The sequence below is a fragment of the Mastacembelus armatus genome, chromosome 3 (assembly GCF_900324485.2).
Source record: "Mastacembelus armatus chromosome 3, fMasArm1.2, whole genome shotgun sequence".
Classification (NCBI taxonomy): Eukaryota; Metazoa; Chordata; class Actinopteri; order Synbranchiformes; family Mastacembelidae; genus Mastacembelus; species Mastacembelus armatus.
In genome coordinates, this window is record NC_046635.1 from 19,279,053 (window position 1) to 19,423,231 (window position 144,179).

Sequence of the window (144,179 nt, forward strand, 5' to 3'; positions counted from 1 at the left end):
TACCACAGGACATTCAGATGTTCATTGCAAACTGTAAAATAATTTCTGTAGATAATAATTGTTCATGTGAAAAAAAGGAGAATTATGCAAAGGCTTTGTATCCTATCCTACAGCATATTTTTATTTCTGTAAGACTTGCTCATACCAAGTGAGATTCAACTCTGAACTCTCTGAACACACTTCGTGTAGATCATTTGTTGCAGATGCATGCCACGTCTTTATGGGGAGGCGCGCATTGATCAGACACACCATTAAAACCACCTGCCTGTAAGAGCTGCCACAACAGCTCTTACCCCGAGCAAGACAACTGAAGGTGCCCTCTGGTGTCTGACACCGAGACGTTAGTAGCATATCCTTTCAGTCCTGTAAGATGCTAGGTGGGACCTATATGGATCACACTTGTTTTTCCAGCGCATCTCATTTCTTCCCCTGGTAAACCATGCACATATGCCATTCACGTGACGTAAATGAAAACATGACTCATCAGACCAGGACTGCGTCTACCATTGCTGCATGTTCCAGTTCTGACACTCACATCAGCTTTCTTTCACAAGGGATCATTAATGAGAATGTATGACTATGCTGCAGTATGTGTTTATGTAAAAAATATATATATACATTTAATTAAAATCATTAACAGAGGGAAAGAGAAAGAATCAGGAAATAATACAAAGGGGAACACCATAAAGATAGAAACAAAAGGAAAAAAAGAATTAAGTACAGCATATAAGGAAAGAAACGAAGGAAGAGTGTTTATACTAGTTTATGTGTTTAGTCATCTGGCCACATCACCTACCTGATGGGCTCTGAAGCTTTCTGCAGAGGTGTAGTTTTTCCCACACTCATGGCAGGTGAAAGGTTTTTTCTCGGTGTGACTGAACTGGTGCTTCTTTAAGTGACTGAGCTGGTAGAACTTTTTACAACAGCTGGAACATCTGTATCGCCTCTCTCTCGTCTCTGGATGCCACGCATGAGCTTCCCTGTTAGCACACGTTATTGCAATAGCCACAGTATCAAGGCCTGATATCTTCAAAGTATCCGCCTTTTCTGGGACAGAGCTGGCACTCTCAGCGGAGCTCTGTGTTTGTCCCTCTGTGTGTTTGGGTGGTCCTGAGCAGGCAGGGGGCTGCTTCATCCGGCTGGTCCGACAGTGAACCCTTGGTTCTTGGCAGGCAGGGGGCCGCTTCATCCAGCTAGTCCGACAGTGAACCCTTCGGGGTTTGCCAGCAAGGCGGGAGCTGCAGCGGACTGATGGGAGTCCAGAGAGGCCTTGAGAGTCTGTGAGAGCAGCCTGGACACTACCTGTGCTGTCTGCATGTCTACCTGCTGTTGGGTCACTATTTATGTCTGTTGAGTCTGTGTGTCTTTTAGTACTGCTGTCCAATGGTCTGTCACTATCTGGACTGGGCTCAGAAAGGATTTTCTTAGCTCTCCTCTTCTTCCTGTGTGTGGTTGGGTGACTCCTCTTGCAGCATCGGCGGGTGTTTTTGTGTTGTTCCTCCTCCTCCAGTGTTCTCTCCACATGTTTGTCAACTGTCTCTTCTTGCTTTTCTTGAATGATTGATCTGTTAGTAATTATGGCCCCTGGGTCTTTTTCTGAGTTGCTATCTGTCCAATAAAAACAAACGTGTCAAAGCAGTAAAACAGCTACCTCTGGTTGTTGTGTTTTTCATTTGAACAATTCTTTATAACTGCTGATTCTGCTTTCATTAATTTTAAAGCGTATTTTATCTACCTTCTGTTATATTTCTTCCCTATATTACAGCTATACTTTCTCCACTAAATCTGAATATTTGTTACCACAACAATACAACTTCATTACATAGATCAATTGCTTATTTTATGACTCAGTCAGTATTCATTTCAATTGTTTTGAAGATGGTTTCATGCTTTATAGGCTCAACCTGCTTAAATCAGTGCAAGAGCAAAAATGTAATAAGATATTTACAGCACAGCCATAGTCTGATGATGCTGATATTTTCTGCATGAAGGTGCTCCTTAAAGACTCATCAATCACAGCATGTGAATGCTCAATGAACCAGAAATAATAAAGGATTAACAGAGCTGGAGCATTTATTTCTATTTAACAACCATGCTTGAATGATTTAGCTTTCTTGCTTGGCATTTACATATAATTGGTGTATTTTATGTTCACCAAAAATGATTCATCCTCTAATTATCTATCTCCAGATTTCACAGAGCTGTCAAGTGACACTGATGTCAGTGATGTTAAATAATCTCGACTCTCTCAACTCTTCGCTGTGCTCATCAGTGAAGTCAATGCTCATTTATCTAACAAGAGCCATTTGTGTTCACATTCAGAACATTTCATTTAACTATAAATGACACTAATTATTACGACGGATGGTTAATGAGGTTTCTGGGATCTTGTTATTGAAAATGTGGCAAGAAAATAATCCAATCTACATCAAGTTAAATGTCTCTCTAGCTCCACCAGGTGGAGAGTATGAATACTTAGGATGTGGACTGAAGCTGCTGCAACCGATTTGTTTACATTAATCATGGCCACTTTATCGGAATACTTACCTAAAGGTTTTATTACTGATTACTTTCAACAAAACCCATGAACAGACATAACAAACAATGGATTTATCCTAGTAATAGATGCATCCAAAGCCTGATTAGCTTAGCCCTCTGTGCAACAAGAGTTCCACTGTTTCCCAGAAACTATTTAAAAAAATACACCAGTGAGCTAATGCACTCAACAATGAGAAATCCTAGACAGGGATACTTAAAGTAAAACAGTTACTCAGAATTGGATATAATGCATAAATACCAATCGTGGTTAGCAGACCATAAGAAGGGGAAGACAGCTAGGACTCTCACTATTCAAATAATAGTGATTTAATAATTACATCAAGTCAGTATTGATATTTACCAATATCTATATGGGATAAAACAATAAATAAACTTGCGGTCTTTAATTTTATATATTAACTTGTATAATGTAATAGGTGGCACTTGTGTGATGACCCTCACCTGACTCCACAGTTCACCTCAGTAATACAGAACATGTTAGTGTCTGTCATCTTACTGTTTTTATGGCTTCCACTCCACTGTTTGGGTTCAGTCTCACTGCTTTCATCAGCCTCATTTCCAGCAGAAGCAGTGTGCTACTGTCAACAAGCTCCTATAAGCCCACTGCACACTACTGAGTAAATAGTGTACTAAATACTGTAGATAAAGGGCCTCAGAGTGATCAGGCCAGTAACCCTTTATTAATGACATACTAACCTTTGCAGGCTAAAAGTAAAACATTTAAAATAATAATAAACCATCAAACCCAGGGATTAGGCCTTCCATAAAACTAGTTATCTTTTAAGTTTGATGTATCTGTGACCTGGCTGGCTGTAAAAAAAAAAAAAAAAAAAAAAAAAAAAAAAAAGACATCACTTCTTTGATAGTAACTATCTCTGTAGTTACCTGTCTGATGTGCAGAGGAGGTGTCCTGTGTGTCAGGTTTTCTTGTTGTCTGATTTTTTCCCACCGTGTCGTCATACAACAGCAGCTCTGTTCCCGGCTGAAGGCCCTGACACACACGCAGACACACATCTACACAGTCACCCGCACACACTTCTCTACATGCACACTGCACTGCCACATTCTGTTGGGCTTTGGTTCGCGCCTGGCCAGCAAAGCTGAGGTAGAAATAAAGAACAATTACAAATAAGTTATATAAATGTGTTGTCAGCTGCACCACATGCTTACTCGTATCAGATCAATACACAGTGTAGATGTTTTGAATCACACCAAATGGGGGTTTGACATGAAGAGAAAACATTTTCACGTCTTATCCCTATTGGTGTCACTGTAACTGTAACTCACAGTACAAATATTTAGAACATAAAAGAGAATGAAAGTTCATATAATGCAAGTGAAGTCAAATATCATGTGAAAGCATGGCCTGTATGATAACCAAGAATATAAAGACTTTATCTGGGGTGTTGCCAGGAATGCAACTACTGTCCCCTGTGCCCCCATCACAGGAGAATTAGTGGCAGAAAATGAGGGGTGCAATTTGTTCCAGTTTCACTCTCTTGAATAGAAAAATAGGCCAGTTTGTTATTGGGAAACCGCACATCCCACAGCCTGGAGCATGAGGCAATACTGGTAAGACAAAAAAATCTGTGACTACCAACAGAAGAAATTGTAGGTGACACAAGAAAAAGTGTTGGAATAAAAAGAGAATTCAATTATAAATTCAGCTTCTCAGTGTTTATATCAAAAGACTTGTTTTCATCTTGATAGAGGTTAGTGTAAACTGAAAACACTCAACACTCAGCCATGGACAATAAGCCAGGACTTTACTGTAATATCCCTGAGAAAGTATGTTTTTTTATAAATAAATTAGGATATTGTCAATAAACTAAATTGTGTTTTATTTTCACCAAAAAAGTTCATGTGCCTTATTCAAGAATATTTTTGAATTCCTATCCTACAGTTCTCGTCCTTTTTATAGTGAGATTTGATCACACAAATGCTCAAAGACGGAAACATCCAACTCTTTTAACCACATAAGTGTGTCATAAATTCCTTGTTTCAACCTGATCCTTTAGGTAAACAGCATATAATATATACATATTAAACCAAAGAAACCAGCATAGATAAGAGAAAATTGTAAACAATGCAGAAATAATGAATGACTGTTTATATGAATGGCTTGTACATGATGCCCAGGATCTGCAAGAAAAAACACGTCTCACTGTGTTTGGTTTGAAGCAGAGTGCCAGCCTACCTGATCCAGGCAGCTTTTTGCAGTAGAGCTTCCTCATTCGCTATCAGCTCCATTAGTGCCTAAAAACCCAACAGAAAATGTTACATTACAATATTCATCATAACAATGCCTGAAGATGTCCACTATAGAGCTAGTAAAAATTATCTGCCACACTAAGATGAACTGTTTAGTGCCTGAAAACAATTTCAATGTTATATTATTGTTCATAACAATGATAATCACTATTAGTCTTTGTGTAAAATAAAGTAGATTGCACTTTGAATTAATTGCGATGCCTTTGTCAATTATTAGTGCTAGATATTTTTATCTGTGATGCTGCTGTTATATTTTCTTCTGTAGAATACTTGGTGGAAATTACAAGGACTGTTTTTTTTTTTTAGCTTCCCATAGCGTAGACACTTAATTAAACAGAAAAGCATGAATTTAATCCTCTCCTTCTGCCTAAAGCCGAGACAAAACTGCTTGAAACAAAAGCTGCTGCTGGTGAATGTAAAATTATTATGAAGGACCTCAACCCTGACTCAACTGAGGGTGTCTTTACATCAGTGAGTCAGGATGGGTTCAGGCGTGGCAAAGAACTCTGCTGGGCTGATATCTGACTGGTGTCCTTTGAATAGAGAATGCTTTTGTTGAGACACTATGAATCTTAATGACACAACCATCAACACAAAACTGGATAAGCATTAATAAACAGATTCTACAGTTGGAATTTGCATTTCTATTTTTATAAGAACAGTGTCCTTGTATCTGAGGGCTCATTACTGTTCTGCAGGCAGTGCTGTTTATTGGAGACCTCAGTGTTCAGTCAGTGCAGCCATAATTCAGGCTCCTCAACAGGCTATATGTGACTATTGGAACAGTGTTTTATTTTGACTCCCTGAGCTGTGCACAGTAGATGTACTTCAAAATAAGAAAAACTACTAAGCATGTAGCCAAAAACTTCAATGAGATCTAATATCTATAAAAACAAACTGATCTTACAAGTACGAAGTACAAGTATGAAAATTCCTGAATTTGGTGACCTTTAGCTCCAACATCAACAAGGCTGATATCTGTACTTGCGAGTGAATTATTAGATGTATCAAGACAGAATTTGATAGAACTTTGGCGGTCATTTCTTCATGGCACTATCAAGTCAAAGTTTCATGTTTTTTTGACAAAAGCAAATGGCATCGCCGTCATCCTCAGCTGTATTTTGTGTATAATTCTAAATAGCAAACATATGCATGCTAACATACTAAACTTACATGGTGACATTAGAACATTATACTTGCTAAACATTTGCTTGTTAGCTATTTCTTTGCAAGCATATTGCCATGCTTATGGTAAAGACTTAGTCTTCAATTCAATTAAGTTTTATTTGTACAGTGCCAAATCACAATGCAATCATCTCAAGGCAGTTTACAAAATACAAAAACAAAACCCAACAAACCCCATATGAGCAATAGCGTTATAAATCCATCACTGAATCTATGTTGACTTTCTGTGCAACAGGAATCAACTTGACAAGACATCAAGATGGCAAGTAAAATCATTGCTTTACTGTTCTTCAATGTAAAGGTTTGCATTCAATTTTACCTTTTCAACTTCTGTTCGTTTTGTTTGTCCTGTTTTGGAATACATGGAGAGTTCACCTTCTTGGCTGAGAGTCATCAAGTCGGTGTGAAATTTCCAAGCCCACTCTGTGTCCCCCTCCCTGTTCAGCAGGGATCCAGCCTCCAGTGAGCGGCCGACCCACCACAGCCCCAGCTTGCCCTCACAGAGCCGAGAAGGCCCAACAGCGAAGCCACAGGGAAGCAACATGGAAAGAAAAGAGGCGAGGGCAGTAGGGACGGAAGAAGCAAGAGTGGCCATTAACCTGTGCAGAATAACAACTGTCAGGTTACAGGCAGAAATAAATACTCTTAGCCACTATGTTGCATATACTTGATTCCTCTCTTTTTTTTCATAGACTACAGGCAGACATAATATTTTGCCATAACGTTACTTTGCTTGGCAGTGTTTTTTTTTTTTGAGACAGAGATGTAGCGTGTGGTTTGGCTTTGTTGGGCGTGGCTTATGTGTGTTTTCTTGCTGATATTATTATGTTGATTGTTCTGTGTTGGATAATTTATTATGATGTTGTAATGTCTGGTGATGCATACGTTACAGACCAAAACAAAACTGAATAATAATCTATAATCTATCATTGTAATTATAGAGCTAGCCGTATAGTCAAAACATTAGAGAGCATCTTTGACCTGAATATTTTATATTAACACTTTGAGTACTTAGTTATCTTACATTGCAGCAATGTATCAGTGCATTAAATAAGGAACAGTACTTCTGTAGTAGTCTTCCCACCACATATTATATGAAAATATATCAATATACAATCATTAAGGAGCTGTATCCAGGCTGTCTGTCTGACTTCTGCACTGGCTAACGCAGGGTAAATCATTTTTGGCCAACAACAACAAACACGCTAGCACGTTAGCTTAAATGCTTAGATTTGAGTTAAACTGATGTAAAATTGCGGCGCTTTTTTAATAAACTGTTGATGATTTTCCTCTTGGTGATTCATTACGAATGTTAAACCTGCGTTTTTATGACTTTAAAGGCTAAAGGTAACAGCAGGTTTAGATCTTTTCACCAAAGAACTTATACGGGTTGGCACCACTAGTTAGCTAAGTGGCGTTAATTAGCAAAACATTGTGTCTAACAATCAATTTTTATTACTCACTTTGATGATAAAATCAATTCTACCTATTCGGAACATGACGGCGTCTTGAGTTGATTATTTATTATCATACCGGTTTGTTTATTCAGAGAATCCTGTAAACTCTGGGCAAGCCATCGTTATCCAGCGAGTAAAGTTCCCACGGATGTTCCTGTAACCTTTCTGTTCGTCTGGAAAACAGAGGTTGCAATATTTGGTTCCGGTGTTGTGCCTAAAAGTTACTGCCATGCCAGAAAAGTGCTCACCGTCCGGGGTGCACGCACAGCATGCTAAAATGTGCGCTCTTAAAAATATATATTTTTGTTTCATCTTAATGCTACTACCAGTGAATTTACCACAAGAGGTTATCGTTAAGCAAACATAGTTATATTGTGCTTGTTCTCAAAGAAAATTTAAAGTAGTAGGTTTTTGAATGGAGTTTGGTGACTGCAAAAGAAATGATAACCACTCAGGAATCAAAGATCTGACTCTAAACAAAACTAAAATAAAAATTCACTTTATAAATTTCCTTCATGGTTGCCCGAAGCAGCTCATCCAGAAATTTTCTTGTGGAGAATTAACTATAAATAAGAACCTACGAATTGGAGACATAAATGTGAGTCAAAGAAACAGAACTTAAGTTTTACAAATCAGAAAAACAATCTATCAATAATCATGATCAATACAAAGAAACAAAGGTTTAACAGAAGTGGGTGATATATCTGAACAGATCAGTGGGTCAACAGATGTGGAGACGTCATCACTGAGTACAGTTTGGTGCTGTATGGTCGCCCTTAGCAATATCCAGGACACATCTGGTCACACTTTGCACATCATTTTCTCTGGCAACACAAGAAACTGCCGAACCTGCTTCGGCCTCTGTATGGTTTGTTGGTGTACTGGAACTTTTCAAAACAGGAAGGACAATTTGATGTTTTCTTTTCACTGTTTATCTAAACATAGCATTTGACCAGGGCTTGGGTTTCCCCTTGGGAAAGTATAATCAACATTATATTTCGATGAAAATTTTGGGTGGTGATGATTAACAACACAACTTCTTTTAAAATTATAAAGCAACTGCTGCTTTGGACAATCCCAATGTTTTCATGTCAACATATGACATACACAACAAACAATGAACAGGTCTCTACCCAAGCCTGAACAATTAATGGTTAAAACAGTTTAAATTGTTACTGAACCGCTTACTGATCATTGGCTCACTGTTGTTCATAGGTCATGTCCTTAAATTCATTTTCTGTCTACATGAAATATGTGCTTGTGGATGATATTATTGGATATTTGAATAATTGAACCAATTTACACTGGCTACCTGAAAATCAAAACAAAACAAACAAAAAAAATATAACCAGTGAAATACAGTATTATCCAGCCCAAAAAGTGATGATAGCTAATATGTTAATACTTTGGATAATATTTAAGGATTATCAACCATAAAAAGGACTGGATAGTGTAGTATACAGCACAAAAATGTCTTATAGGCTATATCTGGCCCAAAACAACAAATATATAAACAAACAAGATATAGTATGCACACTTATACAACATAAATACCTCCAGTAATTAAATTATATTGGAATGAAACACTGGGACAAATGTATTACAATAAGGGATGTTCTATAGAAAATAAGTACTATGTTATACATAGGGTAAAAGAAGGTATCTGTATTATAGACTAATTTACAGAATAGTCTCTACGCTGTTTGTTTTAGTTTTTTTTTTTTTTTTTTTTTTGAGCTTCTGATGGGCTGAACACAGTTTCAACATCCAAACTTTTTTCCAGTTGACATTTCAGGCAAATTGACACCTGTTATCTCCTGTATGATGATGATGAAGAAGAAGAAGAAAAAGAAATCAAAAGGAGAAGAAGATGAAACAGAAGAAGAGAACATTACTAGTGATTGGTTGGAGCTCAGCCAATCACACACGGGTTAGGTTCATTTTTAAATTAAAACAGGTTTAATTGTTCAGTACTTTTCATAGCAGCAAGTGAAGATTATCTCCGTCTAAACAGCAAAAGAAGTGTAACGAGAGTGAGTTATTTTTCCATGCAAATTAAAATTTTTATGTCATGTTTCGTTTTTGAGGACTAAACTAAATGGCCGGCACATGTTGCGGCTTATTTAAAAACCTGCTCCGCTGTTTGCTAATATAGCTAACGTTAGTAACGTAAGTTAAAACATTATGACTTCAACTTTATTCATTAGCATTAACGTTATAATTAAACCCTGTTAGGTCATGTATTCAACATGGGTCATACCTAGGGTCTGTTAGGTTATGGGGCAGGGCTTCTGTAAAAAGGTCTTAGAGATGCTGATTAGCTACCGGTTACCAGCTATAAATGCAACTGCATTTGTAATTGTTATTTAGTTTGGGTTTTTTGTTAATGTGTTTGTTACTTCATCCACCTCCAGGATGATGAGTAATCCCTCAACCAGCCAGGTCGTGTGGCTGCCCAAACAAAAGCTGCTGATGAAGACCATTAAACAATAATCTAGACCAGCACAGCTGAGTAAGAAATGCTTCAGATAAGAAATAAACAAGCTTTTTTGAGCTTTAGAACTAAACTTCATGCATTATCCTGCTTGTGATGTTTTTTTTTAATAAAGGAGTGTAATTGTGATTTTAAATCCATCCATTCATCTATTATCTATAATTGCTTATTCCTATTTAGGGTAATAAGTATCTGCTGCAGACTTTCCCAGTGCTCTCGGGGGTACATCCTGGACACATATAGATGAAAAACCGTACATGCTGTGATTTTTAGTCCATTTAGTGATATTTTCTGTGCTTTATTTAAATTATTATAAACCTTAAAATGTTGCTACTTTAATACTACAGGTCCACTAAGGGTTGTTTTAAACCCAATAAAGAAACAGGCAGTCTTGTCTGGTCAGTGGCTCCGACCAGAAATCAAGATAGAAGAAGACAATGATTCATCACACCCAGACAGCTTCAGTACTGTGAGGGTGAAAAAGGAAGACAAGGACTATGAAGTTACCTGTAAGGTTCCTTCTCTTGTTCTATAACCGTTTTCTCTTGACATTTGTCATCTTAATTGTAGCTGTGAGTCCTCATTTTAATCAGGTGACAGATTCTAATGTAGAAAAGATACGGTGTGCATGTATAGCAAAATACTGACCCATTATCTATACCCACTTATTCCTATTTTAAGGGTCATGGGAATGGCAGGGGTACACCCTGGACAGACCACCAGTCCATCACAGAGCAAAACATTTATCAAAAACTTATAATATTGATGTTTATTGAATACTCTGTATCCAGAAAGTAAATTCCTGAAATGTGAAATTTAGTTGTAGCTGAGTATATTTATCTTATTAGGGATATTTCCAACATGCAAGCATGCCAGCAAGAAGTTCTACTTTAAGTCAAGGAAGAAAAAGATTCTTTTGACCCAACCAGCTGCGTTAGAGTCAAAGAGGAACGTGAGGATTATGATGACAGTTGTAAGTTATAAGGATGGGAGATCAAGCAGTGATTTTTGTTTTATAAAACCTCAAACAAATATCACAGACCACAAATGTCTCCTTGAAAAACGGGATGTTTTTTGTATCTTAGAACAGACCTGTTGGTTCACAAAGGCTCATACACATTATCTCACGTGGAATTACTCACTGTATTTGTAATGGGACATTCCTCAACAACAGCAACAAAAAACAAATGCACATTATTTGTTACCACTGAGCCAACTTCAGCTGGTCTTTTAAACATAATTTTTCAGCCAAGTGATTTCATTGGTGCACCATGTGCATGGTATGTGTGCAGTGCTGGTGGTTTGAATCTGACCACTGACATTTGTCACAGGTATCCCTGTCTCCCCTGAAAAACATGATATTTTAAAAAAAAACCCTATGTGGTGTTGATTGGGTTTTGTTTTATTTTTCTTCATTGTAGTTGATCGCTATTGCCACACCATGCTGCCATCTTGGCAGGCCTTTGCACCCTCCAGGGAAAGAAAAGGTATGAAGAATTTCAAGCTTGTCAGCACTTGTCGTTATTGTTTATAAGTATACTTTAGTATTCCAAAAAAGCTGTAATTATAACGGGTCACCGTGTTTATTAGATACAGTAAATATACTGTAGAAAATATATATTTTTTTTAAAAATTATGGTAGTTGCCTGTACATTCATCCTGCACTCACTCAGCATAATAGACAGATTTGTCAGTCCCCTGGAAAAATTGAGCAAAACTCTAGTGTATCTGTATGTTCACTTTCACCAAAGGGACTCTAACTTCTGCTTTACTGACTTTACCACAGCATTTTTGTCAAGCACGTGGCGAAGAATAGAATGAATTGATTGACAGAAAAGTACTTGTCATTTTTTAAATCAAAAACATATAATATTGGTGTTTATTAAATTCTCTGTATCTAGAAAGTAAACTCCTGAATTGTGAAATTTAGTTGTAGCTGAATAGGTTTATCTTATTGTATTTAACAAACAAAATTACTAGTAACTAGTTACCAGAATTATTGTTTGTCTTCTCTTTAAAGGTTCACTGAGGGATATTTCCAACATGCAAGCACACCAACAAGAAGTTCTACTTGAAGTCAAGGAAGAAAAACATTCTTTTGACCCAACCAGCTGCGTTAGAGTCAAAGAGGAACGTGAGGATTATGATGACAGTTGTAAGTTATAAGGATGGGAGATCAAGCAGTGATTTTTGTTTTATAAAACCTCAAACAAATATCACAGACCACAAATGTCTCCTTAAAAAACGGTATGTTTTTTGTATCTTAGAACAGACCTGTTGGTTCACAAAGGCTCATACACATTATCTCACGTGGAATTACTCACTGTATTTGTAATGGGACATTCCTCAATAACAAAAAAACAAATGCACATTATTTGTTACCACTGAGCCAACTTCAGCTGGTCTTTTAAACACAATTTTTCAGCCAAGTGATTTCAGCGGTGCACCATGTGCATGGTATGTGTGCAGTTGAATCTGACCACTGACATTTGTCACAGCTATCTCTGTCTCCCCTGAAAAACATATTTTTAAAAAACCCTATGTGGTGTTGATTGGGTTTTGTTTTATTTTTCCTCATTGTAGTTAATCGCTATTGCCACACCATGCTGCCATCCTGGCAGGCCTTTACACCCTCCAGGGAAAGAAAAGGTAGGAAAAATGTCGAGTTTCTCAGTGTGTTTGGATTATATTAGCTGACAAAATTTCAAAAGAGCACAGCTGAGGTTTATCGATCAGTGGCAAGCATCTTCAAAATAATAGGCACTCTAGTGGCTAGTGATAGTCTAGTGAGTTGGAAAAACACATTAGTACTGTAAATTTTATATATATATATATATATAATTTATATATATATACATTTATTGATTTTATAGTTTTTCACTTTATTAGGGCCCAGAATCTGGATCATGGGTGACAACCAGGTGTGCCGTGCAGAGAAACAAGCAAAAGAGATGATGGGGGCCAACCTCGGTCTCAATGCCCAGGTCAGCTGGTTTGGATGGGGTGATATGCATTGGGCAGACGTCGTCCCCTATTTCAAACTTTGTCTTCAACAGAGACCTGTCCCAGATGTGTTGCTGATTCACTGTGGCGGCAACAACCTTGGGCACATGAAAAGTGTTGAGTTGTTGCCTATAATGAAGTGGGATCTCATTCTCCTCCACAAGCAGTGTCCCCAGATGAAGCTTGTTGTTTCTGCAATCACTCGGAGGTGCCTGTGGGAATCGGCCCAGCTAGGGAAGATAGAGAAAGCGAGGAAGTTTGTGAACAAAGTGATGTCTACCTTTGTTTTGTCCATTGGGAGCTTTTTGCCTCATCCTTGTATTGTCTTTGACAATCCTGGACTGTTTTTGGATGATGGCGTTAATTTCACCCCAACAGGTAACTATATCTTCTTGAATGATATTGTTTACTGTCTGAAAGCACAAATCCAGTAGGGATGGTGCTAGATTAGGACTCTTCACACCTGGGGTTTGGTTCTAGTAGGCTCTTGTTTTATCTGGGGAAAAAAAAACATTCAATCCAATCCAATCAAGGGTTTTAGTTACATGTTGTCATCCTACAAGACTAAATCAGAGATGTGTAGTCAAGTGAAGAACAATAAATATTGTTCCACCTTCCAACCCTTTAAGTATTTCCCATCACGAAACTTTCACATTGACACATCTATTGTGAGAAAATAGCTGAGAGCTAGAATAGTAGATGGCAATGAGTTAGTGAACTACACTATGAAGGTATGCCACAATCATTTAAAAACCACACCAGTTTGCTCAGTTTGTTTGTTTTTACAATACTTTTACAGGCATGTTCAGTATTGTCACAGGTTTTAAATTGCATGTTGCATGAAATATATTTCATAATACATCATTTTAAAGGTGTGGTAATTCTTAAAATCGTATTGAAAATTTCCTGGAAAGAACCATGTGGTTGGTTCTCTTTACAGCCGAAATTCTTTTAGATGTGTTGAGTTTTATTATTGACCTCTACATATATTCCATGAAAGAAATGATCACATTTAAAACCAGGTGAATATTTATTACTCATAAATGTATTCTTAGAAACCTTTATTTTTCATTTATGCTGCATTGTATCTTCGTTGACATTTGTAATTTATGTTCACCTGCTATAATCAGTTATAGTCTCAAGCTGCCTTCTATAAATTAAACTGTTGTTTACATGAAGAACTGTTGGCTTGATTTATTGTAACAAGTGAGAGAAGTCAAGAATACACTTCTGGATGATCATTAATGTAGACAACCTTGTCCCTAACCTTAACAGTCACTTACTATGAAGAACCACTAGAGGGCGACATAATAAAAGAAACATGCAGATATACTACAGGTTGATTCAAATTTGCACAACAGAGCTCTTTATTCTTGCCATGATAAATCAGTATGTGCCAGGTGTTTGTGACATAATTAATTTAAAAAACAGATAACATGTAAGAGCAGCTGTGTATGCCTATATAGATTTTTGTGGCTGGTGCATTTTTTTTTATCCTTGAGCAAGGGATTTAATTCACACTGGTTTCAAGAGTTTGTTAAGTGGATTGTGCTTTTGAAGCAGAATTCATTCATGTTAAGAGAAAAAAAAAGCAGGTTATGTGCAGCCTTAGATTTATGATAGAAGTGCATGTATATGCAGTATTTGATCACTTTCTTCTTAAATGGTAAGTAGGAAGAAATAGAATAAGTGCAGAGGAAGTGCTTACAGATGATTGCTGTATATTTGCCAACATTTACAGTGCGATTTTACAATTGCACCACTGGGTGTTTGCTGTGATCTGCTGTCTAGACAAATATGGATTGGGTGTTCATATTAACACTTAAGAGTTTATAGATTTATAAGATGTACATTACAGTAATTTTTTATAACATTTAGATAAAATACTTTAAGTGCCGTAAATTAACCTGTGGAAGATTGAAGGAATGTTAAAACTCTTGTCTCCTTCAAGTTCTGTCGGAAATGTCGCATTTGAGCTGAAAGAACAAGCCATCAAAGTGGTAATCTAATCTGAGTTATGATTGGCTTCAGTAATGTGACGTGTAACTAAGTTAATAATTCTGTTTCAAAAATATTGAGGTGATCTATGTTATGATTATAGTAAAGATATTTGTAGGAGATCTGACGTTTGGCCTAAATATTAAAAGTATTTTTTGTGTATTTTGGCATGTTTAAAAATCTCATGATAAATTGTTTTAAATAAAGAAGCAGTGTTCCCTGCCGCCTATTAATTCGTACATCAACTTCTGCATAAAGGCATAAAAGCCCCCGCCTTGTTTTTATTCCGACCATGTGGCTTTAGTCACGACGTAATGTGGCCTATCGGAATTTCGGTTCCTGTGGGTCACCCTGTGAAGGCAGCATCTCAGTCACTGCTCCGTTGGCTCACGGACTCGCCATTCAGCAGCCAGCCCGCCCCGCAGCAGAGAGAGCGGCATGGCAACGGCGAGGAGCCGGGGGGAGAAGGTGTGGTGAGGGGAGACAGTTTGACCGGACCGGAGAGAGAGCAGCAGCAGCAGCAGGAGCAGCAGTAAGACTCTTCCCACTCCTCACTGTCTGGAGAAACGCACCGTGGGTTACCTCCAGCAGCCAGCGCTCACACACTGAAGAAAGGATGCCCCACCGCCGCCGCCGCTCCGCACTGTCGCTGCCCCTGACCAGGTGTTGGACCAAAGAAGAGGGTCGCCGTTAACGTCACGGAAGATAAACTTGTATGTATGTGCTGTGCGACTTTCTCCCTGGTCCCGTACGAAGACGATCGAGAAGATGCTGAGCCGACTGATGAGCAGCAGCATCAGGAGTCTGGACAGGGAATGCAACTGCACCGTGAGGCTGCTGGACGATTCGGAGTACACCTGCACGATACAGGTCAGTGGGGACCAACATTTCCTGATTCTCAAATCACCTTGATGATGGAGGGCGTGCTAGTGACACGTAACCGGGCGGTGTTCAGGTAAAACGACGATTCACATTTACATTCGGTCAGCATCCTGATTAAAGCAGGTGTCTTCTACCTTAACCACGTTCAATTCTTCATATTTGTTGCCGTGTTTGTGGTCAGACGCATGGCTTCACGGGGCTGCAGAGGTTGCTTTCGTCAGACATTACCTGTGCAGACATCCCATAATGATGCATATGGTGCGTGCATTGCGTAGCAAATTTCAAGGACTGTCAATTAGCGGTGTGCGTGTTTCAAGGAGGAGTGATGTCAAAAGACAAACCAAACAAAATCACGGTATAAGCTGTTACAGTTTTAGCTGCTTCTTGCATGCATTGATTTGAATGTATTATGAAACTATATGTATAATCTGATTTTACTGTATTGTGGATTTATGGATCTTCTGCTACATGAGACAGACAGAGGCACTAGAGGTTTTGGTCTGTAATCAGGGAAAGTTAAATGTTTGGATTCATATTAGTCCTAAAGGAGGGGTAGAGATCTCCCAGTTGGTATTAACAAAGCAGATTTCATCATCTCAGTTGTTTGTCCTTCAGACTGACCCTGGGTTTTTTGCAATGACAAGCTTACTTTTCATCCAGTACTGGTGATCACATTTGTTTAAAAAATGTGTTTAGGATTTATCTGAGGTGACTTTGGTGCATCCAGTTCCAAACCCAAAATGAAAAACAGTTACAGAATTATGCTAATTTATAAAAAAGTACTGCAGCAAACCTTGTCGATCGATATATTCTGGGGATTTCTAAAGGTCTGGGGCTGAATGAGTAATACATAGGGGCGGACAGTGGTTCCTTCTGTTTGTTTTCTATAGATTTGGTAGAAATAAGCGACCAAAACACAGTGGTACATGTGTGTAAGACAGTTGTTTCTGCTATGCAGGGGCCTACCTTTCTTGCCTCCCTAAAGACAGACAACCAAATCAATTTTCACTCCTGCTCCAGAATGCATTTAAGGTTAACTGCATATCCAAGTGCTTGGTTTTAAAATAAAGCAGATTTCAAGTGAGTTCACCCAGTTCAGTTCAGTTCTCACTGGGTCCTACTCCCCTTACTTGTACTTTTTGGTTGTGGTTGTTTATTTCAGCTATGAGTCCATCACTGTTCATTATTTGCTATTGATGCAGTGGCAGAGAAGTGTTTGTAGTTGTATATTATGTAGTAATTTAGAGTTTAATTATTTGTTTACAGGTTTTTGTCCTTTGTTCATCTGACAGGTTTCTTCAGAGACCTTCCATGTGTTCTGTTAATACCAATTAATTCTGCACATTAGATTAGTCCAGTGTGCCAGTCGAATGTGTCCAATTAGCCAGTCTTTCAGACGCAGTCTCTTACTCAAACAGTCCCTTGCAGACTTGTTTCAAGCATTTCTCTTTATTTATTGTACACTGAGTTGTCTCAGAAATCAATTGTTATATTGGTATGAATGAAGGCAAGACACACGGCTAGGGTCAGTAAACAGACTTTGTGTTATAATCGACAGTGCAGAGGAGTAAGAGCGAGCGATTAATGTGTATTACCTATTTTGTAAATCAAGTGTGTATGTGTGTCCCTGTAATGTCTTTTGTGCGGCTGCATCATTGAGCAGTCGACTGTGTGGACTGTCTAACCTGGTCCTTTGAGTTATTGGAGCTGCGTTTGATGCGTGTTATTCGAAGGGATTCCATTGCTGCTGAATTAGAGATGACAGCACACAAAGACCATCACCACCTGCTCATTTCTAGGATCTGACAGCAAAGGCAAAACAAGCCTTGAAGTATCTAACAACTTAAAGTGGTGATGCTCAGGGGGACAGATGAAATGGTGGTAAATAATAAATATCTACAACAAGTGGAACCCTGATTGTTTTTCATGAAATTTCACACCTATACTTATGTTTGGATCGTATGCTGTCAAAATGTTGTGACTTTTAGTGTATCTTTCCACAATTTGACCAATTTCACCATGAGAGGGAAAAAAATGCATTATGTAGTTGACAGAACCTTTGTCCATGTTTACTTTTCAGTTTTAATGTCAATTTTTGACAACCGAAGTACAACTGTTTGAATATTTTTTTGCCTTCTCACTGATCTGGAGAAGACATGGTGCGTCTACTGTTTTTGATGAGCTGTGTTTACCCAGGTACAGCCCACATGTGTTCCCACTTGACGTCTTCGTATAGTCTTGATTCAAAGTGTTTCACTGTCAAGATATGCTGATCCCAACCTATTAGCAGCTGAAAGCACACAGCAGGGACAGCGTGTTTAACTTGTAGTGTTGCTTTTAGTGAGAGAGATTAGCTCTCTGGTGGCATTTTTCATTATTTCCCATGGTGGAAATAATGAAAAATGCCATTATTTAACACTATGGTGCTGTTGGTGAAGCACCCCTGGTCTAAATGGAAACATAAGTAAGATCACCAGCTTAATCAATTGTCTACTGTTTACAACAACAACACCATTTGCTTGCATATGTGAGCACCACATTTAAGGAGCTATATTAATTATGTTTTTCACAAAGCATCTGTAAAGCTATCAGCACTGGTAAATACATACTTTTTCATCTGCATTATAAATGACATTGCACTGACCTCAGTGGAGGATGACAACATTGTTGGCTTACTGAAAATGAGAGCGGATGGTCGCTGTACCTCTTTGCACACCTTCGAGATGTGGCCCAGAATAAAGGCCCTTGTGTGGCTCAGCAACGGTCATCCACTCCATTTAGCTCAATTAGACTACACCTCGAACTGCTGCTGTTGCCCTGAAATCCCATCATTGGGGAATGACGGTAGATATCATCCATCCATCCATCCATCATCTATACCCGCTTATTCCTTAACCAGGGTCACGGGGATCTGCTGGAGCCTATCCCAGCTCTCTTTCGGGTGGAAGACAGGGGTACACCCTGGACAGGTCACCAGTCCATCACAGGGCCACATAGAGACACACAAAGACAAACAACCACACACACTCACACTCACTCCTATGGGCAATTTAGAGTCACCAATCAACCTAACATGCATGATTTTGGACTGTGGGAGTAAACCCACGCAAGCACGGGGAGAACATGCAAATGCCACACAGAAAGGCCAGGTTGCAACCCACAACCTTCTTGCTGTGAGTCAACAGTGCTAAAAAGTCAGCCACCATGCTTCCCTTGACGCTAGATATGACCTTGATAAACAAAAGAAAAATCTTAACAAGATGGCGGCCAGGCAAAGATGAAACAAGTGCTTTTTTTTAAAATGGACATGGAGCTTCAAATCACTCCCTTTGCCTTTTCCAGTTGGCCAGATTTACCTACCAGACTCAGCAGATTCCTTCACCACCAACCTATTTAACCCACCCATGCTGTGTGCCTGACCCCAGTCCCCTGCTGATAGTACTGTTGCTGATTACATCATGGCCCTGGAAGGACTCATGTTCACTGATCTTTCTTTTTCTTTCTTTCGGTCCTTCAGGAACTTCAGAAGTGCCTCGCATCTGCAGGTCACAATGCAGTCTCTAAAAGCCTCAGTCCAGGAACAATGCACAGTGCTGTTCCTCCTGGTAGAGGAAGATCGGCAGAGGGTTAATTGATAGGGAAGCTATCAGAAGACTAGCATTTAACTATGCTGTTTGAGATTGGAAAATCTTAAAACAGGACAAAAAAATCTGGAAAAAATCTCAGAAAGAGCAGCAGAAGAAGGATCCCTCTTTCAGGACGGACAGACATGGGATAGTGATAACTGTCGCAACTGAATATATATTTTATTTTCTCTGATGATATTTGGTTAATTTGGGTAAATCGTTTGTTAATGGGCTGTATTTACACCACAGCCGTAGTCTATTAAAACATAGAACTATGATTACACTGTCAGAAATCAAACTAATATCACTGTAATTAAAGGGATGCACAAATGCACAGGCTATTTATATCTTTGTTTTGTTTTGGCAGTTATACCCTGGATGTCTTTAATAATACAGAAGAGTAGAACAGACACTCACTGTTTGTCTCACAATCCATTGAGTTTAATTTAATGAGATTACTATTATAGAAGTATAGAAGCTATGTTGTTCAGAAGGTTATTAAACTTATACAGTCAGGACAAAATATATAAATGTATCATTAAACATAACATACCGTAAATCTGTATATGTGTATAGCTCATTATCTGAATAGGGAAGACAGCAAGAAGTCTGGCAGATAGTGTGGTCCATTTGTTTGAAATTAATATTCCAATAGTGAACCAAAGATGTATATCAGAGCTTGAAAGCAAAATGAATGATAAAATAGACCTGATCTATTGAGATGTTCCTCATCACTGTGAGTAAGTGGTTCAGTCACCTGGCACCAGCTCATACCCTGCATAGCGCACTAATTAAATTAGGAACGTTCTTTTGAAGCCAAATGCAGAACTTGGAAGAAGCTTCTCTCATTTTGCATCAAATGCATTATTGAAATAGGTTGCTCTTCCCTCCCAAGTGGTCTCCCTGCTAAAATTGGAATAGAAGTTGTAATATATTTTGTTTTCATACTAGGGAGAGTCTGTTCATCAGGTTATGTTTTTCTACAAGTATCCATACTATAATAATGATAATGGCTAACCCTACCCCTAAAGTAGCAGAGATTTTATCATTTATATTTTTGTATAAAGAAGAGAACCCAGAAGAACCTAAAGAGTGCTTGTCACAGTTAAGTATCAAATAGCTGTTTTTTTCACTGGGGCTGACAAGTGTATAAAGGGTGAGTTACAGCTATCTTTGATTTATTCTGGATATATTACGGTACACTCCAGATGTCAGAGGGATTTGAAAGGGGTTTAATGCTTCCGTATTTTATGTCTTTGACTATGACCTTCTGATCTCAAAATTGGTTTATGTTGTGCTAAAATAATTAGTTGATGAATCTAATACACAGCAGAAATACAGGACATATTTAGTGTAAACTTTACCATGATCTCCATTTTACTTTAAGGCTTTAACATGTCACAATTTGTAAATTAGCATTCAACATCGCATAAAACTGAGGCTAATAGGGATGTCACTATAGGTAAACCAAGGCATTAGATAAATAAATGTCTGTTTGTTGTGTCTGATGATGGTGCTAATGATGGTGAAAAGTCAAATCACCAAAGTTATGTTTCATTCTGAGCAGGACTGGACTAAGAGATCGATATCCAGAAAACAAGGGCGCTGACGGGGCTAATAAATAAAATACAGACTAGTTGCTAGTTAATTTTGTCATCTGTGAGGATGTGCTCAGTTTTTACGGTGTCATGTCATTACATATTCGATCCTTTGGGCATGTAACCGCTTAGATAAACGAAACAAGTGATCTATTGATGGGCTCTGGTATGTGCGATGTGCATTTGTCAATATTTAGAGCATTTCATGATTAAAGTAAATGTAATCATTCAGGAAAAATGGTCAGTGGGTTATTCTGTATGGCAGCTTTGGTAAACTTACAGTCAGTCAGTAAGCAACCAACGAGCCTGAGATATGCACTGTGCATCCTGCACACATGTTTAAATCTTGATGCAGTTGGGGGCATGCATGAATACTCTCACTCAGCAGCTACTGTCAAAATGATCAGGTCTCTCAGTCTCAGTTCCAGCAGATCTGCTCAGCAGCTGATAACAGAATTGTGCTTGCATTGGGAAGCTCCCAGGTGCAGGCTAAAGGAGAGAAATGGGAAATATTATTAGGTTTTCTGTCTGTATTTTTAGACTATTTAATATTGAGATGCTGTTGTTAGGTTCCCTCTCACACCGCAGCTAAAGGCGTTACACCTAGCACCTTGAACCCTGTGAACAGTGTTGCTAAAAAAAAAAAAAAAAGACTATGTACGCTCAGTCAACCTTGCTGGATAAAGGTCTATCACATACAGTATTCAGCATATGAATTCACCTGACGTCCAAATATTAATGTTGTGGCTCACAAGCATGGGATTGAAAAAGAGGTTTTTTCCAATAAAAATCCAGAGACTGGGAATACCAGTCTTCTAAGTAGATATGCAGTATTTATAACCAGTAAAGGCAATAAACCATGGCACTGACCCCCATCCCGAGGGCCTGAAATATATCACTACATTGAGTCTAGAATATATATTTCTTGTGCATATAAATTATTTTAGCAGTGCAAAAAATAAAAATGACTGTAAGAAATAAATCTGAATTATGTTTGTTTTTGTGACATGGCACGACATTAGATGTGCAGTCAGCAATTCAGCCAGCTCTTCCTGTTAAACAATTAGTCTAAAGCATCCCTATTTCTAGTAGCCTAAAGGTTCAACAGCAGTTAGATAAGAGCCACCTGAGCAGACAGCAGCCAGAAGTGTTCAACACAATGTGAAGACACGGACATGAAGTTTCGGAATAGCATTAGCAAACCCAGCCAACCTCATGCAGGGCCTTCACATGATGCTGGTGAAAAACACTGCATTCCTAAATTCTCATCAAAATATTATTGGAAAAGCAGAACTTAATATTACAATATCTCTGACTGGAATATTTGGTTAGAATATTTGGTTTTTCATGCTTCAGCATGTATTCATTGCAAATGAGTGATTGGAAAAGACTTAACAGTAAACCTCCAGGCCCCTATGAACTTAAGGGTTACATTGGGATAACTTTAATGCATCATTGGGTTCTGTTGTAGCCAAACCTTCTAAAAGCCATAAAGCTGCTGTTGAGAACAACAGATCTTGTTTGAGCAAAGTCCTACTGTCTGAAATCAGATTGCCTTTTCATGGACACACGGAACTAAAGGAATCAGAATCCTGTGGCAATTAAAAAAAAAAAAAAAAAATGTACAGATGAGAGCATACAAATGAAGTGCAGTGGCATAAATGTAAAATGAATTTTAATTTTACAAGCTCATGTTTTCAGGACTAGGTATTTAACATATATTATATGCATATTGGTTTATTCAGAAAATGCTTGAAGTGCAGGATGCTGACAGATGAGGCCAGATTTTCCAAATAGGAATAGTTATTCGTTTAAGATATGCAGAGCAGCTTAAGATGCTACGGTCTTCAAACTTGACTCTCTCCAAACCTGTGGCTTTTACAACCTGAAAGCGCACTTCATATCTTTGATACAGACAGATAGATGGAAGGATGTGTGGAGATCAGTGAAACAGTTCTGCAGTGACAACAATACGTTGGTGGTTGGGGTTGTGGAAGGTGAGACTCTGACTCCTGGCCTGTTTGCATCCAAGAGAAAACAGGACTCACTTATTTTGACAGTTTCCTGATTGCACCAACTTTGGGCCAAACAGAAGCAGATGAAGGACATGAATTTGACTGTGTTGAATATGCTCATCAACGAATTGCACAGACGCTTCAGGAGATTCAGGAGAACTTGCCCGGGCATGACTGCTGCAGTGTGACGATGTGACGTAAATGGAATTGAAACTCATGGGTGCTGCAAATTCACCCTCTCCCCAGTAAACATGCCCATTTGTGCCCATGATTAGTTTGTGGGCAAACACTTGGGCCCATCGTGGGCAGCCCACCATTCAGGCTTGGTGTTTTTGCCCACAGTGGCCCCACATGGGGCCCGAATGGGCATGTTTGCTAGGTCCTTGTTGGAGCAGTAATGGAGTTTGTTCAAGCCCCTGTTCCACTTGAACATCTTCAGAAAACTGTAAAAAAGTGACAGCTATTAAAATCTGTACCATATAAACCAGCTGGCACTGACCTATTGGTTCTGTCACCTCTAACAGAAGAGAATGAAGAGAATTTGGTCATTGCTCGCCAATGATGGGACAATCAAGGTTTTCACCACTTCATTCTGAAGACAGTCAATGCAGAAGGGCATTTGTTTTTTCTTTGTTAAGCATGACACTGGTTAGATATATATTTTACAAGCCTTCTGTAACAGGCATTTTCTCATTGTGTGCACACTAAGTTTGATGGTTCATGTTTGAGTATGAATATTTTTCAATTTAACACAAAATTAGTTAATATGTAAACAAAAAGTGTGGAAGTGGAAAATGAAATCATAGCAATATACAAGCTAATACTAATTTTCACTTTTACCAGACTTTATATTTGCCAGTGCACTTCTGTGAAATATAAAACACCCTGTGTAAGCTTCATGATAAGCCTGGCACCATTGTCTTCTGTTACTGTATGAGCAATAGTTGGACAGTGTATTGATGTGAGTTAAAAAAATGTTTGCCCCCTCCCCTGTGCAAATGTCAAACTGCCTATTGTAAAGACTTAATATAGAAAAAAAGTAGTAGGATGTGCTTCTGCTTATCAGCCTCACAGCTATGTGCTGCCCTGCTGAAATCTGCCAGAGACAGGTCTTTTTGATGTGAAGGCGCCCTGCTAAATAACATGTTAATCCACATGTGGGAGAAATGGTGATGTAAGCCCTCAATGCGTTGGAGAGCTTTCAGATTAGGACATTCATCTATATCTATGACTCCACTGTCAGAGTCTAACTCCAGTGTCAGGGCCTCAGCTCGACTCATCCCAATGACGGACTGCTCTAGTCAGCACATACAGTGCACCACTGTACTACCCCACAGATTGATTGTTCTATCTATCTATCTATCTATCTATCTATCTATCTATCTATCTATCTATCTATCTATCTATCTATCTATCTATCTATCTATCTATCTATCTATCTATCTATACATTCATCCATCCATCCATCCATCCTTGTAAACCAACTGAAATAGAAATAGTTTCAATAAAATTAATATATTGGTGTGTATTCATGGTAATGAGCAGTTGATACTAATTACTGATAAATTATTATTAGAATAATCATTTTTATTAACAGATTTTTAACTGTGTGACTGAAGTGAATTTCTGTGTGCTTACTGACATCTTCACAACTTGAAGCTTCCATTTTACGTTTTTTTGCGTAATAAATATTTACATTCAGAAATTGAAGCAGATGACCCACCTGAACCATAATTGTATCTGTGAAGGGGTTTTCTACTCAAACGTTACATTTTGCTGTGAATATCACTGCTCCATGTATTGATGATGTTCATGTCACACATTTCAACAAGCCTTTTCCAAAAGATTGAAAAAATGAATGACTTTTCTAGGAAAATTTGCTCAGGGGGTGTACTGTATGTAATATGTTTAGTATGACTTGCCTTGTTTCTCAATAATCTTCATTCATTTACATCTACAGTGGGATCTATAGTCAGATGTGAATGAAGGTTTATTGGCTCGGTGGCACTTGTTCCTCCATGTTGTCTCAAAGACTGCAATGTGAAGGTATTTGATGAAGCAGCAGTGATAGGAGAACCTGCTTGTACACTCAGAGCACCTGGCTGCTTCACAGTGATGTCAGTGTATTTGCTGTGTAACAGCATCTGAACAAAGCACTCTTATTCCTAATTTCTGTCTGCCTGTTTCTTTCCCGTCTCTTATTCTGTGTCTGTATTTTGTGCTTTGTCTCCTGAATGGCCCTTCAATCCATCAAAATCTCTATTTGGATCCTTTTCACTTTCATTTCTCCTCTTCCCTCCTTCAGCCAGCTTAATGGGCTTGCCCTGACTGAACTTGACACCGGCAGACAACACAACATAGACACACTACACTTGACACAGCAATAAAAATGCTTTAGGCTTTTCACTGAAGGCCATGTACATTACAACCATATCTCAATAACTTTTGGTGTGATTGCCACTGGCACATAGATGTGTGTCTTACAATAACTATAGTGATGCTTTCACCTTTTATCAAGTAAGAAATTAAATGGAAGGCAATAAGTAATTTGCAGTATACAGTATTGTCTGACTCTGTTTTTTCTGTTTTACTGTGGTTATGAATGGTGTCTCTCAGTGAGGCATTGTGTCTTTGCATTTGCTCTGTGATGCTTTTAGGACTAAAAATAACAGAAATGGGGATAGAAAACTGTTCACTGTTTGGAGACAACGAAGTTGAGTCTGTTGATGCACCGGTGTGCTAAAGTCCAAACAAACTCTTAAGGAAATGGAGAAGTGATTACAGAAGAGTAGGTCAAGAGCGCACTGAGTCAAGCTGAGCTTCATCAATCTAATTGGAATAGTTGCATAGTGAGTATAAATCCCCTGTATGGTTGGTTTTTATATCGTAGCTGTAGGAAACAATTTTCAAGCAAATCATTGCTTCATTTGAAAAAATCATCTGGGCTGTAACCACCCAAACAAAAACACCTCATTGCATGTATAGGACCAGTTAGTGTTCAGTGGGACAGGGGAATTTTTTTTAAAAGAGGTCAGGAAACTGATGCTCCTTGTTTGTAATTCTCTGTGTTTCTCTTTCTGACATTTTTCACACATTTTGCAGTTTGTGACTACTCTATTCAACAACATTTGCCCCAGCTGCAATAAGGTGTTAAAGGTATACCCTGTCTTCAGAGATCAGCAGTGAGGCTCTGAAGATAAGCTGAATAAATGTGTTTTAGCCTCTCAATCCTGGTTGATATCAGACTGGCAGAGAAATCCTTCTCACCCTGTAACGCTTTACAGCAGGGAAATCATTAAAGACTTAACAGAAATAAGAGCAGTTTCTTGTTCTCAATGGAGTCTTCTCAAGGCGCTCCTCTTGCGCTTTTCTGTCTTCTTTTATGTCAAGCTTGAAAGGACTAGGCAAGACTTATTTTGGAAAGGCAGAGGCTCGCTGTGGAGTTGAAGACGTCACTAAAGAGGAAAGGTTCAAGCATAGCGATGTTTCTCTGTAGATTGATGTCGGGTGCAATGAATTTGGAAATCATTCTGTTGTGATTTTTGGACAGACACGAGGCTCATGTGTTATTCATAATCTGGTTCTTTCTGGCTCCAGCGGTTCATATTTAATCACCACACTAATGATGTTTCCACCAAGGTGCTCTTAATTTTCAGTGTGTGTGTGTGTCTTTCCTTTATTTGTGTGTCCTTTTACGTAACACTAACAGTGTGTTAGCATGAAAGAAATTTGCATATCTGATTTCCCTCTTCCTTTTCCCTTTTCATCTGTGTGATTTTTATGCATACATAAGAGATAAGACAAAAATGTTGCTGGTTTGTGTCCGCCGCCATATGAGTTGGGTGTTTTGTAAAGAAAAGGCAAAAAGCTTTAATTACACGTGGATGCTGATGTCCTGCTGGCTCAACATATTATAGAAAACAGTATCCTCTAAGTGTGCAGACACGTATACTGTATGTGTGTCTGTGTGTATGTGCAGGAGTTTAGGAAGCTTTACACTAAACAAAACTAAATGAAGACAGTACACCATGAAGATCTCTGTAATGACTCTAGGACAAGGTTAACACACTGGCAGCTAATTGCTTTGGGGCAGAGAGACAAATGCAAATGTACTGATGTTAGAGAAAAGAATTAGCAGACCCTCCCAGTGAAATTCCTCCCATTCAATTATTATGATTCTTATAAGTTGCAATTCTGAGATATTGTAATTTTACATGTTTTTGTGATTTAAGTATGTCATATAAGCGTCTAACCATATTCCTTGGCACATGCAGTGATGTATGCCATGGATAAACAAATGAGTTTGTAATGTTTGCTTGTTTGCTTCATAGGATAGCCTTCTCATACACTAATGTAGATTGCCTCTGTCTCTGTGGTCAGTCCAGACTGTGTACTGTGGTCTGTGGTGTGTGTGTGTGTGTGTGTGTGTGTGTGTGCATGCGTATGTGTCGTAGTTGTCTTGTTTATTGTCTCTAGGGAATGTGCTATTGTCTACACTGTAATGTAGGTTGAAGCTGCACTCTTCCTGCCTAATCCACAGGGCTGGCTGTAGAGTAAAGGTGGACGGCACACAACTGGTACCACAGTTCAGACCATACCCACTACAAAATAGCATAAATGTACCATTTTACTGTTGTTAGGCATGTCATATGTATGGAAATACAATACTGTGAGTACATATAAATCATGAACTTTTAAGAAGAGATGCAAAAAACAGTTTGTCTTGCAATTGAGTATTGTTTTACATTTATCGTCTTTATGACACATTAGACTGCATTACTTTTAGACTTGTGTATCTAATAAACTGGAAACTGAGTGTATGTCATGTCCTACACAGCAGGATAGACACAGATGCTGTGAAGCATTTCTTCATGCTTGTTACCATTTAAAAAATTCAACAGCCAAACTTCATTTTGTTAGGAAATTGAATAATTCTGGTGTGAAAGAATAAAGGTTTACTAGATTGAGGCATAGTGATGACAACATATTCATGAATACTACATTCCATTTCTGCTAATAGCTCACTCTCAAATATTACACACAAATATTAGAAACATTAGATTCAAGCAGTTGTCCAGCTCAAACAGATTACTTTAAAAGGCTCACTTGTAGCTTTGTTCTGCTGTTTGATTTACTATTAAAAACATTTCAGTTTCACTTTAAGAACAGCTTCTCATAGCTAATGTTCCTCTCATAGTTGTCTGTATACCTGGAATATACTGTTTCAGCTTTTCGCAGCCAAATAAAATAACAAAAGCCTACTTTATTGTATCAAACCACAATACCTGCTATAAGCAAAACATCAAGAACTGGTGACACTGCATCCTCTCCACACTCACAGTCCATCATTAAGTCACTGCTGTGTAGTAGTCAGCACATTTTTTAGTTCAGCGCTCACACACAAGCAGACAGACACACACAGTTGCTGCTTCTGTGTTTCTAAACTCAAATTCGCCATTTATTTTTTCTGGTTTCATTCTGGTTAATATGCTAATATTTACTGCATCAGTTATTGCTTTGGGTGAATTTAGGTTATTTTCCATATAATCTCCTTATCCTTTATTTTGAAAGCTATAAACATGATGAATTTAAGATGATACAGAGACAGATCTGGGCCACTCATTATTCCCTATCAGCAACAAGGCAATGTAACTTCTTCTGCTCTGATTTTCCTGGTATTACTTTTATGCAACAGACAGCAGCCTCACTGTTTGCTCTAATTTACCACACTCACTTTCCATAGTGTCCCCCTGTCTCTGCATAAATGGTTCTCAACAGCACAAAATACGTCTTAGTCTTAGCCACAGGTGCTAAATACAATATGCCATTTTTAGGGTCAGCAAAATCAAAATTTTACTGTGGCCTAAGTGCTGAATTGATGGATGGACAGACAGATGTTGCTGTTGTAAAAATCTTTCCCCTGGGAGGCTAAAACACATCTCATAATTTGCCATAAAATGAAAATATGAAAATGAATGTCGATAGAAGAGTCGGGGAGAATATCAGAACAGAAATAAAACAAACCTCTGTAGTCCTGCAGCAAGCTGAATTTTTATTCAACAGTTCAACTGGGAAAAGAGCAAAACCCAGGCTGGAATTTGCACTGATATGAATTGCAGCTGGGCTTATCAATTTTTCACATGGCTTCAGAAGAGAGAGCTTTTGTTAAAACTTCTTGGTTCACAAGTTTTATAAAGGAGCAACTCTGAATTTAGCAAGTGTGCTTGATATTTCTGCAATATGAAAGTCTTAAAAATTTAATAGCATTCTTGTTTGAATGTAGATCTGTAGCATTGCTCATGAGGAAAGTTCTGTGGCTTCAATTGCACCTTTGCCCTTAAATTTATATTTATGACCTTAGTAATTAACCAGTAGTAGCAGTATGTGTTGTTAAACTGCTTTAATCCTTTTCTGTTTATGTGTCATGTCTGTATAAATCTTTAGAATAAAGCCTGGCTCCGTGATTGCCTCTGGCCAAGAAATATTTCCATTACAACTGACCATTAAAACCACAACTTGTCTATTTTGCATTTAAGTTTTTGTGTGGAATAAACAAACGAGGTGTTTTCAATCAATCAGAAGCTGGAACATAGGTTGCTCACCTCTTTAGCTGGTGGATTTTGATACTGTGGTACAAAGCCAGTGTAGCCTAGTGTTCCTGTTTGCAAGAGTTGTGCTAAGCTACAGTTCCAAATTCACAAGACTGGTGAGTAATCTTCCCATTTGACTCTTAACCAGAAGGTGAATTGTAGTGTATCAATGTTAAAGTATATTTTCCACACTGTTCACAATATTCTTTAAATCAGACAATCTCTACATGTCTAACACAATTTTATTTATGGATTGAATGAAGTTAATTAGAGGTTGTCCTTCAATAAAAACAAGAACAATGGTGTAGTTTGTGCAAGCAACCTCTAATGACCTATAGTTTCATTTTATTCTTATGTGACCACTAGAGCCAGTGTTGGTCTTTTCAGCAAATGGCCCCCATTGCATGTTTAAATTCAAGTGACAAAGGCCTCTAGCGGTTGTAGTGATTGTGACAGCAGCAAAAGCTGAAGTAAGGTTGTTCCAGAGCGGCCACCATCTATTGGTGCATAGATGGGTCAGCAAAACACTGGACTTTAACACGGGAGAGTGCCATCGATTTCCTGTTTCTCGACAACAGACAACATTTTTTACTTTCACCACGATCACAGTCATTCTAGATACAGACAGAAATTTCCAGTGGGACAATTCATTAAGGGCAGAGCAGTGGAATAGTGGATAGCACTGTTGCCTCACAACGAGAAGAGCCTGGGTTCGCAACCTGTCAGGGACTTTTCTGTGTGGAGTTTGCATGTTCTTCTTGTGCTTGCGTGGGTCTAGATCCCCGTGACCCTAGTTAGGAATAAGTGGGTATGGATAATTCATCCATTTTATTTACTTATTAGGAAACAATGATGGTAACTCTGAGTGGATCATTTTTGAGTTTAGTACATTTGTTTTTCAATACAGTGTGGTTACCAAAAGAGTTGTAATAATTATCATTACCAATAGCATCTTCCTCCCTGTTGCATTATCCAGACCAATCTGGAGCCCCCCCATTGTATACTACTGCGCCTCTCTTTTTAGCTCAGCTCCTCAGTCCACAAATCTGCTATGGTCTATTTTTAAACTATTAGTATAGTGGAGCAACTGCATGCGCGTGGAATATTAAGCACTCCTGCTCCAACTAGCTCTTGCTCATCCCCTCTCTAACTGTGGGTAACTGTAGTCATCATCAGAGAGTTCAGTCAAGTGCCAGCCAAAGAGCTCTCGCTTTTTCTTCCTGGCTCTCTAGCTTTTCCTTTCACACTCCTCCATGCACACGCAAACACACAATCAGCTTTCTGTTTCCCTGTATCCATGTCTTTCATCACCACTGTAATATTCTTTGTCCCTTTGCTGAGCTTAGTTGCTGATGGCATGGTAAGGAGAATGATCATTGAGCACAGAGCCTAACAAGCTACTCTATAATCTAATGATGTCTTGAAAGGACTGATCACCTTTGCCTTTCTCTTAGTGTATGTGTGTGTGTGTTTCTTAAAACTACAAGAAGGAAGAGGGAGCAAAGGTCTGCCTGCCTTTTGGGAGCTTTTTCTTCTCTTTTCTTCATGCCTGTCAGAGAGGTGGACAGCATGAGAATGACTCACTGAGAGAAACTGATCTCCTGGGCTTGATATGCTCTTAGATATCGGCTTTGCCTACATATAGCCGCTGACATTTTGTGTAACTGTTCAGAAGGGCTGTTTGTGGACCAACCATGTCAGTTAGTATATAGATTTGTGTTGTGCAGAAGGGTTTAAATAATGTTGACCATTTAGTTCAGGAGCTTTTTGATTCTTCGTGAAAAAAAATATTGTCTGCAACTGGACAAGGTGAAGCCTACACCTGTTTGTACATATGACATGAATATACATGTTTTAGTACCTGATGTGGCTTTTTGAGCAGGGACTCTTTCAACGTAAAGGCCAAGTTAACTCAGCGGGCTTTTTCTGATTGTCGACAGCATTTCTTCATTGATTGATGCCAAACAAACAACAAACTCAGATATACAATAAAACCCATTTGTGAGTGTACAGAATTGACAGAGATACACATTCACAGCCACACTGCACACAGACTCTTGGCTTCTGGCATTAGCAGCACGGCAGAATATGAATGTACTCCAGATACATTTTTTATCAATCACAGCTGTACGGATGGCCACAGTATGAAATATGGATTTGGATGCCTATCGAAAATCTGTTGGTTACATTAGTGCTCAGCCTTGATAAGACTCTGGTACCTTTTGTAAGAATCTCACTTGTAATATGTTCATCAAAAAAAAGAAAGGAGAAGGTTGTACCTAATGTATGATTTCAGTTTTAGTTCATCCTTGCCTGTCTGTAAAGCCCCCCAAAACTTGATTTCAAATCAACAGTTTTTCTGAAAGGTTAAATATACACATCAAAATAAGCAACAATTAATTAATATGATAGGCAGTATAGACAATGGATGTTTAAGAGCGTTTTAATGTAGGATCCCCATCACTTGGTTGTTCTCACTGCCTCACTGTTCCCACAAGGAAAATTGCTTTGAACTGTAGTGCATACACTATACTGTACACTGCAAGTGTACTGTACACTCATGCAGTTTTAATTTTATTGACTTACATTTTTGTATGCTTAATCAAATGGTGCAACCTTTTTAAGTAACAGTACATTTATGATTGTGTAGTTTGTGCGGTCAAAATGCCTCCTGTTTGGTTAGGATATGGCTGAGATGTTTTAGGTTGCATAAATAGAAAACAATATATGCAAGAATAACTCTTAAAGCTGTAGTCTTTGCTACGATATGTATATTGTATTCTACATCGGGATTTGGCTTTTTAACTATTCCTGAAATACTTTTGTGTCTAATTTTTTTTTTTTTTTCAGATATTACTGCTAATACAAACAGACTCCTAATTAGATTCCCAAGCTTGGTTTCTGGGAGTCAGACATCAAGGCAAGGGCACCACTTTGTTTCCATGTTTGAAAAAATCCCACAGCTTTAACGAATGATTTGAATAATTCAAAGGAGCTTCAAGCTCTTTTTTATTTCTCCCTTTCTTTGTTTCCCATTCATTTTTTTCTTACTCTCTAAGGATCCTTCATTTACTTTATTGGCCTGTAACTCAAATCATTTATTTAAAAAGACTAAGGACGTTCTCTGCCTCAATTAATGGGGAATATTAACTCAGAGAAACACATAACAGACAGATTGTCGTTATGAGATCACTGTGAAAACTTTCTGACATTCACTTTATGCTCTGCCTGATTGTGATGAAACACAGAAACACTTATTTTTTTTTAGTTTCTAGTTTACTATTCCCTGTACTAGCCACTGTGTATCGTCTTATCACAGCAGCACTGTGCTCCAGCCAACCAGCCCAGTGACTTTCCTCCGCCCTTGGATTTTTGGGGATGCTGAGGATCCACAGATCTCCATGGCAACAAGATTATTACATCATTGCTCTCCAGCTGCTGTCGTCAGGCTGGTGTTTGACCAAGCTCTGCGGCAGCCCAACTGTGACTCCACACTCTGACGTGCTGCTGCTCATGCCAAAACCCTCACTCTGAACCCTTCCAACTATAAGAGCATGACCACATGTTTAAATATATCAAGACTTTGCTAGCTCTGACTTATTTCTAGGTAGGCTTTCATTTTTGTTTTTATTCAAGTAATGTGAATATCTTTGGATGTTGTCATTTTCTGATGTTTTGTAGACCAAAAAAGTAACTGATTAATTCACAAATAATGGAATATTTGATTATGAAAATAATTAGCTGCAATCTTTTGTGAGACTGTGTAATGAAGTAGTCCAAAAAGGAACGAGGAAATGAAAAAAGGTTAAGAAAGAAAATCAAAACCCTAACCCTTATCAATAAATGTAACAAGCTGAATGAAAATAATTTTGCTACAGTTTCAAAGAACGTATGAGTCTAATGTGAGATATTTTGTCTTTCTGAGAACCTGCACCTGTCTTCTCCACTTGTAGCCTCCTCTACCCCAATTTGGTTCTCGCCTTGGGGAAGGTTAGTCCTTAAAATGTTTGGCACTGTTTAAATGGGGTTAACAGTCTATGGTAGCCCAATTTTCAGTGGGCTGGGTCCCTGTTGGTGCCTGTGATAGATAGCCAGATGAAAACGACTTGTCTCTGATGTGCACATGCAGAGGATGAGGTTGTATTACAAAAAGGTCCATCATACTTGTCATTTGCATAAGTTGCTCTGTTTGGCTAACCATAATGTTTTAAGTGCAAGAAGGTTGAAAATTCCACTGTGTTCCTCAGCTACATCATTCATCAAGGTGCCATTACTGCTGCAGACAGGACAATCTATCCCAGTAGGCCTTGTGTACTTCCTGCTTTAGCAAAGGTCAAAGTGACCTTGTTGCTTGACTGAGCTCTCCACTCTGACTGTAGTCCCTCAGCTGCTGAACGTTTATGTGTGCACAGCACTGCATGGGCCCTGGGGTCTCACTGAGATGTGAGAATTGAGGACAGATGACAAAAGTATCAGGTGAGTTTACTGAACTGAGAGAAGGAAGAGGGAGGGGTGAGAAAAAACTCCAGGTGAGATCCACCTAGCTGGCAATGGCTGTCATGAAGTCTACCTGTAAAATTTACAATCAGTTAAAATATGCCTTGTTCTTTTACAATACAATGTTAGCCTTTCATTCTGTCAGTGAAGTTACTAATTATCGTCTGGCCTTCAAATGTGCAGGTCTTGCATAATTCAGATGCATTTCAGAACGAATCTAAAATAAGAATTACGGTGTCGCCACATGTATCTGCTGGTCATGGGTGATGGGGATTAAAAATGTATAAACTGGCAGAAGGTGGAGAATAATGTAGCAGAGTATGGGGTGAAATCCAGACAGATATGCTTAGAGAAAGAGAAACACAGATAAAATAGGAAGAGACAGCAAGAATAAAATCATGTGTAACTGGCAGGTGTCTTTACTGATGTGCTTCATTTCCAGCCCAGTTGACTTGTCCTCACCCAGTTTTACCTGACCTCTAAATAAGAGATCATGGCTCATCTGTTTAATGTCAGCAGCCAGGATCACAGTTATGTAGGCCAGATACCACTAACTTCTGCTTGGCTTTGATTGCATGTTAGATAAATCACTAGAGAGCAGATAATCCTTCAGAAGATTTGGGAATTACTTTCGAACACTGTGTGTTATCTTTCACTACTACATCCTTAGGCCCATTGTACATAGTTTTTAAATTTCTTTCAGCTGAGTGACTTCAGAAGTTTACTGTTCTGATAAAATTTCACAGATTGATTCCTGACACAGCAGACACTACCAGCACTTTCCTGTGGCAAACAGACAGTTAATGACTAGCTGATAAACATAATAGAGCATTTAGCAGTTAGCAGTTCTACATTAATGGTAATGTTAACAAGTTAACCATCCATCCATTATCTATACCCGCTTATTCCTAACCAGGGTCATAGGGATCTGCTGTTTTTTTTTTTCACAAAGGGCCACCATACTTGTCCTCTGGTATAATAAATCATAATCCAACCATGGTGGCCATTTAACTCAGAGTAGCACTGTATGTGAAAAGCACATATTTCAGCTGTGCTTTATGTATTTATGTGATTGTATACTAAAAATTGTGGCTACAACAGTTAATTTTGAAAGATAATGTTAAAGATGTTTTCTCTATCTGTTCATTAAATTCCAGTTAACTTCATAAAAGTTATGTCCTAAACAAAAAGAGTTTGTTGTATTTCCTGGAAAATATTCCATCACATTATTGATGGACATGACTGAAATCAGTAATGACTAATCTTTATTGCAGGAGCCAATCACAAAAATACAAGTTTGACATTTAGCCACTGGAAATCCAGCTTCCATAGCTGGAAGGAACATAAAAGTGGTGTTCACTACGAAATACGGTGGCTGCTGTTGAATTAATGAAGTATCACCTACAGTATTTGCCAAAAATTATTAAGATATTCAGCTTAAAACAGATAAATGAGCAATGATATTTCATTACATTCATATTTATATTGGGGGCCTATTTTTCACAGGTCAGAGTGCCTAATCTAAATTAGCACATTATGTTTGACAGAGAAACCCATTTTTTAATGGATATGATTGTGACTGGAATTTAACAGAAAAGACTTACCAAAACGGGGCACTTTTACTTTCTGATTTTACAGTAAAACACATCTGTGTTCACTCTTCAGTATTAGCGGCTGACATCAGAGTGTATTTAAAACTCTTCACATTGTAATCGTTCATGCAGGCTTTGTGTGTTTCAGTGCCATTAGCAAATCTTCCCTGCACTGTATAGCTAAAGTTGCTGTCACTCATTAATTAGTCAGTGAGTTCTGACACTGCTGGTTGTTCAGTATGACATTAATCAGTGACATGATTTTCACGAAGGTGATGCATGTGACATGTCTCCCTCACTTTTCAAAAAGTTAAGTTTGTCCTTACATTTTTAAAGTTTGATTTTTGTCTAAACAGTGCTCCTCTGTTGTTCGAAATCCAGATGAAAAAAGCTCAGAATTCATGAAAATAAAGTCTTTGTCATTGGATGGCAGCAGTTATTATCATGTGCTCACAGTAACATGCATTATGTAGAACAGTAGATGCATTTGAGACTTTTTTTGCCTTGCAGACTGCAGACTGCAGACTACAGACTACATACAGGCTGCACTATACCATCTAATTGGAAGAGAATGTTGGGATTCAGTCTACCCTGATACATATGTGGCTGGAGCTACTGGAGGAAACAGATAGCCTGCCTCTGTCAAAACATTAGCATGTCATCAGTGAATCAGGACATTCTATGTGAGTTTTATGTGTGTATCTTTCATGGGCTATCTGAAAGTCAGAATCATTAAACAAGATGTAATACCAGCTTTGAGAATGTGGAATAGCCTATAGTAATGTTTCACTCTAATCCATTTCTTTCATAATTAATAATTCAATACAACAATCATTGCTTTACAATACATGGGATAGTTTGCTGATAAATCCTGCTGTTTCTTGTAGAAAATAATGGATCTGCATCAGCTGATTTAAAGTACTTGACACAATACAGCTCACATGTTTTTGGCCCCTCACAACTCAAGGCATGAGTTAAAATAAATTCTCTATTTTCCATGTTTCTGTCCAACTTTTCATCAGCCATCTTAGCCAGTTGTTTTTATCAGCCATCTTAATTGCCAAAGCATTAGTTATTATGTTGTGTGTTAGGGCTGTCTGTGTGTAATTCATGCTGCTGCTCCACATCATGGAAAGCAAGGCTTAAAACATTTCGAATGCATCTAAATGTCACTTATCAAATCATGTGATCAATAATTGTTCTATTATTTACAGACATCAGAGTGTAATAATGATACCAAACCCTCAAAATCCAATTTTCTCTCAATTAGTGTTTTTTGAACAGACGTGCCACCAATCTGCTAGGGTATTTCCATCCAAATATCACATAATTTGTTCATTTGACATTTGTTCAATATTGAAGCAGTGGAGCAATGAGGAATGTTCAGCAAGCCTGACCATAATTAAGCAACATTGCAGCTCTGCCTTAGAAAACTCACTGGATATTTGAGTGCACTAATTTTACAAGAATCATGCTGGATATCAACAAAGCGGCACACATTAACTCCTACAGATGAAACACTAATGCTTCATGCAGACATTGATGGTTTCACTTGTTATAATGCAGTACATGCAGAAAAATGAGGCCTGTTATTTTAGTGGCTTGGTAGCACGTGATCATGTAGAGCTCAGTAAGTAGTCAGCTGCCATTTAAGGCTCTCTCCCTCTCCTCCTGACTGCACAGTGAGAGGAACACAATTTTTGGGGGTAATTGAAAGACTTGAACTGGAAGTGTCTGTCCTATATAAAATGTCGCCTCAATGGGATTTTCACTCTTACTCCTAAGCCAGGTATATGCAACTGTTCCCCTCCATCCTCAGAGGAAAACACTGGGATGGGAATCAATTTAGGCTTAAAGGATTGTCAATGAAAACAGTCGCCTGCTGTGGGTAGAAATGACACTGATGAGCAGTGAAAATGTTTGGTCCCAGAACCAAAACAATCAGCAACATGGTAAAAAAAAGCTCTGAGGCAAGTCACACACATAAATCTATTTGATCAATTTTTAATATGAAATAAAGTGTTTTTATCAGCACTAAGGAACTAGATCATAAATGTCAAATGCATTAAATCCAGGTTAATTAGCTGATGTAAAATATGCTGTTTAGAGTTGAGAGCTGTCCATAGCAGTGAGTGTCATCAGGGTCCCTGGCAAAGGAGAATGCGGTGACATTAGGGTGAACATGCTGATGTCTTCTTATTGTGTTTTTTTACTTATTATGTAATCTAACATATTGATATACAGTGGCAAGGACTGTCCCAATGGCTTCCAGAAATTTGAGTGGTCATCGGATAATTGAAACATTTCTGTCGCACAAAATAATGTAATTTTTGCCCTGATATATTAAATTCAGTAAAAACATCTCTGTCTTTCAGATCCCCTTCAAAGGTTATGTATACCTCTGTTCTTTTATCCTTCTGAGTTCTGCTCGTGCCTAGTAAATGCTCAGGGGGATAGACTGTTCACTGCTGTGTTGTGTTGGATGCTGGTTTGGCAGTGGATGCCTGTGCTGTTTGCCCGTGTTAGCGCTGCTTACAAGGGGAAGCTGGCACAGCTTTTGGGTTTAGTCAGGCATGTGCCCTCTGAAGAGGTTTAGCTCACACTGGGGTGGGGGGCATTGCCCTGTGACATGAGCCTGTTTGGCCCCATTTTTGATCATGTTTTTCACATACTTGAAGTGAAATATCCAGCTCAGTCTCCAGCTACAGTCAGACTGACCTCCAGTATGAAGCTGCACTTCAGCTTCGTAAATTGTCAGTCAGTGTTACTTTAAAAACAAAAAACTTTGCAAGGTTAAGGGCTAAGCTATCACTGCTGTAGGACAAGAAACAACAAAAATCAACAAACAGACAGAAAACCTCTTAGTACTGTGATCTGTGAAGGCAACCCCTCCATGGCCTGTCTGTCTTGTCGGACATAGTGTCAGCCCCAAACATTAACAATCACGTCACAGGCTTTGTTCCTTTCCGCCAGTATGGTTTGTGTGTGAGGAGTGTGTTGTTGAGCTGAGGGCTGCGTGACAGGAATAAGAACGACTCCCGGTTGTCCTCGCAGGGGCTCAGTGAATCTCTGCAGCTCTGCAGCTAATTGTCTCCGCCGCTGCGTGTCGGCATTCTGAATACTGCAGCACTGTTCTTCCTGTCACGGGCTGTTTCCCTCCGGCAGTAATGAAAAAGATGCTGCCTCACCTGTGAAGGTTTAAGGTAATGCTGCATAATGAAATAAGAATTGTTACATTAGCATTCTCGTAAAAGTCTTTGTCAAGTGTTTTTCTTTATTTCTGAAATGAAATCAATATTCACAAACCTCAACTGCCACAAGTCAGAGAGCATATTTATTATTTTATTTTAATCCCAGGACTTTGCCATAAGTCTCAGTGTACTATGTGTTTATTTGCATCCTTACGTCTTTGTGCATGCACTGATTTTTTACTTATGTGTTTCTGTGCATGTGTCCCTGTCCCAGAGGTCCCTCAAACTCCAGTGTTATTAAATAAGAGCAGTTCTACCCTCATTATCCTTACACCCAGGAACTGACCTGCCCCAGCATAGCGATTGGGTTGAAATAAGTGTGTTGCAATCTATCTCAGAGCTCCCCCAAACTTACAGTAATTTTGTTCAGTGTTGTGCATAAACATGCTTAGTGTTTGGCGAGTTTGTAACTAACTAAAATTGTTGCAGGTGGTGAACACAAGAGACAAAGACCTCTTTCATTTGATTTACAATATTGCTTATATTCTGTGAACTGACAAAAGAAGTTTCCCATTTCTGGAGTCAAACTACTCACAGTGTGGAGCCAATAGGTGGCATTACTGGCTTTGTTATTTGCATGACTGGTGCTACAAGTGCTGTGTAGAAAGACCAGTTCTGTGCTATATTCTGCAGCTATATCACTCATTACACTATTACTACACTATTTCTAGTCACAGAAATAGAATATAGTATTCATAAATATGTTGTCATTAGTGTGTAATCACCCAAAAGTACTAACCATTAAATTTTAATCTTAGAATCTTAAATCTTATAAATGGGCAGCACGGTGGAGTAGTGGTTAGCACTGTTGCCTCACAGCAAGAAGGTTCCTGTTGAAACCCAGCAAGGACCTTTCTGTGTGGAGTTTGCATGTTCTCCCTACTCACGTATGGTAGGTTGATTGGCAGTTCCAAATTGCCACTGAGGAAAGCCATCCGATGTAAAAAACAAAACAAAATTGTGCCAAACAAAGCATGCGAATCAGTTGATCTGCTGTGGCGAACTCTAATTGGGAGCAGCTGAAAGAAAAAAAAAATTATCCTTTTAAATCTACATAGAGAGCGGGTCTCCTTTCACAGAGGCAGTCATTTTGCACTGTCATGTTTCTACAGTAGCCCAGAACAAACAAAACGAACACTGACTCTAGACAGGGAATCACATTTTGTTTTAAAGGTGACGACCTCCCTTGCACCTTAAACATGGTGGGTGTTAGGGGTGCTCAGAAGGTTGCATTCTGCAATCTCACCACTAGATGCCATTAAATCTTTCATTTTACACATTGCACCTTTAAATGCAGTCAGCTGTAGTATGTTTATTTCTGGCTGACACTCTTGCTGTACTGCATCTACGTTGGATTTTAATGACTCAGCAAAACCCATTTTCTGGCTTGCCTCTTGATATTTGCAGGCTAGTGTGAATGTGCACACTGCCAACAAACACTGTATCTTTGAAGAACCTATTTACATGGACTCTAGTGCTGCATAACAGGAAGCTGCTGTGACTGAATGTAATTAGTGTGGAGTTTTGGTAAAGGAAGAGGGAAATATTTGTCCCAAAGACACAGAGGATTAGGTATTTAATTAGGTTATGAATAAACAGAATTTTTCTATCTGCCTATCTGTGCATTAAGCTGCACTATATCTTTGATATGTCATGACTGCATTAGTTGCATGTTCTCCCCGTGCTTGCGTGGGTTTACTCCGTGTACTCCGGTTTCCTCCCACAGTCCAAAAACATGTATGTTAGGTTGATTGGTGATTCTAAATTGCCCATAGGAGTGAGTGAATGTGAGTGTGTGTGGTTGTTTGTCTTTGTGTGTCTATATGTGGCCCTGTGATGGACTGGTGACCTGTCCAGGGTGTACCCCTGTCTTCCACCCGAAAGAGAGCTGGGATAGGCTCCAGCAGATCCCTGTGACCCTGGTTAAGGTATAAGTGGGTATAGAAAATGGATGGATGGATGGATGACTGCATTATGGTAATGTTGACTGAGGAATAACTTTTAGTCTCCTGGGTGTTGCTTTATCAACCATTGCTGAAACTATGTCATGCGTTTTCCATTGGGCTACTCTGATCACTCTGAGCATTTTGATTGAGCAGATGCTGCCTTAGTAAAGTCACTCTGCCGAGCACGCCAGGTTAGTTTTTTCTAGTGCTGATGTTTTCAGACACACAACACACTTGTGTTCTCGCTTACCAACCATAGTACTAGTGAAGCAGGGGGTGCAACTTTCCTTGTTACCTTAATACACTCATTTGAGTTTGTACAATGTGCTCACAGCAGTAAAACTGGGGGACATCACTGGCATATAGTGAATGCTTTCCAGACTTTCTTACCCTGAGTTGTGTCTCTGTGGCAAAATATAGCCTGTATTATGATTTAAAGTAGAACTCATATCTGCACTGTTAATGCAGAGATTTAGAGGTTTGCAGAGCATGTCTGTCTTTTTATGCTTCCTCTAATTACATTTCTGTCCCTACCTTACATGGTTAGATAAATCATTTTTGAATTTTATCACTTATTATTTCGAATTTTTAGTGGTTACAACATGGAGACATAGACAACAGCATAACACCAGGTTAGGTGAGAAAATTTGTGAGAAAATAAAAACTATTCATATAATTTATATTAAAAGCATCCTCTCTATATATTTAGTGCCTAAAACTTTTGCACAGTACTGCAGTTTTGCAAACCATTCATGGTGAGTACATCAAAAGCTCTTCCACTAATGGACTCTAGCAGGCTGAATGTAATGACATGATATGACTAGACCTTCATGTAGATATGAATTGGTTTGCAGTAACTCTCTGCATCAGAGGTATTTGATTCTGATGCCACATATATAATGTGACAGAGCTGGAGCACTACTAGCGAGGCAAAGAGTGGAGATACAAGACTGCTGAACACTTCTCAGGGCACTGGTGCAAATCTGGATAATGAATGTGCTTTGCAGTCACTGAATGCTGATGTACTTGAAAAAATTAACTGTGCCTGCATCTGCACCTGCTAATACTTAGACACTACAGGCTTTAATGTGACAGGTTCCATATAACTCTGCATTGGAGGATGTAATGGTACCGTGACGTGGATAAAAGACAGCTGGCTGTGTCCCTATTGAAGTGGTTTTAATTAGTAGGAAAAACATAAAAATATTGCTTCAATCAAGTGAGTCAGGGGGCAGCATCTTCCTTCATCCTCCAGTGCTTTATATGCACTCACCCTGCTGTCAGTCTTTATGCCCTGGTCTGCCATCACTATGATCCCGAGCCACATCTGCGATTCCTGAATGGGATTTTTTTCTGTCTAGCTGTGATTTGTGCACTCTTCCTCCTTTGGCTATATTAGCATTTCCACCTAATAAATATTTCAGACACCATAGCAGGCATCTAGATATAACAATGTCCATTTGTGTGTTGCTCAAAGTAAAGAAAATGAAACTGGTACTTTATACCTAAAATATTCATTTTATCTTAAAATGGATAATTTGCTAAAGTAGTTGCAATGCTTTAAGAGGTGAAGTGACCCTTTATATTTAGGATGAAAGCAAGGGTTTATTAGTTTTTTCATTATCATTTTCTTGTTTGAGACCTCATGTCCCTTTGCCACTACCAGATTCTCAGCTTTGAATCTCTTCTGTCTCCCAGCTCAGTCGTAATATAAATTGTTAAGACAGCAAGACTGCTTTTCTTACACTGTCTACTATTATCGAATGACTATCACACTGTTTTAAAAGTTTCAAACCTGTCTTTATCTGTTTTCAGCATTTCAGTGCTTCTGCCAAACAAGGAAGATTTCTTTAAGCATGTTATGGCCAAATTCTTCATTCTATTTATTCAGTCATGCAATTAAAATTCAGTTCATTGTTCACTGTAAAGTTTCACATTACAACAATCAACACAGCATATGGACATTTTTGGGACAATGAAATGCACTTTTGGTACTTTCCAGGAAAACAAATTGGCATCATGTGGGATGTTGTGGTTCTTCCTGAAAATTGGGAACTTTGACACAGCATGGAGGAAAAAAATTGCAAAAGGACCATGCCTGACTTCTGCACAGTGTAATTTAGCTGGTAAATTATTATGTTGGTCTTCTGCCACATTATATATATATATAGGCTATTGAGTTTTAATTGACAGAACTAATTCAAATTCCCCAACATTGTTTTAATTCTGATTATTAGTTTAACAAAGAAATATTTGTAAATGGAGAAACAAAGCGTTAATGTTGTAAAATAAGCTGCTGTGGTCAGTTCAGCTGCTTAGTGAATAAATCACCGGACCGTTTTCTTGTTCAACTGACTCTGCTATATGGTCATATAAGTATTTAATGTTTTCAATATAGGTTGTAGGGACAGAGAGGTTTTTTTTGTGTAATTTACTACAGGAGGAGGTTGTTATTCACTGTTGTGTACTGCTGACTTTAGTACTTTAGCACACACCTCAGAATTTCTTATGGAGCAAGTCACTCCGAGGCTGTGTTTTCTGTGTTTTTGTGCATATGCCATGTTACAGGTCCTGTGTGGGTGGTTAATCACTGCTGATGTGCTGAGGTTATATGGATAAGATGAATACAGTAGAGGGCTGTGCATGCCTGTAGGTGAAAACACTGGAAAAACAATTGGGAAGTATTGTGTGTACAACTGGGTAGTAAAGGAAACAACAAAAGGAAAGCCTCAGATTTTCAGAAAGAAAGCGTAATAATAGGTTTTTAAGCATAGGTACACTTATGTACAAATCATAAGTTTTGGACAAAGATAACTCTCATTTTTAAAGCCTCTGCTCACAAATCTACTGTTTCTGTAATTTGTAACGTAAACAAAAGTATTCAAATAGAGATGCTTTGCCTACAAAGTGGCTATTTTCTCTTTTGGTGAATGATAACTAAAGTGGGCAATTATGACACTGAGAAAATTACTCTCAGCAAGAATTTAAATTGTGTAAATAATTAAAAATCAGAACATGGACAATGGAAATGATCTATATTCAGTTCAACTCAATTCAGTTGTGTTTACATAGCACTTTACACAGCTGATCCAAAGTGGTTTGCAGCACACAGGAAAAAAAGCAACATTAAATGACACAATAATAATAGGAAAAGTACTACTACTACTAATAATAGGGGCTAGGTGAATTACATGGAAAGCACAAAATTGGAAACACAAATTGACACAGATTATCTGTATTATGTCTGGGCATGGATTTTATGCTTATATGACGCATTGCTCCCTGTCTCCACTTAGTCATGGCTCTCTGGGCCTTTCTGTGTGGAGTTTGCATGTTCTCTCTGTGTTTGCTGGGTTTTCTCTGGGTGCTTCAGCTTCCCCACACAGTCAAAGACAGGCAGATTAGGGTTAGGTTAATTGGTGACTATAAACTGCCTGTAGGTGTGAATGTGTTAGTGTTTGTCTGTCTCTATTTGTCAGCCTTGTGATAGACTGGTGACTGCCCAGGGTTTACCCCGCCTCTCGCCCATTGTCAGCTGGATTGGCTCCAGACCATCACAACCTGGATTGGATTTAGCAGTATAGAGCATGGATGGATGACTGATTTGTTTGCCAAATTCCCATGATGAATTGACTCAAAAATTAGGCTGAGGACATATTTGCATATTCATATTCATATTTGCAGTGGAGGAATTCAGGATGTGAGAGTGAAGAAAAGCAGGTTGATGGGTAGATGGTATATTAATGCCAAAGTTTGTTGCCATCTGATGAAACAGGTAAAAAAAAATTACAACATTTGATATAAGCAATCCAGAGGATACAACTGAGTTCAGGCTATGTTCTTTAACATGGGTACTGTGCATACGTTTTAGGCACTTTAGATGTTTTAGATTCATATCACACAACACCATCAGGTGTCTGACTGATCCCAGGTCCATTGTGCAGGACAACAAACAACAAGCCCATAAAGAACCCACTAGAGTTCATGAAGGACTATTTTCAGAGGAAAAAGAACCTGGAGTCCCATAGCAGATGGTCTGAACCCCACAGAGACCTGATCTGGGTAGTGTGGAGTCAGTCTGGGATCACATGAAGAGACAGAAACACTGGGACAACCTGAATCTGCAGAAGAACTGCAGCAGCTTCTCCAAGGTGCTGCAAAGTACCAGGAGAAACTGGAGGACAAACCAAAGAGAACTGCTGGTTTAAAGGCAAAGGGGAGAGGTGCAAATACTGATTAGATTTAGGTTTTGTTCCCTGTACTGCACTTTGTATGAAGTTAACTGATAAATGAATGAACTATTTATGTCATTTATATTAAAAGCATCCCCTGTGCATTTTTAGTGCCTAAACTTTTTGCACAATATTGTTCATACTACATAGTGGTGGTGGAGGTAAAGTGATTCTTTTCTTTCTCCTGAAGTTTATGTTAAACAGGAAAAAATATAATAAATGAATTAGACAAAGGCACCAACATCTAAGCTGTTCATTACAGAAATAATGTTGGTTTGAAACAGCCTTTATGGTATTTGGCTGCGTTCATGTGAATCACATGATCCCCAGACGAGCGGTGGTGGGAGATACATGCATGCTTTTGAGGCATATAGCATCACAAATACACAGCATTCCTAACAGCCTCTATCTTAGTTTTTTTTTTTTTGTAGTAAGAAGGGTCAGGCCAAGACTTCTACAAACAAAATGCACCATTCTTAGTTGGTGTTAAAGGATCTGTCCTCTCTGCCCTTTTTTTACATCGCATCCACCCACACTGATGAATATAACTCCAAGGGAAACAGCTCAGACAGCTGAGTTCAGCTGGTGAGGTGAAGTTACTTCATTCAAAACTGCCTCTAAAGTGGTATTTACTTGTTGTGTAAGCTTATTGTTCTGTATTTTATGTAGGTTCCTAGATGTTAATTTCAGCAGTAGTTTACCAAGGGGTCCTTTTCTTACTTGCTACCTGTACATACTGTTTGAAGCAAAATACCTTAGGTTCCCTTCCTGTGCCGTTGGTATGTCCATCTCCCTTTATCAACAGATGAGCGTGGGAGTGAGCCTGTTTAACTGCTGCTCTGGGTCAGTTTGCCATTCATAGAGCCATGGCAGACTCTTGAACGTTAGAACAACGCACTGATGGTCACGTTGTCCAGAAAGGAAACACACCAATTCATCCAAATGTGCCTGTGATGCATTCTGGGGAGTGTGATGAAATATCTTTTATGCAGGGCCACATTGCTATTACGTTTTCTGTCTGTGTGTGTGTGCACCATTTGGTACTTTGATGAAATTAGATAATAAAAAGCTATGTGCATGTGTGAACAGAGCTTTAAACCCACTGAGCCTAAGTGCATGGTGTGTGTGAACTCCGAAACATCACAGTGCCCTTCTGAATCCTTTGCGGAATGCAAGCGCAGCAGATGCAAGACGCCTCCTCCTATCATACGCAATGATCAGTAACACGTTTGACCTGCTGACTGCTCAGTCAGGGCAGCAGTATCAGCCGGTAGCATTTTATTACAGAATGAAGCACTGTCTGTGGTGTCAGAGCTTATAGCTTTCATTACATTTTTCTAGAAAGACATATATATGTGTTTAAAAAATATAAAGCTGCATGTTCAAATTAAATCTTTATTGTTGCATATTCTTTCTCTTCTGAATCTCAGATGTAGCCGTTTAGTTTATAGGCAAAAGAGTTTTTCTTTGCATGTCTTGCAAATTGTGCATTATTGGATTGTTCACTCACTAATTCTACCACAGTCTCATGCAGTGAATCGTATCGCTTGCCTTTTCATGGTGAGCCAAATGGCTTCTCTGCCAAGTAATAACATCTATGTATTAGCAGGGCTCCTTGAGTTAATCTCTAAAATAGACTGCCATTACAGAGCCGAGGAAACTGAGTAATTGTTGGGAAAAGTGACCTCTGGGCATTTACTGCAGTTAGTCTCTCAGTATTTAAACCACTTATTTCTGACCCTTTGCATGGATGAAAAACATACAAAGCATCATCACTTTATTTTCTTTTTTTTGAACAGCACTAGAGCTTAGAAGGGAGTTACATAAACACCTCTATTTGATGCATTATTTATTCATTTGTTTACTTATACTGTAGTTTGTTAAGGAATGTGTCAAATATGCCGCAGTGACCATGCCCAGTACATTTCTGCTGTAGAAAAGAAATCCCTTTTTATTTAGCGGGATCTGTGTTACACAGCAGGTGTCATAGAAGATATGAATTACTAGATGCATATCAAGTAGTCATCGAAACATGGCCGACACTCTTCACAAGCCGCAATTTGTGCTGAATTCCTTGTCACCTGCAATTCATTATTTTAGGCAAAAGCACTGTAACTAGAATTGTTGTTGGTTTCAATCTCAATTGGTAGTCTGTGTTAAATGGAATTATACAATAAGCCCTTTATCCCTCGTAAATGATTAAATTGAGGTTTTGTTAGATGTGAGCAGCATTGCCATATGAGGGTTTTTAGTCGTCTCCTGATTTTTTTTTTTCTTACATTGCACTGTTCAACAAGCCAGCTATAGTTTTGCTCAATTTATTGTGATTGATTTTTAATTGGCCAATTTTTGTTCTTCTTGCTTGTTGACTTGGTTTGGATCAAATTTGTGTAGACCTCATTATCTTAAAATTGATTTGAATGTTGGCTCAGAAGGTTTGACTTAATGAAGATCAGAGGTTCCCTGCATCATATTTTCTGTCATCTCTTTTTCCACCAATTGTATGCATTACACTCCCTTCTAAATGTATTGGAACTGTCAGGTCAGTTCCTTTATTTTTGCTGTAGATTAAAAACTTTTGGGTGTGACATCAAAAGCTGAATCACACCTTCTTAAAATAATGGCCTAAGTAATTTTTCGAAAAAAATTATTTTGTGAGTATTTTTGAGTATTCATGATGCTGACCACCTCTAGTAAAATCGCCTAAATCCTCAGTTGAACAGATCATGCAATTCTAACCCCATAATATAATTGCCTATGTCAACATTGTGACTTAGTCAATTTTAATTTACCCAAGTCACAAGACAGAGTGACTGAGGCAACTTTATAAGCTTTTCAAGATGGCGGCCGCTTCAAAAAGAAAGAAATTCCTCCTAGCTAGCGAAGTTATTGCCAAAATACAGGACCCAGACTCCATTGGTAAGTGATAAGATTCAAAAACCCAGCAAAGATAAGGTGGAGGGAGAAGTGAGGAGATGCACGCGTCCTTTTGTTTAATTGCTTAGTTGTGCTTTATTGTGCACAGAGTTGAACAATCATTTCACATTATCACAGAGGAAAAGATTACCTGCCATTTGTTTGGTTTATCTAAGAGTGATTACAGTTTTTTCAGTTTTTTGAAAAACTTGAAAATATGACTTAGGCCATTATTTTAAGAGGGTGATGATATGAGGCGAGAGATCAACATTTCAGCTTGATCTGATACACAACTTAGAAGACTGCACCTTTTGTTTGAACCCACCCATTTTTCATGTGAGCAAATATATTGGAACATGTGACTGACAGGTGTGTTTTTTGCACAGGTGTGTCCTATTACATCGACTAGTCAAACAGTAAATAGTGCTGAATGTCTACACTCAGTTTCAGATTTGGGTTTTGCCTGTGCAGACTGCGTTTATAGTTAGAAGTGTAACCAACATGAAAACCACAGAGCTTTCTATGGCTGAAAATTGTGAAGCTGAGATAAGATTGAAAGTCAATCAGAGCCATTGCACAAACATTGAGCATAGCCAATACAACCATTTGGAATGTCCTGAAGAAGAAAGAAACCACTGGTGTACTAAGTAACAGACTTCAGAGGGGTAGACCAAAGAAAACAGCAGCAGTTGATGACAGAAACATTGTGAGAACCCTAAACATCTGTTAGTGACATCAGCAACAACCTCCAGAGGGCAGGAGTAAGGTATCACAATCTACTTTTCACAGAAGACTTCATGAACAAAAGTACAGAGGCTACACCATAAGATGCAAACCACATATTTGCAAGAAGAATAGGAAGGTCAAGTTGGAATTTGCCAAAAAGTACAGAAATTAGCCTCAAAAATTCTGGAACAGAGTTTTATGGACTGATGGGACAAAGATGAACCTTTACCAAAGTGATAGAAAGGCTAAAGTTTGGAGAATGAAATGATCTGCTCATTATCCCAGACATGCAATCTCATCTGTGAAACACAGTGGAGTTAATGTCATGGCTTGGGCTTGCATGGCTTTTTCTGAGACAAGCTCATTAATCTACATTGATGATATAACACATGATGGCAGCAGCAAAATGAACTCAGAAGGCTACAGAAACATTTTGTCTGCCAATTTAAAAAAGATGCAACCAAACTAATTGGGAGATCCTTCATCATGCAGCAGGATAATGACCAAAAACGACAAAGGAGTTCATCAGGGGAAGGTTTTTGACTGGCCAAGTCAATCTCCAGACTTAAACCTTATAGAGCATGCATTTTACCTGCTAACTGAAAGAGGATATGGTGAAGGCCTGGAAAAGCATCACCAAAAGAAGAATGCAAAAGTTTGGTGATGTCAGTGGCTTGATGCACTTATTTGCAATTAAATATTAAGACTTATTCACTTTAATCTATTTTAAGTCTATATGTTCCAATACATTTGCTCATTGAAAAATTTGGTGTTCCATTACAAACAATGCAATCTTTGTGTTGTGTATCAGATCCAGATTTAAATACCTTGAAATAAAATGCTGAAATGTAGATCTCTTGTCTCATATTCATCTTTTGATGTCAAAACCAAATGTTTTCAGTCTACAGCAAACATAAAGGAATTGGTCTCACTGTTTCAATACTTAGAGGGGAGTGTATATAGTCCAACATATATGTAATCAGTCAAGTGAGGCTCTTACAAGAACCACTTTCAGTGCTTGGCATGCAAGATGATGTTATACTGTGAGCATACTGCAATTGGAATGAAGATGAATGATGTGTTATATTTTGTTCACCTGAATTTTTTGTTTGGCTCTGAGCTCTTGCATGCTCTTCTGTAATGAGCTTTCTTTTGAAGCCTAAGAGACATCTGGGAGTTTACATCCATATCTACACCCACATGGTGCAGATATGATGGAGTGTTTTTGCACTGATGCTTAAAATGTATCTGGGTACACATCGTCACAGTCACAAAATAGGTTATAGCATTGTTATCCTATTATAAATTTTGGAACAAAACAAAACAGCCATGAGGACCTGCAGTGGTTAGTAATTGTATTTATACAGTACCTGTACATTTATGCTCCAAGACTAAAGTGAGGGCTGAGTCTTATAAATGAAAATGTGAAGGACATTACATTTCTATTTGCAGAACGTCTCTTGTGATCAGAACCAATGTTCCAGATTTTTGGCACAGTTTAGTTAATCCAATTTAGAGTGTCCCCTCATTTCTTTAAAGACACAGTTCAGAACGACAGTAATAGTTTAATGTGCAACAAATTACCCATTAGAAATATCTCAAGGGTAGACTTGTCTGCAGTGCTTGTTGGAAGTGAAAATGACATCACTGTTGATCAGTAATATACATGACATAATGTATGAGAACATATCCTTTATTTTATTTCAGTTTTCAGACTCGTGTAATAAACAAACTTTAAGTTTATGTAATCCATCTATAGTTAAGAATGAAAATTTCAATATTTAGATTTCATGAGTTTTGCTTTTTTAATTATTTTGAAGCTAAAACATGATTTCAGAGGACTTTTCTCCATTTCATTTATTTTTTAGATGACCTGCCTTGGAATTGGTCAAAATAACATGAAACTATACATTTCACAGCAAAAAAGGAAGAACAAGAAACTGTTGATTTAACCATTAAGTTAGACTCCATAAAGTTCCCATCATCTTATCTAAAGGAGATGGTATGCTATACCTGAAGGTGCCAGTTATATTGATTCTGTATGTTCTGCCCTTGGTGTTAATGTCATCCCAGCCATGTCCCACCAAATACACAGGAAGTTTAAACAACATCTCAATTACAGCTGACAGTGCATCTATCACAGAAACCAGGACAGGGAACGTCCATCCATCCACCCATTATCTATACCAGTGTATTTTCCCCATCAATTGCCGCATCAAACACCACCAACCACCTTTCTTTCAACTGTAAAAGAAAGACTGTATTGTAGAATGATGTAGGGTTCAGGTGATAGATGTTCAAAAATATACTAACATAATGAAATGTACAGCCTGCAGTGTACGGCCATTTGAATATGGCATGTTGTCGAAGGGTTTGACCAGTATAGTCACTGATCAGGTCTCTTCACATACAGTAATGATGTTCTGGCCTCATGAATTATGAGACCAGAATCATCACATCCTGCAGAACACATTACATTTTGACTAATCAACAACACCTTCAGTGCGGTTAAGTGGAAGAAGGATTCAAACAGCCTCAATAAAAAAGATGAAAAGTAGGATCCAGATCAAAACTTCCTAAGTTACACAGAATTTCTTATTGTGGATGCACTGTTTGGTCCCTCAAGCTGCAGGGTTAAAAGAAGAACAGAGAGAGCAGGTGCCCAGTGTTTGTCTTCTCTTTATTTCATGTATATCACTGCGATTTTCCTTGTAAAAAGCCTCAGAGTCTGCTCAACTGGGGCAAGACTGTTTTCTTCTTTTGTGCCAGTGCTTTCTCAACTATTTGATTATTTTTTTCTTTTATCTTTTTCCAATTTCACTTTCCTTCAGTCCACTACACCACCGTTTCTTTTCTACACAGCCTTTTATTTCCAGTGCCCCTCTCTCCTCTTCTTCCAAAAACATCACTTTCCCTGTGTATTTAATCAGTGCTAAGCTTTTAGAGTATGGTTAACCCCATAACTCTTACAGGTTTCCTGCTTTCATCACCACTTCTCCTTTGTGACATTTCTGTAATGGAGCCCTCTGGAGCTTGAGCCTCTATCCAAACAAGAAAGGATTTACACAACTGAGCACTGATTGTGAACGCAATGCCAGCATTGCTGAATCCCACTGGGCCACTTCAGGGGCAATAAGATGGCAGCCTGCTGACAGTGAACATCTTTTTAAGAGGATTGCTGTTTTTCCTTCTTGCAGCTGAAAGTTTTTCAGGGGCATGTGAGTGAATATAAAAAGGTAATGACAGAGGTGGATTATACTGACTATGTAGTCAAGCATGTTGTTGCCTCACAGGTTGGTTGATTATAGAGATTTTCTGTTTTCTGTTTTTTTTTCCTTAGGGAGGTTTTTTGTTTAAGAATGTGAACTTCTTTTATGAGACTATTTTTAGTCTTTATGCTATGTTGTGTTAATCACCTCTTGCAATCCTTGTGCATATGATAAAATTTCATGGTAAGAGAATTACTAGAATCCTATTCAAATATTTTTTTTATTAAAATGTTTATAAAGGGGGTGGGACATTGGTGAAGTGGTTAGCATTGTTGCTTTACAGCAAGTTCCAGCTCTGAAGTCAGCTTTTTTCTTCCCATGTCTGTGTAGGTTTTCTCTAGGTACCCAGACTTCTTCCCACCGTACGAAGACATACACCTTATTTTGATTTGTGACTCTAAATTGCCTGTAAGTGTAAATGTGCATGTCAGTGTCTGTCTCTATGTGTCAGCCCTATGACAGACTCAACGTTGGACTTGCACCAGCCTCCTCAGCCCCTTGCAGCCCTTAATAGGAATAAGTGGTCTAGATAATGGATGGGTAGATCCAAAACATCTGCCTGAAATTAAAATAAAATATCACCCAAGTTTATGAAATGCATTTTCTCAGCATAATTTTAACCACAGTGTTTCTTGTGTTATGGTGAGGGTAAATCCAAGGTTGAGTAATATAGCCTGAGGAATTTAAATAAGTGCCACTGTCACTGCCGCTGCCAAATATAAGGTAATAGCTTTACAGCTAACAAAAGATCCAATCTTATACACACTGGGAAAAGTATATAGAATGAAGAGAGCCTTATCTACAATCTGTGCTGTGAGTCGTACAGATTCACCAGTTAGTAGGGTTTATTCACAATGTTTTGTCACTGCAGGTGTGTGGCCTTTTTGATAAATTGTACTGAATTGGCATCGCTTGTGGGATAACAACTTCCTCCATGTTTTCTTGAATAGGATGCAGAAAAAAAAAAATTCCACTTTTGGATTTATGTGGTGGCGAGATGCATTTTTGTGTTTGGCAAGTGGTTTCATTCTATTTCCAGACTTTATCTTTAACAGATAAATATGAATATGTTTGATCTTTATGTTTGATCTTCCTTATATAGAAATACAAACATCCAAACTGCTAAGTTTCTACTAAATTTGGGTAAATTAAAGAGAAAACCTCACCATCTTAATAAAGTGAATAGGCTGACATATCCTACTGATGTGTTCTTCTACTACATAAATATTCAGAGACCAAATAAAATCTCCTTCACTCTTAAGTGCGTTTTTAAAATGTATGTTAGCACTTTTGCATCACAATGGTGTCATTACCTGCAGTTTATCTATATCTTTATACAACATACCTGCTCATCCTAAAGCTTTATAGGATTTTCTACTTCCATTAGACTTCCACTTGAAGGCATGAAGGTCTAATACCATCCAGCAAGAGCATCTGCTATGGGCCTTTATTTCTGTGCCTGTTCCCCAGACCTTGGAAATCACACATTACCATATCACGATGTAAGACATTTACAGGCATTGCAGCTCACCGCCTTGAAGGCAGTAACTGTAAGAACAGTATAAAAATCAGCATAAAGATCAGCCATTCAGGCACTGATATATGGTATCAACACTGCAGTTGAGCCCCACTGAAATGGGAGTTGTTGAAGGCCACTAGCTATAAACCATCTGCAACTTAATTATCCAAAAACCCTGAGCTGGACAGGGTCTACAGTGAATACAAAACAAACCAAAAAAAGCACCAGTGTTGCCACACACTATAGAAGCAGTGACCTTTAAGGACCACTTGCTCAGTTGTTGCAATTTCTATTCTTCTAACTCAAAATGACACCATCATTTATTGATGTGGTGTTTCCTAAGCTGATACGGAACCCCTCTCAATAATTAATCTGATGCAAGGCCAGGCTGAGAGAGCAGTCTGCTGCTGCTACACTAAAGGACCACAGTGATCATTTGGCCCCAGTCTTGGTTATTTCCATCTCTCTGTTTATCACTTTTATTACAGCTGTGATGAAACGCTGCGCGTGCTACCATAAAGCACTTACGGGCCCCTGCTTGTTTAATCCATCCCTCTCGCACTGACAGTCCTGCAAGTAATCTCATTTACCCATGAGTCACTGTGGCTAATATCATGACTGCCCCCCCCCCAAGACTATTATTGTTTTTGCTAACATATCACATCTCATAAAAAAACATAAGTGAACATCTACACATATAGGTAGACACATGGTTATTATTGCCACTGGTTCTTCTCTTACTGCTGATATAATCATAACTCAAGCCTAACTGCTAACACCACTGGCAATTACCTTACTTCTGTTACAGCTGTGACAACAATTTCACAGTTTTGCTGTTCAAATTCTATGATTATTCATTATAATCCATTAATGAAGCATTGCTTTTCTGTCAGTTCCATCCTGTAGCCCTCTCTGTGTATATGTTAATGTGTAGTTTCTTATTGGTGATGTGGGTCTGCCCCTGGTGGAGTACAGCACCCACTGAGAATACAGTTGCTAATGATTAATGCTGCTCTGCTGTTGTTGATCTGATTATACAAAGATCCAGAGGCCCCACCACCTCATACTGTATTACTACATCTTCTCCTCAACTAGATGTCCCAAGAGACCCAGCCATAAGCCTTTAGGTGCCAAAGCATGTGTAAAATGATTGAGCAAAATTGCTATGAATCCTGCAGTGTCCTTGCAAGAGCAGAAAGTGGATGCAGTGGTGCAAGCTGTGGTAAACTCTGCCATAGTCTACACTGGGAAGGCTGATAAAAGTAGCATGTTCACTAGACATCTTTCTAAAAGGTGGAAACCACAACCGTTCTGGCCTGTCTGCTGATTCTTGAAACCCCAAGGATAATTATTCATTAAAGTTGACCCACCTCTCTTAAAATCTCTATCCATGAGGTGTTCATATTACTTTGTCGCTTAAGTACAAGTGAAAGCAGAAGTGCAAACAGTTTCACAAACACACACAGGTCTACTCAACACAGAGAACAGGGGCCCCAGGCCAGCCATTTGTCCTGATCGAGGAAGACCAATGAAACCAAATACCAGACTTTAATGACTTTCCCATGAAGCGAACAGAAGCTGACAAGGTAATCAGGGCACCGGCTCCTTTTATTTTTGTCAAAGGTGCCAGCATGCACTCTGCCACTCTGATTTTATATGTTATAACTTTTCCCATTGTGATAATGAGGATTACTTACAGCCAGGGATGCTTATATGACAAAAATGTTTATCAAAATATGTATTTATTTTATTTGTTGATATGTACCAGATATCAAATGGAGCGTAAAAATTAGATTTATCTCAGCTTTTCATTTGATCTTATAAACATGACTAACCAAGTGCAGTTTACACACTGTACAGCTGAGAAAGCTATACTCAGAGTGAGCCTGTAGTTGATGAATGGAGTTTAATTACTTTGGGAATTAGGTTTGGGTGAGAGTGTATGATTAGGGGACACAATTTTTCAAAAAAATTGTAAATATGTTTTACAGATCTTGCCATCAGGTGTACAGTTGAGGAAGAATGTCCTAAATACTGACAGTTATTTGGTGACTTCAGCAGATTAAAATGCACCTACAGCTGGGTTATTGACTGATAGAGAAGTCTAGTAGGCACTTTATTTGCAAGGAAATAAACACACACTTGTGGTTTTTCAGCCACTGTTTTTTTTTTATTACTGAAATTTGAACATGTATGAAAACAGACTGTCATTAAGATCAATATTGTTCCAATTATCTATAACATGATGTGATGAGATGACAGTAAGAAATGTTTAAGTCATGCTTTGTTTACTTGGAAATACTATTTAGTGTTACTGCTTAGAATTCAACTCAATAAGACGGTTTTAAAGATCATTTACTAAAGCATCATTAGTGTGCTCAGGTGATACTCAGCTGAAAATGTTGACCCTTTTTGACAGTTCAAGAATGAACAATGACTCACCTGAAACATAAGTGAAAAAGCATATTGCAAGTGACACAGTTTTGTATTCTGAGGTGAAGAAACATTCATGTGAGGTTGGTGTTTATAGATGTGCACAATGGGGGTGTAGCATAAAAACATTAGATGGTCAGTGTAAAGTCCTTATGGTGAGTATAAAACAATAATCCACTGCATCTAAAAGTCTGGTGTATAGGTTCTAAACTGCCTGGCCATTTATCTAAGTGGCAGGTTATTTTATTTTCCTGATTTCCTGATGTTTTGGCAGTAAACGAATTTGACTCCAAAGATACTATGGATCAGATTTTTTCTCCTACAGCCAGAAAAACCTAAGGGAGAGTTCTCCCTTGGTGAGATGTGAGAAAAGAAATTCCCACACTGAATATCACATAACCACATAAAAGATGTGCAGTTTTTCTGCTCAAAAACAATAAAACAGAGCTTTAACTGGCACTGTATTGTATTTTCTCTGTGTAGCAACGTGTGCATTGCAGCTTAACTCTGAGTTTAAATCTCCTAAGGATGTTGAAGAACACTTAACTCCAGATCGATTATGTTTCTGCCTCAGAGCCTGCCTTTGTGTCCCAGTGGAGCCGTGGTCAGTGTGTTCAGTGTGTCCCACCAGTATGCAATGCAGCACCACACATACATTATGAGTGTTTGGTCAGCTGCCTATGGTCCAGAGAGGCTTTGCTGATTTTATTCTATCACTGTTTAGTCAAGCTAGACACTGAGCACAGAGCAAAGTTAGTGGGCTTCGATCTCGTCATTACAAACTCCATCAGAGTGCAGAGTCAGGTAATTTACCAGGAACAATAGGATTACCGGCTCTCATTATAATGAATAGAAAACTCAAGACTAGAAGCTCTTTTTAAAAGTCATACCATTTAAAATAGGTTGTAATAGCTGATAGATCCATTGTAAAAATGACATGCATTTTGCTATAAAAAGACCTGCAGCTTGTGAGTGTTTTTCTTTCTTTTGTTTCTACTTATACATTTAATCTCATTTAATTTATTTTCTAAATTGGACTGAGATAAATCCCTCTGCCTCTCTGTTGCTGTTTTATGACACATTTTGCACACATGCACAGGGAAACACACACTGCACATATAAGAGGAAACACATGGTAACAACATGATTAATGATTTTTGGGTCTTGCTGTAGTTTACACCATGGTGCACAGCAGATGGAGGGAGTGGGAGGCACAGGCTCTGAAAATGTTATGGATCTAGAGGTTTCACAGGTGTGCCACAGACATTTATAATAAAACAAGAAGGACTGAGGCGTGTGAGTGGGTGTATGTATGTATGTGAGTGTGAGACACTGGACATGGATGTGTGTGTTTCTATTTTTGCTGCTGGGCTACTCAGCAGGGCTGTCCTGGTGAGTCAGGGTGTATGTCGTGACAGCAACATACAGACACATTGACAGGGGAGATGGAGGGTCAGCCTGGTGCATCCAGGAAAGGTCTGGACAGTGCATAACATGACAGGACCAGAGCTGAGAGGTTTAGGCTCGGTTGTGCTTTGGTGTGGGTTCTATTTTTTTCATTTAAAGAAAAAAAAAAGATTTTTATTCTTCAATAATTGCATTCCTTGACTTGTGCAAATGTGGTGTATTTTAATATGGCAACATGCTATTACTCTTCTGTTAAGTTTTGGTGGTGTGTAGGAGAGAAGGAGAGGCATAGGCATAGTTTTATTTCTTCCTCCTGGGATCACCAGGACACAGGAAAAGAAAAAGGATAACCAAATGAAACAGGAACCAAGTATAGCCAAATGAAACAGTGGCACAACACTAAGCATACACACAACCTATACAATGCTTCCGCAAAAACAAAGGGAAACAGGGCTCCTATATCGAAAGGAGAAAAAAGACAATTGAACACAGATGAAACTAATTAGGTTAACTCAGTGTGTGAAGCTCCCGGGGACCAGTGCAGGGGAAAAGGGAAGTATTTTCAATGTAAAGACCCCTGGCAGGACGTCCCAAAGGGGAAATCATGACATGACCCCCCCCTCCCCCAACTCAGTCGGGAGGACGGCCTCTCAGGCAGGCGAAGGTCAGAGGCCGTTTGGGAGTGGACCTCTGGGGAGACCTGTCGGGAACTCCGATGAAGGGCCGGCCAGAGACTGAGGTGAAAGGCTGGCTGAAGACTCAGGGGAAAGGCCTGTCGGAGACAGAAGCGAAGGGCTAGTCAGAAACTCTGGGGAGAAGCCTGCCGGAAACTCAAACGAAGGGCTGTCTGGTGACTGAGGCGAAGAACTAGCCGGAAACTCAGGCGAGAGGCCTGCTGGAGACTCCTGTGACCTGTTAAGTGTTGGTGATGTGTAGGAGAGACAGAGGAGCGTAGGACCCAAATGCAGGATACAAACCAGAGTTTTATTTCTTCCTCTTGGGATCACCAGGGCACAGGAAAAGAAACACAAAGAATAACCGAATGAAACGGGAACCAAGTATGGCCAAATGAAACGGTGGCACAACACTAAGCATGCAGGGGAAAAAGGAAGTCTTTTCAATATAAAGGTCCCCAGCAGGAAGTCCCAAAGGGGAATCATGACATCTTCAGATACTTTGGCAGATTAATCAGTTCTCAACTCTCATAGACACATCTTCATGTCAGGCAGGTTTGAAATTGTAAAATATTAGCTAAAGTAGGTAAAAGGTGAAATGGTAAAATGATCAATTTATATATATGAGTACAATGAGTCAAAATATAACAACTTTCAAGAAGTCTTCAATCCAGTTTAACTTTGACTGTAGCACAGGTTTAACCAAATGCAAATTCAGGGGTATTGAGTGAAACAGAAGCGTGAACAGGCTTCATCTCAGAGGTTCTCACATTGTCTTAAATGATGCACATCAGCAGGGATTGTATCTGTAAAAGGATCCAGACCTTTAGTGCAGCCACTGGCCTGTTCCCTTCTTTTGATTGCTGTGCTGTGGCATGCTGTACAGGCACAGATTAATCAGTGTTGAGTGGCCTCTCTCTCTCCTTCCCCTCCCTCTTTTTAGTTCGCCTCTCTCTCTCTCTCTCTCTCTCTCTCTCTCTCTCTCTCTATATATATATATATATATATATATATATATATACTCAGTTTTGTTTTTCTCTTCATTTCCCTCGTCTGTCCTCATATGCGTTTGACTTTCTCTGACTATGCATTTTTGTGTCACTTATAGTATGTGAACACAGTGTCTCTTCTGAAGGGCAAAATAGAATATTTTGGGATATCTTTCAATGCTGAAAAAAGAAAAGCTACATCCTATATGTATAGGTTAGCTGTGTTATGCCCTGGCCTATGGGTTACATAGGCACAACATGATCAAGTAGATCATGTTGACCACAGGTGAAACTAATTAGACCCTCTTCTTCCAATAAAAAGCTTTACAGATCGCATTGTTCTTTATTCACACAAGTAAACCAACATGTAAAATGCAATTGCCGACTCTTCAGGGTGGGTATGACCAAAATAACAAACAAAACTCCCAAACTCAAACACCCTAACCCTACTTAAGAGACATTAACTTAACCAATCTCCTGATAAAAGATAAAAACAGTGGAAAAGAGCTATCAGAAGGAAAAGGCTTATCCCACCTGTCCAGCAATAATACCAATAAAACCTGTAACACCAAGAAAACAATTTACCAAAACACAGTTGACACTGGAATAAAGAAGAGATCAGTCACTACCTAAAGGACAAGCACACTCACTCATTCCAGTCACAAGGACAAGGTATGGCATGGGAAACTTAACCCTTGAAACCAGGGTCGTGACAGCTACATGACAAGGAAAAATTCCCACTTGATGTACCTGCACTCACTTTGCAGGCATGCACACCGTTTCTTGATGGCACATCCCAATTTGGTATCCCCTCCCAACACATTATAGGACTTAAAAATACTGGAATCACTTGTTTTGTTTTTTTATTTTTACAAACTTTAGCAGTGTTTTGGTTCAGAGTTGAATTTTGCCTGCATTCAAGTAAAACACCAATTAGTAACTCATGTCTTACGCATTTTGGGTCAGATGTACTGTGAGTGAGGCCCTACTGGTACCTAGGTAGCAAAGTTGTTTCCTCTCCTTCTCATTGTGTATTTAATGCTGGTTTCCACATATTTTAACTAGTTCAGAGGTGCATAAATATATATCTTATAGTTCCAATTTCCATAATGATGTTAAAAACATTTTAAAAATATTCATATATTTGGAAGGGTCCAATATTTGTCCTGCATTCCATGACAAGAGCTTCCTACCCTTTTCATCCTGCCTTTTCCTTTGCCTACACCTTGTCTCACTGCTTTTCCAGGTCTTTTTCTGCAGCGGAAATTTCTCAGAGCTTTCACAGATGGCTGCTGCCTCGATATGAATATTTGATAGCATTCATATATCTCCCTCGAGGGTAGTGAAATATTAAAGCTCTTTCTGGTGGCCGTTTTGACGCTGAGAGGCTAAAAAAAAAAGGACTTTCCGATAAGAGGGGAAAATATCATTTGGGTACGACATTATCAGTAGGTTTAAATCATGCCCTCTTTATTTTATAATGTTTATAATGCTGTTAATGTTCTACCTGGGCCAAAGTAGACTATGGAGCTGATTGTTCCCATATATTCACCACTGATCTGCTGCAGTGTCTGCGAATATGCAAATACCAGGGTGGAGAGGATGAGGAATGTGGATTTCTGAGATAAAGTTGCTGTTATTTAATGTTTTTTATTATATTATTTCTTCACTCTTTGTTCATCAGCAGCAGCTACATTATGTAAATTTCTTCACATTATTTTTCTTTCAGCGTGATGCCAAGGGACAGTACTTGTTTGACCTCATCTGCCACCATCTCAACCTGCTGGAGAAAGACTACTTTGGCATTAGATATGTTGATCCAGACAAGCAGAGGGTAAATATAAATTTTTAATAACAGCTGACTAAATTTCAGTTGGATTTAATTCAGTTGAATCTGGTGGTGTCACTGTGCTACACCATGGCTCACAATTTGGTCCTCTTCTCTCTGTGATCTCTCTATTTTACTTCCTTTCTGGCTTTCAATTCAAGGTCTATTTTGTTTTCAAAAGGAAAACCACCATTAAACATCTTATATATTAACTATTAGAAACTCATATTTGTAATCTACCTTGCATTCTTAACATGGGAGTTACAATACATACAGTAGTGTGGCAGAAATGATATACTGTATTAGCTTTTAACGTTTTTCCACTTTCCAGCCCCTTTATCATTTTGATAATGTAGTACACATTAGTCATTTGCCTCCTTGAATTAAAAACTCATAGAAGTGACATAATTTGCTTCCTTGAATGGTGAGAGAGCAAAGTGCTTGTCCTGTAGAATATTTTATGTTGTTAAAGTTAGAACAACATTGTTTATAAGGAGAATAAATTTATACAATGGAAATCTTGTGCTGATGCAAGGATAAGAAATTTTCTGTGACCACATTTATAACAAAGATCTGTAACTGTTCCAGTCAGTTATTACTGTCTCTACACTGTCTTTCAAGCCCTTGACACACAGACAGCCGACAGTTTGCCATCCATGAGTGTTTGTTGTCCTAATTTATGTGGCATATCCTACATTGTTGGAACTATTTGGACCACATTTGCTGGGTTTTCATCCAATTCAGCATACTGAGTTGGCAAAGAAGCGAGAAACCACTCTGATTGGTGAATCAGTGTATGAGTTTTTCCAGTTTTTCACCTTTGCCTCTTCCTTTCATCTCCCACAACCAAAAGGCCAAGGGCTGACAACAGCAGTGCCATTTGCAGCTTCTTGCCAAACATTTTGCCAGACTGTATATCTCATGAAAATCTCTCAGTATAGCGCAGAATGTAAAATACTAGTTGACCATTGGCTGTAGTTTTTACGGTGTGTTCAAGTGCCACTTTTTTTGGTCCTGAAGAAATCTTTTTTTTTTTGTCACCGCTTTTTTTGTCTGCGTGTAGCGTCTCTGGCCTTAGTCTTTGTAGATCACCAGGAAGAGCAGATTATCAAGTAGGTCTCAGAAGCAGTGACAGACACTTTTTAAAATGGTGCTAAGCATAAATGCCAACCCTATGTTAATGAGTCCTTTTAATTTCCTTTACATAAAAAATTTGTGCAGTGAGATAGGTCAGTTATGCAAGCTTGGAAAAGGTCAGCCCCTTTGATTGGCATTAATATCAGTCATACAGTGTAAGTCCTTGGTGACTTTGCAGGGCTTGAACGAAGTATTTGTTAATCCATTACAAACACAGTTGTTGAATAGTGAATAGGATCACAAATTGTAGGGCTTGTAGGGCCTGAAAATATTATAGATTCTCAGATCAGGAGTTCAGATCAGTTGGAACATCAGCCAGCTAAGAGATGTTTAAGACTGAGAAAGTAAATGCAGATTTTGCTAAAAAAAAAAAAAAAAAAAAAAAAAAAAAAAGTAATTAAAATGAAATAAAAGTAGTAAACCACCATAGTGTTTTATAATTAGCATATTGTGAGCCCAGTGTCCTATCATTGTCAGCCTGTTATCAGCTCACTGATTAGAGCCAGTTTCACTAAGCACTAGCCGAAAACAGCATTTACTGCTTATCTGGCAAACAGCTTTCTTTCATCTTCTCTCTGCATGGTGACTGCATTGGAGGAAGTCTGAATAAACAAAAGACAAGGAGTTGGGAGTAATTCTACAGTGACTTCATGCTGTAGATTACAAGTTATCACACTCAGCTGCTGAGCAATCAGACCACAGACTGACAGTTTAGTGGCTAAAGATTCAATGTCCGAAGTGGGCGTCTTCACTTGTCTCTGTCTTCCTTTCAGCACTGGTTGGAGTTTACAAAATCAATTGCCAAACAGATGAAATGTAAGTATTTCACGTCTGATTAGTTAAAAATCCAATGTCCAAATTTAACTAGAGTAATAAACATCCTAATTATATTGTGCAAAACCACACACACAAATCATGTAGAAACAGCATTTAATAACTGATTTTAAATGTTTTTTTCCATCTGCAGCCCAGCCTCCATTCACCATGTGTTTGCGTGTCAAGTTTTACCCACCTGACCCTGCTGCCCTGAAAGAGGAAATCACCAGGTAAGATTTCAAAAAAGCAGGGGATTGCAGGTGGGGAAGGAGGGTGATATTATATATGACTCTGGCAAACTTTGCATGTCACAGCTTTGTCTCACTGAAGTCTAAAAGTCTGGGTATAGTGACATATTTATTCCTCTTCAGTGATTTGTTTTGCCTCTCTAGTTAAGTTTACTCTAAACAAATTGTACAAATTGCAGGTTAAGGTTTTAATTGAGGCGTAATTAACCATGTGCATCATCAGTGTCTTAATGTCTGATGTGACTAAAACACTGATGAAGGTATGTACATGGTGTGAGTGTAACACAGTTCACAGTTCTCTGAGTAATAAATATACTGCAGTCAGCATCTACCGTCATGCATTCATGTGGAATAAAAACACAGCAAACACTGCAATAAAACTGAAATTAGAAGTTGTGCAATCTTTCATACAAAACAGACAAAGATTTGAGGCAATATTGATAGATTAAAGCTCTTACACAGTCTGTTTAAGCAGTGCATGACAAATTTGTAAATATGGTGCCGTATGACATTTGCTTCGATAAGTGAATCATATTAAAATTAAAGGTTCGATGTGTAATATTTAGAGGGAAGCAGAATTGGAATATAGCATTCATAAACATGTTATCATTAGAGTGTGATCACCAGAAAATACCAACCATTGCATTTTAATCCTAGAATGAGCCTTTAAATGTATGTAAGGGGCGGGTCTCCTTTCATAGAGGCAGCCATGTTGCACCGCTATGTTTCTGCAGCAGCCCAGAATGGACAAACCCAAACACTAGCTCCAGACAGGGAATGAAACCTTGGAATGGATGGGAGTCAGTAGCAGTCGTCCTTTATACCTGTGCCATTTCAGTAAGAGGGCAAAATGTGTGTTCAAAAGCTCATAGAGACTGATTTTATTGAGCCACTGAGGATGTCTCTATCTTCAGACTTTCTGTTAAGATTCTCATGTCCTAAACTCAGATCCATGGTATTTGTATATTTTACAGCTATTATTTGCCTCTGCAGTGAGCCTGGATATAACATGAAACATGAAAAAGGCCATTACAGCTTAACATAGGCAGTGGTGGAAAGTAACTATGTATATTTACTCATGTCCATTTTCTGCTAGTTCATACTTTGCCTTGACTACATTTCAGAAGAAAATTTCCACTGTTTATTTTTTACTTTAGTAACTAGTTACTATTTGGAATGAGATATATAAAACAAAATACAGTATAATCATAAAAACTTTATTGATCCTCAGTAGGAAATTCAAAAGCTATCCAGCAATATGTAAAGTATTCCAAATTAAAAATATGTAAGTTAGTTAACACTGGAATCACTTTTACCAGCTCACAATAACATATCAATAAATATGATCCACTAATAATATATGAAACGTGTCATTAAGTACTTTTACTTATGCTACCTCAAATATATTTGGCTGTGAGTACTTCTGTATTTTTACTTAAGTAATTTTTTAAATTTTTAATGCTTTAATTAGAGTATATGTCTTATTATATGATATTTAGACTTTTACTTATAGAATCTCAGTACTTCTTTAGTACACTGAATGTGGGTTTTAGGGAATGATTCTTGTTTTTGCCCGAACTTTCCTTTCTGTTCATATTTATTACAAGCCTGTAAAATACACATAGTAACGCAGGTCCAAAAGCAAGACCACAAAATTAGTTTCATAACACTATCGATAAGTCGATACAGTGAGCCCGTGTGCAGTGGGATTTGAGCAATCCTCCCTTTTTTTTATAAGTGCCAGTTTCATGAAGCTCCTCACCACTACTGTACTGTGTGTGGCAGCCTTGACAGCTGAACAAGCTGCTGTGAGGAGTGAGCCAGAGAGCTGTGGAGCGCAAAGATCCCTGTAAATCGCATCTCTCGACTGGTTGCCACGCAATGAAATCTCTTATTCACAATCCAACTCTTCTTGATAGAGCGGAGTGCCAGCAAGGGAGAGCTCCTCCATCCTCTGCCATCTGTTCTGACTGCTTTCATAGACACACAAATACATAGTAGATAAGCAAAAATATGAAAGGTAACATTTCAGATCGATTTTATGTTGCTTTTAGCTTTTAGCTCCTAATATAATTATATAGCAATCCTAGTAGTGTATGTGGGGTGGTTTAGCTCACCATAAATGCCTTGTAGACAATAAATGAAACTTAAAATAATTAGGCCTACACACAAATGAACTCAGTCTGCAACTTACAGAGACCTTACAGGCATCAGGTAACAGCATTAGATAACGTTCAGTAAAAAGTATGCACAATAACACTGCTCTGATATTTTACATAGCATTACTTAGAACTGCTATACTGTTTATTGCTTTGCTGCTCAGAGAGACCACACAGAGATCACAGGCATATGAAATGATTGCTTAGCTGTAAAACTGACATGAGTGATCTCTGACTCTTATGGACAAGACCAGAAGATTGAATTAATCCCTTCAGTCCAAATCTGAAATTATATTTTAAATCATTGTCAATCCTCAAAATGATGTAGCTTAAGTTTTGCCTCAAAATAGAGTACATGTCCTGTTTCATTCCAAAAGATATAATACATTGTAGGTATAAGAAAAGCTACTTTCTGTTTCTAAAACAGCATCTTGCCCTGTAAGATCTTAAATTATATTCTCATGTCCTGACTCAATAAATAAACATCTAGGCATGTGTGTTGCCAAGAAAACAACTGCTGATACATTGATCTTATCTAAATAATGACCCACGTTAGTTTCTTTGTGTTCCACTCCACAGATATCTCGTCTTCCTGCAGGTTAAGAGGGATCTCTACCATGGTCGCCTCCTGTGCAAGACATCAGATGCTGCTCTTTTGGCTGCTTACATTTTACAAGGTAATGCCCTGGTAGACATGTAAGTATAGAAAATGGTGAAAATGCTTTAACCAGACTGCTGTACCTTTCCTTTGAGCTGCTCTAAAAAAAAAGCACTAATATACTATACATATGGGTAACAGTTTTCATCATAGTTTTGATAGGAAAAGGAGTTGGCCCCTGTGTATTTATGACCCTCAACTGTACCTGAGACAGAGGTGTGTCTACCACATATGACTATATGATATTCATAATAAATGTGACCTTCTACAGACTCTTAACACTTGTCAGCTGTGTATGTTTGTGTGTGCGTGTGGCTCACATTCTGCCGTATATGTATTTTTGCTGTGCTGGTGTTTGGTGTGTGCAAACGTGTGATGTTGCTCACAGGCTGAAGGCCATTGCTCTCTATTGCTTGATAGAAATTCATTGTATTGAAAATACAAATTCTAATAACTCCGAACCAATAAAAAACTATTTAGACATAACTATTACTTTAAGGAAATTCAGTGAAAAAAGTTGGCTTCCCTGACAGTTTTGCCCAAAAGTTGACCGTTTTGGCTGCTCTGGTCAACATGCAGAGAGGTGAGATGCATTCAGGAAGAGGTCACCTGTCACACGTTCTGCTATCCTGCCAGCCTTTTGCCTCTCAGCCAGTTCCCAAATCTAAATGTTCTTGGTTGGCTCTTTGTCGCCCTTCTCACAAGACAGTGTTAAAAACAGGTACAAGTTTCACTTGGAAATAATCACAGGAAGAAACAAGATGAACTGGCTAAAGAAAGGAGAAATAAACTTTATGCCTGACTGAGCCTTTTCTTTCTGTCATTTCTTGACCAGGTATTTCTGGTTTATATAAACACTCTTTGACACACACACAGCCTATCACAAAATCCATAATGGCCACTGCGCATATAAACTGGGAGGTTTTTTGGCATTAAGCAGTTTGCAGCAGAGATGGCTGCCTGAGCAGTATGACATTCCCTAGAGAGCTGACAAGTAGCCAGACTCTCTGTGTAGTTCCCAGTGTTTAGGAACCTAAGCTGCTACATCTGACTACAGCAATGCAGAGAATATACAGTTCACATGCATTATTTTTAAACACTACACTTAACAGTAGTAACTCTGATTTGATCAGCACAATTAATTAAATAGTTTTTTAAACATAACATTTACTTAGTGTACATTTTTGCTTGAGTTGCTTTTTCACAGTCCTGTTTGATACCTGAGTCATAGGGTCTCCATCTTCAACCTTACTTTTGTTGTTTCTCATCTTTCCCTATTTTCCAGCTGAAATCGGTGACTATGACCCTGGGAAACACCCAGAGGGCTACAGCTCCAAGTTCCAGTTCTTCCCCAAACACTCAGAGAAGCTGGAGCGACGGATTGCTGAGATCCACAAGACTGAGCTAATGTAAAGTGACAACCGACTGTGTCCCTGTGTGCTCCTTTACTTCCATTGCACTGGTCACTCATGGCAAGCTAAAAGAAAACAACTGTGGTGATGATGATTTGAGGTTCCCATATGGCAGTTGTATTTTAAGATACAGCAGCAGTAACACTGCTTAACACTTATTATGGGTTTAATAACAGTGCAATTTGTTGTACCCTCATCTCACCTAATTTTTTTTTCTTATTTATTGATGTCCTTCAGTATATATATGTAATATCATTAATGAGAAAGGAAATACATCCCCTAACATTAGTGTTGAATGCTGACCCCCTTTTGGACCACTGGTGACTGATATGGATTTATGGTGATCAGTCACGTTTAGTTACTGCTATGAGTACGGACCAAGTTCATGTTCATCCGCCCATTTGGCATCACACCAGATAGTCTCAGCATATTGGTTTGCCTCCCTTTAGCTTATAGAGCCTTGTGTGAAAACATAACCCATAGCACCATGAGCACAGATAGAAATCCTAAACTTGTAATCTTGTTAGTCAATGACTTCATGGTTGATGGCTTTTTTAATTGGCAGAACCATTATGCAGAAATATCATTGCACAGTCTTTTTATAAAGTTCTAATCCATGCATTTGTTTTATTAACTGGTAATAACATGGATTTTATGCATTTTTCTCTTGTCACACACATATATACACACCTATATACAACCCAGGTGGAAACAGGCCCTAGTTACAGATTTGATCCTACACTGCCCTCTATCGCTCATTTCCACCTTTTTCTTTGACAACAGTGTTTTACAATCAGATGGATTTCCTGGTATTGCTATGTCAGCACAGGAAAGAGCTGTACCTCAAACTATTTACAGTAAAAGAAAAATTTACCACAGAATGAATGAAAGCAGAATTATTATAAGTGAAATGGTTACACAACGCAGCATAAATTTACTCCTGGTTTTGACAGCTAGTAATTTGCCACGATACAAGCACTGTGGCTGTGGAAGGAAATTTCTTTAATTTCTTTAATACCAGAGTGAAATACCAGAATGATATAGCCTCAATTTGAGCCAGGCTGTTCCCTCAATAGTAATTTGACTCATACACCAGCTTTATTAAGGATTATTCATAGAAAAAGTATGATTCAGTAGGTTTTTGTTCAACTCCTCTTCTTCTTCTCCATTTGGCTGCTCCCTTCAATGGTCGCCACAGCGAATCATCTGCCTCCATTTTACCCTATCCTCTGTATCCTCCTCACCCACAACAACTATCCTCATGTCCTCCTTCACTACATCCAAGAACCTCCTCTTTGGTCTTCCTCTAGGCCTCCTTCCTGGCAGCTCTAACCTCAGCATCCTTTTACCAATGTATTCACTGTCCCTCCTCTGAACATGTCCAAACCATCTCAATCTGGCTTCCCTGGCTTTTTCTCCAAAACATCTAACATGAGCTGTCCCTCTGATGTACTCATTCCTGATCCTATCCATCCTCGTCAGTCCCAGAGAGAACCTCAACATCTTCAACTCTGCTACCTCCAGCTCTGCCTCCTGTCTTTTTCTCAGTGCCACTCTCTCTAAACCATACAACATTGCTGGTCTCACCACTGTCTTGTACACCTTTTCTTTCATTCTTGCTGACACTCTTTTGTCACACATCACACCTGACACTTTCCTCCACCCGTTCCAACCTGCTTGCACACGTCTCTTCACTTCTTTTCCACACTCTCCGTTGCTCTGGACTGTTGACCCTAGGTACTTAAAATCCTCCACCTTCTTCACCTCTACTCCCTGTAACCTCACCGTTCTACTTGAGTCCCTCTCATTTACACACATGCACTCTGTTTTACTGCGGCTCAGCTTCATTCCTCTCCTTTCCAGAGCAAACCTCCACCTCTCTAGATTTTCCTCCACTTGCTTTCTTCTCTCACTACAGATGACAATGTCATCTGCAAACATCATGGTCCACGGAGATTCCTGTCTAACCTCATGTGTCAGCCTGTCCGTCACCACAGCAAACAAGAAGGGGCTCAAAGCCAATCCTTGGTGCAGTCCCACCGCCACCTTGAACTCCTCTGTCACCCCTACAGCACACCTCACCGCTGTCTTACAACTCTCATACATGTCCTGCACCACTCGAACATACTTCTCTGCCACTCCACACTTCCTCATACAAAACCACAGCTCCTCTCTCTGCACCCTGTCATACACTTTTTCCAAATCTACAAAGTCACAATGCAGCTTCTTCTGGCCTTCTTTGTACTTCTCCATCAGCATTCTCAAAGCAAATATTGCATCTGTGGTACTCTTTCTTGGCATGAAACCATACTGCTGCTCACAATTGCTCACTTCTGACCTCAGCCTCAGACAATGAAGTTATGGGAAAGAGTAGAGGAGCCTACCACTACTCTTTCCCATAACTTCATTGTGTGAATCTTCAGCTTTATTCCTCTGTAGTTTCCACAACTCTGCACGTCACCCTTGTTCTTAAAGATGGGCACCAGTACACTTCTCCTCCATTCCTCAGGCATCCTCTCACTCTCCAAGATCTTGTTAAGTAGCCCAGTCAAAAACTCTACTGCCACCTCTCCTAAACACTTCCACACCTCCACAGGTATGTCATCAGGACCAACTGCCTTTCCATTCTTCATCCTCTTCAACGCCTTCCTCACTTCATCCTTACTGATCTTTGCTACTTCCTGCTCCACAACAGTCACCTCTTCTACTCTGTGCTCTCTAACATTTTCCTCATTCATCAACTCTTCAAAATATTCCTTCCATCTTTCCATCACACTTGTAGCACCTGTCAACACATTTCTATCCCTGTCCTTAATCACCCTAACCTGCTGCACATCCTTCCCATCTCTGTCTCTCTGCCTCACCAACCTGTAGAAATCCACCTCTCCCTCCTTAGAGTCCAACCTATCATACAAATCCTCATATGCCCTTTGTTTGGCCATTGCCACCTATACCTTCACCTTACGCTGCATCTCCCTGTACTCCTGTCTGTTCTCTTCTGTCCTCTCAGTGTCCCACTTCTTCTTAGCTAACCTTTTCCTCTTAACACACTCCTGAACTTCCTCATTCCACCACCAAGTCTTCTTATTTTCTTTCCTCTTTCCAGTTGACACACCAAGTACCCTCCTACCTGTCTCCCTGATCACTTTAGCTGTAGCTGTCCAGTCATCTGGAAGAACCTCCTGACCTCCCAGAGCCTGTTTCAGCTCCTCCCTGAAAGCCACACAATACTCTTCCTTTTTCAACTTCCACCACTTGGTCCTCTGCTCTGCCCTTGTCCTCTTCATCTTCCTCACCACCAGAGTCATCCTACACACCACCATCCTATGCTGTCTGGCTACACTCTCTCCAGCCACTACTTTGCAATCACTGATCTCTTTCAGGTTGAAACGTCTGCACAAGATGTAATCAACTTGTGTGCCCCTGCCTCCACTCTTATATGTCACCCTATGCTCCTCCCTTTTCTGGAAAAAGGTGTTCACTACAGCCATTTCCATCCTTTTTGCGAAGTCTACCACCATCTGTCCTTCTGCATTCCTGTCCTGCATACCAAACTTACCCATCACTTCCTCGTCACCTCTGTTTCCCTCACCAACATATCCGTTGAAGTCAGCCCCAATCACCACTCTCTCACCACTAGGAATACCCTGAATCACCTCATCCATCTCCCTCCAGAATTTCTCCTTTTCTTCTAACTCACATCCGACCTGTGGGGCATAACCACTGACGACATTCAACATCACACCTTCAACTTCCAGCTTCAGACTCATCACCCTATCTGACACTCTCTTCACCTCCAGAACATTCCTAGCAAAATCCTCCTTCAGGATAACTCCTACTCCATTCCTCTTTCCATCCACACCATGATAAAACAGCTTGAACCCTGCTCCTAATCTATAGGCCTTGCTACCTTTCCACCTGGTCTCCTGAACACACAAGATATCCACCTTTCTTCTCTCCATCATATCAGCCAACTCTCTAGTTTTCCCTGACAAAGTCCCTACATTCAAAGTCCCTACTTTAAGTCCTACACTCCCGCCCTTCCTCTTCTCTCTTTTCCTACGAACACGCCTTCCTCCTCTCCTTCTTTGACCAACAGTAGTCCAATTTCCACTGGCACCCTGTAGGTCAACAGCACCGGTGGCGGTCGTTGTTAACCCGGGCCGCGACCGATCCGGTATGGAAGTCATATTTGTGATTCGCATGTTTGATTTGGCTGAAATTTTATGTCGAATGCCCTTCCTGACACAACCCTCTGCATTTACTCGGACTTGGGACCGGCACATGAAGACACTGGATTGTGCCCTCCTGTGGTTGCATTAGGTTTTTGTTCAACTCCAATGATCACATTTGATTATGTACCCTTTATCAGCAAAAGACATCCTGTTCAAATTTGATCCTGGCAGCTAAACATACTATAGGTTTGATAAATGCATGGCCCTAGTTCTTTGGCCTCTCTTCTCATACTCTTTTCATGGCCTACTCATTATTCATTTTATCTAGTTCATTAATCATCTCTGTGGATCGCTCTTATCGACAAAACATGGCAGAGAGGGTATATTTGCAAAAAAATGTATATACAGTCCTGTGGGCCCTTTAATCAGCAAGCCATATGCTTTATGCTTCAGGTCTAAAACTCTGATTTCTCTTTAAAAACTCTTTGGTTCCAGCTTGTTGGTCACAAATGAGCATACACTTTAAATCAGATGATGCCCTCTGAGTTGACAGATGGTTGTGACAGAACATACTACTTGTTTTTTCTCCAGAGGGCAGAGTCCCGAAACATCAGAGCTCAACTTCCTCCAGAAGGCTCAGATGCTGGAGACATATGGAGTGGACCCTCATCCATGCAAGGTGCAAAAAAAATTTCTTCTCTAATTACAAGCTTGTGCTTTTTATGAGTTTGTTTTCTTAATGGTCAATTTGATGCAATAAGTTATTTTTATGTTTTGAATTAACAAAATACAATTTCAGAAAATTAACAAAATGATATAATCTCACTGTAATCTAAAATTCAGGTTCTACAATAACTAAACACATGGGTTTGTGTGCCTGTCAGGATGTGTCTGGAAACCCAGCTTTTCTGGCTTTTACTCCTTTTGGATTCACTGTGCTACAAGGAAACAGAAGGGTCCACTTCCTCAAATGGTAAGTACAGATGAACAGTTAAAACTCAATAAATACCTCACAAGAGTCATATTCAAAGCTCACAGCATGTGTGTATGTGCCAGGCCACATAAGAGCCAGACTTTGTAGTTGTGTACAAGAAGTTGTGTTCCAAAACATATGTAAATTAGCCTAAAAACTATCCTATGGACAAGGCAGAGCGTGAACATACATGCAGATTTTTAAGTTTTAATGTCCACATAACACAAAGTGAGTGATTGAGGATTGATCAGCTACATTCTCAATTTCACATCTGTTTCAGAACATAATGGTGTTTAAGGTGCCTCAAAAGGAAAAATCAATTCAAACACTGCTTTTGGCATAATCCAATCTTCTGAAAACAAACTATTCACATCATTGTCTTTCTTGATTCTGCATGCATGTATTAATGTACTAAACCCCATTTAGGTTTATTTTTTTAAATGCATGGGAGATCACATTTCTTATTTGTAATGCTGGGAAGAAATAAAAAAGATGTGAAACCACTTAAATTTGATCACACCAGAGAAGTGAAACTATGCAAAAGGCAATGAATTTGCCTTGAGCCATATGGTTCATGAACCAAAAAGAGCTTTTTATTATGTTTTAATCCTACCAATCCACCAGGAAATGTGGAGAAGGCTAAATGTGATTGATCATATGCAGTGTGATTTCCTGTCATGGTTCGACACCACCATTGTTTCAGACATCTATGGTACTGTACGTACTACACATGAAGGAACAACATTTTATCTTTCCGCAAATATGAGGTAAAGAGAAAACAATCAGTAACATTCTTAGGACAGTAAGTCAGATAGCTGTGAAGCAGCAGTCTGATTATTTGAAGCTGTACTTTTGTAGAACTCTTTAGAAATCTTGTTGAGTGTTCTTTCCCATCTTCTTTTTCTATTTCTCTTTATTATTGTATTGCGTTTCCTTTTCGTTATCTATTTGTTTATCAGGGAGGAGGTGACCAAACTCAAGTTTGAAGCAAAGACATTCCATATATATGCAAATCAGAAGGAGGTATGTTTATGCATTATTGTATAGAAATTATTTTATAATATCCATATAAGTTGATTTACTTGATTTGTTACAGGATAAGAAGATTATACTTACTTACTTTGCACCTACACCTGAGGCCTGCAAGCATTTGTGGAAGTGTGGAGTTGAGAATCAGGCCTTTTACAAGTGAGTCACAGGACCTGCAAAAACTGACTTCAGAAAGGACATAATGTTTTAGGTTTATGGTTGAATTTGGGATTTTTCTCTTCACAGGTTGGAGAAATCGAGTCAAGTCCGTACTGTGTCCAGTAGTAATCTCTTTTTCAAGGGTAGTCGCTTTAGATACAGGTACCAAAAGTTTATTTGTAGCACTTTAGGATAGATAACAACATAAATGAAGTATATTTTTATATGTTAAAAACACCATGTGAAGGTTTTTTTTTTTTAAACTGGTTAAAAATAGTGTACACATATCCGTGTTGCAGTGCTAGTTTGAGTGTCTCATTTATATTAAAAGAGATTAACAGATTTTTTTTTCATATATTTTCTTAGTGGAAAGGTTGCAAAAGAAGTAATGGAACAAAGTGCCAAAATTAAAAGAGACCCCCCAGAGATCCACAGGTAAGATTTTTGAAGTCAGTTATTTAAATTAGTACTTTAACAGATCTGCTTAAGTGAGTGATTTATTCATTTTATGGATGTGTTTGTACACCACAACTGCATGTGCCTCACAGGGCTGGGATGGTGCCAAGTCGGAGCTGTCCATCCATTACCCATGGCCCTCGTCTGACAAGTGTTCCCAGGACCCGACGAAGAGCTGTGCACATCTCCATCATGGAGGGTAAAAGCACGCACTACATAGAAAAAAAATTAATAAAAATCCTCAGTGTGTTGACAGGAGTCTGTTGGTCTTCAGATTGGGCAACAGCATGTTTGCTGGGTGAGAGCAAGAGACCACCTCTGTATTGATAATCCAAATTATCCATTATTTCTAATTACCTATTTCAAACTTTTGTCATTTACTTAGTTCTCCTTATATGCAGTATTTGTAGCTACAGTATTTCAATCCACTACTTTAATCTGTTATTTCAAAAATAAGTTTTTTGTCATTTTCATCTTTTTAAATTAGTTGAGCTACTCCACACTCTGCTCACAGGAAATTGCAAAAGTACCCTGGATTGGGAATCAGTCTCAGTCCACGTGACTTGCACACCATCAGTACAAAAATTCTGCGCTCGTTTTTAACAACTTTAATACACACACACACACACACACAAAGCTGCCTGCCTTTTCATACGTTACACCCCTCTTGAGAGTGTCAGTCACTCTCTGTATTTGTGCGATCTCGCTCTTTCTCTGTTGATTGTGTGCTCTCTGAAGCACACAAAGTATGTACACACTCGAGAAGTGCACATCACCCAGAAGCCTCTGGCTTTATTTTGACATGAGAAAGTCATCCTGTCAGTTTATAAAGGGCACTTACAGTAGCTTCTCTCCTTCAACAGGCTATTAACCTTTTACCAATGCTGCCTCTGAGTAACTTCACTTTTAGTTGACCAGACTGAATTAAACCAAATAAACTTTTAGCATAGGCTATTTACACAAATGGTATTTTGTCAAACAAAATACCCCCCCCCCCCCGGTAGTGACTGACATAGAGAGCAGGCTCTGACATTTTTGCATCCCAACAGTGTAACAAACCCCCTGTGTTTTGTCCTGTTGCTCTGTCTGCACTGGGATTACCACTGTTAATAATATCTCAGGCTGGAAATAGCTCCTGCTGTCAGAGGCCATGCCATGTTTGTTACAGCTGACACTGAAGCTGGGGGAGGGGGTGAACTGCTGTACAAGTGGACCACATTCTTGTGCCTTGTCTTTCACTCTCGGTCTGTCTTTCTCTCTATCTACTGGTGTCAGCCCGCCTGCATGTGGGAGCTTGCTGTGGAGAAGGGAGTGCCGCTTAGCTAGTCAGCCACAGCCAGAGACACTGTGTTAAGGTTAGATACCCTTTCTTTGCTGAACCATGGTGAAGTGTCTGATCCGGATCAAGACCAAAGTGAATGTCCACTTGCGTATGATCAACCACTGTTATCGAGATGTGAAGGTACGCGTGCTGTCTCTGGGACCCAGGCTCTTGGGCAAGGCTCTAGGGGTTCTACCGCTCATCCCCGCCCTCCCTGGGGATTCCTCCACCTTAGGCTCTGGTGCTGGGTCAGTACAGAGCTCCAGGACCCCTTCCAGGCTAGCTGCCCCATCCCTACCCCATGGCGATAGTCCACAAGTCAGCCGTGCAGGTAAAAACCAAGGCTGGTTTTGTAGTGGAGGACTGTGGAGTTCTGCCTTGTTGTGGTTCTTGAATCCTCACAGCCAGTGGATCCTGGATTTGAACCAGGGGCTCTGAACAATGTCAAGTGGGATAACTTTCTCTTAAAACATAGTGTCTGAAAAAACTGTATGTTTCTTTTTTTGATTTTGAAATTATACAATAATATGTTGTTGAAGGTAATTCCAATGGATATAAAAGTTTTAAACACTTGAGAACATGAGAATCAAATGAGAGCTGAATAACTGTTCTTAGAGGTCACTGGTCTCATGCTTACTGAAGGGTTAGAGATGACACTTGTATATCGAGTTTAGACATATATGACATGATGGAACAACTGGATCTATTTCCTAAGCACAGAGCCAAACAAAGCACTGTGTACCTGAATATTCTGGCCACCCACCAAATTGGCATGAAAATACTAAAGTTAAATCTTTACCTTTATGACCAATTAAACTCAAACTGAGCATAATTTCCCCACAGATCTCAGATGCTGAAGCAGGTTCTAGAAAGTCACCTGCACCAGTGACTAATAAGCCATTTTTCATTAGTTTACAGAAAAGAGAATCGCAAATACTGTAGCTGCAAATTGTGAAGTCAAGTGTGCACATGAAGTGAAGACTCTAATGTCTAATGAGAGTAAATGCTGTAGTAAATGTGCTGCACAAATATTTCTGAGAGGACTAATAGGCTTGTCCCAGATTGTTTTACTGACCTGGAGCATTTTCATTAGATTCCCAAGAACTATTGTCCATAGTTTTAGACATGAAACTGTCCATGAATAGAGTATATTCATGTTTACTTCTGACATGTCTGGTAAATATGAATATGAAAGCATATGAAAACACTGATTTTTTTGTAACTGTGCTAGTAAAATACTGTATATTTGAATGATGCGACTGGGTTTCACCATGTTTAAATGGGTGACCCACATAGCACATATATGACAGTCTCACACCATCAGACTGAATCAATTCAAATTGTAACTGTCCTGTTTTGTGTAACCCTAATAGGAAGTGACAACACATACACATTAAAGCTGCATGAAAAAAAGCCCATGCTTCTCATTCTTTTTAAATGAGTTATATTTCTAATCTATTGTTTACTGATATTTTTAGGCTGGAGATAGTAAATGTCATACCTATTCCCAGAATGGCAGCGCCATCTTTTGAGATTTACTGTAACAAGTATTTCTACTTCTCACAAGTCTTATTATACAGTAAGGTCTTAGGTAAGGTCAGAATCTGTTTTTAAATGTGGGTTTTGCAAAAATACCTCCCAGATGTTTAACTTTACTCCTTTACTGTGCGTTTTCAGGCCTGGAGTCCCTCCGAGACAGTGCCCACTCCACGCCTGTGCGTTCTGTTTCACATGGCGACTCCTTCATGCCTTCCCGGGGCCAGATGGTGGACGGCAGTGAGGCCAGCACGTCAGCTATTATCTCCGATGAAAACTACAGCCCCTCAGACAGCGTGTTGTCTACACCTGTGGCCGAACATGGGATGGAGATGCCCCTGGCTCGCCACCTCAACGGCTCCCCCTGCAGCATCGATGAGAAGAAGGAGTCAGAGGCAGGAACATCAAAGGAAAGGCACCCAGCTGAGTTTGGGTCCAGCAGGAGAGCACTGAGAATGGTTAGGGGCAGGCCGTCACCACCGGCCGATGTAGAGGAGCTGAACAAGTTCATCCTGAGCGTGTTACGTCTCTTCCTGGTTACCATTGGACTTCTGTTTGCCCTGCTGCTGCTCCTCATCATGCTGACAGAGTCAGAGCTGGACATTGCCTTCCTGAGAGACATCCGCAAGACACCTGAATTCCAGCAGTTCCACTTTGAATACTTCTGCCCACTGCGGCGCTGGTTCGCCTGTAAGTTACGATGGATGGGAGGTTTCCTCGTCAGCAAGTGAGATGAATCGATAGATGCAGACACTGAATGACACAACACAGGCCTCCGCTGCTCAACATGGGACATTTGGAACAGAGAGACAGGCCAGAGGAGGCAGAGAGAAAAAAGATGGCAGCCCTGTTCCCAGTATGAACCCCAGCTTCACCCCAGGAAGCCAAGGACTGTCCCCTGAAGAGCCTAGTTTGTTATGTTTGACCATCACTGCGAAAAAATAAAATCACATTTTACTTTGGAAATTCAGGTCATTTCAAGGTATTTTATTTTTGCACAAAGTCACAGCAACAGGGTTTAATTTAAACACTGAAAAGGACAAACAAATCCGACAGACTTCACTTAGTCAACCACAGATAATAGTTGCCTTTATTTTTGTATTAATTTACATGTATCATTGCTGTACAACAGAATGGGGGGGGGGGGGGGGGGGTTGAGAAGAGGAGTTGGGGGCAGTTTAACTCATCTAATGTTCTCAGTTCAAGCCCACCAACATCCGTTAAGATTAAATGTTCTCAGTGTCGCTGCTATCAAATTCAGAATCTTTTGAGTCGTAACAGTGTCTTGGGTGTTGGAAAACTAAGCAGCAATGTAGACCAGTCCTGAGTCAAATATTCATTTGCAAATATTACATTTGGTTATATAGTCTTTAAGCTGATACTGTATATGGAGTTTACTGTGTAGAGCAAAGATAGGTGAGCACACTTCCCTGACTTTCCTCAGTTCTCCAGATGTGGTGCACAACCCCACATCTGGTATTAAATTTAAACAAATTCCATGAATGAATTGCAATATTTGACCTAGGAGTGATATTGGTGCTGCCCTGTTAGAAGCCTTGAATGATCATTTTTGTAATCACCTTGCTATTTTTGTCCAGAGCACTAAAAATCATCATCCAGTGACTATAAATTAAGCTTTTATAAGGATATGGAAGTGGTAGGTTATATTATACCGCAGCCAAATAATGCTAATAAATACAATCATCTTCTTTGTGTAAGGAACAGTTGTCACTTTGCTGTAGTTTAACCTTACAGTAGCTGTAAAGGTGATGGGACTATGTGAGCTAGCACTTGTAGTGATAGTGAAATGTTTGGTTAGATCCTTGACTCCCACACTCTGTAGAAGGCATTTACCTTGATGTGCAATACTGTTAATACTAAAAAAAAAAAAAAAGACCCAAGAGCTTTTCCATCATGGGAAATTTGCCCGTTTTACCTTTGTAAAGTGCAAAACCTGTTTTTCCCACAATTCAGACAGCTTGATTTTAGTTGATTTTGTTTAGCTCTGCTGTGTTGCGAAGGTGAAACATACTGTATTTAAATCGTGTTTCCATTTTATACAAACCTACGTCCACTCTGCACACTGAGATTTCCTCACAGTGACGTTTAATGGACATTATTTTTAAAGCGAATATATGGTTTTTATCCCTGCACTTGCTTACGAAAGAGCCTAAGATGAGTCATGTTTACGTCCTACTGCAATCTTCATCATCACACCAACCAAAGAACCCTCTGTTGTTTGTCAGTTTGCATCAACAGATGGAAACTGATAGTCTGCTGTCCTTATATTTCCCGCCTTACTATACACACCTACAAGTGGTTGATTAGGATACTATGTAGGTTTATTGTGTATGCTGTGTGCCATTTGTAATTATAGGCTGATGAGCAGGTATACATTATACCTTTAAAAAAATGGATATATTATTTATGCAACATGAAGAATGGTTTTGGATAGTGATGGGGTTTAGAATATGCTGGTGCCAAAAGGCAGATGGAAAGTTACTGTATTAATATTAAACTCTTCAAAACTGTTGAAAATTCTTGAAAGTTAACACAAAATCAATACATTGAGAATCCCTACAATATTAAATGCCTGCCATTAAATGTTGCTTTTATTTTTGTACAGTACTAATATTTCCAAATTCAGCAAGAGAGAGTCTGAAGTATTAATAATTCAGTTTCTCCTCTTACAATTTGAACTACTGTTTGCTTTAATTCAGATGGTGCCTAATGAATTTTGATGATGACCTATGAGGAAAAAGGTACCAGTCGAGACAGAAATTTTGCTTTTAATGCCTATAATTTGTACATTTAAACTATATGTTTATGGAAAATATAACAATTTGAGCAATAAATATTACCAATAATTCATAAATATAAACTAATATTTGTCTGTCTTCTAGACATGTAAAATGTCTTTTGAATCCTCATAGGTCAGACAGTCTGTTAATGCATGTGTAAGGGGAAAGAAGCCCACTGTTCCTCATTATCCACTACAGCAGATAGAACTCCACAGTACAGATACTTCTCCAAATCAAAAAAAAAAAAAAGTTTTCATTTACATCCTGATTGGATGGTGCCTAATCTTACATTGCTTTTCTTTTAATCATTGTATAGAAAGAGTAAAGTTTTCTAGCTAAAGTACATATTTTCACTTGAGTTTGGTTTTACCACGCTGGGAGCGGAACAGCTTGTGTTTTTTGGTCAATTTAAACAGCATAAGTAGCATATTCAACACTACCTGATTTCTTTTTTGTGCACTGCAGCTCAAATAGGATTTTTTTTAATATATTTTTAGAGAGATGACAACTCTTGTTTCACTGATTTATGCGAACAGCAATGAGACTTAAGGTGTGGTCTTACTGTAAGCTTCTTACCTGTACCATGGCCCTGCACATGGAGATGTTTCTGTAAGCATGTGTTCTGCATTTATTACCTCCAACAAGACTGCTTATTTCAAATCACTGACTGAAGACTGGTGTACTCTATTTACAAATAAATATAATCTATTCTTGACTTCTCGCAGCTACTGTGGCTTCTAGTTCAATTGCAAATTCACAGCAGAAATTAGCATCAGGTTCGTCTGAGGTTTTTCCATTTTGTCCCCACTTCATAACAGACTGTGGTCAATGCTAAAATATACACACACACTATGCTTTTGTTACAATGCAGCCATTTTATGGTACTGCCACTACGCAGTTTAACAGCCTCTAGACTCAAGATGTTTGTTATAAAAATCTCTATTTGATCCTGACGCCACAAATAAACATGAAACAAAATTTCAGTCGAAACCATTTCAGCAACACAAACCTATAAAAAGCCACATTTACATATATTGAGTTGTATAGTTGTACTATACAACTATAAAACTAAATATTTAAGAGATCATACACTGAATGAGAGCTCATGTTTAATTATAATTCTACACAGTAATTTTAAATACTATAAACCTCCAACTCACAAGGAATAGTTGGTTATTTGACATTGAAAAACAAAAACAAAAAAAACAAATATACCCAATAAGAGAAACAGGACATATCTGACAGGAGTAAACTGAAAGTTCAAGTCATAAGTAAATATAATTTCCAAGGCAATGAATACCCCTACAATACAGAACAAAGGTAAATCTGCTACAATTCCTGTTATTGACCATCCAAGCACTGCACGTCATGTTCACCAGGAAGGCTGGCAGTGGCAGCTTCATGTTTCCTTACAACTAGCTTCACAGCTCATAGAAGAAGAGGGTAAAATGATGCAAAATGCAATTCAAGCCAGAATCTGTGGCAAAACACTGGTCACTCAGTCCTCACTAAACATGGCATGAGTAGTTTTGCAAAGAATGGAGACAAGTATGTTATTCACATGTACAGCTGCAGCCACATAGAACAGATTCAACCTGAACAGTTGAAGATTGCAAAAATGGTGTGTGGTCTGAAAAACACACACTAACTGAGCATAGTGTAAATATCACAGCATGCTGGAGTAATCCAGTGCTTCTCTGTATAGATCTTTATACTGATATTTACAATTGCAGATATAGTATGCTATGCAATTAAAGTCAGATAATTATGGAAATATTTTTTATTAAAGCACTGAGGAGATCCTGAGTGGAGAACAAATTACACAACTAATTTTTAGCAGTGAGATATTCATCTACACTCTAAAGACTTTCCTTGTTCTTCCTACCTTGAAGGCAAGCAGTGGTGTTTAGTGGTACAGATTTAGGTCTTTAGTCAGAGAAGACATGTATACGCCCTGATGCATTGCCCCCCATCAAGGCATTGCGTGTGGGGTGGAAAGCAGTGATGGACAGCACTGTGCTGAGGTTCTTCTCATCTAAGAAGGAGTGCTGTAGCAGGCCACTTTCATGGAACACCTGTACCCTCCGAGGCCTCGACAGACTCCCCACCACAAAGCAGTCTTCCTGTTTGGGGTCCCACACTGCTGATATTTTGCTCAGCCAGCGGCCTGTCTGCATGTTATGTCTACAAATAAACGGTGAGAAGGCAGGTTGAGGTTCAAGTTACACATCATGTGTCTACAGACTCATGCAATCTTATTACAAAGTTTAACCAAATGGATGTACCTGATGGATGTCTGCAAGGGGGGATTTGTCATCAATGCAGATGTGTCATATATCCTGTCAAAGAAAAGGTAAGACATTGAGTAGGAACTGAGAAATAAACGTCAATTTTTCAAAATCCTGAGCTAGCTTCACCTTATGTAGTTATCCATACAGCAGGTGAGAACTCTGTTTCCTGTGCAAGGGGAGAAATAAGCACTGGATATGCTTAAAGAATGGCCATGCAGCTGGGACACTGCCTGGCTTTTGTTCTTCAGGCATCTGCTGTCATAAATACTCACCACCCTGCAGACAAGACCAAAACGTTCACTTAGGAACATCAAAAAGCCACAAAAAGACAACTGTAAAACTGATTATTATGGGCCAAAATCTAAAAGTAATAATCAGCCATACCTGCTTTCTGCTACAGCAAAGTACTGCTTTTGTAACGGGTGGACACTAACACAACGCAGAGTCTTTGGGTCCAGTGAGTGGAGGGACTCTTCGGAGTTTCTGCAGAGAAATTAATTACCAGTTAAACATGTTATTAAAACTAGAACAATATTGCTCAAATTGTTCCTTTACTGTACAAAACTACTATTACTAATCATCAACAATATGTTACCCTGGGGTGCGCCTATCAACGATGGCAACTTCTCCATACCAGTTCCCAACCACTAGTGTTGAACAGTCATGTGACATGAAGTCAAAGGTTTTCAGGCTATCAGAGTCATACACCTAGAAACATTATAAAAAAAGTGACATTCATGGGTGAAGGGGGGATTTGGAATATATATATATATATGTTTGACTGGTGATATTTTTAAGTCTTTTAAAAGCCAAGCTGTTCAGGCTGTTTACAACATTTTCTTAAAAGTACAAAAGTTCTCACATCATCAAAAACAGCCTTCTCTATATCCATGCAGCGCAAAGATCCGTCATAACTTAGGCTCAGCAGTTGGGTGGAATGAGTCCTGGAAAACGCCATGCAGCTAACCGGACGAGTGTGAGGCTCAAAGAGCAGCACACCATCGTCACCCCAGTCACCTCCCTGAAGAAATGTGATTTTCAATACCATTTTGACAATTACAGGGAATGAATGTTTCCTGTGACTAAAACTTGGCTTACAGAAATGACAGGAAAAACATAAAAGAAAGAAACACACCAACTTCCATAGTCCAATTTTCCCCAGCTTGTCTCCTGCTGCCATCAACAGGCTGCTGTTGCAGGGGTGGAAGACAGCAGAGAAGATGCGATCTTTTACTACTTTGGCTACTCTGTCCTCAGTTATCCTCAGGCTCTTAAGGGCTGAACAGTACCTGCAAAAAGACACCAGTGTAGAGTTTTGTTAAAAGCGTGTTCATCTACTTATTACTCACAAAGCAACTAATATAATCTCCGAGGTGAAGCAGACATTTTTCATTATCCTAGCAAGAACCTGAAATGTTAGAATCAAAACTAAATCTTACTCTTTCATATTAAGCTTCACTTTTCTTTCCTCTGTTGTGTCCTATGAAAAGAAAAGCGATTGTGAGATAAGAATGAATTCTGGAGTAACAAGTAATTACTCCATGAACAAAGATGTAAGGCTCCATGTGTCAAGGTTAGGGATTTACATTTTGGCTTTATTATTTAGTGTTCGTGTGAAGATGGCACAAGTCAACAGAAAGGCATCACATGTACAATTAAATTAAAAAAAGCAAACAAAAACTACTTTTTATAATAAATACACCTAACATATAATATATGTAAGTTACAAAGTGCATTTTGTTTATATTGTGTTTCTAAGGAGAGTAAATTAATCGTAGCTTATCCAAAAATTTAGCATGATAAATAAATACTAGTTTAGGTAAGCCAAAAACCTTACAGATAGTAATGTTAACATGAAACCTCAAAATACCCTTGAAAGGTGACTCCTACCTCAGAGCAGAGCTTTAGAAGTTCTGAAGGCAGCTTGCTTCCCTCTGCCATGTTGAGTGGATGCATGGGCAAAGGTCCTGGAGGCATCTTGGGTAGTGTTGGCTTTAAAGCAAGTAAATAAAATAAAGTGAACAAGAAAAAGAAAAAAAAGCTAGATAAGCAGCAGTGGAAAAGACTGAAGTAAGACATGGTAAGTTCACTGCATTATAATCAGAGATGTTCCTAATATTGTGACCCCTTCATGTAGAGACCACAGTACAATACAACATCACCTATACTATTAGTTCAATATAAAAAAAATTAAAAAAAAAAAAACACAGTAGCAAGCAAAATGCAGCAAGTACCTGCTCATAGATCAGTGTCCCCGTGGGCTCAGGAGGAAGTGTCAAGACCACTGCCTCTTTATTTTGCAGACGAAGGGATTTGCGAACTGGCAACACTTCTTTTGCAGAAGCCTGTGACCTGCCACCATAGATAATAAGCATTACAGCAACATTCCAAGATGACAATGGTTGTCTGGCATTTGAGTGTTCATTTTTAGAGCTGAAAGTTGAAACAGACAGGCAGACACACACATCAAAAGTGGTATGTCTTCTGACAAAGCAAAAGTGATATGAAATTTTAAAAAAAAGAATAATAAATACACATATTGTTTCCAGCACACTTCCAAACAGCAGCAATAAACGGCATTTTAAATCGCTCTTTAACAATCCAGTTCTGCGTCTCACCAATCATGTGAGATGTTACACCCCCTCCCTCCCAAATCATTTCAAGTAATGCTATGCTGTAGTATACCTCATGAGACCCTTCTGTGATGGCTTTGGTCGTGTCAACTGCTTGAACTCCTCAGTTGCCTTTTGACCAAAAAATAAATAATGATAATTAATTAAAAAAAAACAATTAAAACAATCCAAAGTCTTTTTTTTCCCTGTTCTACAACAGCAAGAGGTACATCACAGATGGCTGTAGTGTACTTGGTAAGTATACCAAATATCAAATACACTACTTACAGCATTCTACTATTGACACAGACAGCTGATCCAAGGCTAGTAATCCTGATAATCTTAAATTTATACTACTGTCATATTAATCAAATGAGCAATAAATCTTTTGCTGCATCACTGTAAAATGGAAACAAAGCCAACCCATGCAGCTGTGACTGTTACAGAAGTCCACCAACCTGGAATAAGTTAATGGAAGAGAGGAACTCCTGGTTCTGTCTGATGTTCTCCAGGCGCTCCAGTTCATATGCAGAGAGTTCTACATGTCCACCCTGTGATACCCAAAGACACAGCAAAACTTCCATTAACTTTACTTTTCAGAAGCCATGTAGGAGTTACCATGTTGCAACAACATTGACAAAAGTACTGAATAGAAGCAAAACGTGTGCAGGGGGTTTATACTTACAGATGTGTGCGCAACATCACTATCCTCAATACAGGAGTCCTCCTCTTTTGTATTTTGTGTTTCTGGTCTCTGGTTATTTTTGCTGTTGTCATTGTGCGTTTTAGTTTTCTATTAAAAGGGGAAATAATCGTATTAAAAGAAGAAAACTAAAATCAGATGAATGGAAACAATAACACATTTGTCTACAGTGTCTCTTGCCCTTTTCTTCGTGGATGGCTCAGTTTTGCTGTCTTCAGGAGAGTACTGCAGCCGTTTGGGTTCCAAGGTGCTTCGAGACGATCGTCGGACTGTCGTCTCGAGATTCACAGGGGTCAATTCCTGTAAGTTATCACCAACACCAAACGTTAACTTACCAGGAGTCCTCACTCAAGCTGGTAACTTCATTCAGTTTAAGTAGCAAATGTTATTGAGCATCTAGCTAACTCATATCGAATGACAAATAACGAAACCACATTCAAAACTTCAATAACTCACCACTTGCTGTAACTTTACAACAGCTTCGCGTTTTGCTCGTCTGTTCGCCATGTTAACGCACTTATAGCGAAACATGATGTGCTCACAGTTTACAGCTGATAAATATGGCGATAATTGAAAGACTGGGGAGGAATTGGCGCCACACAATGAAATGTTTTGTAACAAGCCCCTCCCCTCTGTGTTGTAACACAGAATCCTAGCGTCTCATTGGTTGGAATTTACAGGTCATCGAAAAACGTGGTTTGTCTCTGGTGGAAACAGCCAATGAACGTTTCACAGGTTGATTGACATCTCTTGATCCCGGTTTCAGCTTCTTGCGGAGTCGCCCCCTTTCGGCAGATTTAGGCACTAGCGGCAATAGTACTGGCAAGGCTGGGTTATTTAATGCACGAAGATTGGTCCAACATAAACATAATAAATATAGAGCCTATTTGTTATTTGTTTAAGCAGTAAGCAAGTGACAGACACAGCCTGACACCATATTTGCTGACTCCTCGATAAACCTTTTGTCTCTGTTATTACTTTGTGATTGAATGTGATTAAGTACATTTTTACTGTTAGTGTAAAATAGTAACAGTAGGAGCAAAGATGATGAATGAAAATTTCTTTCTGCATTTTTAACAATGAGAAATACTTACCTCATTAGAAAAAGACACAGCACAGTAATGCTGAGAGTGTGACACAAATATTTAATGTTTGTAAGAAACAGGAAAACTAATATACTAATATTCCTGACAGGAACCTTAGGTTTATGTGAAGATCTTGGTTTGGGCAACATAAAAACATCACTGATACTTTAGACAGATAGATAATATTGGTCCCCAAATGAAAATTCACATAGTTATATAGAAAAAGTAATATGTAGCAAGTAGACAGTGGACTCCATTTAAGTTGTACCAGTCCTCCTCTAGTGAATGATGCCTTGTTGCTCATCAAACAGTACACAGAGGGTAGGTAGAGCATGTTGCCAGTCCACACATGTTTTTTCCTCGCTCAATCAAAAAATATCTGATGGAATAAAAATGAAAACTGTCCAAAATCCTTGAAAGCAATGATAAGTCATCAAAATGAAATATACATAAGGATTACTGGGTATATTTACCCGTCCATTCCCCAGTCTGTGCCCCAAGAGTTTTTCACAATCCAATATGGCATTCCGTTCTCTTCAGTGCCATAACCCACAGCCAAGACTGCATGATTCACCCGGTCTGCAGTGTTCTTACACTGGGTGCTGAACAGAAAACATTAAAATACAAATTTCTGGTAGGGGAAAGAACTCCTGTTCTCCTTCAATATCACACTACAGCACATTCTGCCAATGCAGAGGTTTGTTAGCTGTTTCTGTACATATTTTCATGACAGATAGCAGGTAACCAAAGTGGTGCAACACTCAACACAGACATAAATGCACGGACAACAATTTAGGTAAAAAACAAAATTGACAAACAAAAGTTCCTAATGTGTCTTACTGTGCATACAAGTAGATCATGCCAATTATCATCCACTAAATGTGATTTTGGTCCATGTAGATTTCACCAGCAAGCTTTTTACTTTCATAATCCTCTTCCATGACTAAATGATTTCTGTGCTGTTGGATTACTCAACAAAAATCTCATTATTGTATTATAAGTATTTAGCAGACCAAAAGCAACAGAAACAAGATGGCTGCAATTCTAGGAGAATTTCTGACCCCGCATTGCTCATTGGGAACAGTAAATCCATGATCGAGGTCATCATTTTACCTGGTGTAAACACCTTCTTTGTAGTGCATAAAATCAGCCATGACATCAAAACTGAAGGTTACAGGGTTGAGCCAGGCCACAGCATCCACCATGGCCTTTTCATCATACTGTGGATGGACAAACACAAGAACTTTTACAAAAATGATTAGCAAAATGGAGTTAGCAAGCATTCAAAACAGTCAGAAGCTAATTTGCTTATACTAAAAATAGCAGCTTCTGGTAATTTCCTGTTGTCAGGCTACCAGAAATAACATAGTTAACTGTAATTTTTATGACCCACCAGTTTTCTTTAATAACTCTTATGAATTTTTCTTGCATAATGCAACTTCACATGAATACACGCTCACTCTTGTTATGTTGACAACATCCAGGACATAAACAGCTGCAAGTGCAGGCTCAAAATGGCAAGTTGCATCCTAAAACAGACAGGACAAATTGTAATTAACTCTATTTAAAATTCTTTTTTTTTATTAAAAAAGAGAGACTTAAGACTGACAGAGAAAAGTCATACATGGCCTTTGTAGGGATAATCCTCCTCTGTCATAAGACCTTTGTTGTATTTGATGTACTCAAATGCTTGGCTGGGGACGCCACTGAAACAGACCAAGTGGTTTTGGTGTCTCACAGTATATTACAGTTAGTACTAATATACTGTATAACCTATTGATTTCCAACTTACCCCAGGCATCCATGATTTTTGAAGTCTCTGGAACAGTCTATCAGCTGCTGCTCAGACTGAAACAGAGGTAAACAAAATGCATTATACTTTTAAACACAGTAATACTGCACTACTGTTACACACAAATCACCAAGATCAAATTCAAAAACAGAGATTTGTTTCTTAATGTACATGTTTGTCTTTCTCTTTAAATCACTCAGGACAGATTTAACATGAAAAGCTGCATTCAGTCTTCCAAACTGAATGATACAGTTATTTGTCCACAACCCCTTTAGCTGGTTAGATGAAAATGCTAAAGGTTATCATATAGCAGTCACACAAATCTTACCAACAATATTAGCTTTCCAATGGTAATAGCGTTCACTGACTCCAAACAACCAGTCGTGGAGAAGGCCCAGCAGCTCCCACAGTAACCCTAAAGATGGAAACCCAACACGATTGAAACCATAACTGACTTTACACATGAAGGTCAATTGTTCACGAAGTTTTAAAATGACTTCTGTGTCTTTGGCTGAGCTTTATATTGTCACTAGTGGTATCTCAAAAATAGATGGCTTAAAAGTAAACCAGTGAGCGCATTGAGAGATAAATACATGCTGTTTGTTGCATGATGGGAAATGTAGGATCCATGGTAAGGAAATATCTTGACCATTATTACATCAGTGATTTTTCATTGAATCTGTCTCACATAATCACTTTAGAGCAGTTCTAAGGTCTAAGATAATCTAAGCTGTCTCATTTCTGTTACAGAATGTATTATAACATTAAAAAGAGGTGACAGTAGTGTTTCTTTTTTTTCTACTGTCAGATGATTTTGTCCATTTATTCTCATATTTGGGCCAAAAAATGTATACAGCATATGTATAAGGTGTCATTAGTCCACATGACATCTTATATTACATCAGTGACAAAGTGCAAGAAAATATGTAAGTTAATAAATATATTTGGACTAATGTTCAAATTCTTTATCCTGATTGTTTCACTTGATTGTGGGGGTTCTTTTTTAGCTGTTCATTACCACATCATCCTACCTGATTCTTCACAGGACTCACAAAGTTTCCTTTCAGCCTCCAGTCCACAAACTCAGGGTAAGGACCAGTTTTGCTGACATGACTCCCTTTAGTAGCTGAGCAGTTCTGCAAGAGACAAGCATCAAAGGAAGTACTGGAAATTTAACAAAATGTAAATGGTCAAAAAACCAGCTGTATAAATTTACTGTAAAACATATCACACCTGTGGCTCAGTCAAAAGGAAAAATTTCCTGAATTCCTCAAACTTCATGTCCGAGAACTTGTTAAGGCCCACTAGATTTAAAAATGAACAGCTGTGTGAGAGCTTAAAGAGCTTTGCTTTCAATACCTTAATGATAATACACGTCTAAAACTTGCAGTGGTACAAATCTATTCATTATGCATTATCAGACAGTACTTAGTTCATCACTGTACTGTACTTTTGAAGGAATGATTCCCAGCATTATGATGATCAATTATCCTCTTATTCTCTGTGAATATCTGGAGCCGGTGGCCATACTCATCAGTGTCATACATTTTGTTGTGCTGCAGGTCAAAAGAGGTTGACAGCAGATACAAAAGGAAGAGTTTAGTTTTTAAAGTTGCCATAGAAGCATACAAAATAAAATGATAAGACTGTGAAGTGGGAAATTTCAGTAATTTTGGATCATACCTCTGACATCCACTGTTTGAAGTGATCCTCGTCTGATATGACACAGGAGTGGTCAGTGAATAAAGCGGTTCAATAAAGAAAATGTCAAGCTGTCAAATTATTCCTGAAGTAGTTATTTATGATCAGTGGAGAAATATAACAAAATAGGGAACATATGCTCTAGTAATAGAGCCTATACTATAAAACTAAAAGTAATGCTACTAGTACTTTACTTGAGAATTTCTATTTTATGCTAAATTTATACTTCCAATTCACAAAGCTTTACTTGTTGCTCCACTAGATTGATCTGACAGTGGTTATTTACAAATAAAAATGTTACATATAGATCATATGATAGATATGATAGATTTAGTATTATTGGGTTCCATTATAGGCTCTACAATGCAACAATAATAATACAAATATAGAATATATATATATATATATATATATATATATATATATATATATATATATATATATATATATATATATATATATATATATATATATATATATATATATATATATACATATATATATTCTTTACCCTATATTCTGTTTCCATATGCAAAACTTAGGGTTAGGGTTATTTATTTGTAATGGATTATTATTATATTGCAGAATTGAATTTAATTAAGCATTATTAGTCGAAAAACTATAAATTCTCATTAAAAAAAACTACAAGCACAAGCTGCACATCAGCACCTGTAAATGTTTTTGCAAGATGTTAAGACAATAGCAACATTTTGCAATGAGCAAAAAAAAAAAAGAATGAAAAAAGAAAAATTCAGAAGTATTTACTTACCTTTAAGTGAAAGTACCAGCCTTAAATAAACAAAACTCAAAACGTTGGCGATCAACCAAACACCACTGCGAGCCATTCTTTCCTCATTCATTCGTTCCAAAAAGCTTTGAGAGCATCACATGGCTCGACTTCTTTTTATAATGACTCCTTTTTAACACCCCCTCCCTCTGACATCACTTTCAACTTCCCCCATAGCTGAACCACAACCACAGAGCTCATAGGCTAATACAGTTTAAACAAACATTTGGGAGCCTTGAAGACACTTCTCCCCCTGAGAAAGAATAGCTTTATTAACAAGAGGTAATCAGGAAAGAATACACTTTTATACAAAACTGCAAATACTGCTCAAGCTGTTGAAATAGACTGAAATATAATTCTCATACCACTGGGTATTGCTCACTGCAAACATCTGATGTGCCTGTTAGAGGATAAAGACTCATGTGCAAGGGTAGGGTTTAAAATACAGTACACATACTGTTCTAGATATAGATTTGATTTGAACACGTGAAAGTGGCACATGCCTGCCACTTAAGCCTTAAGTGTTTTTCTATACAAAGCCTGTAAAAAATACATATAAATATTCCAAGAGTAAGCACAATTTTACTACTGTATAGTTCCTGCTAACACGTTGGAGTAGACAGGATACAGAATGTGTTACACTTATAAGTTGTTTTCAACATTTGTTTTAAAGTATCATACACGAGTTATTACAGAGTTGAACGATCATAAGGATAACACATTTTGAAGGATATGTTTTTAACACATTGCACATTAGGAAATGCATCAGACTGCCTGTACAGGATATTGTACACAGCAAATGTTTCTGCTTCATTGGCAAATTGTAGAACAAAATAATTTACATACTTTTGTGGTATATAATCCATTTCATGATTTAAGGCAAAACCATAATGCACTGGCCAAAGAGGATTAACCATAAAAACTATGCTCTCACTGAGTGTAGAAGGTGGGAATTTAACTTCCTGAAGTGGCTCAATACTGGTTACATCTGCTACATACATTGCCCGGTGCTTATTCTGTATATACATCATGTTGCCCACCAGGGGAATAAAGTGATAATAAGCAAAGCATAAAAACCCATCTTTTCAAAATGACAACATATATCCCAGCTCAGTCGGCAGGTGTGCCACTTTGCCACACTTGCAAATCTCTTTTTTCGTTCTGTGGCTACATAAAACATCAAAGCACACCATTCAACAAGCAGTCCCAATTTTCAACTCTGTTATTTCTTAGAAGTTTTAATGTCCTAATTTCGACCTTAAAACTGGAATTCTTAAAATCTTATGAAATCGCAGCCAATTTTTCATACTACTTATGTTTTGCCATTTAATCACCCTGTACATTTACATTCAATAATTACTTCTCTATAGTTGTAATTGTTCATTAATATTACCAAGACCTAAAATCTTAAGGATTACTACTTTTGCAAATGTTAGTTTTAATTTCTAGGATCTACACTTGAAGGCAAATAAGTGAAAAATGTCCTGTTTACTAATAGGACAGATAAGACAGAAAGTTAAAAGTTTACTGCAGTTTTGTGCTAGTCTCTTTTGGTTTTGACTGTGGAGCAGAAAAGTGGGAGTTGATCATCATGTGTCAAATGTGACTCTCTCTCATGAATGAGTGCCTTTTTAATACTTCACCTTCCCATTAGAATATACTAAATATCACATCTGTAGATTTTCCCATCTCTTTACTCTGTCTTTGAAAATAATTTCATCATAAAATGGTGTTTAATACAATAAATAACATATAATTATTCTGCAACTATATAAATAAAACCTCTCTGGGCTTCTACTCAGTCTCTAATAACGATACACAACAAGTCCATTGGGGAACACATACTAGAAGGGCACAGTCTACTGTGTCTAATACAAATAATAGTATATATACACTTTGATAAATTGTTCTTGTACACTTCATATGAGGGCTGAGAGAGCAGGTGATCCTCTTCATGATGAAGTTTTGGGCTCAATTCTCAGAGATGCTTCATACAAACTCTCCTCATCTAGATCTGTACTACTGTCCAGTAAGTACTTTGCCACCTGTGTTGACAAACAACACAATTATAACAATTTTTGCATTTGTGCCATTTCTGCCAAATGTGTATCTTTTTATATTACTAAAATTGTTTTTTTTTTTTTTTTTTAGTTTTCCAAAAACTCTCCCCAAATCACATTAATATGTTATAGTGTTGATTGATGGAAAGAAAAAAAAATACAGAAATATTTGACACATATTTTAATTTTCATAACTGGCTAGAAACTCACCTTGGAAACCTCCTTTTCCAGGACAAATAGAAATACAAAATGCACAAAGTCACTGACATCTTAAACGTGAGTATGAATGTAAGTATTTGCTGTTTTACTTCACAGTAGGACTGTTGGACAAATACTGGGTAGACTGTGATGATATTGCAGTACCAGTCAAGCAATACCTCTGAACACGTAATCAAAGTCTATAAGCTCCTGGAAAAGTACAAAGCATTAGCTCACCTTTGGTTGATAATCAATCTTGTAGGCTGTTTGCTGAAACTGCCGTATCTCTCTAATAATGTGAGATATCTGGAGGATGATTAAATGAATGTTAGAAAGTTCAACCTCAAAGATAGTATTGTCAACAAGCTGGTATAAATTGGTAAAAATAAACATATTTGAGTCACAGATTGCAGACATGTAACAAAAATGGCAATGACTAGTCTCAAAGCAGAAACAATATAAGGTTTAAACTATATGTACATCAGCTCATGGTTGTTCTTTACCATTCTCATCTTGGAGAAGTTGACGAGGTTGTCCTCGGTGTAGTTGGGTGTTCCCTCCTCGATAAAAGCCAGGTCAGTCAGGTACATCCCCAGGTAGGGAACACAGGGAGGGTCACAGCTGGAGATGTGGGGCAGAGGTACACAGGAATAAACACAAAGAACAACAAACACAAAGGCACAAATGGGAATAAATAGTAAACCCTACAGGAAAAGAGAAAAGCTTTGGTTGCTTACTTCTTCAGAGCTTCTCTTAGATTTTTAAATCGCCCCTCGGATGACACAAGCTTCTGCAACTTGTCGATCACAGTCTTTGTCTAGAAAATAGACCAAAACAAAAGTGTTATTAGTAGGAAATGGTAGTGAATGTAAGTTTTGTGAACTGAGGAAAACCTTACTCAAAACGACTATTACCAGCCTCTATAAGAGTATAGCATTTTCCATTCACTTGTTTCTTTTGCAAAATGTTGTGTTTATATTTCAAAAGAAGTTAAAAAACCGAAAATGAATTTTTTTTAAATTCTCTCTCTTGGTAATAGAAGAGTTAGGAAAATTCTTTCCAAGAGTCATGTGTGAAAACTGATAGCATAAAGAGCTTTCCTGGTTGTGTCCAAAGCTAAAGGAGAAGCTAAAAGACACCTGTTTTGAAACTTTGAGCCAGGTCTTCTTGAGGCGGAAGATGGAGCTGCGGTTGAGAGAGGATGTGATCTCTAACACAGCGTTGTAGTTGTGGAGGCAGCGGCAGATGTCAGCCACTGCCACCCATTTCTCAATCACTGCCACCCGCAGGTTGACATCGTCCCAGTGCAGGATCTCCGTGGCGATCCTGTTACTGATCTGCCCAAAACAGGGAACAACACAGTGATAATAATGTCTGTCTTCATATCTATCTATCTTTTTATTCACAATCCCATAGTAAATACATACATCATTGAAATGCTTGGTTGTTTTCATGATGTACGGAGTTCTTTCGTTCTTGTCGTTCTTCATCCAGCCTTGACCAAAGAACTCTCTGATGAAAAAAAAAAATGTTTTTTAAAACATCAACAATGAAAAACATTCAATGTGTGCACTTTCTTTCATCCTCCCACTCAACCTGTGCCAGTTTTATCTGCATGCATGCATAAACACATATATATGTGTGTGTGTGCACTCACTCATAAGGGATGACCTTGAAGACCAGGTGGTCGAGGAGTGTGAGTTGTTCAGCTATCTCCAGTGCAGAGTGGCTTTCAAATGGCTCAGTCTTACAGTCGTCCATGGCCTGACACACAGACAAATACAGAAAGGCAGTGAAAAGCATTATACGCAACTAAAGCACAAATGACTTTTACAGGGACCCTGTAATTTCAAGAAGTAAGAGGTTTTTATACTGAAAAAGCTTTTGTAATCTTTTCCTCACCATCTGTGTGATTTCTTCCAGGGTGACCTGGTTGTCTCCGGGGTCCTCCTGAGTCAGAGTCCTGCATATAAAAAGAAAAACATGTAATTTTTTTTTTTTGACAGCTTTGTCCAAATCACTACACTTAATTGACATAAATGGATTTGACCTTCCAAAAAAGTGCCCAACCTGAACCACTACACTGGGTATTAATTTCTCTTTTTTTGTTTCCTTTTGGTAGCAGGCACTTTTGACTTCAGCTCCATGAATGGATAATATTTAGCATCAATTCTGCATGCTGACAGGTTGGTTAGTTCACACACCAGAGTGGATTTTCACTCCAGTTTTGCTACCACAACAGGAGTTGTGGTAATGTACTGTATCTCCGTTTCCTCTTTAAATGACCATGTCTTACTGGCTGAACTTTTTTTTCACTAGGGTGCTGACAAACAGATGTGTCATATATGACTAGATGTGCGATGAAGCGATGACAACAGAGCCCCTACCTGATGATGTTGGCAGCTGCCTTTCTTTCCTGTGTCAGGAGCTCTGGGTCATGCATCACCTCCTCCAGGAAGCCAATTACCCGCATCTTCAGCTCTGTGTTCAGCTCAAAGTCCTGAGGATCAACAGCAAAAACAGTGCCATTACAGAGTGTTGTTTTACTTTTGCAAAGGGAAAAAAGAAACAGAACAAAGCATAGAATAAAAAAGCAAAAAAGGTGAACTGTACCTGCGAGTGTTTGGAGACCCAGTGACGCAGAACATTCAGGACTCTGTTTGTGGCGGCTCTTCTGATAACAAACTCTTTGTCCCCATTCCTCTGGTCTGTAGGAAAACCTGGAATCAGGTTTGACAAAGTTATAGTCAAGCTGACTTCCTAGAACCAAGAGTGATGAAACACAATTACTTTTACATGGTTCCTCTGTTACGTTTTGTTTGTTTGGTTTCCGATACAGAAAACTCTCATGGTCAGAAGATGAAAAAAAGATGTACCTTCCATCCATGTCACTGACCTGTGCTAGCAAGGGACATCCGACGGTACTTCTCCTTGGTTGGCGTGCCTTCATTGGCACCAGCAGTGGCGATGGCAAAGGCTGAGGCGGCAGAAAGGGCACTGCGGTTATTGTCCAGCTCCCGGCAAGATGACACCACCATGCCATTGTTGAAAGAAAACAGAGAGAACTCTGCAAGGAGGGAAACAATACAGAGATTTGAAGTTAAACCCCACATTTCCTCTTCATTTCTGTTTTTATTATCACTAAATGTACATTTTCAGTTGCATACAGTTATTACAGCCTTTACATTAAAAGTGATTTGCTTCCACTATATACTGTGTACAATCAGACCAGGTTGTCGGCCAGTGGAGGGCAATAAAGAGCTAAAATAGACCCAGCACATTGTGTCCTGCAGAGCTCGTGGCAGTGATGGTGTACACTCCACTGTCTCCCTCCCTCTCTCCTTCAACACCCCCCCACCCTTCCCGTGTCTCTCCCCCCCACCACCACCACTCCCATCCCTGCCTTCCTCTGTTCAGACGGGGGCGGTAAAGAAGAACACGCACATCGTTGCTAAGGTACAAGGTTTCCTTCCACCTACTCACACAAGGCACTGGCTTCCCTTGTATCCAGCACCGTGGGAAGAGAACACACTGGGGATGAATTGTGCCTGACTACCTACGGGGTGGATGCTCCCTCTCTGCATGGTACGGGGAGGGCCAGGAGGCTGTGGGTGGTTTTTATCAAGACCTTATTTGGCTGTAGTTACGCTTGTCGTTTTCTGGAAAAAAAAAGTCTGCTTTAAGTCTGCTGCGGTTATATTTGTTTAACTGCTCTTCTCATCTCAATCACTTATGTTGATTCACATACTGACATTGAGAAAATAACTTTTTTGGATCTAACATTTACACTTCTACCGTTCTGCCTGGTGTCGGTCTCCCTTGCTTCGTTAACATCTTTTAGGATTAAGCCAAATTAAAGGCAGAAGTTGTTTCAATACAATTTTTTTTTTTTACTATTTCAAATGATTCTAAACAGAGGTGTAACATCTGTGTGACTGCTTCAGCTATATTAGAAGAATAGTTCGTCAGAAATAAACTTCTTTGCATTCCTACAGAGAGTTAAATAAGATTTGACACCGATCTCATATCAGTACAGTAAATATGAATCTACAACCAGCTGCTGGTTAGATTAGAAACAGGAAGAAACAAACAAAATCCATCCAGAGTTAGTTCATCACGGTACTGTACTTTTGAAGAAATCTTACTCAGATTCTGATCTTACTTCTGCTACAGGTCATTTCTGTGAAGTTTCAGTGGACAGTTTTTTTTCACTTCAGTTTAGCTGCTCATTTCATTATTTGGTTTTCTGACAAGCTTATCTGCCAGTTGGAATCATTCATTCAAGTGGTCTTACAGGATATAATAAAAATAGTAGGCCTGTTAAATATGCCTCATGTTGCCAATGGTTTTTGTTTCTGACAATATCCATTATTATTGATCTTTGTTATATTCCATTTGCCAAGATGTTACTGTGTTGTGGTTTGCCAGCTCTTACATTCTTGCCAAGTTACTTAATATCCTTGCCAACTCATTTATTTTTTAACTGGTGGGCTGGGATTCAAAAGTAGATCACAAGACGTTCTAAACAAGTCTTGGACACACAACAGCTTAAACATGACAACGCTGGGACACAAGACAAAGAGTATTACTGTACCAGAGTTTTTTGACTTGACATTCTTGGGTGTTGATGGCGACTTGGGAGGAGACATTTCTGCCTCTGCCTCGTCACTCTGACTTGGGTCTTCATCGCATTCCTCTCGCACGGACAGATCTGGACACAAAATGTTTCACAGTTAAGAAGCAACAAAGACAGAAAGAAAAGTAAGAAGCAATAAAGACAGAAAGAAAAGTAAGAACGTAATTATTGGGTTGGGATTGGAGGCAGCTGGGAATGGAAAGGCCAGGACAGAGGCTAAAACTAAGGTCAATAAAGCCTGAAAGAAAGACGCATTTTAAATGTTTTATGAATGATAAATATAGTCAACTGAATTTATAATATTATTTAAAAAGGTTTGATCCCAAAGAAAACTACATGGCTATTGTAATTCTTTTTTTTTTGGATATAAACATGTGATTCCACATTTATACTGTAACCACAATCACCATTTGAGACTCTTCTGTCTGCTCCCTTGTTGTCCAGTCCCAATGCAAACTGTTTAAAATAATTATTTATTTTCTCTTTAAGACCCTTTATATAGCCAAAGCACCACTTCACAACCTAGAATACAGAGAATACATGCAAGATATGGGCATGACAGTGGATCTGTAAAACCGCTGTCATAGTTCATGTGAATCTCATTAAAACTGAGCAAAGTCCTTCAGATAGTGCATCTGACCTTGCTTGTTGAGGACAGTCTCTTCAGCCTTGCCTTCAGTTTTGGGCTCTCCCTCATCAGGGATTTTGCTGGCCATGGTGCTGGACACATAGAGCTTGTTGATGTCGAGGGTGGTCTTACTGAAGGGTGACATGGTGGAGTGCATGCTTGCATAGCCATTGGGAGAACAACTGAGTGCAGCCAGGTCCAGGGCTTTGCCCCCTGTGATGATGGGGATGTTGAGCGAAAGCTTGCGGCGCCGGTTGGGTGAGGACGTCTTGGTGATGGAGAGAGGTGGAGGGGAGGAGAACTTGCGGCTGGCACGCGGCGATGTGGGTGGTTCACCATAAAGGAGTTTGTTGTTCTGGCTGCTGGCAAAGAAAAGCTCCAACGAGCTGCAGAAAAGAAAAGAATGGAGCATGTGAAAAAGACAGAAAGAGCAACAAGAGCAACTTTCACTACTGAAAAAGGTTAAATTTTGGGTGAATGCTTCCAGTGGCCTTGAAGAGCAGAGCACGGAGTGGAGAGAAATGGTGATTATGGGGATGTGTGGTGCACCTGGTGAGCAGAGAGGGAACACAGTAACCACAGGGCTCTTTGGGAGCTCTTGCCTCTTTTATTTAAGCTACATTGTTTAAGACAGCATCCTCCTTGCACTGAGAGCCACCCCCTCTGAAGGCCTATAAATAGCATGTCAAGTGACAGTGTGGGAGGCACGGGTGCTGCCAACAGCAACCAGCCCAGGGGAGGCCCACAGAGACATGGGGAGAGCGAAAGGGAGAGAAAAGGGGAGCCAGACAGAGACAGAGAGGGAAAGTGGGGGAAAGAAATAGAGGTGCAATTCAAAAAAAAAAAAAGAAAAGAAAACAGGGGCAAAAACAGTTAGACAAAGAAGGAGGGGTGAGAGAGGAACAACATAGTGGCTGTAGATTCCACCACAGTGAAGGCTGCTGGCTGGGAGTGGGCGAATGGGAAGCCTCCTGCCCTCTATGGTGTTAGCTGCAGCGTCTCCTTGCCTTAATATGCAAAACAGTAAAAGAAAAGTGATAAAAGGTGCAAAGATGAGAATTGGGAAAGGAAAATGACCGGTGGGAGGAGAGAAGAGGATGGTGGGCAGGTATGGGAGAGGCAGAAAAACAAAGGACAAAAAGCAAACTGGAGAGCAAGTAGAATGGAAAGAGGAAAGATAAGTGGAGATAAATAACCAGGAGAAAAGAGAGGAGTAAGACAAACAGGAGCAAAGAGGAGGAGATAAGAGAGGAGCATGGTCTGGGTGCAAAACACCACCATCAATATTTAATACTGTAGAGCCGCTGCAGATGATGGGAGAAAGGGAGAGTGAGGGGGAGGGAGGGGGCAGACGAGGCGAGAAGGAGAGGGTGGGGTCCTGCAGCAGAGTGAAGGGTTGCCATGGTGACAGTGCAGCGGAGAGAGGGATGGTCAGACTTGTGGAAAGAAAAATAAAAGCGAGAGAATGGAAATGGTAAAGAGAGGAAAAAGAAAGAAGAGCAGGGGTTAGGGAGAGGTGGGTGTACGCGGGACCCAATTAACTATGACGGTGATGTGTTGGTCTGACCACTTACGGTCTCCTCTGTAGTCCCTTCTCACCTGGACAGGATGTGAAAACATGATGGGCGGCTTGCAGACAGCCCATTAGACAGCAAAGACAAATTCAAATACCGGGGAAGTCCCACCTTTTCACTGCACCAATACAACAGTGCTGCTGCGGCTGCATCCTCAGGAGAAAATCTGTGGAAATGTCAAACTTTGTTCCTTTTTCAGTTGTTGCAGGGACCGGCCTCACCCAGACATGCATAGTGATGGTTTAATGTAACAAACCATTTTAGCTCCAAAGGTGTCCACACACTAATATAAAATCTGCAGGGATTGACAGAATTATAGAGACTAATGCAGAGGTGATGCCAATGTACTGTATAGTTCATCTCAGATTGAGATTTGTTGTTTTTACTGGTTGTTACATGTTTTCTTTAACTAGTCAATATTGTTCTGCATTTTCAAGTCTGATCACCTTCACATGTTAAATACCTAGTTACTTTCTCTCACACATACCCATTTTCATCACATTTTACCTTGAACCTCACTTGGTTTTAAAAGATTTATCAAAGTGCAAATTACTGCTAACTGGTTAATATGACTTGTCTTTGTAGCAGTGCTTGCCATTGTTACTTCAAATTTAAATCAATAGTTTGGCATTTTGGAAAACAGCACTTATTCGCCTTCTTGTTGAGTGTTAGATGAAGATCGATACCACTGTCATACTGTATCTGTCCAGTAAAATGTATGGCTGCAGGCAGCAAGTGTTTAGCTAACACTTTCTGCTAGTCTGCAACTAAAATATGGTTAGCATGGGCAACGTCATACAAGTGAGTTCATCAAATCCTTAATTAAACTTTATGAGATAGAAATCAATTTCTGCTAGTAAAAGAAAAAAACAAACAAATGTCAAATATGATGAAACAAATATAGAAAGTTAAAATTATGAAACAAAAAAGTCCAAATTGTGAAAAAAAATTTGACTTACAAAATCAAAATTCTGAGATAAAAGCAAAAGCAAGCCAAAAAACCCAGCAAATGCATTATTGCTTCAATACAATACAGTGCTACTTACTAAGTTTGACTAATTTTGACTTTTTATCTCATAATCTTCACTTACCACAAATGTTTTTTTTTTCCACCATGATTAACCCCACGAATGGGGCTTCCATACTGAGGGCGCCACTCACCGTGCAGGGATGGCACTGATGGGCTTTTTGTAGATGGTGATGAGCTTGTCCAGCACTACGTCAGCGCTGGTAAAAACGCGGTAGGAATGGAGGAAGGTGTTCAGGAAATCAATGGAGAGGAAGCGCAAGTCAGTCAGCCTCTCCAGCAAACGCTCCACACTTGCGTAGCGTATCTGCAGCACCTTGCAGGAGTTCATCATCTTGCTGAAGCGGATGTCGACATCGTCACAGTACAAGCTGGTGTCTGACCTGTGTTGGGGGGACAAGCAAAGTTAGGAAAGTTTGCTTACACAGCCATTAACACTGATGTGTAGGGGTTAGTTTCACCTGGAGAAATAATAAACAAAATCAGATGACTGATACATTCAAACCACCAAAATAAACAAGAAATAAGTAAAACCTGAAAAACTACAATATACAGTATTTTTAGCCTTGCATGGGGATCTGGGAAGTTGTTAAGCCTTGTAGTCCTTACTAAAATTTGTATCTCTAAGGGCCTTTACAATTATATTAGTGCAGGGTGATTTGGACATGTATTGTTCATGGATGATGTTTGTGCATTTACACTGTGGTTGTATTGTTGTGTTGTTTCTGTCTCTTACTTAATCATCTGTGGCACGGTGACTTTACTGTTTTCCTCGAAGGCGTTCATCATCAGACCATTGCAGCGGATGTTGTCAATGCACTGTAAGTCAAGCAGACAGGCAGAGAAAAGGTTTTCTGTGAGTTTAATAACATAAGTGACTGAGTGTCTTTACAAACATGTGGATGTTTCTACCTCCACAACCAGGCACCAGAATGGCCATAAACCAAAGGGCTAAAAACCCTTGTAGGAGAGGTGTTAAAAGTCTCAGCTTAGATTTTCTGTATAAACTCTCCCTCATCCAATGACCGCTTGTCCCATTACATACAGTACATCAGCACTTGCCAGTGTGCCTTTATTTGTAACATACTATGTTCTGTCTGTAATCGCTGATGAGGCGTACTGTACCTGGCTGATGTCGCTCGTCCATGCTGACTTCTCCTGTCGTGACGAAGCCACCAGGATGACGGTGTAAGGCTGGCCGTCTTTGGGCTCCACGATCACTTTAAAGTCCAGGTGTTCTGTGTCCTGACCACTCCGCTCCCCTTTGGCTGCAAAACACAAATTCAACCATCATTATTTTTACAGGACAGTATACACACAACAAATGCCATAAGATCCTTTGAAAGAGAAGAATAAAGAACCAAAAAGCTTAATATTATTACTCAGAGCAAGTTCAATCTAACAGTGGTGAGTTACGAAACAACAGATTTTAAGAAAAAAGTCTTAAGCTCCTGCAAACAGGATTATAATGAGGAATTATAAGGTTTTTATTATATCTCTTCACTTTTTGCTGCCCCCAACGTAACAGCTACTGTGGGAATGAAGGGGGAAAGGTAAAAAAATCCTTATATTTTAGGATTGTGTTACATAACACCAGCCCCTCAGAAACAGGCATGTGCAGTTTTGATGAATCACTGTTACAGCTCTCAGCAAGCAGGTTGCTACAAGTTCGTCTTTTGTAAGGTGATACCAAATCCAGCAGTTTGGAACAGAAAAACTGCACTGGTTGATGTTTCCCCTACTTCATACAGTACATGTAGACTTCTATAAATGTGAAGTTTATTAATAAAACACTCAGATATGCTGTGAATGTAGAAACTTACACTCATCATCTGTCCCCTCTGGCTCTTCCATTAGTGTGCAGTCTATGAGGGAAACCACTCCGTTCTGTAGCAGCGTTGAGAGGTTGTAATCACATACAGCATGTTACCAATGAACACACGGTGGAAATGTCCGAATAATTTGAACAAATTTGAACCACTTCTGCTGATAACAGTACAGAACACTGAAGAAAAGAAGAGAAACTACATGCATTTTAAAAATCATGTTACTTTCAAGTGCCTATGGTAATCTTTAGTAAGAGTAAAACAAAAGGGCTTAATTGAATTACTAGTCTTCATTACAATCATACTTTACCTTAGTAATGTGAAGTTTCCCCCCAGAGCCTCGGGTACAGATGATGAGATGTTTGGAGAAGAGGAAGCACTGTCTCTCACCTTCCTTCTTCAGAGACAGAGAGCCCAGTCGGCCTCTTGTGATCTTCCCTTTTTCACTCATTGGTACCTGAATCAGAGAACCTGTGGAATTGTGCGCATACAAACACATAGATACACACATATATATATAAACATACATAAAATAGTTTTTGGTACTTAGCATTTACAGTAAACTATATGCCAAGCCTGGGTGTGGACGTCAGCAATCAATGTTTTTTTTTTTAAATCTGCAGCAATGGAGGAGGGTAAGAATACACAAGATGCAAAACAACAAAAACAGGCTGCAAGAGAGGTGAGTGTGGACGAATTGATATTTCACTGTATTACATTCCTATTTTTTTCAGTACGACACTAACCACTGTTGTAGAGGATGATGAAATCAATCATAAAGACAAATGTGTGGTTCAGTTTTACATAGATTCATGCATTGTATTTAATTTTTCAAGTCATTCTGTAATCTTATGTAACAGGCGGTTGATTGACTTTTTCATAATATCAAATATATCCCCTTTATTAATGTTTTATATATTTGCAAACAGCTTTGCAGATTGTAAATTGTGTTATGGGATTTTTCTTTAGATATTGTGGGTTTAACTAGATAAACTAAACACTTTGCCTTGAATAAATGAAGTTTCAGGCTACAGAGACTGAAGCGTGCATCCCCCATAATGTTTAACGTTTATTTTCATTTGCTGTCCATTGGGTTAGCGCAAGAAAAGTGACTATAAAAATTTATTTCATCTTTTCTGTCAGTGTTTTAATTTGCCAATGAAACAGACTTACCTTGCCTAACAAATGTCTGGCTGGTGTCCAGCAGCACTTCACAACCCTCCACAATCATTCGCTCAATAGCCAAGTTCTTCCTGATGTTCTCTGTCTCGCTCACCTCATCATGCATGATTCTGAAAAGACAACAAATACCCATAAATTCAAATACAATAAAAGCTCTAGCACCCATTATAAATCTGATAAATATACCTATGTGGTGAAGATGTACATATACATGGAAATACTGTGTTATAGTTCTGTCAGACCTGTGTAAAGGACTGGTGCACACTGAAAGTCTGATAAGATTTCTCATTAGCAGAATAGTACAAATGTCAGCATTTTCCATCATTCAGACTGATTGACATAATGATTAAAAAAAGCTCTCGAACCAATTAAGCAGATGGAGTTTCACATTACAGTTTCAATTGTTTTACTGACTAACTGACAGGAGATCTACCTGGACAGTTCCTCCAGTTTTGATTTGGCATAGTCTAAGCTGTTTCGCTCCACATGCTCATGGGGAGTATGAGCCAGCAACTCATGCAAAGTCAGGATGTAACGAGGGATCTACGAGAGAGACAGAGAGGGAGTGAGACATGCTTGAAGCACTTATTGGAATGAGCAATTTTAATCTTTTTGTGTTAAAATGTACATTTTACATTTTTAGAGGTCGAGAGATTTAAAGCTTAGTAGAGCACAGTGTCAACCAACTTCACTGTAGTAGCTTTGGCCATGAGACCTGTTGTTTTTTTTTTCTTCTTCTTTGAAATCAATAAAAATGTGTGGATTTTACTATGAATTTGATTTTCTCCTTTACTAGAAACTTAACAACAATAATAAAATTAATAATAATAATAATAATAATAATAATTTTTACTTTTACTGTTTCTACTTTATCACAAGTCTCAGCATAACTGTTCTGCTTGTGCTGTAGCTTAGACAACCTCTGATTATTGATTAGAAATGCTAATCATGTTCCGACTTGAGAACTAATGAGTGGAGACAAATATCATCTCATTCCTGACTGCACACTGTATCCCAGGAAGCTTACTTGAAACATGGGGTAAGTGAGGAAGGTCTCCAGGGTCCTCTCCTCACAGTCGGGCTTGGCCTCGTACTGCTTCAGCAGTTTGTCAAAGTCTCGGTTCTGCTTGCAGTGGGCCAGGATCTGGAGGCTGTACTGGTGGTTCCTCACAAACTCCTGGTAAATGTTCAGCATCGGCAGCAAGATGTCAAATAGGTCAGCTGTAAACACAAGCAGAAAATTTCATCTTCTTAATTCACTGATATAGTCCTTAGGTTATTGTCATAATAGCTCATAGAGATTCAGAATACCAGTGAGAAAATGCAAAAAACAAAAATATTTGCTATTTCTTTCTTGTCAGTTGCTATTTGTAAAGTTTCTGGCAAGGCCTACATTCAAAAAGTGCAAACTTGTTGCTTCTTGTCCTTGTTGCTCATTTTGTGCATGATTTGGATGTACTGACACTTTAAGAAACCCTAGCAAACACAATGCTGGTAAGACGAAAATGCATTTTTCAGGTGTGTAGCAAGCCTTTATTTAATACATCAAGCTCATAAACAACAAGCGACAGCGATTACACTTATAAAAAACTGGTACACTTAAAGAGGAGATATTAAACCTCCACACTGATTTTAGTTTTACAAAAGTCTGCTAACCTTGTTCTTCTTTCAAACATCTAGTTCATCTTCAAGAGCACTTTAATTATTTTTCTGGATTCACTGGAAGAGACATACTGTACTACAAGCACAATGCCATTATCTTTTTTTAAAGCTTTTCTAATGTGGGTGTCTGAGGGGTGGTCTTTGTGTTTCTTACCCAGCACCAGTGTTGGCCAGCTGGCTATCCTGGCCTTCAGACCCTGGTAGAAGATCTGGTGGAGGAACATGATGGTCTCACTGAAAAAACAAATAAGCAAAATGGTGGTTATGAGCTATTGTTCATATCTGCTGGCAGCTCCCACTGTGTCGAGTCACACCACTCTCACACCCAGTGTCACCACCAGCCACCTGTTAAGGAAGATGCTGCTGACGTCATCATGGGTGATGGGTGGCTTCTTGGAGCTGGCAGCCATGCGGAGCGGTCGCAGGAAGTTGTTGACCAGAATGTGGAGCTGTTGGACGTATTCGGCCTCGGCCTCCAACATGCTAAACACCACCTGGTTCCTCTTCCTCATGCTCTCAGCGTGGGGTGAACGAATGTAGTCCTGGATGATGGTCTTCCACTTCCTGCGACAAATCCAACCACGCAGGAAGCTCTGGACCTGCGATGACAAGATTTAGCACACAGACGTTTCCTATGTTTATATGTGTGTGTTTAGCATTTGTGACTACACATTTTTCAGGTAATCCAGGAGTTTTGTACTCCTTCAGCTTTTCCTACAGCTACTGGAAAATTCTGGAGATACCTGACTTTCATTGACAACATTAAGACAATATTCAATATTCCAGATGTACCTTTTTTGCATTATTTTGGACAATTATAATCATTTGCATGAAACAATGAGATGTCAAGGACCTGTAAAATATTAAATATTGTTGACAAAAGAAATGTCTGGTGTTAAAGCTTAGATTATGAAAGGCATGTGCAAACTCAGCTGGATATCAACATCCTAGACTCATCAGTACGTCACTGTCAATCAACTGTCATAGAAATATATGAAAGCTATATGGAAAAATTTTGTATCAGCCTGGAACGTTAACTTTAGTCCACAATATTGGTAAAAGGTATTTGTCATAAATCCCAATGACTGATCTGCAACTTAAACATAGTCTGGTCAGTCTTTTTTAAAATATTAACAACAAATCAAATAATGATGTGAAACCTGGCAGGTGCAGCTTGTAGTGACAAACCCAGCACAGACTTATCACCTGACGCTGTGGCTCCTCTCATGTTCGTGTAGCATTAAAGCATCATTCCGGTCAGGCTTTTCCTCTCGTCTGTAACTTTGTGGTTTCTCACTCTTGCCAATCATGGCATCTGTTTTGGACAGAGTTGTTATGCTACCTGACTGATATTAAACTTCAGGAGTTAATGGAGACAATAAACAGAGCTTCAAAGAGAATGAGTATTGGATTCTCTTATATGAACACCGGACATTTTTCAGTACTCTGAACAGATACTAACATTCCTCCATGTTTTCTGGACAAATTACAGCCAACCATCTGGTATCGTTTACAGTAACACTGTAGGGTCATAATGCTGTGCTTAGTCAAAACAGTAAATAATGTAGTGTTTGCACTAATCACGTGTTTGTTTGGCAGCCACAGTAAACAGTAAACACAATACTGATACATCATTACTTTAAAAAAAAAAAGGTGCTATGGAAAAAATACTAGCAAACAGTTGTTTACACATCCTAAAGACATTTATTTGGAGTGCCTTTACTGAGCCGACAAATCCAATACTCCTTTTTGCTCTGGTTTAGTTGTCACCAGAAGAAAATATCTTGCTTCTTAGTTGCTAAATGTTCCAGTATGCTCACCACCTACTGTAGCGAGCTGCTGCCTTTGTTTTCAGTTTGGTAAAACAGCTGCAATTATTGACGAGACCATTGAGAGTGAATCAAACCTTTGAAGTTGTGGGCCGTAAAAGCAAAACAATGAGTTGACACTAAAACACTCAGCGGGGATGTGCAGAATCAGGGAATAATGGTCTTTAAGTTTGTCACCATATCCTTTCAAAGTCTAGCGCTTCATTAAGAAGCAGGCAGCTGCTTCAGTAGAGCTGAAGACAGAACAAGCTGGTGGTTGTAGTGGATGAGGGGCACCCTGCTATGAATGTGAGTGTGAATGTGAGGTGAAGGTTAAAAATAAAACCTGCAGGTGCCCAGAGATGATGTATTGTTGAAAAACCTGTTTCGGAAACCATACATATCCCTGCTGGAACAGATCAAACTTCGGAAAAACCCTCCCTCCTTTCCGTTTCCTTGCCTGGTTGTTCTCTGTGCTTGTGCTCTGTGGTTTAGTTTTTCTTGATAACGAGAACTTCACAGTGAATCCGTCTCTCTCCTTTCAGTGTTGAGTCAGATCTCACCTTTTTGATCTTCCTGATCTCTGTGTCATCCTCACTGGGTGGTACCTCTGGATTTGACTGGATCTTCTCATTGTCCTTAAGCAACCCAGCAATCTGAAATTCCACACAAGTATTGCATTGACTCAGTGGGTCAAGACATTGAATGCAGCTAAAATCCTACTTCATATTCTTTCACTCTACTCTTTGTTTTATTATTCTTATGAATGTTTTATTCAGTGTTTTTAAATTGCTTTTGGCCCAACTTTCTTTTATAATCTGCGAGCTGGTTTCAAAGAATTAAATGTGAATGAACTGTTCTAGCTGTATTCAAACATTTTCGATTTTATTTTATTCAACCCTGTTTCATTTATTCTTAATAGAATGACAGTGAATGAATACTATAGAAACAACAAATACTGCTCTGAATAAAGGACTGAAATTAACAAAACAACCCAAAATCCATTACTACTGCAGGCTTTTAGCATGGAAAGTGAAACAGTAGATTATTATTTTCTGGTGCAGACTGCAGAATCTAGTACAATAGAAGCTGATTCATGCATATTGAAAGCATTCAGTTCAATTGGAGCTAGCCATTAGCACATTAAAGAGATACATCTGATCTACTCTCGACTGAATAATAAAGATACAAAACACTGAACGGTATTGTGGTGTCTCTAACAAGGACACCCCTGGCGCACCACAGGCTGTGACACCCACCATGAACTCGACTCCTTGTGGTTTGGAATCTGGGTCATGACCTTTGTCCTCTGACTCCTTTCTGTCTTTATCCTCTGTGACTGACACTTTCACTTCCATATTTGCATACCACACCATAAGATAAAACGCGCATGTACACAAGGATTACTAGCATGAAATTGCCTAAAGTTACCTCTGATTTTAGGCGCTCTATCTCGATTTCCCCGTCCTCTATCTGTTGACGAAGTTGCTTGGCAACCATTTTCTCTGTCTCCACAATTTGGAGTAGATGGAGGTACTTCTGCATGAGGGCCTCATGCTCTGTAGCCAAGTTCCTGTAACTATACACACACAGAGACACTGTAAGGACCTCATTTAATTCATATTTCATGGGCTTTACGTCGATTTACCAAAGCAAATGCAAACCTCCGATCAGCGTATGACACTGACCTTATGTCTGCATGGAGCATAGGCGTCAATTCTTCAAATGCTTAAGGGCCTAGCAAACCATGTGTAAAGACTGTTTCTGCATGGGGAATTATTCTGTACATTACCCAGTTCCACACTCTCTGTGCATGCTAAGCAAAAACTTGAAACCAGTAAAACCAGCTCCTTCAAGCTCATAAATCAGAGCTCAAACTATTTTGAAACTTGATGTCTCCTGAAAAGTGAGGACTGTAAAGAAGGGAGGTTAACTTCATTTGAAAACAACTTGTTAAAGTGTAAATGTGCTTAAATGACAAAAAAAGTGGTAAAAACTTTTAAACCATTAGAACATAGAATTGATCCAGATATCAGACATCAAAAAAGCAATGTGATGATATGTAACTACAGTTCGTCACTGGCCTGCTGTGTATTATGTGCTCACAGGACAGTTTATTTCTGTACAGTAAGTGCTGCTGCTTTGACTGAGCATTAATCAATGTAATCTTCAGTGAGTCCAATCAATTAACCTTTTGCCATACAAATGCACACTACTGACATTTAGAGTGATTGTATTTCTTGTCTTTCATCATGTCCTTTCGTCTCTGAATCCTAAAGGGTCATTCCACTCATTATGTCTCAGAACTCTATACATCAAGTCTAATAATAATATGCTTTATTTATTTCATTATATAATAGCTGTTTAATTGATAATTATAACAGGCATCCACACAACAATCCAAGTAGAGGAGTCAGCACTTATGGGGCAACAGGAGCACAAGTTCACTGCTTATTGGAAACAATAATGTGGCATAAAGTTTTTGTGCAGCAACACTTTGACCACAAACTTTAGCCTTTACAATGGGATTATGTGACTGGTGAGTAATAATGCTTGATGCTGGATACTTTGGATAGGACAGGGATACGCAATTATTCAGTGACTGCAGAGCTTGCTTACATTTTTCTGTCGAAAGTTTGATAAACTTGTTCAGTATGATACCTAAATACCAGCACATTGAGATTTCCTTGGGACCCTGTGAGCATACTAAGGTTAGCATTTAGCTCAAAGAACCATTGTGCCCAATTACAACCTCACATCATCTATCATCTTGTTTTTCCCAATATGCTCCAGAAACCCTTTCCTTTTCTTACGTAGTTCCTGAAAAAGTGATGCCACACAGAAGGGTTTCACCTGACAAAATAATTTGATACTTATATTCCTTAATCTTATGATAAGGTAAGATTTTAATAGATTAAATGTAGATTTTACTTACTAACGTGTGTAGTGGACACTACATCACATGGGTATGTACACACACACACTGTAAATGTAGCTGTCCTCAGCTCAGTGTGTGTATGTAGGTGAAAGGTTATGTGTGAGACGTACCTGGCTTGTGTGATAGCGGCCACCCATTCATCACAATCCTTGACATCCTCAGTGCGCAGCTCCAGAGCCTTCTGGTTCTCATGATTGAATGTGACAGTGAAGTAATACTGGAAAACAACAACATAGAAACAGGGTCAGATATTTGTTCAGGGATAAAATGAGACAATCAGATTATATTAAAGTGTTTGATAGTTAAAGATGTAGAAAACGGGGGGGGGGGGGGGGGGGGGCAAGCAAACGATACACTATGTTCATTGCTGACTGGCTTTTTTCTTAAACCTATTTTTTTGTTGAAATTGGAGTGGTATGATACACACATGTATGCCCATGTGTGGACGAGTGGGAGAGCGAAATCCTGAGGGAAACGTCTTGAGAGCTTCATTATAAAGCCTCTGTGCATCCTGCCTGTAACCTGGCAACTCACCTCTGAATCGGTAGAAACCTCTCCACTGACGCCATATTTTGTTTATCTTTATTTCTGTTTTGCTTTGTTCCAGTGCATTTTAGTGACACTAACACCTGTGAGTCCTCACTCATTTGCCAATTATATCCCAGCAGACTTAAAGTGTAAGTTATGGTAATTATGGCAAATGTAGGTGTTATTGTATTCTAATAGGCTCAATGGTATCAAACCCTCAAATCCACAACGTGGTGGTCATTGCAATAATAGTATTGACAGCCTATTTGTGGTAGAAATGCTTCAAATTATATAACACTGATGCATTGTAAATAGACCCCCACAAATCCATTATAATGGATTTTTTTATCCCTCACAAATGCCGAGAGCAAATCATTTGTAAAGCGGAGTAATGTTCCATATTTCCTGATGAGCAGCAGAACAGGCCTTTGTCAATAATGTGCTTCCCATCTCCCGCTTTCTGAGAGCTGGTGTGTCAAGCCTTTTAGGCTGCTATATTTAGCTCCACGACACTACATTTTTTGCCACGGAGACATTATCTGTTGGTAAGTGAAACAAAGTAGTAAATCATTGTTTTAAATCTGTGAATAAAAACCGGAGAATTTCATCTGGAACAGAGAAAATGTGGAAAGATTAAACACAACTTCTTCTATAATGATTACAGACAAAAATAAAGCGTAAACTTTAAAAAGCCCATCATTGTTCAAAAGAGCATTTTTTGTGAAATTGTCTTTTGCATTTTGAAAGAATTACAGAGATAGCACTCTGTTATATCCCAATATTATTGAGAGGAATGTAGTCTATATAGATATTTCTCAAACATGCATTAATCCTATATGTTCTGTTTAGGCTCCCGTATTCAAAGCCCTTAATTTAACATCAGTCTATCACTTTCATACTTCATTACTTTTCCTGATTTTATGAGAATGACTTATTAACACAGTCTATTTTGTTTTCTGTTACACAATAAATAAGCAACTCGGTGCATTAATTTGTCTTTAATGACCCATATAATGTCTAAATCATAAAATATGTCCTCGTGTGAAGAAACAATACTTTAAATTCATTTGTGTTTTTTTTTCCATCCTGCACCAATGTGTGCATACCTACTCTGTGCCAAAAGAAAGCATTATCACTTTATTAATAAATATTTATTTTTTGCAAAAAAAAAACAAAAGTGTTAAAACTATTAAAACATTAAAATAAAAAACATTTAAGCCAAATGGCAAAATGTCAAAAAGTTTAAGCCAACATTAATGAAATACAAGGGTTATGTGCATAAAGGTAATATTTGTCTGGAGTTACTACCTGCAGTAAACTAAAACTGGACCATGTTTAAGTGAAATTGTAAAAACTAAGCAAGAGAAATACATTCACAAACAAACAATTGTAATATATTTAGAATATATGCATACTGTTTAACCAACAGGAAAACAAAATACTATGGATTTCTAAAGTTTCTGAGGTAATTTTCATAAAAAGGTGGACTGTTCTTTCCATCATGATACTTATTCCTTTCATTTTTTTGTATGTTTGTTTATATAAAAGAAAACATAACTAAGTGAAGCACAATGCCGAGGCATGTTGTTGCACATTTTGTTGGCCCCTTCAAATGCACTTTTTCAGATGCAAATAGGGGTTGCCATAGTAACTGTGGGCTTAAACGTAGCTCGCTATCTAAATGGGGAATAAGAACATTTAAAAAGTAGAACACTCCAAAGAATACAATGAGAACGCAGAGACAGACGGAGAGGGAGGGAGAAAAAGATCTTTTGCCTTTTTGAGGAGGGAGGGCTATAAAAAGCGCTGTAGCCCTGCAAGGTGGCAGTTGGCTTGGCATCTATTCGCTGCATTGTCCCTCTCCCTGTCACATACAGATAAGATCCAGTACTCGCCCGGCCATTCCTCCTGCAGCTTTGACAGACACAAACATGCAATATGTGCACACACACACATACACACACCACTAACACACTCAACAGTAAGCTCGAATCTGCTTAATCTGCATATGTAACAGGTTTAATGTCAAATATGTACAGTAGCGATGCCTTGGATGACCTCAGCAGTCTGCGCATTGAACTGGGTGTCATGTGTTTGTCCACAGTGAGGAAGTTAAAAGGAAATCCGTATGCCCTCAGACACTTGGACCATCGATTACTCTTTGCGTCCTCATCTCACCTTTTCTGTGGAGCTGCTCAGTTTTAGAGATTGACACTGGCATGTGCAGGAGGACACAATGAGGTAAATGTAGACTTTAAGGCATGCACAGAGTCCCACAGGACGTACAGATGTGGAGGTGTACAGACATGTATCGATCGTACGTTAGAGTGTGCTGTTCTCACATGTGAAGAAGATTTATTTGTGTTAAAGACCTATGCTGAAAAATAAACTCCCCCACACAAATAACTTGAATTTATTTCTGACACGTATTATGTGAAGGGACACGTGCTGAACAGAAGACTGTGTTATGTTAATTGAAGGCTTTCAAATTTATTTAATTCGCTGTTGAAATAAATTCACTTGAGCAGCCTGCATGAACAGCTGTCATCATAGATGTCAATCAATACATATTTCATCCCAGAATAGAGCATTCCCCTCATCATGACATGGTTTTAAGAAAATAGGTTTAACAGTGGAGAAATTTTAATAATTCACACCATGAGAGTGACCAACAAAACCTCGTACCGAAACAACAAAACAGGCTGTTAGTCAGTGCATTCCAGACCAACTCATATGACAATTTTAATCTTAAGATTTCCTACATTTGATTAAGGTCTGGTAAATTTTAGGCATCTAAAGCTACTTGGCAAGAAAAAGAAAAAAATTATCCTCCTTCTTGATGGAGAGCCAAAGTTTTGGTTGACATGTTTGAACACAACCAGTGGTGTTTGTTTGCCTACAGAGGACCGTAGCTTCAAAAGCCTCAATTTGAGGTTTCCATTAAAGGAAAAATTATGTTTAGGATAAAGTAACTGTACATTCCTGGCCTCAGCCAGGAAAGAGTTGTGTGTGTGACATTATTGCAGACTTCAGAACTATGGACAGCGACACCAGGTATGGCCATTGGAAACAGTCCTACAGCTGTAAACCACAGGAGCCAACGTTGAAGATTTAACACATATCTGTGCTTTATTTGTCAACAGAAATTTCTTCCTTTGAGGTGATGCAGTAAAACACAAATATATCTGACAGGATAGGATTGTCATTTTAAACTCATTCATTTCCAGACAACACCTGGTAAAATACAGTAGGAAATGTGTGCAAGATGCAGTGGGCTGGTCATTTTAGCAATTTCTCAGCAATATGTCTCAAAACAGGAGTGCATAAATTAAGCAACATGCTAGAAGGTGATTTATATGACTTACTTAATATTTGTAAGGGATTTTGATATGTCCTGGAAGAAGTTATTGATTTTAAGACTTAGGACATTGAGTTTTTCAGATTGTCTTAAGCAGTTGTGTTTTTTTCCCAGCTGTTTTTTCCAGAGCTTGGAAAACTTATGTAGCCTATAGAAAATTGATGTGTTGTACAGTTTCTGTACTTAAACTAACAACAATTCATTTTAAAGCTTTGTTGTACAGACTCAAAATGGTTAGAATATAAATCTGTCCTCACTGGAAAATTTAAAATGATACTGGCAAAAAAGAAATAGGTGAGGTAATCCATCACTTTGACTTTTGACTTCAGTTCTTTATTGTCTGTGCTGCAGGAAAGCAGGAGAAACTGCAGCTGGCAGAGCAGATTTCAGAAGGTGACTGCAGTCATAGCTCACAGCAGCTTGACCACTTCTCTGGCTCCTAAATTCGTTTCTGCCACAAGGTTTATTTCTTCCAGCAGCAGCCTTCGCAAAACTGTTGCACTGCAGGCAACCATGCTTTTCCTGGGATTATTATCCCACTATGTCACACTGGCTTAACAGAAAAAAAACACAGTGGAAATTGTTTAGCCCTCACAAATGTTAATCCATGGCACTAAATGCCCGAGGAATTAAAACGAATTGTGCGGGGGGGGGGGGGGGGGGGGGGGGGGTAGTGTACTGCGAAACAAAAGCATGCCTGGGACATCGCTTGTTTTTTTTTCATTCATGGCTGTCGTTAACAACCCCACGATAATGAGAGAGCTATCAAATGAACCTTAAACCGGGGAGACCGCAGTTGCCAAGGTAGGATGCTATTAATATCAAGACAAGGAATTAAATCAATACGTCAAAACGACAGGGAAAGGGCAGCTCTCCTCCGCAAGATGGCAACCTGCAAAGTTTGGATGCAGTTTAAGTTTACTCCCTATATATTATGCGCTGCAATCCCTGACCGCTTGAGACATCTAAAAATAGTGTCTATATTTATAATTTATATATATATATATATATATATATATATATATATATGATGCAACAAATATTATGATGACGACGAGAAAGAGAAAAGAGCTGGAGGTTGATAGTGTCCGTGGCTGCAAAGTTTGCACAACAGAAATCCATTAATCCTTCCAACTCTGACCCCCACTATGTATTTTGGGTTTCATGCATTCGAGGAGTTAAACGTTTGAGGCAGGCTCTGAGGCTGTTTCAGTGCAGAATCGAGACATTCAATCAGTTAGGATGACGCAATTACGTAACACGGAACGTCAAGTGAACTATATAATGCGAGAAAAAAAAAAAAAAAAAGCAATTCCTGGGAATATGTTTGCATTATATAATTATATATCAGTAAAGAGATGTCGCGATAAAAACTGCAAGTGTTTTCGTTTGTAATCTGCAGAGTGTACAACGTTCTTGCTCCCGTTATTGCTGTTTTGACCCAGCGGTCAGATTAATAAAAGCAAGTTTCTCCCATCAAGCAGCAGCATTAACGAGAGCGCGTCCTTTCTGACTGACGGATTACCTCGGCAGCGTCAAGTCAGTGAGATTTGTGGCGGCTTCCTGTGTGAACAGCGTCTTACCTGTTTCTCTAAGCATTCCTTCGCTGAGAGAGATGGTTTTGGTGACGGTGCTCTGTCACAAACGCATCCCTCCAACAGGTACAGTCCGGAGGGGCGTGAGCTGGAGTCGTTTTCGAAATAAAACAGCATATTCTGTAACAAAGCGAACCACTTTGAATGCCATTTTGTGTTGTCTGAGCTTTTCTTACTCAGGCAACCTCGCCTCGTCCCATCCTTTTTGGCCAAAAGAGCCAGATAGGTGATATGGCCATCATTGAGTCTCATCCCTTTCTGCATTTTGGCTGTGAATCCTGAGGTGATCTGCGGGAAAGCCTGCGGATTCTTACATCTTCTTCTTCTTCTACTTCTTCTCAGCACCCCCGAAACACGTTCAGACTTGGTGGGCAGCAGCCCACTCCTGTGTGCCCATCCACAGTTGCCACACTGCTATTTGCAACGGCGAGACAAACAGAAGAAAATGATGCACGTTAGGAGTCACAGTTACGCACTGAACTGCACTAGTTCCACTCTGCAAGCGTACTACAGCAACCCCGACACCGCACCTCAGAGAAGCCTTCCCCGTGAGCCCGAACCGCTCATGATCAGGACTGAGGTGTCGGCGGGCATATAGCTTTCACACAAACACGTCCACACACACACACGCACGCACGCACACGCGCACGCTCGTACAGCATTCTGCTCTCCGAGGCAGGAAGCGCAGTCACGTGGCCGGTCCCCGGAGCAGCAGATTTCAGCACCATGGACAGAGACGCAGTTTATTCAAATGGAGAATCCCGAAGGGATCAGACCTTTTAGGCCCTCAAACCCCCCCCCCCCCCCCCCCCCCCCCCGATTCCCTCACCCCAAAAGCACGCGCGCACACACACACATACACACACACACACACACACATCTGGTCCCCATGAGGAAGGCCAAGTCCCCACAGTAAGAGTGTGTAAGCATCAGTGTGTTTTCACATAGACTGACATTCATTTCCTGGAGACTTAACCTTACCTTAACCATATACAGTAGTTGCCTAACCCTAATGCTAACCCTACTGTATACTGACCACACACTAAGTCATCACTATAAAAATTAAGTCATTTCCATGGTGGGGATCAGCAGTGGGTCCCCACGAGGAAGGCTGAGTCCCCACAATATGAGTGTACAAACAGGTTTCGGTTCCCACCAGGTGCAAACACACACATGCATGGACGTACACACATAAAGTCACACAAACATATTAACACTTCTATCTTTGTGAGTATACTCAATAACATAACACAACTCCCAGATTCTTAACCTTAATCTTCACAACTAAAGGCCCAACCACTAGTTTTTTACTTATTCCCTTCCTCTCTGAACTGTTTGGTGTACTTCTGTAACACTAAGCACTAAAAAGTTGCATTATATGAGGCAGTTGTTATAGTTCCAATTTTTATAGAAAAAAAACCTTTTACTATTGATACTGGTGTTACATGAAGTAAAATTTACATTCACTTGTATCTGTTTTCATTGTTTTGTAATGTTTAGTGGTAACTAACCTTAAGGAACTGAATATTTTTAGATCTTGACTTACCACTGCTTGGAAGTAATCATAGATGTTATAAAATTAGTTTATTTAGTTTTAAATTAGTTTATTGCTGCTGCTTATTTCATTGACGCTAGGGACATCCGCTACATACAATTATAGGCTGTACCTAGTTGAGATACTTCCTTTTAACATTGCATAGGAGTCTGACTGTTTCACAGCATAACCCGATCTTGAAACAGCAAACTTTTGTCTTTCTGGTGAGATACACAGCTGTAATGAGGATGGGAGTGTTACAAGAGTGCACTTCCTCTGGTTCTGACCATATTCACACTTCCTGTGTAAGTACGAGACTGAAAAACATTTCACAGCCCATGCTGTCACAGAGACAGGTAGCTGCTGATTGTAAACAATCTGCATCAGTCATATCAAGGTGAAAGATTCACCATAAGCTTGTGGTGATTTCTTAGTATCACTAATTTGCTCCTTTGATCCAATGAGAAAAGACCTTGTTTTGTTTCAGCAATGATCCCATTTGAAATAATTTATGGTCCTTAAACCTTTGTCCTTGTCCCTTTCCATCCTGTCCCCCTTTTTTTAATATAAAACACAGGGTTAACAAAAGCCTCACAATGCTGTCTGCTGCTGGTACATTTACATATCTAAGAGGGCGAGAGAGATACTCATTAGGGTTGGCCCATAATTAATCCTGGATTAGCATATTGGGGCGAGGACACACACAATAGTTTATTTCATCACAGGGTGTTTCACAGTGGGATCACAGTGCTTTGTCTATGTGGGATCATTAAAAGGATGCAGGGAGGTAACAAGGCATAATTGAGTAAGATTCAACTGCTCTTGTTGCCAGATTCAACCAGCTTTTGCTCTTTTTACTGATAAGGAGGAGGGGGCAATTCACTTTTCTTAAGTATTTCGTTTACTTTTTTATTTCTTTGGTCACAGGCACAGTGGAGAGCAGGAAAGTGGAAAAAGAGAGATGCAGCAGCTGCAATTCAACACAATGCATCAATTAGAAAACCAGGACGCCGCAGGCTCGAGTCTGTTGCCAGGTTCCTTTCATCCCATAATCAGCCCATTCAGACAGGGGTAGTAATGAGGTGGTCATTCCCATTTGACTGGCACTGATAGTGACGATTATTCTATGGCTCCCTGTTTTAGATGGTATAAAATTAAAAATGATACAGAAGATTGGACAGATAGAGTCACTATAAAATTTGATAAAAGCCATGAAGGGGATTTATACATATTAACCAGTGGCCAATCAGAAAGCAGCTTACAGAGGGTGGAGCCCACAGCTGGAGGTGATTTTAGGTATAATGTGCAACAGGATTTTGAGGAATCCTTTCTGGGTTTCTGGGTTGCTGTATGTCAAGCTGCCCATAATCCAGAGCTGGTCATCAACAATGGTGGTATAATGGAAGGCATTAATAATGAAACAGAATATTTTAAGACGTATGAATGTATTTTTTTGACCATCTGGGGGCAGAAAAACTCCTATTATTTTGCCTTTTAACTTTGCTGTTTTGGAAAATAGTTGCCTTAAACCCATTTTTTGGTCTCATGCTTCCATCCACCTGACAATACAATACAATATTCATTCTCCTCCAGCTGTTACTAACTGTGTCTATTGCTTGGTGCTGATCACATACCATACAGTGACCATTTGAGAGCTTTTGGCTGTTTGCTCCAGATGGAAACATTATAGTCAGGCCTTGTGATACTGATATAAAAATATTGAATTCCAGGACTGCCCTACACATAAAAATGTCAGTTCTTGTCTCTTTTAGCTAATGCAATCACTAAAAATGTATCAGTAAATGTTTATTAAGATTTGGTATTTATGTACAGTGAGCCTAAACCTGAAGCAGGAGCTGTGCACACACTTTTTTCAGGTCCCTGTAATATGAATCCAGACCAGCCAGTCAGTTTAGAGAATCCTGGTGGACCTCTGTCAGTGTTTGTCTGACTTTACATCCCATTAGTAATGCTGTCAGTGTTGCTTGCTAAATTAATTAAGGAAGCAGCCTTAGTGACATTCAACTAACATTTGTTAACAAAATACCAATTTACAGTATGAGCATATAGTATTTACACTGTAAAAACTGTTATTGCACTCACAGTTTATAAATGACACAGTAAAATACAGTGATTTCTTTTTACTATTAAAATGTGAGGCCTCATTAAAATTATCCTCTTTTTTCTCTGCCAGAGTTTTTGGATCAGCATAATGTCCACAGCTCATTCTCCCTGGTGGCAGATTGGCCAGTGTGGGCAGCTCTCAGACTCTGGGATTTGGTCATAGCGCTACCACTCTGCTGTGTGCCAGGTACTGCATGCAGGGTCACCACCTGGCTGCAGCATCATTCAGCCAAGCAGTATCAGAGCTGACCAAAGCTTTGTTCCTCAGATAGAAACAAACACACAAATTACATTTGTTGTCCTAATGAAAACAAACCGAACATGAGGAGTTAATTGGTTAAATCATGTCTTAGACTCAATTTAAGAGGAAATATTTTTTTGCCATTGTTCTTCTTTGTCATTACTGAGGATTGTTTTGTGTTACCAAAATACACAATGGAATGAGCCAAGATATGGGTGAGCTTTCCTATGGTGTAGTTTGATGTCAAGCATCCTGATATTTTGCAGGCGACAGAAGTGAATTTTGTCTTTTTGAGCAGTGAGATTAAAAACAATGATTGCTAAGCACTCAGAGTCCTTTCTTTATTGCCTTTTTATTTGTACATTGAGTCATTTTTTTCAGATGTCAAATCATATGGAAGGATTCTCATCAATTGGACAAGGTGATACAAGAGAAGAGGAACATTATTTTTGTCTTTGAGAGAGCATCAGCGTGCTCTGGTGCAGGTGTTTCATTTTGTCTGGGGAAAACTATGCTTTATCACCATCAGGGAGACACCTGAAAAAAATGCATAGCTCTGCAGCCTATTGCATAAAAACCATTTGCACAACTCCAGGTTACATTTATGACGATAAAAAATATCATGTCACTGTATTCAGTTATAAATCATCTTCCATCTCAGCTATTTGGATGTATTCATGCATCAACTAAAATTTTATTGTTTTTTCCACAGCCACATGAACTCAGTATCACACAAACCTTCATATCCTACATTGACCCACAGAGAGAGTCACTGGATCAGGAGAAACAGGATATATCAAACGTTGTTAATGTAACCAGCATGCAGGCTAAAGTTTGCCATTGGCCCCATTGTATGATCCTATATAAATATACACACACACAAGTACACCACATCCACGATCTATACACACACACTCAAGTACATAAAACATTTTTGGATATACACACATTCATATTTAACTTCATGTTTCCAAGTTGTGCTGTGATTTGTTACGCTCAAAATAGTGTTAGCTGCATGGCCGATGGTGTTAGCATATAATAAACCCTGTTATATATTTAATTAGGAGTGTAATTACTGGGCTTCTTGTTCTGAATGAGCAGTGAAATTACCTTCACTGCATTACAATTGCATTGGTGGTATAAATGTAGTTGTGAGATAATCATTCAACAACATTTAAACACTAGTAATTTTCATAGATCATCCATTTATTTTCTTAATTTTAAATATTAATTAAAATCACAGCAAGTCTTTCAAACAAGATGACCATATAGTTCCTCTGAGCCACTTGGAGATTTGCTATTGTGGCTGTGTAATTTAATTTATATTGAGTATTGAGTTATCATACATCCCAAGAACTGTCCAGAGGCCCTGTCTGACACCCTTAACCACCCTTTTCACCCTCCACAGTGGCATCTGCCTTTCTGTCAAACAGGTGTCATTCCCACAAGGTCCGCATACTGCAGCATCAAACGGTTGGTGGAAAGATATATGCTAATATCATGCAAATGCAATATAGCAGATCTGAAGGTGAGGCATATTAATGAAAGGCAAAGCATCATAATCAGCCAGAGAAGTCCAGTGTCCTTGCCAAACAGATCGCCACATCTTTAGTAGAGGCTGAAGGTCAGCGGACAGCACATCACTGGAGACACTGCTAAGACTTTGGGCAACATCTGCTATGACACATGGCCTTGTGTACAGATGCATGGGGTCGCGTGTGCTTATGAACATGTACACATTTGCATTAACAAACACCATCAGCCATCACACACACACAAAAACACACTGTCCTGACTGTGGGAGGAGGCTGACTCATGAAGGCATGTGTTCATTATTATAATATAGTCAGTGTGGAAGCATCTTCAGCTGATTATATACGGGGTCAGATGAAATATGTAACTGTGGTATATTTTACAGACTCTTACTGCTTCTTTATATAAAGTCTTACTTCCATGATTATTGATTCACCAGTTGACAAAAAGTGAAATTTATACCTATTCTATAAATATACTCAGTGCCCACAGTTTGTGATACACCAAATCAGTAAACAGGATCAACTGCAGGGCAGCATGGCATACTGCAGCATTACAGCATTTGGGTAATCAACAACAAGATGGGCTTTACCCAGTTCAGTTTGTGCCTGTCCCACTTTAAATGTTATTGTATCCCTAAATCTCCTTCTGCTTGAGGGGTCATATATGGTTATTATATTTACATAAAATATGTAAAACTGCTAAAGGACTGCAAAGACTGCGCTGTGAGCGGGTGGCTGAATGTGACTAACTGGGGACCTTTATAGCAGCCGTAATTGTTATTCACATGTTCACATATCACATAATTACCTGCATGTAAAAAGGGTCACTTGTTTAAACTCACAATAAGTTATTGCATTACACTGCAATTCTTATCAGCTCTGCATAGCTTTAAAGCGTCTTTGCACCCACAATATCACTGTTTTGGTTCATGCTGGCCAGTCTAGCATTGCTTTTGGCTGCAGGAAGCACTTATTTTCCACACAAAAGTTATAGAAATTGATTATATAATATTAGCTTGTGAAAATTGTGGAGCATTTAGCAGCTAAACCTTCAGATATTTTTTGCGGAGTTGGTGGAAACCTAAAACGGAGCTTAAAGCATAATCAGGATGAACAGCGGCACAACTCAAAATTAATACTAGTGTTGCCAATGTTCGATCATCAGATGGACGGGTAAGTAACTATTGCTTAAGAAGTTTAGATTAACAACTTGAAAAGAGATCATACTGTATATCAGTTTCACAGATTGTTTTTTGCTGCCCCCAAGTGAACAAAAGTTAGCTATTGCAGGAAGTACTGCCCCAAATAAAACTACATCCAAAGTATTTATGCCCAATTAGACAAGATTTGGATCATTTCACATAACTGATTGTGATTGAATTATTTTTCTAACAGGTCCACAACTAACCCACAGAATTACAATGAATCTCAAATATCCCCAAGCCTGTGACAGCTTGATGTGCATTTCATATCAGTTTGTCCCCTATAGCCTAAAATAATCTGTGCAAATAACAACTGTAAAATAACTGTAAAAAGCAAAATATTGACCTTAATCCAGATATGTGCATATATGAAAAAAAAAAAACAGTTCTGCACTGAATATTCATGGGCTAGTATACTCTTTATATTGTAATTCAAAATGTTCTGTTGATGAATCCCAGTTTAAATGAAGATCAATTAGTAATGGCTATTTTCTAATAAATCTTTTATATTTGAAAATGCAACTGCTCATTGACATACCATGACTCATACATATAATAATACAGCAGGCTGTACTTTACACCATGAAGATTTTAGATGAGAAAAGCTGAGCTGCGTGATTTTTGCTATCTAAAATTTCTGGCTGTCATTTTGTCCCTTTTCTCAGACACAATCTTTTTGATTCTGTGAGTGATTTATTAAACCCTCTCACATAGGTTTGCAAATGTTCTTCAGATTGTGAGTGCTGCACATATTTTATACAGTATTCATTCAATGCCATGAGTTATTTGTTACAAGATCTAACCCTGGTGCAGCAGAGCATCAAAGGTAAACACAAAAATATCACTGAAGCAAACTAACAAAGCCTTACAAGCATTGCACATCTACCGCATGAGCACACACAGGTGTAAGCAGGCGCATCTCCACACTAACAGAACAGCTACAAACACTCAAATACACACATTCCAACAGAAAGTGTCATCGACCATTCAGCCTCTTTCTTGCTCCTTTTATAGAAACTGTTTGGTGGAGAAGCCCAAAATTCGATCATGCATTCTCTCTTGACTGAAGCCCTCCATATTTAGAGAGTCTATTTCTGGCAGTGTCTCTCCACAGTTGCCTTTTCCTTGCCCTGAGGAGAGAGAGGGGAATAATAGACCTCCCAGTGTATGCCTCGCTTAGTTTCAAAACTGCAGCAGACCTGGCACTCACCGCCCGCAGAGCACAACAGAGCATGAATACACTGATAAACTCGAAAAGGCACAGAACCAAGAGGCAACATAACTGAAGGAATAGATAGTCTGACCTGTGCAATCCTTCCCTCTTGCTGTGTCATAGTTGGGGGGTTAAACATTGTCAGCTCTGTGTTTGTCACTGGAAGAGTTGTAACCTTCAAGAGATATTCAGTAGTTAAAGAACAGGCCATTTGCTTTAGAAAACAACAGTCAAGTCAAGTATGAAATTTACTTTTTACCATTCTTAGAATTTATTTACCATCTTGTAGGGACAAGAAATTATCTTTCTGGTAATCATCCATAAAAATCCTAATAGATATAATAAAATTTTCATTGCGAATAGGGAAGAAAACCTACATTAAAAAGCCATGATCATTTCCTGTTCAGCCTGTTGCAGTAATAATAATTAATAACGTTTTCAGTAGGTACCATAGATTTTTAAAGAATGCATATAACTAATTTAGATCTATAATTAGATTAATTCTGGAGGCATGGTAAAATAAATCCTATATTTACTCTCCTCCTTCTAGTTACTGTTTTCCATTGCAAGGCATGAAGCAAAACCGAGTCCCAAAATCAACAACTGCTCTGACATCCGAGCTTAGAAGGTGTTGTCTGGATAATCACTCACAGCCTCTTTGAACTGTAGTTAATTACAGCAGTGTTTTATACATAACTCAAAAGTTATGCCCTGCAGAAATCATATAGCTACCACTAGAGGTCACTGTTTCTGAGTTTAACCTGAGGTTGACAGAAGGTTTGAAGTAGGTTATAAAATGTGGTGCAAGTGGAGTAAACTGTATAGATCAATTAAAATCTGACAAGTCGGCTGTAGGCAGTCACAAAGCCAGAGAGAGCAAGAGTTATCTGATTGCCTGACAAGCAGCATAACATGTAAGTCCAATGAAAACACAAACAAATTAGACTTCTGATCTGAAAATATTTGCAGGGAATGTTTCTTCATGTGAGATAGTGAAGTAAACTGTGATGTGAGTTGTAGTCGTACTTAGTTGTCCCTGACTGACCAGTCAATGGGCATGTAGGATTCTTTTCTTCTTGGCAAATATGTTGACCTATGAACCTTGTTTTTGACATGTGCAAGAAGTTGTCAGTTATCAAGTCTCTCTTTAAAATGAGAACTGAAAATTACTAGGTCTGTTCCAGTGTATTATTATGTAGAACTGAGCATTGTTATTGTTTCACTGTGTCCATTCTGACACAGACAATGTTTGAAGTGAAGGCAATGCTCGCCCTCTAGTTTTCAGATGCTGCTAGTGACAGTACTGACGCATTTCATCTCAGTTCGCTGGGCTTTCCATTTCAACTCTCGGGGCCTGATGTGCACTGGCAGCCCTCCATGATCACATTTCACCCTTCAGTGAACAGCAGGGATGTAGCACAGCACAATAGCCGCAGCAGCTCTGAAAGATCCACAGAGTTGCTCCTCATCTGTTCAGGTCTTGGAAAGGTTGACAAGCTCAATTTCAGAGTCAGTGAGTTACAGATTACTTTCTCCATGCTTAAAAGTTGCATTGTCTCTCTCTTACGTACCTGGGATTTACCTTTCTACCTTGACATTAGTGTTTATTGTTATTATTCAATCAGTTAGTTTAGTTTATGGTGCACATACACTATTTCTGCTCACAGTGGTGCAATGGCTCACATACATGGGTAAATCATGTCCAACAGACTGTTATGTGTACACAAGCAGACACATTGACAAACTCCTGTACTGTGTGTTTTACATGAGTACACATGCACAGACAAACAAAATTATGGTTTGTTGTCCATTGCAATCAAATGTTGTCAAATGATCTGAGGGTGGTCTAGGAATACGTATCATACATAATCAGCTGCAAAATTATACAGTTATGCTCCACATAAGAACATAAGTGCAACTCCACTAGTTCAAGTACTTGAAAAGTGACAGTAGTGTATTTTATTTACTGCAACTCTATACAGACCTGTATGCTAGATTTAAGTAACTGGTAACATCTGCTAACAACCACATACGCATTAATATGCTGCTTGACTGTTTCAGGTAGTTATATGATACATTTGCTTCACATAGAAACAGTATCTGGTATTGAAATCCATCAGCACTAACTGCACCAAACTTTAGTGCAGCAGAGTATGTGCACCCAGAGTAAACCCACGCAAACGCAGGGAGAACATGCACACTCCACACAGAAAGGTCCCTGATGGGTTGCAAACCTGGGCCCTTCTTGCTGTGAGGCATCACTGCTAACCACTAAGCCACCATACTGCCCTAAGTCCTAAACAAATATGTAAAAATCCCAAAGTTCATAGTTTGTTGGAATACCAAGTGTATCAAAGATTTGAACATGCTTTAATATCCTTTGAAAGCAGTCCCTAACGGTGAGATTTTTCAACTCAAGTTGAAACTTTTAATTTACCTGGTGAGAAGTTTATCTTGTCCCTTCCAAATTTCATAGGGCCCTAGTGGGTTTCATCAGGCACAGGAATGAATACAAAAAACAGCTCTACTAGAATCAAAGAGACCCCTGTCTGTCATCTACAACACTACCTTTTATCATTTTACATTATTAAAAAAAAACACTTAACATTGGAAGAATATTTTTGTTTTTGTGGCTAAGGTGAGACTACAGTGTGTAGTGAATGTGTTCCAGACCTCAAACAAGTAGCTGGAGACAGATTTAGGGCTTTAAACATTACATTGGCCAATGTTGTCCATGAAGGCTTCCAAACAAATGTGCCACTTACAATCAATTTGCAAGTGTAACCACTAGAAGGCACTACACCCTTCAGGAGAAAAAAAAAGATCTTTTTTCTGCTTTCTATAATTTTCCAGGCTCTTCAGACAAACCCAAAATTCACTACAAAATAAAATATAAAAATGCAAAAAATAGGTATAAGGTAATGCAATTGAAACTGTTTAAATTATATAGTAAAAGACAAGACTAAGACTAAGTACAAGGACTAAGACATCCAGATTAATTATAACACAATATAAATCATTAAAAAAAACATAACACAAAAATCCACCCAAGAACACAAAAACACACTTGTCTTTAACACACAGCTTTTAAAATTTAGCATTGAGCATTTATTTGCACTGGACATTGATGGTATTGTTCAGTTCAGGTGAACCTGTTTGCCTGTGTATGTCGTACAATTCTTTTTTCCCTTCCCTTCATCCAACAAAGCTTTTTGTCATATCTTTTTTTTTTTGTGAATTCAGCCATATTGTGTAGTGTCACATCATCTTGTATACTTTTAGTGTGATGTATTATTGATTTATACTGTCATATCTGATGGAAGGATAGATGTTAATAGATGTTGTAGATGTGTATTCAAGCAAAAAGTAATTTCCTTCATAAACATGCTTTTTAAAATGTGCTCTACCAAGCACAACCATCCAGGACAATGAATTTAACTCTCTGTTCCTCATCTACAAACACACAGCAACACATAGAATCAAGAATTTCAGGATTAATAAAAGAGAAATAGGTGTTTTTTCTGAGCATGGTGGTAAACAATGCATGACAGGCGTCCTTACAAGGAGGACAACCTTCCACAGTGCTGAAGGAAGCATGTGGGGACATTCCACTGGAGTCTATCCAGGGGAGTATTCAACACGCCAGGGGGTACTTCCCTCTTTGACTGGCCAGGGCTATCATCAAAGTGTGATGCGTGGTTGACCTCATGAAGCCAGAACCCTGAAGCTGAGGAAGATAATGTAGTACAGTAGTGACTATTTACACTGGAAATTAGGCAGCTCTGTGCATGTGAATAGTATGTTTTCTCATTTAGTATATTTAATAAAACAAATACAAGTGTTGTGTGGTGTTCAGTCAAGAAATAAAACTTGTAATTTGAGCCTGGTCACGACTCATAGCCTGGTCACGACTAATGTATTGCAGTGTTTTTCTAGTATTTTAAGTTGACTGTATCAGTGTGTAACAGGTAGAACATGTAGACATTGTGTTTCATTTGACGGGTACTTGCAGAGTTTGACTTGTTATACAAGAGTTTTGTAATGATTATCTTGTAATATTGTGCATATACTTTTGTGCATAATTTTAGGAAAATTGTCTACATGCTACAGATATGGTGTTATGACAACTATTCAGAATGAATGTTTGTACAAGTCATCGTCTCTGATCACTCACGTGAGTGTATAAATGGTTTTTCATATGCACATGTGAACAGTGCACTGGTGGGAGCCGCAGAGCAAAAGGGCCAGGAATGTGTCTGCTCTAATCCCAGTAGAGGCAGAAGATGCTTTAGCAGATGTCCTCTGGTCCACATGAGTGGGCCTGGAGTCTGATGTTCCCACAATACCCCGGAACTGGATAAAGAGAGGACGACGCCTGTTTGGTTAGCGCCAGACTTTCACACTGACGAGAGGAACTCAACTAAATAATCGACAACAATGCCAGTAGCGATGGCTACAGCCTTTCCTCTCCCTGCGGCATGCTAAGACATCAAAAAAGATCAACAGCAGAATGTGAAACCACGCGGAAGAGGGCTGCATGGAAACAAATAGAAGAAAACAGGTAAAGAGTACAAATGTAATTGCTTTATATAAAAGTATAATAAACTTAACCTTATTTGATTCCTTTTGAGCACCCAAAACTCAGAAATTTAACTAAATGGTTTATTTTATTTGCCTTATTTTGAACTGCACTCACCACACTAATGTTCTGTGACAAAGCAATTGTCCTTTTCAACATATTGTTTCTACATGACACTTGACTCATTTTAAAGCAAGTACAGCTGATGGGAACTGTGCAGCGCAGCGTGTGTTAAGTCAGGTGGACAGCTGACTCAGCACCTCCCTGTTATCTGTGTGCTCACTCAACAATGTCTTTATCCCTGGTGACAGACTGCAGCCTCAGGGCTCGAACGCCCCTCACAACCATATGAAAATCCTCCCCCCAGCCCAGGCCCTGGAATTTTTAGAGACACCCCTGATGCTGATTCTCGTCTATCTTCTTTCTCCTCCCACAAAAACAACCACAATCATGTGAGCGAAAGCCCAGAGTCATTCAGCACCATATAGTTGCCTCAGTTGTTTTATAGGTTTTATATGACATATATATATATACTCAACTGCAAACTGTGCCGTTAATACAGGTGAAATAATACTGTATGTGCAGCTTTCTGTCCTTATGTGAAAAAAAAAAAAAAACTAATGTCAACAGTCAATAAATCCCAAATCAAAAAATGCTTTGAGATTCGCTGTTTACTGCTGTTCTGTAGAAGCAGAGCCCTGGTGTCAGGAAAGCACGCACGGTCAGTTAAATGTAAACAATCAATTCAATTCAATTCAATTCAATTCAATTTTATTTGTATAGCGCCAAATCACAATACAAATCATCTCAAGGCACTTTACAAAAACTAAAACTAAAAAAAATCACTGAAGGTTTTTAGAACAGCATGAGTGTCTGTCTTTGCCATCGACTTTGCCTTTGCCTGGAAATACTGAAATCTTGAGTGTTTCTGTCTGTGCAATCTGAACATGGCACAGCCTCTTTATTTGTTTACTTGTTTTGAAAATACAAAAATATTTGTTTAACCTATTTACTTGTATTTAGCCTTATATTAATGTGTCAGGTTCAGAATAATTGAAGGATAATTGTAGGTCGGTTGCGATGCTAAGCGCCGACTTGTTTGCAAAACTGGAGACATGCAGTCTGGATAAAAGATAAAATGTGGCTTCAACAAATAATGTTAATGCAAGCTAAGCTGGCATTCACTATAGGTTAAGTCACTCTCCATATTGATGTTACTTGTGTTTTTAGTCAATCAGGCCTCAAATCCCAGTTAGACTTCCCTTATGAAGAAAATCTTTGGGATTTGGGATCTAGTGCTGCATAAAATAATACTGTCAGCATCTATCACCATTAAAGAGTATATGAAAAAAATACATTAAATTTAACAGTGTCTTACTACTGAAATCTTATGTCCAGAACTCAAACAGATGTAGCATGCATGGACATTGCAGTGGACAGTTTCATCAGTTTAAAACCTTCAAAATATATCAATGCCATTTTTTCAGATTTTTTTTTCAGCACCCAAAGTATCTCACAGATAGTTTATCTTGGACACCACAGTGTTACTGTACTCTACTGATGAACCAGACAATATTATTGTCCGTACACAACCTTAGCTACAACTGCTGAGCATCGCATGATCAGGACACTAAACTGCTGTATTACTTGGATAGCATGACTATAAGCACCACCTTAAATTATACAACAGTAATAGTTCCTGGGTGAAAACACAGTGAGAGTTTGAGTAGAGAATTTTAAAAGTGAATGAACAGCCTGAGAGGTTTGATTAGAGCTGTAGCTGTACCGTGGGTAAAGTGACTGGTGACACAGTGAAGCTTAGTCACTGTGGTTGCTCTGATTCAGCTCAACACATGCACAAACTTGTCCAGAGGTAATCACGACATGGGCTGCACTGTTTTAAGGCTTATGAATGCTGCAAACCTGCATTCCCGCACCTGCCTGAGGTACACACTGTTCGTGTCTGTATTCTGACAGAGAGAGAGAAGCTGAGAGGTAGAGATAGAGAGATCCACTGTGAGAGGACGAGACACAAACGGAGGTGGAAGTGAGAGACGAAAAGAAAGACATAAGGAACATGGTTCAAATAGAGAAAGAGAAAGACGTCCGCATACCAGAAAGGCAGACAACACAAATCTCTACCTTACACATTCTCACTGAGGCTTTATGATCTTCAGAGGGCGCAAACAAGCACAGTGTACTAATGTTCCTTGCTGGGTTGGGGGGTCGGGGGGTCGGGGGGAGCACATGCCACTACCTGCACCTGTATGCTAACTGACTACACATATCACATGTATAATAAGATACAACTGTGGTAGTCTTTGGTTCCTGGAATGCTGTGCCATCTGGCATTCACATAATTTTGCAGTTAAAAAGGTGAATATTAAATGTTACTCCTCTGTGTTCGTTATTGGTTTTCTCTGTTTTGTACATCAGTAATGACATCACTTCTTTTACTCTTGAATGGGATATCATAGGATGAAAGAAAGTGGCGTATGAAGAAAGAACTGAAGATACACATGACATGGCTCAAAAATTGCTTATTTGTGCCTTGAAACAGGAGCTATTTCCTTCTCCCTCTGCATGGGCCCCTGTGGAGGAAAGGAGCGAGTGAGTGGTCAACACAGGTCTCACTTTCTAGGAAGCAGCTGAATACCAGAGGAGCTGAAAGGTATGTACATATTGGAATGTGCTTCTCAGCCACACCTGTGGGGAACACACCCAGCAAGCCTGGTCCCTCTCATCCCACTGGCTGGCCTTCTTGTGACTGACAACTAAAGGAACTACTTGGCTCCAGTTCACAGGAGCCAGGGGGCAGGTATGGTGAGTTCTGACTATGAACCAATGGCAGTTGAGAAATCCTTCTGAGCCAGGCGGGGCTGCAGTGAAATAAAACTCATCAATGGGGTGTGTCTCAAAAGTTTGCCAGACGTCAAACAGCGAAGGGGTACAGCTGCGAGAACCACTTTGACTGGTTAAAACTTAACTAGTTCTGTGCTGCTTCAGGATGCGGGCTGTTTTCACCGGGCAGAGATGGTAGAAAAAGACAGAGAGACTTTTTACTATGACAGATTCAACTCTGCTGTGGCTTGATGATGGAAATGACACCACAAATCTCCTCTGCTCACGAAGTCCTATTTCAGGGCCAGGACTTCGAGGATAAGGATGACAGCTTCATGCAGTACTTGATTGGAGACTTTAATCTCTCTAAAATAATAGGTCCTTCATCACAGTATGGCAGAGACACAAAGACACAGGTGTTGCTGTGGTACTGTGGTCGCTCACATCTCCTTATCACTTTTCCAGCCCAGCTATAGATTCTGTATCTGTTGGACGGAGAACTGATAAGGGCATGTGCATGACATTACCTACAGATACTGGAGAGACAACAGCTGGGTCAGAGAGCCTTGGGGGTAATTCATTCATACAGTTGATATTTAGTCGTGATGTTGAAGGCTGTTTTTACATTATGTACTTTCATTTTGATTATTAAGGTATATGGGTGTTTAGAAGGGTGATTTGAAATTTATTGCATTGCCTTTTAAAGATGTGAGTTTAGGTTTTAAAATGTGAAGGTTTTTTTTTTGTTTGTTTTTTTTTTTTTTTAGCAGTGAATAGAAACAAGGATGGGGGATTTATGATTATCTACTCTAATATTTACCCTGTATTATAATCTACATCATGATCTGTATGTTATTAAACAAACTTAAGCCTTAAGATTATATCATAACATGCTCAAGGTCATTTTGTGCTGGATACATTAAGTTGTACTATATTTCCAAGAACCGAAGCAGAAAAGGTTTTTGTTTTTTCTTTCACACAAAACGAGAGACAATAGAATATTCACTGAAACACAAATTTCCATCATGGAGCTTAGAAGACCCCTGGTTTTAAGTCAGGATACTATCACAGAAGGTGCAACTTCACAGAAGGTGCAACTTCAGGTAAGATGAAGCATTTCACTCATTAGGGCACAATCTGGTTGGACAGTTTAGAAATCAGCAGGGTCAAAGTGAACTCAGACACCCTGACATGCTATAGCATGACTGACATAATCCAGTACCTTTGCACTGACGATGATGCAACTGTTGAACAGGGATATAAATATTAGGTGAGTAATTTTAATATAATGCATGGCAACCTAGTGACATGCTACTAACAACCACAAATATGTGGCCTTGGCATTTGTACACTTTAATTACTACAACCAGTGAGCGGATAATGTAATTTTGAACTGAAGAATGTTTATCTCAAGAAAAATACACATGCTGATGCAAAAAGATGGATAAACATCATATGTCATGGCAACTCAAAGAAAAAGCGTAGAAGAAGAAAAAATATGCAAATAATGGGAAGTGATATGAAAATATGATATGATAGGATATGATAGAATTGATAGGATGTTGATTGACAAACAAAACACATTTAAACTCATTTTTAAAAAGTGTTTTACATTTAAATATATGAGTGTCTTTAGCTAATTCCCATTTACTTCATTTCATTTTACATTTCCATTTCACCCTATTCAGCACGTCAACGTGCTAATAACCTGGTTACAAAAACCTGGATTTCCTGTTTGTTTCTGCAAGCGGTGATGTGACTATAAGCCCAGATTTCAATTGTTTTCATCATTTATAGTCAATCTTCCACAAATATATCACATATCTAGTAACTTTAGTTACCTCACCAGTTGCCTCACCATGCCTTACTGCTGTACACGTTAACACAGTTTTAAAAGTAACAAAACAAGAATTAGCCTCGTCTCAATACAACAAATATGTAAAAAAAAAACACACGCAGGAAGGTGCTCAGTAACATAATGAGCTTTCTGGATCTACTGGGTGTTTTCTAACTGTTCTCTGCCCCCAGGGCATCCACTCCCTCTTTACACCTAGTGGAGGAACCTTTTTTTCCTGTGAAGTGCAATAATTTTATGTAAGACTAGATAGGGTCACTAACCAGTCCTTACGCAACACCTCAGCCCTACTTCAGCAAAGTCTGCCTCTTCAATGTGGGGACAAAGATGACTTTCTCTCAAATGAGGCTGATGCAAAAACTGTACAATCACCTTAATGTACTGTTGACAAAATTGATGTTAGAGTCCATGAATCACTAAAAATTTGTAAATGTCCTGGAATTTGCAGCACAAATCATGTAATGAAAAAAAATGATGAGCCTGTTTGGCCCACATGGACTTTATTATTTCAAATCAAAAACGTTAAATATGTAACATACATAACCATATACAGTGGGTATAGCAAGTATTCAGACCCCTTTTTTTCACTCTTTGTGTCATTGCAGCCATTTGCCAAAATCAAAGAAGTTCATTTTATTTCTCATTAATGTACACTCAGCACCCCATCTTGACCGAAAAAAACAGAAATTTTCGCAAATTTATTAAAAAAGAAAACTGAAATATCACATGGTCATAAGTATTCAGACCCTTTGCAGTGACACTCATATTTAACTCACATGCTGTCCATTTCTTCTGATCCTCCTTGAGATGGTTCTGCTCCTTCATTGGAGTCCAGCTGTGTTTAATTAAACTGATTGGACTTGATTAGGAAAGGCACACACCTGTCTATATAAGACCTTACAGCTCACAGTGCATGTCAGAGCAAATGAGAATCATGAGGTCGAAGGAACTGCCCAAGGAGCTCAGAGACAGAATTGTGGAAAGGCACTGATCTGGCCAAGGTTACAAAAGAATTTCTGCAGCACTCAAGGTTCCTAAGAGCACAGTGGCCTCCATAATCCTCAAATGGAAAAAGTTTGTGATGACCAGAACTCTTCCTAGACCTGGCCGTCCAGCCAAACTGAGCAATCGTGGGAGAAGAGCCTTGGTGAGAGAGGTAAAGAAGAACACAAAGATCACTGTGGCTGAGCTCCAGAGATGCAGTAGGGAGATGGGAGAAAGTTCCACAAAGTCAACTATCACTGCAGCCCTCCACCAGTCGGGGCTTTATGGCAGAGGGGCCCGACGGAAGCCTCTCCTCAGTGCAAGACACATGAAAGCCCACATAGAGTTTGCCAAAAAACACATGAAGGACTCCCAGACTATGAGAAATAAGATTCTCTGGTCTGATGAGACCAAGATTGAACTTTTTGGCGTTAATTCTAAGCGGTGTGTGTGGAGAAAACCAGGCACTGCTCATCACCTGCCCAATACAATCCCTACAGTGAAACATGGTGGTGGGAGCATCATGTTGTGGGGGTGTTTTTCAGCTGCAGGGACAGGATGACTGGTTGCAATTGAAGGAAAGATGAATGCGGCCAAGTAAAGAGATATCCTGGAAGAAAACCTCTTCCAGAGTGCTCAGGACCTCAGACTGGGCCGAAGGTTCACCTTTCAACAGGACAATGACCCTAAGCACACAACTAAAATAACAAAGGAGTGGCTTCGGAACAACTCTGTGACCGTTCTGGACTGGCCCAGCCAGAGCCCTGACCTAAACCCAATTGAGCATCTCTGGAGAGACCTGAAAATGGCTGTCCACCAACGTTCACCATCCAACCTGACAGAACTGGAGAGGATCTGCAAGGAAGAATGGCAGAGGATCCCCAAATCCAGGTGTGAAACACTTGTTGCATCATTCCCAAGAAGACTCATGGCTGTACTAGCTCAAAAGGGTGCTTCTACTCAATACTGAGCACAGGGTCTGAATACTTATGACCATGTGATATTTCAGTTTTTCTTTTTTAATAAATTTGCAAAAATTTCTACATTTCTGCTTTTTTTCTGTCAAGATGGGGTGCTGAGTGTACATTAATGAGAAATAAATTGAACTTTTGATTTTGGCAAATGGCTACAATAACACAAAGAGTGAAAAATTTAAAGGGGTCTGAATACTTTCCGTACCTACTGTATAACCTTATAATGGCATATTGCTATAGATATAGCAGCATACCAAGGATTAGCAAAAATCATAAAGTATGCAGAACATAAATAATATAAAGATGAAGCAACACACCTCATTTTAATTAATCTGAGATTTAAAAAATGCTAAATTTGTTCGCAAATTTTTCAGATCTAAAAGATATGAATAGTTAGTAAATAATATAGTGCCCATACAAATTAGATAATAAAAAATTAAGTGCAGTGCTTGCATGTAAGCCAGACCACTGACTACGCTTATGACATATAAAAGTAGGGATGCTGATGCGTTTAAGCCAGGCCGACCATGGAGGCGCTGAGGTCCCACAGCTTCTTGGCTGTGGCATCATTCAGGGCTTGGGGTGCTGGTGTCTTGGGGGCACAGTCACTGTATGGGCAAGAAATAAAAGTTGGGAAGTGTACAATGGAAAGAAAAACCATGGAGTGGACTTAATCTTCAGACACTTGAACAATCAACATCAGTCAGTTAATGAAGTTTGTCTACATGTACTTGCCTGTAGTAGAGGCCGCTGACATTCGCCAGGCTCTCATCCACAGCACAGTAGATGGTGGTCTGGGCGCCTTCCCAGGGACTTTTAATCAGCATTATAAATGGTTTTAGTATGATCTTTTTCCACAGGGGTAAAGTAGGGAGCAAATGGCGACCTAACTCTGTACGGATGACTCCGGGGTGAAGGCTATACACTGTCACATCAGTGCCTGGGGAGGATCCATCAAGTGTTAAAAATACATTAAACATTGAAAACCAGACCAGCTTTCCTTATTTGCCCACCTTTGCAATATATCTGGTTACTAAAAGTATGCATTATGTATCTTTTTTTTTTTTTACAATTTTATATTAGGGGCATAGAATGCATTGGATGCTACCTTGCAGTCTTGCAGCCAGTTCTCTCCCAAAGAGCACGTTGGCTAGCTTGCTTTGCCTGTAGCTCTGCTCTCGTTTGTAGCTTTTATCAAGGTTGATGTCATCAAAATGTATATGACCTTCAAGAAACAATTCAGCGTAATCTTTGAGCAGAAATGTACATTTTTGTCATAACTGTCACACAAAGTGAACGTAATGAGTAAAATATTGGAAATACAAAAACAGCGTTTCACTTTTGACTCAAACTTAAGTGGCTCTAACAGACTGAATTGCCAGAGCACTGCCTTTACCTTTCTCATGTGCCAGGCTGGAGACGATGACAACGCGACTTGGAGCTGACTTCTTCAGCAGGTCAAGGAGAGAGTTGGTGAGGAGAAAATGTCCCAAGTGGTTGACACCAAACTGCATTTCAAAACCATCCTCAGTCTTCCACTTAGGACACATCATGATACCTTATAAAAGAAAGACGCAATGAAATGAAACTAACAAATAACATCTACAGGTAGTTTCAGCATCTTTTCATTACCCATAAATGTTGTTGAAAGATAAGTCTAATAGATAATTTGAATTGTGTCCATTTTTTTAACCTAGGGACATGTCATCCTCACTACAAAAGCATGTTTCAGGACTGTTTATCAACTTTGATTCTACACTGTTTGGCTGCTTCATTGGCTCACGTTCTCCACTCCTAGAAATGCTGTTTGCCATACATCTATAAGCTGTTCACTATTACGTTGTTATTCATGCAGTGGCAAATATAATATACCTGCATTGTTGATGAGGATGTCCAAGCGTGTTTCATTCTCCTGGACATCTTTGGCTAGGTCTCTGACAGACTGCAGTGAGGCCAGGTCCAGTTTCTTTACCAACACATTGCCGTTCCCACTTTTCTGTCGGATCTCATCAGCTGCAATGCGGGCTCTGGTCATGTCCCTGCAGGCTAGGATGACCCTGGCCCCTTAACAAAACAAGAATCAGAGTCAGTGAGTTTAAAATTAAACACCAAACAAAAAAAAGACAACACACACACAAAAAAAATTAGGATCTCACCTCGCTGGGCCATATCCAGGGCCGTCTCCTTCCCAATGCCAGTGTTGGCTCCAGTGATCAGGACTGTTTTTCCATCTAGCCTGGCCTTGCTCCGGCAGACTCCCCCAGCCATCCACCTACGGACGGCCAACAAGCCTGCCCCTCCAGAAAACAAAATATTAACACTGTCAACAAAATGTGAACAGTTGAACATTTTAAAAACACGTGTAAAGAACCAAGTTTTTGCTAAAACAATGAATTCCTGCTTGTGGCCTGCATCAGGGTCAGTGCAAAGCACATAACAAAGTGCATATAAATCAGATTGGAGTGAGGCAAAAATCATTGACAAATGTTTAATAAATAAATAAAAAAGTAAGCAGGCAATCATACACATACACCAGGCTTTAAGTTTAAAGTTTTTTTTATTCAATTTAACCTAGGCTTCAGTCTGAATTATGGGTTGGTTATTGCTTATCATATATTCTGAGTTGTAAGAGTTAAATTCCCTTCCAACGACATTTGAGAAACACACCTTAAATAGTAACGTTAGAGTACACAAAAGAATTGATTTACCTGCAACAAAGGCGACTGAGAGAGCGATCGCATGCCTTTCTGCAAAGTCCCTGATCCCCTCAGTGTATTGCATATTTCAGGAGGTAAATATTAACTTAAATTACCATAAAACTAAGTGAAATTATTATAATGAACTTAAAGTGAAAAACCGGTCCGATTAGACTGTTAGTATGTTAGTCACTGAAAAAAAGTCAAACACTGGGTAAAACAAAAACGTACTAAAGCTGTTTTTCTGGTCGAGACTATTTTTCCTATTGACCCGGAGCATAAGTTAGGTTGTGTGGAAGTGAGATTTTCACAATAAAACCTCATTGAAAGTGTTTACCGTCTGTTGTCATAGCAACTCATGCATCCCGCTTTGTTACTGTTTTTCTTCTAAGAAAAAAGTGACAATGTTATAACAGCGTAATTGCTGCTCACGTCTTCACATCAATACCATCCATCCATTTTCTATACCCGCTTTTCCTGGCTCAGGGTCACGGGGCACATCAATACCAATTATCCCGAAATATAATAATTAATATAGTAATACTAAATGTAGGGGCAACCCTATATAACAATAATAATAATAATAATAATAATATATGTGATTGTTTAACATCATCTGTTAATTTAATTTAATTAACATATTATTGTTTAATTTTGACTTTTTTTTCCTGAACTCTTTAACATAGCCTATTGTGCATTTATTCTGAAAGGTTGACTGTATGACTTTGGGTGGTTTAGATCCGAGTGTAGATATATCACACTAAATTGTCATTTTGTTGTTTTAACGGGTTTAACAATGTTTTGTCCTCTATTAAGAAGTCATTCTGGGACTCGGTTGCGGTAATTTTATTCTTTTGTGGAAAATAAATAAAATAAACAAACCTGCCCCGGAAGTTCTTTGTGCTCGCGCCACGTCAGAGCCACAAACCTGTTGTCATCCCTGCTTCAGAGGACTCTGCAGTTCCCAGCAGCTTCTCTCTGCTTTAGCCATGCTGTACCTGGGACTGAGCTGCTTGTTGCTTCATGTGTTTGTGGTATCGGGGACTGAGCTCACATTTGAGCTTCCTGACAATGATAAGCAATGTTTCTACGAGGAGCTGAAGAAGGACGTGAAGTTTGACATAGACTTCCAAGTAAGTTTCTCACCTCCTCAGTGTGTTTACCACAGAACGATACTGTCAATCAGCTTATTCCTCTGCAAGTTATTATGTTCGGTATCTTGTTCCTGGAAGAGAAGAACATGCATAGTGTTTCAGAAATTTAATTTATAAATGTATGTTTTTAATATAGTCACAATTTAGTCACACATGGCATTCATTCCTTTACCTGCAGTGCAATAACACTTTTAAATGTAAGAAGGTTGTCTTCTCTGGTGCTGCCTAAATTGGTTTGTTGCATAGTCAGTTCAGCATTGCACAATCAAAATGTTACAACAAAACATGTCTCAACTCATGCATGACATCCCCATGTGTTTTTAATGTACTCTTTGTGTTTTCACTTCTGTTAGGTCATTTCAGGAGGAAACTATGATGTGGACTGCTTTGTCACTGACCCTGAGAACAATGTCTTGTATAATGAGAAAAAGAAGCAGTATGACAGCTTCTCTCATGTCACAGCTATGAAGGGAGTCTACAAGGTCTGCTTTAGCAATGAGTTCTCCACTTTTACACATAAAACGGTCTACCTGGAGTTCCGCCATGGAGATGAAGAACCTCTCCTGCCAGGCATGACAGGAAGCACAGCACTGACTCAGGTAAGTCTGAGGATTTTGGTTTGCAGCTACGCTTAAGAAATGAGCCGTTCAGAATCTATCTGCAGTGTAAACCCTCAAAAGGCTGGACTTTGGCACTAATGGGTGAGTGGGTATAAGTGAGGCAATCATGTAAATTGTTCAGAGGACCACACATATTAGGGTTAGAGATTTGGTTTAAATACCTCCTAGGGGATAGGCAAAAAATATATTATGATTATGATTATAATTATTATATTCAGGATATGAAACTGGTTAAAGCGCCATTGTAGCAAAAATCTTATATCCTAATGGTTTTGTGTTTAGTAAGGTAGGTTAACTAAGCAGCTGCCAATGGTGTTAGACAGCACAGCAAAACTGTTGCTATTTGTTAGTGTTAGTTTGAAAAGTGGGGCAGTATATAAAAAGTCCAGTAGGTGGAGCCAGAATTGTTTGGGCTTATTTCTTAGTAGAAGGCAAATTGGCTTAACCCTATTTTCAAGTCTTTACAATGTAGGCCAAGTAATATGCATATGTTTGACTTCGGTCACCTTATGTCCAGAAACTTGCAGGATCTAATACCAGTTTGAAGTGAATCTGTTTAGCAGGAGTCTGAAGAATTTAATTCAGTGTTTGCATATATGACGCACACTGCACTAGGATATTTAATTGATTCATTTCTGTTGGTCTTTCTGCTTTCAGCTGGAGTCATCCTGTGTCTCCATTCATGAAATCCTGAAAGTGGTGGTTGACTCGCAGACATGGTACAGACTAAGAGAGGCACATGACCGCACAAAAGCAGAGCACCTTCTTGAGCGAGTGACCTACTGGTCTGTTGGAGAAACCGTTCTGCTGTTTGTCATCGGCATCGGTCAAGTCATGCTGCTTAAAAGCTTCTTCACTGAGAAGAAAGGCTCTGTAGCAGCCACCACTTAGAGTTTGTAGTTTTGGAGAAGTAGATGTGGATGTGTGTACACATCATTTAGTATTTTTAGCAAACCCTTTATTAAAGGGATAGTTCCATGATTTTACATATTTCTGACTGCTTGCCCAATGTCTGACAGACTTGTGAATTTATTTTTTTTTTGTCTCTGCATTGTTGTGTTAACAGGCTGTATTGAAAAAAAAAAACACTCATACTTGTGTTGAAAATAAGATTCACATCTTTCAAACTTGCACAGATTATTTATTTTATTTAGATTTGTAGGAGTAAAATTTAAAACTGATTCAGTGTGATCTCTCTGTTAATGACCTGAATTGCCTTACAGCAGGATCTTTGAGGATTATTTAATGTCCAGCAACTACAGTGAAAGTTGTGGTACACTGATGGAGACCAAGGAAAATATGTTTGTTTCCAAATAGTAGTTTTATATTGTGTAGTATATTTGTTTGCCTTAATTTATGTGCCCTCGTAACAACTCTGTCTCCCTAATTTTCTAGGTTGTCTCCCATACAGTGCCTTAAGAAATCTTGTTTTTTTAATTTCCTTTTATTGTTCAATGTTTTAATTTGTTTATTACACCCTATCCTGTTGTATTAAATGAATGGACATCAGAAAGTGAACATTTGTTTTTACATTTTTCAGTAAGATAGTTGTTTCTAGTCCTGTTTTTCTCCCTGATTATCTGTAAAACATGTCAACAGATTTCAATAAAACTGGGTGTGAAGAATCAATTTTGGTGGCAATATAAATCTTGTCTTCAGTATGTATAGTTTTATGCAGTGGTGTTTTCTGTCGAGTCCAGTTTGTAATGTAGATGTTTATACACCCAGGTATGTATATGTCAGCACAATCTCTATGTTCGCTCCCTGGATGTTCACAGGCTTTGTTTATATTTATTTCTGTGAAAATCCACCACCTCCTCTTACTGAGCTTGAGGTCATTCTGCTGACACTACTGAGCAAAGTCCTGAATCATAGATCTATTGATCCTCATTTCCATAAGTGATACACTCCCACATAGCTGAGTTGTCAGACATTTTCTGCTGGTGGCAGTGTGCTGAGGTCTAGGTGATGTCTGATGTATATCGGGTGAACAGGAATGGAGCAAGGACAGTCTCTTGTGGAGCCTCTGAACTACCATGTCTGACACACAACCCTTTTGTATCACATACAGGGGGTACGGAAAGTATTCAGACCCCTTTAAATTTTTCACTCTTTGTGTCATTGCAGCCATTTGCCAAAATCAAAAAAGTTCATTTTATTTCTCAATGTACACTCAGCACCCCATCTTGATAGAAAAAAGCAGAAATGTAGACATTTTTGCAAATTTATTAAAAAAGAAAAACTGAAATATCACATGGTCATAAGTATTCAGACCCTGTGCTCAGTATTGAGTAGAAGCACCCTTTTGAGCTAGTACAGCCATGAGTCTTCTTGGGAATGATGCAACAAGTTTTTCACACCTGGATTTGGGGATCCTCTGCCATTCTTCCTTGCAGATCCTCTCCAGTTCTGTCAGGTTGGATGGTGAACGTTGGTGGGCAGCCATTTTCAGGTCTCTCCAGAGATGCTCAATTGGGTTTAGGTCAGGGCTCTGGCTGGGCCAGTCAAGAATGGTCACAGAGTTGTTCCGAAGCCACTCCTTTGTTATTTTAGCTGTGTGCTTAGGGTCATTGTCCTGTTGAAAGGTGAACCTTCGGCCCAGTCTGAGGTCCTGAGCACTCTGGAAGAGGTTTTCTTCCAGGATATCTCTGTACTTGGCCGCATTCATCTTTCCTTCAATTGCAACCAGTCATCCTGTCCCTGCAGCTGAAAAACACCCCCACAACATGATGCTCCCACCACCATGTTTCACTGTATTGGGCAGGTGATGAGCAGTGCCTGGTTTTCTCCACACATACCGCTTAGAATTAACGCCAAAAAGTTCAATCTTGGTCTCATCGGACCAGAAATCTTATCTCTCATAGTCTGGGAGTCCTTCATGTGTCTTTTGGCAAACTCTATGCGGGCTTTCATGTGTCTTGCACTGAGGAGAGGCTTCCGTCGGGCCACCTTTGAGTGTCACTGCAAAGGGTCTGAATACTTATGACCATGTGATATTTCAGTTTTTCTTTTTTAATAAATTTGCAAAAATTTCTACATTTCTGTTTTTTTCTGTCAAGATGGGGTGCTGAGTGTACATTAATGAGAAATAAAATGAACTTTTTTGATTTTGGCAAATGGCTGCAATGACACAAAGAGTGAAAAATTAAGGGGTCTGAATACGTTCCGTACCCACTGTATACACTACCGTTCAAAAGTTTGGGCTCACTTAGAAATTTCCTTATTTTTGAAGGATGAAGATAACTTTAAACTAATCAGAAATACACTCTATACAGTGTTAATGTAGTAAATGACTATTCTAGCTGCAAATGTCTGGTTTTTGGTGCAATATCTACATAGATGTAAAGAGGCCCATTTCCAGCAACTATCACTCCAGTGTTCTAATGGTACAATGTGTTTGCTCATTGTGTCAGAAGGCTAATGGATGATTATAAAACCCTTGTGCAATCATGTTAGCACAGCTGAAAAGAGTTTAGCTGGTTAAAGAAGCAATAAAATTGACCTTCCTTTGAGCAGGTTGAGTATCTGGAGCATCACATTTGTGGGGTCGATAAAACGCTCAAAATGGCCAGAAAAAGACAACTTTCATGTGAAACTCGACAGTCTATTCTTGTCCTTAGAAATGAAGGCTATTCCATGTGATAAATTGCCAAGAAACTGAAGATTTCCTACAACGGTGTGTACTACTCCCTTCAGAGAACAGCACAAACAGGCTCTAACCAGAGTAGAAAGAGAAGTGGGAGGCCCCGCTGCACAACTGAGCAAGAAGATAAGTACATTAGAGTCTCTAGCTTGAGAAATAGATGCCTCACAGGTCCTCAACTGGCAGCTTCATTAAATAGTACCCGCAAAACGCCAGTGTCAACATCTACAGTGAAGAGGCGACTCCGGGATGCTGGCCTTCAGGGCAGAGTGGCAAAGAAAAAGCCATATCTGAGACTGGCCAATAAAAGAAAAAGATTAATATGGGCAAAAGAACACAGACATTGGACAGAGGAAGATTGGAAAAAAGTGTTATGGATGGACGAATCGAAGTTTGAGGTGTTTGAATCACACAGAAGAACATTTGTGAGATGCACAACAACTGAAAAGATGCTGGAAGAGTGCCTGACGCCATCTGTCAAGCAAGGTGGGGGTAACGTGATGGTCTGGGGTTGCTTTGGTGCTGGTAAGGTGGGAGATTTGTTCAGGGTAAAAGGGATTTTGAATAAGGAAGGCTATCACTCCATTTTGAAACGACATGCCATAGCCTGTGGACAGCGCTTGATTGGAGCCAATTTCATCCTACAACAGGACAATGACCCAAAGCACACCTCCAAATTGTGCAAGAACTATTTAGAGAAGAAGCAGGCAGCTGGTCTTCTATCTGTAATGGAGTGGTCAGCACAGTCACCAGCTCTAAACCCCATTGAGCTGTTGTGGGAGCAGCTTGACTGTATGGTACGCAAGAAGTGCCCATCCAGCCAATCCAACTTGTGGGAGGGGCTTCTAGACGTGTGGGGTGAAATTTCTCCAGATTACCTCAAAAAATGAACAGCTAGAATGCCAAAGGTCTGCAATGCTGTAATTGCTGCAAATGGAGGATTCTTTGACGAAAACAAAGTTTGAAGGAAAAAATTATTTCAAATAAATATTATTTCTAACCTTGTCAATGTCTTGACTATATTTTCTATTCATTTTAAAACTCATGTGGTAAATAAAAGTGTGACTTTTCTTGGAAAACACAAAATTGTCTGGGTGACCCCAAACTTTTGAACGGTAGTGTACATACATATAGTATTGAAAGAACTGGAGATATC

General features: G+C 39.0%; 7 protein-coding genes across 13 annotated transcripts in view; 2 read left to right on the plus strand and 5 right to left on the minus strand.

Annotated features, from left to right (window-relative positions):
• Positions 1 to 7,646, minus strand: part of znf408 (zinc finger protein 408) — a 12,446-nt gene extending 4,800 nt beyond the window's left edge. Inside the window, exons 1-5 of one of the 3 annotated variants that reach the window (XM_026294076.1) lie at positions 7,549 to 7,646; positions 6,335 to 6,614; positions 4,757 to 4,815; positions 3,445 to 3,659; positions 797 to 1,608 (exon numbers count right to left, since the gene is read on the minus strand). In XM_026294076.1, coding sequence (XP_026149861.1) covers positions 797 to 1,608; positions 3,445 to 3,659; positions 4,757 to 4,815; positions 6,335 to 6,610 — 1,362 coding nt within the window. In that variant the 5' untranslated portion in view covers positions 6,611 to 6,614; positions 7,549 to 7,646. Of the gene's footprint in view, positions 1 to 796; positions 1,609 to 3,444; positions 3,660 to 4,756; positions 4,816 to 6,334; positions 6,615 to 7,478 lie in introns of all 3 variants that reach the window. The other 2 variants (XM_026294077.1, XM_026294078.1) reach the window with 2 other exon arrangements.
• An 8,089-nt stretch (positions 7,647 to 15,735) lies between these two features.
• On the plus strand, positions 15,736 to 78,006 carry LOC113122440 (FERM domain-containing protein 5-like). Of its 3 annotated transcripts, XM_026293789.1 has the most exons (14): positions 15,736 to 15,837; positions 60,859 to 60,963; positions 62,868 to 62,910; positions 63,062 to 63,140; positions 65,897 to 65,994; positions 67,261 to 67,384; positions 72,154 to 72,241; positions 72,447 to 72,535; positions 73,495 to 73,558; positions 73,632 to 73,723; positions 73,811 to 73,885; positions 74,090 to 74,158; positions 74,272 to 74,378; positions 77,178 to 78,006. In XM_026293789.1, exons 1-14 carry the CDS (start codon positions 15,736 to 15,738, stop codon positions 77,765 to 77,767), a joined length of 1,725 nt encoding a protein of 574 aa, XP_026149574.1. In that variant the 3' UTR covers positions 77,768 to 78,006. The 3 variants fall into 3 exon arrangements, with proteins under 3 accessions (XP_026149574.1, XP_026149575.1, XP_026149576.1); XM_026293790.1 differs by lacking the exon at positions 60,859 to 60,963; XM_026293791.1 differs by lacking the exons at positions 15,736 to 15,837; positions 60,859 to 60,963; positions 62,868 to 62,910 and having other exon boundaries at positions 63,079 to 63,140; positions 73,495 to 73,543.
• Positions 78,007 to 80,894: 2,888 nt separating this feature from the next.
• Positions 80,895 to 86,032, minus strand: wdr76 (WD repeat domain 76). The gene is made up of 15 exons (XM_026293900.1): positions 85,900 to 86,032; positions 85,624 to 85,743; positions 85,426 to 85,533; positions 85,199 to 85,291; positions 84,814 to 84,872; positions 84,363 to 84,480; positions 84,019 to 84,120; positions 83,568 to 83,608; positions 83,264 to 83,417; positions 82,991 to 83,149; positions 82,724 to 82,836; positions 82,513 to 82,611; positions 82,255 to 82,404; positions 82,123 to 82,176; positions 80,895 to 82,021 (listed from the first exon to the last, which is right to left on the minus strand). Exons 1-15 carry the CDS (start codon positions 85,972 to 85,974, stop codon positions 81,766 to 81,768), a joined length of 1,701 nt encoding a protein of 566 aa, XP_026149685.1. The 5' UTR covers positions 85,975 to 86,032; the 3' UTR covers positions 80,895 to 81,765.
• A 544-nt stretch (positions 86,033 to 86,576) lies between these two features.
• Positions 86,577 to 90,912, minus strand: LOC113122338 (pro-cathepsin H-like). Its single transcript, XM_026293624.1, has 12 exons — positions 90,791 to 90,912; positions 90,004 to 90,035; positions 89,771 to 89,876; positions 89,554 to 89,624; positions 89,352 to 89,456; positions 88,649 to 88,735; positions 88,321 to 88,376; positions 88,153 to 88,234; positions 87,989 to 88,057; positions 87,642 to 87,748; positions 87,002 to 87,130; positions 86,577 to 86,907 (listed from the first exon to the last, which is right to left on the minus strand). The coding sequence occupies exons 1-12, from the start codon at positions 90,879 to 90,881 to the stop codon at positions 86,832 to 86,834; spliced, it is 1,011 nt and encodes a 336-aa protein (XP_026149409.1). The 5' UTR covers positions 90,882 to 90,912; the 3' UTR covers positions 86,577 to 86,831.
• A 1,848-nt stretch (positions 90,913 to 92,760) lies between these two features.
• Positions 92,761 to 116,092, minus strand: LOC113122337 (ras-specific guanine nucleotide-releasing factor 1-like). The gene is made up of 27 exons (XM_026293623.1): positions 115,817 to 116,092; positions 110,458 to 110,564; positions 108,841 to 108,988; positions 107,973 to 108,065; positions 105,947 to 106,200; positions 105,756 to 105,835; positions 104,967 to 105,160; positions 104,373 to 104,482; positions 103,931 to 104,049; positions 103,068 to 103,228; positions 102,755 to 102,818; positions 102,057 to 102,199; positions 101,668 to 101,750; positions 101,066 to 101,314; positions 98,343 to 98,716; positions 97,656 to 97,777; positions 95,963 to 96,131; positions 95,680 to 95,786; positions 95,454 to 95,566; positions 94,969 to 95,029; positions 94,724 to 94,830; positions 94,494 to 94,578; positions 94,206 to 94,403; positions 93,804 to 93,883; positions 93,570 to 93,687; positions 93,304 to 93,372; positions 92,761 to 92,853 (listed from the first exon to the last, which is right to left on the minus strand). Exons 1-27 carry the CDS (start codon positions 116,090 to 116,092, stop codon positions 92,761 to 92,763), a joined length of 3,777 nt encoding a protein of 1,258 aa, XP_026149408.1.
• Positions 116,093 to 135,045: 18,953 nt separating this feature from the next.
• Positions 135,046 to 137,884, minus strand: LOC113122230 (retinol dehydrogenase 13). 3 transcript variants are annotated; one of them, XM_026293397.1, is made up of 7 exons: positions 137,619 to 137,884; positions 137,067 to 137,201; positions 136,783 to 136,974; positions 136,307 to 136,468; positions 136,019 to 136,135; positions 135,646 to 135,850; positions 135,046 to 135,518 (listed from the first exon to the last, which is right to left on the minus strand). In XM_026293397.1, exons 1-7 carry the CDS (start codon positions 137,689 to 137,691, stop codon positions 135,422 to 135,424), a joined length of 981 nt encoding a protein of 326 aa, XP_026149182.1. In that variant the 5' UTR covers positions 137,692 to 137,884; the 3' UTR covers positions 135,046 to 135,421. The 3 variants fall into 3 exon arrangements, with proteins under 3 accessions (XP_026149182.1, XP_026149180.1, XP_026149181.1); XM_026293395.1 differs by having other exon boundaries at positions 137,067 to 137,210; XM_026293396.1 differs by having other exon boundaries at positions 135,047 to 135,518; positions 137,067 to 137,207.
• Positions 137,885 to 138,530: 646 nt separating this feature from the next.
• Positions 138,531 to 141,009, plus strand: tmed3 (transmembrane p24 trafficking protein 3). The gene is made up of 3 exons (XM_026293398.2): positions 138,531 to 138,739; positions 139,114 to 139,359; positions 140,038 to 141,009. Exons 1-3 carry the CDS (start codon positions 138,596 to 138,598, stop codon positions 140,269 to 140,271), a joined length of 624 nt encoding a protein of 207 aa, XP_026149183.1. The 5' UTR covers positions 138,531 to 138,595; the 3' UTR covers positions 140,272 to 141,009.
• The last annotated feature ends 3,170 nt before the right edge of the window (positions 141,010 to 144,179 follow it).

Bases quoted from the DNA above. Each gene is read 5' to 3' on its own strand.
- LOC113122440 (XM_026293789.1), top strand. From the start codon at position 15,736: ATGCTGAGCCGACTGATGAGCAGCAGCATCAGGAGTCTGGACAGGGAA. The intron at 65,995-67,260 runs GTAATGCCCTGG...CCTATTTTCCAG, and splicing joins GGCTGCTTACATTTTACAAG to CTGAAATCGGTGACTATGAC. The intron at 74,159-74,271 runs GTAAGATTTTTG...TGTGCCTCACAG, and splicing joins GACCCCCCAGAGATCCACAG to GGCTGGGATGGTGCCAAGTC.
- wdr76 (XM_026293900.1), bottom strand. From the start codon at position 85,974: ATGTTTCGCTATAAGTGCGTTAACATGGCGAACAGACGAGCAAAACGC. The intron at 85,534-85,623 runs GCAAGAGACACT...CCCTTTTAATAG, and splicing joins AGCCATCCACGAAGAAAAGG to AAAACTAAAACGCACAATGA. The intron at 83,609-84,018 runs GTAGGAGTCACC...TTCTTTTCATAG, and splicing joins TTCTAAAGCTCTGCTCTGAG to GACACAACAGAGGAAAGAAA.
- LOC113122338 (XM_026293624.1), bottom strand. From the start codon at position 90,881: ATGAATGAGGAAAGAATGGCTCGCAGTGGTGTTTGGTTGATCGCCAAC. The intron at 87,749-87,988 runs GTGAGCGTGTAT...GTCCATCCACAG, and splicing joins ATGTTGTCAACATAACAAGA to TATGATGAAAAGGCCATGGT. The intron at 86,908-87,001 runs GTAAATATACCC...TTATTCCATCAG, and splicing joins ACAGACTGGGGAATGGACGG to ATATTTTTTGATTGAGCGAG.
- LOC113122337 (XM_026293623.1), bottom strand. From the start codon at position 116,092: ATGCAGAAAGGGATGAGACTCAATGATGGCCATATCACCTATCTGGCT. The intron at 106,201-107,972 runs GTGAGATCTGAC...TTGTCATCGCAG, and splicing joins AGATCAGGAAGATCAAAAAG to GTCCAGAGCTTCCTGCGTGG. The intron at 94,579-94,723 runs GTGAGTGCACAC...TTTTTTCATCAG, and splicing joins TTCAAGGTCATCCCTTATGA to AGAGTTCTTTGGTCAAGGCT.
- LOC113122230 (XM_026293395.1), bottom strand. From the start codon at position 137,691: ATGCAATACACTGAGGGGATCAGGGACTTTGCAGAAAGGCATGCGATC. The intron at 136,975-137,066 runs GTGAGATCCTAA...TGTTTTGTTAAG, and splicing joins CCTGGATATGGCCCAGCGAG to GGGCCAGGGTCATCCTAGCC. The intron at 135,519-135,645 runs GCAAGTACATGT...TTGCCCATACAG, and splicing joins GTCAGCGGCCTCTACTACAG to TGACTGTGCCCCCAAGACAC.
- tmed3 (XM_026293398.2), top strand. From the start codon at position 138,596: ATGCTGTACCTGGGACTGAGCTGCTTGTTGCTTCATGTGTTTGTGGTA. The intron at 138,740-139,113 runs GTAAGTTTCTCA...CACTTCTGTTAG, and splicing joins AGTTTGACATAGACTTCCAA to GTCATTTCAGGAGGAAACTA. The intron at 139,360-140,037 runs GTAAGTCTGAGG...TTCTGCTTTCAG, and splicing joins GAAGCACAGCACTGACTCAG to CTGGAGTCATCCTGTGTCTC.